This window comes from Zonotrichia leucophrys, chromosome 2, assembly GCF_028769735.1.
Source record: "Zonotrichia leucophrys gambelii isolate GWCS_2022_RI chromosome 2, RI_Zleu_2.0, whole genome shotgun sequence".
NCBI classification, from domain to species: domain Eukaryota; kingdom Metazoa; phylum Chordata; class Aves; order Passeriformes; family Passerellidae; genus Zonotrichia; species Zonotrichia leucophrys.
The window spans coordinates 40,577,423-40,721,601 of NC_088171.1; the positions used below are offsets into that span (position 1 = coordinate 40,577,423).

Consider the following 144,179-nt stretch of genomic DNA (forward strand, 5'->3'; position numbering starts at 1 on the left):
CCCCCCACCCCGCTCCGCGGCCCGGCTACGACGACGCTCTCTCCGCCGGGACGGGACCCCTCAGCCAATCGCCTCCCCTCTTCTTGGCCCGCCGGCCAATCGCGAGCCGCCGTGCTGCGCGGCCCGGCGCCGTTGCCATGGGCACGGGGAAGCCCCGGCCGGGCCCGACCCCAGTGCCCCCCGGGCAATGACAACAGAAGCGGCCCCAGTGGAGTCCAGGAGATTGTTTATTGCTTTTACCAACTTTCTGAAACGTTACAAAAGATAATTTTATTCTAGCAGTAATTAAAACAACACAAAGGCTGAATCACATTAAAAACAAGTCTGAGAGTTGTGTTTTCTGTATAAACTGAATATTGATTCTACAGTTGGAATAATGTTTTCATTTGCTTTGGATTTGTTTATAAAGTAAGAAAACGTCACTGTAATTAGAAAAGCAGTCATAAAAAATTCGAACCATACAGTATGAAATCACATTTCAAATAAAGAATATTAAAATCAAAACAGCAGTTCAGCTGCAAAAGCTGAACCTGGAAGACACCTTTGCACAGGAGCATCAGCAACAACAGAAAAGAAAATACAAGAAGTAATGTGTCTTTCCAATAAAATCATTTAGAAAAGTATCGATTTTTCAAACTCATTCATTATTCCAAATAAATGTCAACAGATACTAAATTCAATATGAAAGTGTCTTTAGGCAAAGTTCAATGCCAACTACAAAGTCCTAGAAGTTTTCACTAAAAACATTATAAAATAAAATTGACAAACTTACTGAGCAATTTGCTTTATTTATAGCACTACACTTATGCTGACTCAAAGCTGTGTGCATCTACAGTCTTGAAATTTGCCATAAAATAAATTACTGTTGGTATAAACAAAGTATTTCCCATGTTTTACTGTACTTGATAATTTTGTCCTAGATGAGTAATTAAAACATTACTAATCATAAGAAAGCAAAAAGACAACTAAGCTCGCTGTGGCGCTCGCCTGGCAGATTTCATTTGTGAACTGAGAGTCCTGAACCATTCACTTTCTGATTTCCAGAACCTTTGTACAAGACAAACCCTTTAGAGCAGCGCAGGCTCTGCCACGTGACACCCATTTGGTACAGAAATATTTCACAGCCTGTCGAACCTGCCTTTGCAAAGGGCACGAATTAGGAAGTGACCGCATAAAGACAAGAGATGCAGGTGAAGCAAATGATAACTTACAGGAGAACTTGCATTAAATGAAGAAAAAATGGCCAAGATACTTGGTTGAAAAAGATCCCAAAGCCATTAGGGCACCAAGTTCTACCCTGACGGGTTTTATGATGACAAACTTGGCAATTTGGAACATTTCACGGAACAATTATATAAAATATTATGTTATAGCTGCAAAGTTCATCTAGGAGGAAATTGTTGTTAACTTGGGCATATGTAAACAGAATGAAAAACGTGTCATTGTAATACATACGAAAATGAGTTTTCTAGAATATAATTTAAACACACAAAACTGCATTTTAAGTAATACATTTTAAATGATAATTTAAATGGAGTGGTCAAAATTAAGACCTAGATTTCATGTAAACATTAATATTTATAAATAAATTAGGAAAAAAAAAAAAGAAAAAAGGAAAAAGAAGGAGAAAAAAAAAAAAAAAAGAGGGACTTCCTGAGGTGGCTCTGCAGCCAGGTACACAGTAGCACTAAGCTCCATTCCAGGAAACCAAGGCATCTATAAAAAGTGCAGGGTTGGTTATTTTCCTCTAGCTATTGGAATGGAAATCCATTGGCGTAGTTTTTACAGGGCTTAAGCCCTATGAAAGAAAAAAAAAATAAAAATCAGTGCACAGCAATTGTCACTGCTCTTTTGCATCCATTAAGGCAAAACATCTACATAAAATAAACTACATCCTTAGTTGTCTTATTTTAATACTATGTGTGACTTTAAAGCAGAGAAGGTGTAAAATGGCCACTGAATCACTTAACCATACATTAGCAACAAGGATTTATGTACTTAACACCAGAACTTCTCCTGTTCATATGGGAAGAAAGTGCAAATATAACTATTGCCCAAGAACACTGGAACTAAAGGTCACTGTAAACTGGCTTGCCAAGTCATGGTATTTCTGGTACTGATTAAAATATCTACACAATTCAATAAATACTGTGATTAGACTTGTGGGGCTTTGGTTTTGTTTCCTTTCAATGTTACTCAAAATATATCCACCTCCTGTAATAATGACCAAAACTTCTGAAGTAGAAGCCAAATACAAGGTGTGCAGCACCATGGAACCCTGATTTCCAGCATTAAAGAGTTAGAAATCCAAGAGGCTTCTAGTAATTTTTTGGGTCTTTGGAAACTGTTGTAGGACTATGAACAGGAAGTGAAAAATACTACTGAGGACAGAAGTACTGTACTGTGGATGATGCTACATAAAATCCTCAAAATATCTCTTCCCTCCTTGATTCAGTGCAAGAGGTACTTAGTTGTCAACTACTGACATGCAGATGGATGTTGTTAGGGTTTTTTTAAAATAATGTATGAAGTTTTGAGAAACCATCTGCTGTAGTTTCATTGTTATCTCAGTTTGATCAGAGGGAAACCATGGGTTACTTTCTGAAAGAGCATGAGGTCAAACTAAGGCACGAGCTACACTACCATCTAAGAATGCAGGTCATTACACAGTATTGCTCAAACTGGTAATGCAGACCTCTCTTGCTTTGCCACTGACCTGAGCCTGTTATGACAGTTTGGATACCATTATTCATATTGCTGTACACTACGATTTTCTTTCTTTAAACTGCCTTCTCAGAATTCAGTTAAATGAAAAAAGGAAAGAAAAAAAATGTTAAATAATTGCATTAAATTTAAAGGGAACAGTAACAGTCCATGTAATGTAAATACTATTTTAAAATGTTTCTATTTATTCCCACTGATTGCCTTATTTTTGTAATATACAGTTACCTTCTCTACAGGTGACACTTGGCTGAAGAGCACCAAAATTCCACCTCAAGTGGGATTTTCAGATAAAGTCTGCCCTCCTCCAGAATCAGCTCCTTTTGCAATCGTTGAGAATTTTATCACTTGGTCCATGGTAAAACTCCCAACTCTACCAAAAGCAGCATTAAGCAAACAGCATCTTCTAGTATTAAATGAGCACAGATTCTAATTAAAGCCATTGTAATGATCCAGAAAGGGCTAGTGGCAATTCAGAATGTAAAGAGATACTGTTGGAAATTAAAGCCAAAAAAACTAAGGCATAAGGCAAAAGAAATATTAAGAATGGAAACTGAGCAGGTAAGTCATCAAGATTTTCATTTATATATAAAATTCTCATTATTTCAAATATTATAATGCTAAACACTAGAACTTGAAAATGTAACTACAATAAATGCACTGACTGCATCTTTATCAGTGGAGTCCCCAAAAAATCCCATTTACTTTAATAAATGAATATTTATTTTTTCAATTCATCTTACATGATAGAAATTTATACTAATTAAAATAAATAATGTGTTTAAAAATAAGTTGGTGTGCTACCATATATGCCCTTTACAATGGAGAGGATCAGAACTGTACATACAAATACCACAAGCAATTAGTAATCCATAAAATAATACTGATCATAAACCTATTCCAGAATTGAGCTCCAACTAATTTAATCAAATACACAGTAAATTAAAAAATTTATTAACCAAGAAATATATTTGATGAAGATATAAAATACTCCAAAATCTTAAAGCTGAGCAAATCAGACACCGAAAATCTATGGGAAAAATGTAAGCAAAAACAGGAAGAAAAGAATTCAAGAGTACTGATGTGGTAAGTACTTATAATTTCCTAGAGACCAATTGCTGCCTGTAAATCCAATTTATATTGTGTAAACATGGAGTGTCCAGAATGGCAAATACTGATCTGGGACTGTAACTGCCATTACTGCACTCATACTGTTACTGGACAATAATGAAAACTCAAGAGAATTCAGAAAACCAAAGAAAGCAGCACACCAGGGTATTTAGATACATTTTAAGGCTTAACTAACCACCTGACTTAGGGCTCTAGGCCACTCCTGTAGAGTAGGAGAGACAGAATCCAGAAAACACTAGCATGGAGTGGAGACATAAAACACAGTAGTTCTTGTCAACTGCACATTAACATTTGTTCTATGAAACCACAAAAAAAGTATACCCTGCAAAAACAAGCACTAATTGCCTGCATGGAAAACAAAACTTCTGTGGCGCACATTATAAACAGAGGTATTGCAAAATTTTAAGCAATGTGGACCAGTAATCATCAGCAAAAGCTGATGTAACTTTTATGCAAATATTGATTATGGAAAATAATAAGCATTCATTACAGTCTTCCTATTTAAAAATGAAAATAAAATTTCCAATAAAATAAATAGCTGAAGTGTGATTACCACTCATCTTATTTGCTGGGAAAATCTTTGCATTATGCAAGCATATCTACAGTGCCCAAAAAATGGCAGGAATTAAATATCTGTTGCTCCTTAAACTGGAAATCACACTTCCATGGTAAAATATCCTACAGTGATATATATGTACACACAAATATAAGCAATTCCCATTGTTTCCATTCTATAAAGATGTTTCAGCATCCACGTATCTCACAACAGGTGACTTTTCCACTTCTATTTCCACGCTTTCTGGTTTTTCAGGGCTGTTTGAAAACAAAGAAGAAAATGTAAAGTCTGGGCCACTTTAGGAAAGGTTAAATTACAAATGTTTTATACTTCAAAATGAAACCTGAAAGTATTTACATGAGGATGCTTTTATGATAAGGCACTTCTATTACATTTTAGTAATTGTTAAATAATATTCACAGGAGCAGTGACTTAACTTAAAAGAGAGAAAACACCAATATCTCCTTCATAAATACCATATCCAATTCCACTGCTTTTATTGATTTGAAACTGTTCTTGCAAAACTTCTTTAAAAACAAACAAACAAATCCCCAACACAGCCTGCAAAATGGTAAAAATACTCAAAAATACATAACAAGCAATATTACTAATACATCTTTATTCCTGGGCAGGGAAACCATCTGTTCACAAGCATGAGAGGACATTTCAGTCTGTTCAAAAGGGGAAACCACACTTCCAACAACAGCAGAGGACAGTAAGAAACCTGTGTAACCTGAACCTTCCATTCAAGTGAAGCAGAAGACTCAAAAGACAAGTGGCACCTGAACAACTGACACTCTTAGGGACACAGACACTGAACAGTGCCTGACTGAAGGACAATAAGGAATGTCATAAGGTAGTTGGAAGTCAGTAGAAGATGAAATGGAACAGCCTAAGAGGGAGGATGAATTTCAAAAGAGATGACACATCTGTAGATTGCTCTTTAAGGAAAAAAATATATTAGAAATTCATGCAAAGAGAAAAATTCTGGGTCTCCTTAGAAGATACAAGTGTGCTGGGACCCCACAGTCTGTAAACTACAATAGATGGCTGAGGAAAAAAGAAAAAGCAATCTGAATCAATTCAGAAAAAGAAAATAAAAAAATAAAAAATTGATCATCTTAAAAATACATGGTTTTTAATAAATCATGTCAAGCCACACAACATGTCATCTGGAATTATAAGAGACATGCCTCCTTTGAACTGCATTAGTATTTGAATATAAATCTGAAAATAGCAGTGCTTACAGAACCATTTTTACCACAGCACTAAATGTCTGTCTGTACCACCAGATGAAGACAGTTAAGCAGAAAAACCTTAACAGAACTGAAATCAGTAATTTACTGGAAATTACTTTTGAATGACCAGTAGTGACATCTCTGAATCTCAACAGGATGCAAAGAAAGTATAGCAAACACCTCAAAACAGCAACCAATTGAGTTAAGGCTCAAGAAGTCTGCCTTTCAACATTTTCAAGATTAATGCACTATCAGATTGCCTGTTAAAAACCCAGTTTCTGGCACCAGTGGTTCTTATTTTCCATTTGCAGTTTTAGCAAGTTCCCTACCAAGATGGATTTTTTACTGTACTAATCTCAAGGAGGGTATGTTATAGAATCAAAGGGAACTGTCTTATAGCAAAACATAATCAATAGATGGAATAATGAATGCAAGGCTAAGCACAACAAAAAACACTGCAAACTGATTAGAAGCCTGATTCACTAGTATTGCATATAATTCCATACTAACTTAACCTACTCAGGAAACAGGAAAGTGAGAGATGAAATTGTACTAAATTAGAACTGCCTGAAAACCAAATCTAAACATTTTCATTCTTCTGGAAAAAGAAATGCAGGCCTGTATCTCTTCAAGCCTTATATGCCCAATGACTATCAGATAATTCACTAGAATCATTCATAAATTGTGTAATGGGCTGCTTCTAAGAATTTAGCAGGGAAGAAAACACCTATTAAATAAGGAGGGCGTACTGACACACATACTCTCTTATCTCTTCAATTTGTCTTCTTGATGGTCTCACTCATGCGGTACTGAAGATTTTGAAATATTTTAGTTCATTTATTTAATTAATATTAAATTAAATATTAATTGAAATATTTTATTTAATTAAATATTCATTTAACATTTTAAAAATGTTTAAACAACTCAGCCTAGACATTCATGAAAACGGTGCCTGCACTAATGAGTCTCTTAAGCTTTTCCTCTTACAAAACACCTCAAAGTTCTTTCTCTGTCTCCTTTACCCTTGGCTGACCTGCTGTCTGGCCAAAACTGTACTTCCATGCCTTGTTTGGAGCAATGTGTGTGGTGAATAGACAGATAGTATACAAGTGCTAGGTCACTAGTGGTGCTTCCAGCAGGACCTGAGATGGCTTGGACAGAGCCATGAACAGAGTATGCTCTCTATGGAATGATCCAGCCTTGCACAGAGCATGAACACACCCTCCTCACCATGAATACTTTCACTGAGATGTAATTTTATACAAAACCTGACAATTTTGTATCTCTCAGATATGTCTTCCTCAGACAGAATTGGCTGAAAAGGATCAACCAATAGAAGATGCAGACAATAGACAAGAGGACTGCTTAGGTTTAGTTTTCTGAGGCAAAAATGCCCATTCTCCCCATTCCTACATAAAAACTGCTAAGCAGTAGCGGCATGGATGATGAGCAGTCCCCAGATAAAAGTTCCTATAAATCACAAGCCTTTCAGGAATTTGGGAATATTCTGCACAAATACTCACATCTTGGCTTGTTTCCCTAGACAGATTCAGATAGACAGGGAATAAATCAGGATAAAACAGCAGAATGATACATCACACTCAGACTTTGTTCTTTGATGGGGAGCTCACAGAGAAGAAAGGCTACTGGCCAGCATAGAAGGTAAGTGTCAGCTTACAGGGAAAGTTCAGAGCACTGAGGGCTCATGATCTGTCCATGTACTTCACTGAAGTATATTTCAGTGAAGATAGCATCTGAGACAGGTTCAATTTTTAGATATTTAAAATGAGTTGAGGGAAAGCAATCCAAGCAACACACTCCCCCACAAAAACAGAACCTAGGGCAGTACAAAGCAACAATGCAAGTGCTGGACTTACCTTGCATTCTCAGTGGAATTTGTATTATTGAGCATCAAACCACTCTCATGCTTATATACATACTAGTACTTAGAAACCCTAAGCTCATCAGAGCAATAAACACTTGTCTTAAGTAAATAAATAGTAATTTTAAAATTACTATTTAAAATAATACATTAATAAAATAGCAAGAAAATAATTCCTTATAGAAACTGATAAAATCAGAGCAAAGAGGAAAAATTAAGCTCAAATTCAAATTCTTCTAAAGTAAGAAGTCAGTAACTCAGATTCATAGACCACATTTTTTTTAAGATATAGTTCAATAAATACAAGTATGGCTGATAAACACAAGACAATTAGTTAGAAAAGGTGTGAGTAATTATAGCTACCTCAGGTTAGCTCTGGTTACTTTGGCATTCTCAGTACTCATGGCAAGAGCCTTCCACTGTGCAGTTTTGGCCATTTCGTCTGATATGTTTACAACTGAGGGATCAGTGCTAAAGAACAAACATACTTTCAGGTTAGTATTCAATTCCTTGCAACACTATTATACTTACTGTCACTCATCATTTACATCAGTTGTGCCTTCTTTCAATATTTACACAGCCACAAGTTGAGTTCACCTCTTAAAAGTATACTTCAACAAAAAACTGAAAATTTAACTAACCAGCACTACCATAACGACATAGCATCTCAAAACAGTTTTTCACCAGTAAGATATTGAGAAAACTTGAGAGGTAACCCATACCTAGGTTCAGAAAATTATTTTGCATGCCAAGAAATAATGAATTGAATCACACTGTTGTGCTAAAACCTTAATGGATCAGTTACTTTAAGTGGCTTCTAGGAAATAATCAAGGGCAAAAGAGCAAAGGTTAATAAAATTTCAAAAATTTAAGTGAGATTTGAAACTATTAAAAATCTAGAAATTCCAATTATTTTGACAGATAAGTTTTGCTTTTTTTTCTAAAAAGCCTAATTAGATATTTTGCAAGGTTATTTTGTCAGACCACCCCCCTCCCAAGTGTTGCAGAAGATAAGTTTACCTTCACAGATGTAACGATTTTAAAGCCTATTTCCACTTTTGTTCTCCACACAGTTCTATGTGAAGCAGACTCAGGTGCTGCCTGTAGGTCTGCTTTCTGTTCTGTTCCACACTTAAGCCTCAGAATCTATCCCAGATCATCTCTAAGTTTTTCAAATGGCAGAAAAAAACTTTCAAAGCCATTCTTCCTCAGGGATCCCACAAGACATACAAGGCAGCAGAATACATACAAAACATACATACACACACAGGTGATGAAGTCTCACCTCTACTGTGAGAGCAATTAGCAACTCAAATGTTTTTTTAAAAAGCTTTAGCATTTTCATTTGAGTTGCTTAAGTCTGATTAAGCCTGCTCTGAGAACAGACAGCAGCACTCAGCAGAAATATCTGTCTAATCCAAATTTCTGTCTGTTCCCAACTCTCATCAGGGGATACCTGGTACTACCCTAGATCCACAGGAAGGCAAATTTTTAACCTAGGAACCCTTGGTATTAGAGACGAAAAGAAAACCTGTAAGCTATTCATCCGTCACATCTTACACTTCTGTTGGAACAGCTGAGAACACCTGACCACTCAGCTAAATACAACCCCAGTAATGGAGACACCAACTGAGGCAAAATGCCTATCAAAGGTGAAAGAATTTCCATGACTGAAATTTGAGTACCTCCTTTTCTGGAAGAGAATCTGTTTGTATATTTATGCTCAGAAAATAATATTTTAAAGTAAAAATGGTTGCCTGTACAACGGGTTTTTTGTACTACAGAGATTATGACTTTAACTTTTGCTTAGGTAAACCAAATAATTACACACTTGGATTTCTTCTGCAAAACCCAAGTGGCTGGCAAACACATGGCTCAACTGATGCTATTAGTTGCTTAATGCTCAGTATTTCATGCACAGTAGCACACAAATATTCCATCAAAACTGACCAAGGATGCTTCTTCACCTTTAGTACAGCTGGTCGAAATTGAGTCATCTGATCTGTTCAAGATGGTCATGTAAATTTATAATTAAGATGCAGTTTTAAAGAACAATGCAGTACAAAAATACTAATGTAGCACCATGAGATATATATTCCTATTTCCTAATTATGGCTAAGTTACCAGCTTGGGGAAAAATTATTTCAACTCATAAACAACCAACTTAATATAAAGAAAATTTTGGGCTCTGATAAAAGAATTTTTAAACAGACACATTTTATACCTGTATTTCAGGGTTTTTACAGGAAAATCTATATTTGCTTCTCCATATGCAAGGTGTACACTGTCATGGTCTGAAAACATTCTCTCTGCTTCCTGTAAATTCCAAGTAAGAAGATTGTAAAATTACTCACACAGCAGAAACTACAGTAGTATCTCAATTTATTCAGTTATCATCTCAACTTATTCAAGTTATAAGACAGGTATTCCATAGGGGTAAAAGGCACTTCTGTATAGATACCACAGTTGAATGCAGGAGACAGAGATTGACCTTTCCTCCTTGAAGTGTCTTATTAAGGGAGGGGACATGGGAGACTGGGGAAGGAGGGTGTTACAGGCTGTGCAAGGAATTCATCTAGATGGTGCACAGAAAGGCAGGACTTTCATGGATAAGTTCCAGAAGCTATATTACTGTATTTTTGGTAACTAGTAGTTGCACTGAATGACAGCTCCACAAACACACATGAGCAAAATGTCCCTGATATTATGAACACTTTTGTGACTAATTTAAGCAGAATAAAGAAATCCTACTCCACCACTTCCCTCTCCCTCTCCTTTCTCTCCATTTTCTTTCCTTCTAATCTGATGAAAGACCAAAAAACCCAACATTTTTGTGCTAACAACTGCTTCTTTACACTTTGCTTGAAAATTTTGATCACAAATAAAAATCATAGTTTGTAATAGCATAATTGAAACAAAGACTTAATTCCTTAACCAGCAGCAACTGTTCCTCTAGTAAAGAATTTAATTTCTTAAGTAAGTGAAGAATTTCAAAATATGTATCTGGTATATAAGGTCATATGCTCAGGTCACATAGTATTATTTTAAATTGCATTAGGTATTTCCTAGAAATTTACAACATGCTCAGTTTGATTGTTTTCACACTTACTTCTTTCTCTTTTATCTTTTCATCATCTTCTGTCTTCTTTTTACTTTCTGGCATAAGATCATCAAGCCAGCTAAGATCTTTTTTGGTGAAACACAAATCCATGAGCTTGCGAACGAACACTAATGCTAGAACCTAAAGGGAACCACAGAAAAAATACTTTATATATTATACTATTCAAATGAACAAAAATGCACACACACTTTCAGAACACTCAGAATCTGTAACTGAAGCCCTTTTTTCTAGTACTAGATTTCACCTTACCCCAAAGGTAAATAATTTCCACTTTCAGTAGCTATTCACAACTGAATTGCTTTTTAGGAAATGAGAAGTCTCTGTGTTTCAAAAGTGAACAGCTTGTACTACAGGGGCTTTTTGTTTCTTTCCCACTTCCTTCTTTCTTAAAGGCAGCAAGCATCTTCTGAAGAGACTCTGAATAATACATGTAGTCTTGTATAAAAATTATTAACTGGCAAACCAGAAAACTTACCATCATAGGGAAAACAACAGCAGCTGCAGAGGCTTTGATCACCCACAAGAGAACTAGACAAGTGAGCTGAACAACTGTAAAGATATGGACCTTCCACAGTGGCACATAACGTAGATAAATCAGGTCAGGTTGATGTTTGGCAGGCATTCCAAACAGTTTTATACGGTCAAAAAACTGCATGGGAAAATAAAAGCATTCTTCAGTTAATTATTTTTTGCCTCACCAGAAGAAAATGAATGTTCACAGGAGACTACAGAAATGTAAAATAATCCCAAATTAAATACTAATGAAAGGCAGTGAACATTCAAGGGGGTGGAACTGTGGGCTGTTTTGCAGGGGTCAGCAATGGCCCCCCCCAGCAATCAAAAATTCCAGAATATTTCAGAAAATTTGTTTCTTAGCTATGCTATTGAAAGAATAAATAAAAAAGAACTGACAAGTGAAGACATAATATTGTAAGAACAAATACTTGAACATGACACCAAGGAAATTATCCTATATGCTATTCAGAAAATATGGAACAACTTTATTGTGGCTCACATAATGCAGGGTGTTACAGCTTCCTTTTCATTCAGTGTTAAACAAAAGTGAACTGCTTGTTAAAAATCAGACTTTACCTGAATCCCTTTTAATGAAGATACTCCCATGTAAAGAAAGACACCATACAAAACTGGCATTGGAATAAACTAGGGGGGAAAAAACACCCACAGTTAAAAGTGGAATCAACATGACATAAGAGAGCAGTCCATATGAGTGAAAGGCACAGACCAAGTTATTTTTTACTTTATATTTTACTTAAGTGAAATCTGAAGACCTTTATTTAAAAGAATACATATGTATTATTGAGCAGCAAAAAAAATCTAGAACTAACAAGGTTATCATCAGGATAAAAAAGCAGTTCTGCCTTGACTGCTCACTCACTCAATTTTCTAGGTTGCAAGAAAAATTTCTATTCATGCTAAATATACTGCTTTATGCTGCTGTTTGACAGGAACTGTATCAAGACTACGGTAATCTGTACAACTTCAGTAAATTGCCACATTAAGTTTTACTTCTGAACACCTGGAACAGACAATACAAAAACCTCACCATACCTACTGAGCTATGAAAATCTGCTAATTATTCAGAACTAAGTTTTGCTTCAGTAAGAAGACCAATTTAAAGCTTATTAAAATAATATTTCTAATAATTTAAATTGTAATATATAATAGCTTATATAATTTTATACAGTGTGATTTTCTATTTTGATATAACTTAAAGCTTACTAAGATAACAAAGTTGTCCACTGATTTCAGTGGCACTTGCATCAACCCTCTGCAGCGAAGCCTTCTTTGCTCCTGAATTCATTAAGCTTCCAAGTAAAGGACAGCCAAGATACAACATGAAATTTTAATAAAAACTGCTGCTATCAAGACTGAACAAAACTCTTTATTTAAACAGTGTGAAATAAAACTAGGCCTTAGGGATTCATGATGTATGTGTGTGTGTGGCTAGTGTCTTCACTGTAAGTTGTGTAATTTGATATAGTGTCTTCTATTGCATTAAATCAGTATAAATCCACACATGGAACAAAAGCACAACAACTGTCAGATGCAAGGCTTTGTTCTCCTTACTTCTTTTGAACAATAACAGTCATTCACACTGAAAAAGAAAAACATTTCTTAAAAGCAAAGAGTTATAATTTCATTCCTATTACCCTGGGCCCATAAACCAAAAAGTATTCCTTTCTATGAATAAAAAGTTAAAATATGGGATTGAAAACACTTTGCTTCAGCAACCACCACTTTTAGTTTTCGCTTTTGAGCAACAATAAAACTATTTCAGTGTTTCTGCTTTTGATTCTGATTGTTCACATTATACAGCTGAGCTCTTGGTAACTTTAATGAGAGACTGTCAAATCTGAATTTTTTTTTAGTAACTGCAATGGTCTTATTTTTTACGGACCTTTACATTCTTTAATAGATATACAAATGGTCAACTATTTAAAATTTATAATACATAACTACTTATTAAACTATAGCTGCATGTTTACAGGATTATTCTTTCCCATTATCTAAATTTGAGAAGCTGCATTTCTTATGAAATTACTTGAGATCTTTCTTTGTTTATACAGACTTTTACAAAGCTCTTTAGAAATACCAGCAGTTACGCAGTTATCTGCATTTCTGACAACAAAAAAGATAATTCTTTAATTTCTCCTTTTAACTACTGGATTTGAAACAGCAAAGTAGAAGTTGAACAGATTTTAGTAAATCTGAGCAAAATCCAACTGAATTTTCTTCCAATAGTCATTAAAAGGTCACTAGGGATATAAATTAGGAGATAAAGTGTAATCTGATGCTACAACACAACTGCAAAATCACCATTATAGTGTGATCATGTATAAAATAATCTTGACACTCTAAGAATCAAATTAAGTTTAGTAAGCTGAAGAACAAGAAGTGAAAAATGGAATTTCTCCCTTTTAAAGTAATGTTTCTGCTCCTTCTGCTACACTACATTACTTCTGCTCAAGTAGCTTTACTTCTTTATCACACTCCTTTTCTCTCTCCATTTAAGCACTTACATAAAAACTGCAGTTTTTAGGTAACATGAACTGGAAAAACTAAAAAAATGTTGGCAAGAAAAATCAAGTAACACAGGAAAAGGTTGCTTTCTTCACTACTCACTACATTCCTAGCTTTCTCAGATTTCATTTTCTTGCATCCTTCCATAGTGTTTCTATTCAACTAACATCTGTTGCTAAAAAAGCAATTTGAGAATGAGTCCAGGCATATCTTACTTAAAATAAAAGAACTTTCTCACATTATGAAATGCTAAATCACAACATCAATAGCACAAAGAAAATATTTTGGAAAAACTCTCTTTTACCTTTAACACAGAGGTCATGGACACTGACGTCCCCATCAGCACAAAAATCATCAATCCTGTCACTCGCTGCTCCCGGATTCCCAAAAACTTTGGTCGTTCTCCTGGTGCTGAGCATTGAGATTCAACTTTCAGGCTGTTAACATGACTTATAGACAGGACAGTTGCAGCAACAAACCACGGTAAGCCCATGATAGAACATACTCCCAACATAATACCAACCATGAGCAGATCAAGATGATAACCACAGCCTTTCTGTAAAATTAAGCAAACAAATAACTTGAAAAACTTTCTATTTATATGATCATACTTCTAACTCAGCAGGTGAATACAACTGCAAAAGTCAGATACTTTGAGAGTATCCACAAAATTATATTTGTTCTTGATTAGTCAATTTATATTTAGCAGCTGATGGTAATTTCACAAATTTGCAGAATGAATCTGATTTTACGTAACTTACACAACATTAGACTTACATAAAAAGGACTTTTACCTTCAGTTTATGCTCTTTCCTGTTTATAATAACAGCTGTTATTTGTTGATCCATGAAAATGAGAATGGTACAGAGTAAAGCAGGAAGAGCAGCAACCAAGAGTGTCCACCAAGGATTGTGTCCAAGAGGATCTATGAACCATCCTCGATCTTTTCGGGTGGGCTGAAAAAAGGACACCAACTCGTCAACAAGGAGAATTAAATGACTAAAATAGAATGCAGATTTTATCATTACAAACAGTTTCAACGACCAACAGAGCAGTCCCTTAAGTATATGTTTAGGTTGTCTTCCAATGGCTTTGACCAAAAGACTGATTTAGTTGTTACAGGTGACCATGGCATTTATATGGGAAAAATCAAAACAAACCCATTTGATTCCTTCATTTTGTACATTTACACAAAAGAATCCTTTCTTTTCAGTAATAATATAAAACATAAATTTTTTTGTCAGATGAGACATACGTCCAAAACAGAAAAGAGAAACTACTTGATCAACCACATTGTAATCAAAAAAGAGAAACTTCTGTTTCTGTACGATTTGATTGTTCTACTGTTCATAAAACTTCAATCATTTTAAAAGTTATGTTTTTCAAAAGGTTTTGTTTCTTACCTCAAACTTCTCTGGAACAAGAAGCTTAGGAGAAGGTACTCCTACAAGATAGTCAATCAGAACCATGGTTACTATGGTCAGAAATACTGCAAAGTCGCTGATGGTGGAACGTACCTATAAAGAAAAGACTTGTGTTAAGTCTTGCTTTTTCAACGTTATAATTTCCACATGTAGGAAGATGATTTTCTCCTCTACAAAAAGTGAGGTTTATTTATATTATACTACCACTGAACATTATCTACTTTTTCTTGTTACTTTCAAATTCAAGCTGCCTGCCAGCACAGTATGAAGTTGCAGAAGACAAGTATTCCATACAGCTGTTCAGTCATTTAAAAGTGGACTACTGCAAGAGGCAAATTACTTTAAACAACTCCACAATCTTCCTTCTCCTCTCAATCCCATTAGGAGGCTCAGCCATCACAGCTAGTTCCTGGTACCTTAGGTCAATAATATTCATACTTTCATGTTTTAATCAATAGGAGGCGGATAATTTGCAATACATTCATATTATCAAAGATAACTTTATTAAACATTAGGAAGACATTACAGGGATGAGGGAGTTGAGGTTTATAGCAGATCTAACCACTTCATTTTGCCTAGCAGAAGTTACATAAATCAATCTCAAAAGAAGCATCACATTAACATCTATTAGAAATAGCAATCCCCTGAGGAACCACTCTAAACCCAATAGACATCAGTGGTTTGGGGAAAGTAATTAATTGCTTTGTATGGCTACGTGAGGAAAAGAGTCACAATATTGTCTCTACTAATGATGCCTGGCAATACTGATTAATGTGAGGAGATGGACTGCTTAGATCTTTCAAAGTTTAGAATATCTTGTTGTAATTCTACAAAAATACAGAATAAACACCGAATTTTTGCAGATTATTTCTTTCCTCAAATGTCCTAAACTTTGTAATTATTAGCTGAATTTTGGGTTTTCATTTCCTTTCCTATCTTAAAAGAAATTGCTCAAAACAGAATTCAACTCCATTAAATTATATCAAGGTGTATATATTACAAGGTAACAATAGTCTAGTCTCTAATCAGAATTACCTTAGTTGGGAAATAGCGTTTGGTCTTGAATTTCTTAAGGAAAGAGGAGAGGAAAAATGTTGCAAAAAATAGTATGACAGACCAGAAAAGAACATCTGGAATATATGGTCCATGATGGCCACAAGCTGATCCACGAAACACACCATGATATTCTAAACATTCCTGCAAAGAGAAAAACTCTTCATAAGTCTGTTTTATTAATTCAGTACATTCAACTAAGCTTCCAACTTTTCTATATAAAACACATTTGAGAAAGTCCATAATTCCATCAAGGGTTTCTTTCCTTCATGACTACCTCACCCTGGAAAAGCCAGACAGTGTGCTGTCTGTTCCAGAAAAGCCACAGTAGCCACCACTGATTATTTCAGGATGCCAAAAATGCTGGGAGATGTCCAAGAAGAAACAATTTCTTAACAGTCACATTACTTCTATTCTGTTTTTCAATGCAGGAAAAGCAGAATATCCAACATCAACTTTAGCTAACAAACATAAAAAAGGATCTCCTCAGTTTCTCCTATCTCTTTGACTTTGTTTTGCTCAGTTAAGGGAAAAAACAGTCTTATAAAATAAGATTACCCAAACCATAAGAAAACATTACTAGCAAAGTAGGAAAGCATCGTAAATAACGATTTTAATTAAAAAAAACTATTTAAATTAATTTTAACGGTTAATTAATTAACGATTTAATTTAACGATTTAAATTAAAAAAAAAAAATCAGATGACAGCTATCCAAAAGACTTACTAAAATGCAAAGCAAAAAGTTCAAGTAGACACATGGAATACAAGGAAAACATAAGCCAATAATTCAAGTAGCTGGAAGCAGCACTGCACTAGCCTAATTTATCAGTTAATTAATTGAAAATTTATCTTATGGCACAAGTTTTCCCTTTTCACAATCTACCTTGCTTATACGATAACACCAATTCCCAGGTCAGTTCTGTGTCTCGGGTAAGACTAAAGATGCTTTAGAGGTAAAGGCATATAGATGAAAAGGCATATAAAATAAGTAATAAATATAAAGGAAATATAAAAACTAAGCTCAAAAGAAACTGTCATCCTAAGTGATTATACTAAACTAGAAGCCATAGGTAGCACACAGAAAAAAGTCCTGCTACAAGTCAAGAAAAGCACTGTGGTTTTACGTGGTATTTCTGCAGTGCAAAAGAGGTGCTTCAGTGTGAATGTTTATGCTCAGACACAAGGGGAGCCCATACACAGACATCCACTGCTGTTCTAGACAGCCTCAGATGGCCAACCTAACAAATGTAACAAAACCAGTAACAAATCCAAATCATTCAAGAGCGGGTGGGAATCAGATGCCAGTGCAAGCAAAGTGGCTGCACACAGCTGCATTTATTCCACTGCACACTGCCCAAGAAACTACTTATCAGCAAAAGTGTTTCTTTCTAAAAGCTTTCCAGAGCACTTGCACATGGTAACTTTCCTCCTCTTCACCTACACACAAAATTAGATATTGGTATAAAATATCCAATTCATAAGTTAATACCTTGGAGCCCATTGTAAATAATTGTTTTTCATTTCAAATAATTATTTCTTCCAATCAATATTTAGGTATTTCCTTAGATTCCTTAGATTGTTGGGAGTTTTGTACCAATGTCTAATAACTAATGACATGTGATTACTGCCACACTTCAAATACAAATTCCATCACCATGTCATATTAAAAATTTTTCTTTCAGGAACTGGAAGAAAGCAAACTCCTGCTTATTCACCTCATCATGTTCCCCTACAGGAAGATTACTGTAGTGCCTAAAAGCATTAAGGTGGCTACCTCAAGTAGACTTATATTAGCCTTTACTGCTCTGGACTCACTCATCTAGTCCTCTACACTGACTCTGGAAAGCCTTATGGAAGAAATTAAGAGAGTTGAAAAATACAGTTTTAAGGAAAACAGTGCGGGTTCAGTTAAAAAAAGAAATCAGATGAAAAAAATGTAATAAACACTAGTACTGTGCAGGTGTTTATATTTTATTCATATGCACATATACACACACAGATACATACATATAGCTTCCAGATACTCACAGAAACAGTAAGATTATTCCATGCTATGTCTTCACGAGACTTATTGATAGTCCTCCACATACGCAATGTGTCATTGCTTGGTTTCTCAGGCTCAGAACACACACATCTGAAGGGAAGAAAAAAAGTTTACATGCCTTTAAGCTGTATGTGCCAAAATGCAGCAATCTGAAGTAAATTCAAAAATCCTGAAGAGTTTAAACCAGAGTTTATCCCAAACTTCTATGGAAGAAACAGAGTACAAGGCTTTTCCTTACCTGATCCAGGACTATTGAGAGGGTGGGGGAAATGAAGAATCAGGTCACCCTCAAGAAAGACACCATATTTGAGTATGTTGTCAGCTAACTGAAGATATAAATGCTTACAGTGCTCAGCTTTAAAGCAAGTGTATACAAAATTTTTAGCAATATTTTTTTAGAAGTAAAAATCCCCCTCCCTATTGCAGCATTTTGCAAACTCACACTGCAGAATCCTTTCTGTCAGACAGGTTGACAGAAGTACACATCATATTAAAAAAAAAAAACCAAAACACAATGGACTGAATATGGATTTAATGGGATGTTTTCAAATAAAGCTACAAGTACACCAACTGGTAAGCTTAACACATAAAAATTTGTGTAGAAGAGGGGAAAGAGTTAGTAAGCAAGAAGTAAGTCTCCTTTTTCTATGAGATTCACTAAACACACCAAAAAAAAAAACCCCAATGAACCATGGAAGGGAAAATCTGCATCCTGGTGGTGTGAGGGTAAAGAAAGAAGAGACATTACACGTGCATGGGCAAAAAGAACATAGATTTGTATAGCACAATGTTTGGGGAATTTTGAAAATACTGAGTAAACAAATTATCTTTTGCTAACTGAATTCTAAACTAACAGAAACAGGAAATAGGAAAGGAGTGGAAAGCAGTAGCTCCTACAAAGCAGTTGCCAATACAGAATCATCAATAGAGAAAGGAATTGCAACAATAAGCATGATGAGACAAATCATAATTAGTTGTTGGTCAAAGCAGCAACATAAAAAAGCATGCTGAAGGAAGACTTGACAAATTTCTCAACAAAGACAATGAAGATAAAGTATGCCACCAAGTAGATAAGTAGAAATGCAGGAAAAGAAAGGAAAAACCCACACCCAGAAAAATGTAAGAGTATTTGAGATTGTTTTGTGGCTCAATTAACTGAACATGCTTGTTCTGCAACCCTTTAACCCACTGGGGGTTACAGAGTGGGGAGAAAAGGAAAGGGAAAGGAGGAAGAAAACAATTGTGGACAGCTGGATCTCCTACAGCTTTGTAAGAGAAAAAATGCAGGGCAAACCCATGCTGAACACTGTGGCATGTCCCAAAAACCACAGAGCTAAAGCAAATTACAATCCCACCTTCCCATCTCCACCCTCATGGCCTGCCTGTGGCAAAACACAGTCAGGTGGCAAGCGCCCAAAGCCCTACAGAACAGTTTCTGCCAGATCAGCGGATTGAACATGCCCATGCAGAAGTCCAGTGAGGACCCAGAGCCACTGAAACAGAAGGATGAGCAGCCAGTAGGAAGGGAAAAATAAGTGAGTGTCCTCCCACAGCCCACTCCTGGCATTGTGGCCTGGTCTTAACAGCGGCTAAGACAAGAAAGTGAGTGTAAATGTCAAGTGTGAACGGAACACAAGAAGCAGCCTGGCAGGGTGTTTGCCCTTTCCCCCTGGAAGAAAGTCCTGAAGAAGCACTGAATGATTGTAAAAGTGAGCAGAGATCTTGGAGGGGAAACACAGTAGTCCAAACCAGTTTTGACACTGCTAGAAGTCACTCTGTGTGCAAGGGGATCACTGCCCTGGCCAAGCAGAGCAGCAGCCCAGCAGGACAGAGAGTATTCTGCCCTCCAACTAGAGAATGACTGCCCCAGTGCAACAAGCAGGGACTCTCACCCCACGTGCATGGATGTGACCTTGTTAGGGGTCCCTCACCCACACTGTGACCACACAGGTACACCTGAAGTTGGAAGATGCACATCTCCAACAGGAGGGGAGCACTAACATTTAAATTATTTCATTTAAACTATGAAAAATGAGCAGTTTTCTCTGAGCAACAGTAAGCAGTATCTTCATCTGGCATGTGTGAGCTGCTAACCCAAGTCATCCTATTTCATGAAACTATAATTCCTAGAAGTAGCAAGCAGAAATCCTGTTCTGACCTTTAGGAAAGCTGTATTAAAGCAGGCTTTGTCACAACCCCTTATCCCTTTCAACCACCCATAGCTAACACAGAAAATTCAATTTCACAGCATCCTGAATAGAATTGTTTTGATGTTTTTCATGCCCACACCAACCCTAGCATTCCTCCTACCCTTCCTGGAAGCAGTACCCACTGCCATTTAGTAAACAATATGTCCCTCTATATGTCCCTATTTATTTCACTAACAGATAGTAACTTGGTACTTACGAATATGAAGTCAGTTTATTCAAATCATTGTGCATATTGAAGGGATACACTTCTCCCAAATGGACAAGCTTTTCCAATGCCTCATAAATAAATATGATACATATGAGTGCTGCAAAAGCTTCCTCAGTAAATCGAGTGATGTAGCACACGAGGCTGCTGGCATCTGTGGCAACAAGCACGATGCACAGAAATGAAGTCCACAGACCAATGCTAGCTCGCAGGGAGAGGTAGGAAAGACCATAATCCCTGTGTGAAGAAAGAAATAAAAAGCATTAACTGAGTCAAAACCCACCTGTATTACATTCTACTTGAAAAGACACTGAGACCAAGCTTTATAGGCTTTCAGCACTTTTCTCATGCTTGATATTAGCTCTGAAGGAAGCAAAAATTTTTTTGTCTCATCTCCCACCAAAGCAAAGCAACACTGCAAGATGTTTCTAGGACTGACAGTGCAACTACCTAGCTTGGGAAGCATCATGGGGATGGGTCTCTCCAGAGCTACCCAGATGGTTTCTCCTAGAGCGTAGATCCATCTCTGCTTACCCCTGCAGAAGCAAAGCCAACAACTTCACACAGTCAGAATATAACTTTCATTTGAGTCCTTGCCACTTCTTATCACTGATTTTCTCATTCAGGTTTGCCAGTGCCTCACAGCTTCACCAGATAATATCTATTTCTCAGTCTCTTGCCACTGTATTCACCTTCATGGACATACACATTTACTGCACATCTGCTTTCAATCACTGCTATTGTAACAGGCTAGAATGTTAAAAAAGTGCATCAAGTCAATAGAAACATCACTTACCTGCAAAATTGAAATAATATTTTTTCAAATACTAGAACTGGTCCTGTGCTTCCCAAGATAGTAAGAGGTTGCCCAGCAAAGAGAGAATAGGCAATCCCAGTTAATGAGGCTCCAAAGAGAGACTCTATTGCACTCTGTTTGGGGGAAAAAAAAATGCTGTAACTTTGCCGTCTTTCAGGTTAGCATTTAGCATCATATCTTCATAAATACAGCTTTAAGATGCACTAACTTAGAAACAAGACAAGATGCAAACACATTGCAATCAATATCCATGTTTGAGACAAGAATAACTTAACACTGTTTTGCAGTAACAATACCATGGACAAGATTTTGAAAACTTCACCCTTGAGAAACATAAAGCCATCCAAAACCATGAGAACAAGTTACTAGTCCTGCCAGCTCTGAAGGAAAAGCATACCAACAATTATAAAAATTTACAAAAAAAAAAAAAAAGAAAAACTAATCTGAAACAAAAAAAAAAAAAAACCAAACAAACAAAAAAGAAAATAGTTACTCAACATGTTGATTACAGAAAAATTAATGGTCTCTGTAAAGAAAACATATCTGTATTGCACCATACCTACAGTGTGCTGTATCAAACCTGCATCAGTCAACCAAGCATTACAAAAGAAAAAAAAAAAAAAGAAAAACAAGCTGACAGGCAAAGGTGCGGGGGAAATTACTGAAGAATATTGCTTTATGTATACATGACACCAAAAATAGATGAGCAGTAAACCAATGTCCCACCTGGTAATGCATTTCTTTTCAAGGAATTAAGGTATCTACTTCAGTTCTTGAATTAAGTGTTTCCCTGTAATATTTTCTGCCAAAAATACCCAGTTACAATGTACCTCTAAAGAGAGAGGTCAGAATTTTAAATACTAGTATTATATTAAATTTACTTGAAAACTGTTAATTACACCACCTACCACTATGAGAGGTCATGGATTACAGATTCCTGTAATGGAATTACAGTGTTCCTAGTGGAACTTTAAAGCATTTGCTATTTTGAAATTATGCAAACCTAAGAAAACAGAATTCTTCAAACTTGAGCTCCAATTCAGGAAATCATCTGAAAATGGTCAAAATGATTTGCCAAACTGGGCTATTAAAAATGAAAATGAGTCCTTTGTTCATAACAATAAGAAAAAAATATAATTCCAGTCTCTCGTTCTATTACCTTCAAATTAGTGTTTTTGGTTAGTCAATGCATTAACCTTGGGGCTCTCAGTCAGGGTGGCAGGGACAGGAGCACTGTGGAGGTGATGGCCTCTGAGAATGCGAGGGAAGGTTTCAAAGACAAACTGTGTACCTTACAATGTCAGCTACTGTGCTTGAACATGTGTGTGCAGTAACTAAATGTTTTATTCAATGATGCACACCAAGTATCTGAAGGCAGGAACAAACCCGCAAACAATTCCAGATAGCTAAAAGAAAGAAGGTGTTTGAGAATCAAGCTTTGAAAGGAGGGTAGTTTCATTATTATACATGTTGCACATTCAAAAGTTACACTGTCATTTTAGTAATCATTCCTACATTTACAGTGGGAAAACCAGCACACAGAAAAGACATAATTGATTTCTGTATTTTCTACCAGCTTGAAGTGCTACATCAATAAACAAATATCTGAGTCAACAGCAATAATTGAAAGAAATAAAACAGTTAATTAAATTTTAATACAGTACAAGCTTAAAAATTTCATTAAGTATCAAGAAGAATTTTGTAACATAAGTTTCATCAGCATCTTAGCACTTGTAAAAGACATGTCTGAATATATCCTTCCCTCCCACAAAAGGACAGAGCCTTGTCTCTTTGTGATAGATTTAAAAACAGAAAATACACTTCAAACTAGTTTCCTCATAAGCCAATTGACACTAAGCTACTAACACTGCTGATATTCAGTAATTCTTCCCTGCTTCAAAAACTGCTAGTGAAAAGGTGCTGGTATTATCCACTGCCCAACATACCACTACCAAAATTTTGTATGCATATGGTTTACATTTGAGTAATTTACAATGAAGAGTATTTTCTGCTGATAAACCTCAAACACTTTATTCTATTGTGAGCAACATATGTATTAGTGCAAGCATAAACACAACCTGTCAGTTTCATAAATGGACTGCTGGCCACACACTGAAGGCATTATCATCCTCATAGGTCTACTCAAGGCCAGTACATATTCTTGGCTATCCACCTTGAGCCTCTGACTTTGCCTAAAGCAGGCCCAGTGGGATGGTACACCTTTACTGCTATTTATTGCTCTTAAGCAGCCAAAAAGAAGGCAATACAAGCCTTTTCTCAATTCATGAAGCCATTCATCCAATAAGGTAGGATAAACATTTTTTACCTCCCCTGTGCATCTTCTCCTGTTCACATAGGTTCCCCACATTTTCCATAGCAATTACCTTTTGGGGAAGATCTGCTTTGGGGCAGGCTAATCAAGTGCTGTGGGTAAATTCTTCAAATACAAGTATAAATAAATGAGACAAATGCACACAGTGACTTGCCTCTGAAGGTCTAAAAGCCTGGCCGCTACCATTCTTTGTACTCACTATTCTGCCTTCTGTAGCTTCTCCCAGGAGCCCTCCAAAAGTGATTACAGGAGACATACAGGCACAGTATAGGAAAAGAATCGAGGCCAGGCACTGCAGGCTTAATGCATCCTTGAAGTCACTCAAGAAAAAAGGTGCTTTCCTTTTGATGTCAAGTATCAAACCACCAAAAAGCCTAAATAGGTGAGATGAAACTCGTCAAACTGTACACTAAAGGATTCTAGCTAGTTTAAAACTATGGGCTACACATGACTGCCAGTGCCTATTGCTGGCACAAATTAGCTATTTCATAATCTAGATTAAAGCATAACAATTAAAAATGTCAATGAGAATCTTATCTACTCCAATTCGGCAGTATTCCAAACATAATCAAGCAGGTTTCCCACATTTTTAAAAGCTGACTACATTTTTTTAATATATGGGCAAGATACTGAAAAAATAACTTTGCAAACAATTTCACCTAAATGATGCTTAAAGTCAAATCTGTCTTATGATATTCAAAACAATGGAACAGAGAAATATGCTAAACCTCAACCAAGATCACTGCATTATCGCATGTCAATATTTCCACTCCAACATATAGTTGTAGCTTTTTATTTAAATTCACTACATACATATGATGACGTCAATAAATTTATGGCTATCATTTTTAACAGTGTTCCTATCAGGAGAACACAGATATTCCATTTAGTTCAGCTGAGTAAGTTATTACCAAGAATTTAAAAATCAATTTTCAAAAATCTTAAAGACTCCAAAATAATAGACATTAATTTGTATTTAGAAAAATTTATTTTATTTTTAATTATTAAAAAAACCCAAACACTCCTAAGAAAAAGAAAAGTCTTATCTACAGATAATTTTGTGAGCAGAAATGAACTTTTTAGCTCCACATACTGTCTACAAAAACAGTAAAAGGTAATTATAACAAAGACACAATGGTAAAAATCAACACAAATGCCGTAAAGTCTTTCTTGCAAATGTATGAAAAAGATGTATTTGATTTAGAAGTTTATTATTCTGGGGATAACAACACTGTACATATACTCCAATTTTTTTCAGTTGATTTAATCTCTACTCTCATTTCAGATATTAAAGTTTAATCATAACCAGGTATTTCCAATGTTGGAGACTTCTTTAGCAAATATTTTAGAATTAACAGAAAACAACAGTAACTGAAAGAAATTCCTTCAGTTTTATTTTATCTCTATAAGAAACCTGACCAAAACTCAAAGCTAACCAATACCAAACTACCTTGTGCCACTTTTCATTTCTTATTGTTCCATTTCATACACGCTTAATAAAACAGATTTGCATTAATGGGATTTTTTAGTACCTAGCCAAACACTGAAAATTGCATATTCCTGCTGTAATTATGATAATTGCAAGCTCCTGAAGATTAAAACTTAAACGCCAACTTTTAAAAGTCAGTTAGTTAAATTAGGCAGCATCTTATGTGAAATCCTTTGCAAATGTGTTGAGAAACATTGCCAGAGGCTTGAAAATACTTTAAACAGATTGGCACTTACAGGCAAGAATCCAACACTTGAAAAGGACAAAGGATGCACTCTGACACTTGTACCGTAATTTTTTAATGTTTAAATGTCAATCATTAAGATGAAGATTTATCACTTTTATTTCTTTATGGAAGCTAGCATTTAGGGAAGTGAACACACCTTCCAGTTCTCTGAAGTTCAGGTCCGGCATGATGGCCTTCTTCTTTATGACCGTTTCCTGTAGGAGTAGATCCATTTGGAAATTTAGGTGCCTTCCTTTTCTCCTACAGAAGAGACGCGGGGGAAAAAAAGGAAAAAGGAAAAAAAATACTTTGAGACTGTTTTTACACTAAAAAAGTATAATTAAAAGAGATTGTGCACAAATCCTATGCCTTCCACACCCTTTTTCATATTCCCAGCTCATCAGCAGTCCTCCATTTTCCAAACCAATCTTTTGTTGAGTACAGATGACTAGAACTGTACAACACCACCCAGAAGATCTTATTAGTACCTTGCACAACAGTATTCATCTTCCCTGTACCTACAAGAAATAGATTCCTGAAACACAATGAAACAAAACCTAGATTTTCAACACACAGTAGAGGCTCAACCATGAGACAGGAATCTTTAGATACTTTTTTTCTTCAACCATTTACAGAGCAGAAACATTTAACATGTATCAGAAACTGACCTCTTTTTATGATACACACAGTATTTAGTTGAAATATAAATGAGAAGTAATTCCCCCGCTGAGCAAGCTGCTTACCAGCTCCTCATAAATTTTTCAGCTGAGCCTGCCTTCCAAAAAACCCTGAGCCCAGCTTATTTTGGAAACAAGTTACATGGTAACCTCAGGCTACTCATGAATAGACTTCGCTGCTGTTACCCCATTCTATTCCACCCACTCTGCCAAACCACCACAGGACTCGACACCAATGTCAACCTTCTGAACAAAAAGCTCTGGTCTCTGCTTTTGATCCTGCAGGCCCAAATTCCTTTAAGTTGTAAAGAGGGAGGAGAGGAAGAAAATCTCTCCAAGGACCCACTTTCCTCAGCTCTCATTGTAAGCCTGCATCATCACAACTGAGCAGTATGACCAATTTGTATCTATTTCATAAACATTCTGTTATAAGTATATGCTACACAAAACACATTGAACGCTCTAATGAATGCTGCATGCAAACAGAAGTTCTTACAATAATTTAAATATTCTTGCTGATCACTGCTAGACTACTCACAGAATTTGTAACATGAACTCAAGCACAATTTCTCACCAATTCTTCCAGTTCCCACATGAACTCATTTCAGTATTTCAAAAAGAAATATTGTAAATAAAATTAACTTAACAGCATAGCAGAAAACTGATTAATGCCTTTTCCCCCTTCCTAATTTTTTTTTTTTGTAACTTAAATGAACAATCAACTTTTTCTTGCAAAATGCATGTGGGGACTTTCCTGATGCTTTACAGCCATCTGGATAGCAGCCAGCAGGGTGGCCAGGTGGCCAGAAAGGCTAATGAGATCTTGGCACGTGTCAAGTAGAGTGTGGCCAGCAGGACAAGGGCAGTGATTGCCCCTCTGTACTCAGCAGCTCAAATCCTATGTTCAGTTTAGGCCCCCTCACTCCAAGACAGACTGGACCTTTTTTTTTCCTTTTACCTGGGAAGGAATATTTTGTGGTGGCTCAATTCGTATAGTTGGATCCCACTCTCCCGGAGGCAGGACTGTCACTTGGTCTAAAAACTCATCAATTCCTGACAACAAATCATTTCGGTCTTTTGCTTTATAGGCAACATCATGGAAAACCTACAAGAAGAAAGTACTCAACACTTATTTTTATTTTATTTTTTCTGAAAGAGGAACTGATTATCATTATATAATGATTAAACTTGATTAAAAGGTATGGAACATATTTTGTAGGTTCTCAAAAGTTTGGCTCTTACTTTACTTACATACTTTTAAATTAAAAGCTACAGGTATGCACATTCCTATGGACCACAAGACATAGAAGTTTTATCTTCAAACTCAAAACTAATATTGAGGTAATTTCTAAAGTTAAATGAAAGTTAATCTTCAATTTTCAGGACATCAAGTTCGTGTACTATTGTCTGACTAACTCTGCCTTATAGCCATTGTACCACTATGACAAAAAATACTTCAAATAAGCTTCAAACCAAACCACAAGCTTTCATTAAGAACAAGAATGCATTTTTATACATCTACCCTAAGTAAGTTTAGAAGACTGCCTAAAAAGCACATGAAAGCAATCCTACTAAAAAATCCTATACCATTTTATAGACTACTACAACATCAACTCCAAGATATATTTTAGACACACAGAGGGAAAAAATGCTATTTTACTGTAAAACTGCATGTAGAAGATGATTCTGAATTGTTCTGTACATTTTAAACCTGAACTGGTTTTCTCCAAATACCATTAAATCTGATCATTAAATCTTCTAATCTTAAAATAGATCTCTGAAGTCTACTCAGGTCTTTTTAGACCATGAAATAATTGATTTTCTTTTCTATTTCAGTGATCTAGAGTATTCCTAAATATCAGACCAGCCTATCTAAAAAAGTTTAGAAGCTGCAACTAAAGCTTTTAAAATTCAATTCTCACATTGAACAAAAACTGTATTCACAGACTTGTTAACAATTGCAAAATGACAAATTTCTAGCTTACATTACCAAACTTCAAATTGTTCTAGAGTAAAAAGTACTTGCATTTCTGCTAGATAACCTTAAAAATTATCAGCAATTCAGTAGGTGGCGCTCAATGTGAAGTCAAATTAAAAGACCTTAATTTTGCTCAGTAAGATGGCATCACTCTCAAATTAAAAGTACTGGTTCCCTCCTGTGGTCTTTAAAACCACAGGGCTCTAAGCACATGACTTCAAAAGGCTATTAAAATTCTTATTTTATTTCTTTGATCTGGCTTAGATTTAAAAAAAAAGAAACTATGATGACTCAATTGCACGCGTTTTTAAAACTTTGTTTCCTGAGCACTTGCGCAGTTGCTTCTGTCCTTTCTGACACACAGTGACTCATGCCAAATGCAGTTCTATTTAATAGTTCTGATAATGAATTTAACATAAAAATGAAATCTATACATTAAAGTCAATTTTTTTTTTCAGAAATACATTAAGGATTTCAAGACAGACAAGGAGGGAAGTTAATTTACCATTATCGACTTCACTAACACAAAAAATAATTAAGTTTACAGTTCTTCATTTAACTAGTCTGAGTTTTTTTTCTTTAACCTACTACTCCAAATCATTTACTGAAATCAATTGGTAAATACCTCATTCTAGACTTCACCTACAAGCATTTAAAACAGATCACTCACGTCATCTGTCATAAGTGTTGCTATTGATCGTCCAATTTCATGGTACTGTGGACTTTTTCCTACTGGTCCCAACAACAAAAACAAAAACCTGTGGAGAAAGTAATACAGGTGAGTATGGCTGACTCATCTGCATATATTCAAAAGGAGTTTTTTCAAATTAATATTTAAAAGAAAATTTAGTGGTAAAGTAAAAATCCCATTTTTACTGCTTACGATCTTAAAAGACTGCTGCAACACTGTGAAAATATTCAGTTTAAAGTCATTATTGTAAGGAACTCAAATTCTGACCCAAAATTACTCAGATATCTTCTTAATTAAGCCTAATTTTTCAACTTCTTGTAATGCCTTCAAGACTGTAGAAATCCACAGACTAGAGCTCAATGAATATTTCCCCTGGATTCTAAGCCTTTCTGACATTCCCAGTAGCACAGATCCGTTAAAGTGGCAGCCTAGGAGCTCTATGACCTGTCCCACGTTCCCTTTTCATGGGAGTTCAGTCCCCTCACCTGCTGAGAGTGGCCATGGCACACAGAGGATGCACCTACTGGTACCTCTTGCAGTACAATTGGGCATACTCACATAGTCTATCCTAGTCTTGTGTCAGTGGAAAGGAAGGGAACTTGGGTATTTGAACACCTATTGAAGTAAGTGACATTCTGGGAAGCTGATCCAATCTGGGGGTTGAGTCACAGCATACAGCAGCAGATCCTTGTGCAGTAACAGTGCCTAACATAAAACTTACCAAAACCTTGAACAGGAATAACATTTTATAAATTCAAAAGGATACAAATCAAAGAGTGAACCTCAGTAATTTGTTTCACAACCTTCTTCTATATTTCATGAAAATGACATTCCTAAGCACAACACATCTGAAAAAAGTAGCACTTTCTTTCAACTCATTGTACAAAAAGGTCACTTCCGTCTCCTTTGCAAGTTTGCTACCCTAACTGAAAACAAGAGTGCATCTTAAGAATCCCAGTATGCTATTTCAGATCTGCAAGTCTACACCATTCTGAAAAACTTAGGACAGAATAGATTCAGCTACAGTAATTAGTATGCAGAAATTTTGGAATTTCCCAAAAAAAATTGAGTACTCCTGTCAACTACTCTCCAAAAATTCTCACATATATGTATTTTTGCCCTTCAATAGAGTGTATAAGCTGAAAATCGTGAAGATAAACAAACACTTTGATAATTTTAAAACATTAAAAATCCAACAAAAAACATAAATACAAATGTATGGGCAAACACCACAGAACAGTCAAATACATCAATGTGCACAGAAAATGAAGTGTCATCCATGATGACTGATGAAATTATCTGCTAACCTTCATCATGAGACCCGTATTTTGATATTTTGAACATCTGTGGTAAACATACCCACAAGTATAGTAATGAGATCATTTGGACTGGGGGAGCAGGGGTGACTGCACCAGGCTGGATAGCATACTGCAGACTGAAAACTACTTCTCTATGTATTAGATGAAGATTGTCAACTCCAATGTCAATCATGTGGAATTGGGCACATAATAAAAAATTGGTTTTTAACCACCTAAGTGATTCATATGCAGAGCACTTGTATAAGAACAGATGTTCAGATTAGACAGACCTTCAGACTTAGTGTGCTCTTCCCCACTGACAAGCTGTGTCACACCAAAGGGAACTATATCTTCATGCCCATCTTCAAAATGTCAACACAAGTTTGGAAGACTCATTGCTTTTACTGCAAATTAACTTTCAGTTTCAAATCCTGCACTTGCTTAAGACAGCATCTTTACATGTATATAGATGTATATATGTATGTGTGTGTGTATACAGAGATATATATAAAGATATATAATGCATTCAGAGAATTTTGTGGCAGATCTCATTACTTCAAATTTTGCAGCAAATGACTGACATAATGTTAAACCAAACTCTACATTTTTTTGAGCTTAATACAGTGTATATAAAAATTTACAGCTATTTGAGATTTTAAATATTATTATCTTATTGCATAAGTAAAGCCAGAATTTCCAGGCATTTATTTACCGTGTAGGAACCGGAACCTCTGTGAGACCCGAGAGAAGCACAGCAGGGGAGAGCCTCACAAAAGCAATAATAGGTCTTTCTAAAAAATCTACTTCTCCCACTAACACATTTGATGCTTCTGCTCCTGAAGGAATTTTCTTCATGAAGTTCATATCAACCTATTCATACAAAGGTGAAACAAGTGTTTAATCCCTTACATTTCTTACCAGAAATTCCACAACACAATTATGTTTATCAGAATTTACAAGACATTTATGCTACAAAGAAAAATTAAAAAGCAAATTAAATATCCCACAATACAGAAAAGACAAACAAATTTAGAAAATGTCAGCCAGCCAAATAATAATACACTATTTTCTATAAGTTAGAATTACTAACACCTAGTATACTCTAGAAGACTCCAAACTGCATAATCACCTTTCTAATATTATCATGACAAACATTCCGTGATAGGACATAAATTAACAAAATCTATGCACAATTAAGTAAGGAGAGTTCATGTAATTACACATGGTTTCTAGAATGCAGTAAGTTATTTCACAGCCATGTATTTCAAGTATGTCATAATTTTGAGAAATAATTTGTATGTTCATACAAATCATAAAGAATATGATGGCTGAAAATCTTCACCTTCATTTCTGTACATAATTACAGAAGTGCATTAGAAAATGGTACAGCACATGAACTCTGTGTTCACATACACACACACACAAGCACCAGTGACACTGCTAGCTAGAGAACTTACAGATGGCCTCTTGAGTCCCACACCAAGTGTGCCACAACTACAGTGCCAGGAGGCTGACTCCTGTCCAACAGGAGACAAGGCAGGTGTACACAAGGACAGGCCAAGCAAAAATATATAAACTGTGACAGAGGAGCAGGAATATATGGCACCTGCCATGATCAGATCAGAACTACAGTGTAAGCTAGCTTTCCTCAAGCAAAATTATTTAACTTGGCAAAACAATTTTCTTACAGTATTTCACAATATAGATGACACTTCTGACTGAACTTTATAGTAACAGCCACAATGGAACTTGCCCAGCAAATTTAGATTATGAAAGAAATATATGAAATTTACAGCAGATTTTTTAAAAGGTTTCTTTTAGAAAGTGGTATTATGTGTTACTAATGACTAAGATGTACAACAACTTTTGTAGAGGAAACTCATTATACATATAAAGCAAATTCTTCTTTAAAGCCCTCTTCACAAAAAAAAAAAGGAACCAACAAAAAGCTCTAGAAAAATACGTTACAACACAATGTACAAAACTGCTTTCAGAAGAGCCTTAATAGCAGATGTGTAAATGTCTCCATCTGCATGAGAAAGTACAGCAGCTGCACTCTTATGTTACCAAAATACTGAGAAGAATTCTGCTGGGAAGAATTTTAAAACATGTGACACATGTAGGCTAGATCATATTGTGACACAAGTTATCTCTCAGTACCTATTTCATGTGCACACTGGTACAACACATGTCTTGGTTACAACTAAGGGGGAAGTTACAACCTGCACAGTTTTTGCTACAAAGTTAATTGATGCTAAACACTGAGGTGTTTAATGTTACTTACCTTACTAAAATCAACAGTGCTGTTTTCTCTGCTTCCTCCTGACCCAGTAGCTTTAACCTCTCCACTTTTCCCAGTGTCCAAACTTCCAGGTGCTGACTGTGGAGATGCCAACAGCCCTAAATTAAAAAAAAAAGGAGATAAGTTCAACATGGTGCAGGAAACAAACTGAGTGCGAAACACTACCAAAACTCAATGTGGCAGCTTGCTTAACGCAAAAGTGCACGTTATTCAGTGAGTGCCCTACATTAGTATCATAAATGCAACGTTAACAAGTCACTGTGTTGTCAAAAAAATGACATAATTAAAAAAATTAGGTATTGCCCCAAATGATGGCCATTTGCAAAACAGTCACCAGGAAACATCAGCTACTTTAATTGCAGTAAAGATAACTTCTGGCATTTTAATCATAACTGATTCAGTAGTTAGGATATAGCATCTTCACTGTACTAAGAAGTCCTTGGACACCAAATGCAAGCACCTCTAGTCTGCTGTGTAGCAGTTACTGTAATTGTAAAAAGTGTCAGCAAGCCTCAGGCTACAACTACAAGGAATGTAGTCAACTAAGTTAACTAAGCTGTAAAAGTAAGTAGAGTACTACATGAAGGACAGCTTGCAAACCGTGCTTTCAATCAGCAGACCTAAGCTCCCACTATTCATCCAACCACGTGTTGCTATGTGGAATACACGCTTGAGCTGAAGAATACACACAAAGTGTTTCAAGTTCAGTACACAGCTTCCCTCTAACACTTGCACCAAAACAAAACTGTGTTATGAATCCTGCTACATCGCCAGTAGCACTGAACTGCAGGTACAGTAAAGGGTGCAAAAGGCAAGTAACCCAAGCATTCAAACACACTGAATTCCATGTTGCATCATGGTACTCTCTACCCAATTAACATTTAAAAGCTGGTCTAGGCATGCATAACCAAGCCCAAATCCCACCTTTTGAATTACAGAGCTTTTGCTTGTTCAGTTTAACATGCACTACAAATGCATTTGGCCTTCTTGCTTGTCTACACTAGACCTTCCAGCTGTGGTGACAGAACATGCTTTCACATGCCTTCAAAACCACATCTAGATAAAGCCTAAACATTGTATTACATGGAGAAAGTTTGTATTTAGGTCAAGCATCTCTCCAGCCAAGATATAAATGAAACCCTCTCTGGCTATCTTCAGGCTGCTGCTCTATCGTAACTACTGCCACATAACTACTTGCATACCCCCATGTCTATTATTTCTCCATTTTGAATTTTTTTTTAGCATTTCAAATGATGCCTGAATTCTCTTTACTTCATCCCCGTCTTTGTTATAAAAAAGCTCTTCCAAAAAGTCATCATATCAACAAAAACATGCAGGTCCAAGCCTTTACCACTAATTTTCATTCTTACAGTACATAAGGGATGTAAGTGGTGCGGGTGTTTTGACCTGAAGCAAAAACCAAATCCAAGTTAATAGGCTGTCATTTCCTTCATAAATCCTAACATGCACAATGAGCCAACACAACAACAACAAAACCCCCAACAATAAAAAAACACATTCTACTTTTCTGCTCCAAGATTTATATGTTATTCACAAGAATCATATCATCAACCACCTATGAAATCAGCTGATTTAAGTATTTAACTGCCTAGGAGTTGATTTTTGTAGAACTAGAAGGAAATATTAAACAGTTGTTGCAGAAGAGCAGCCTAATACAAAAGTTTAGACATATAAACTCCTTCATTTTTCCCCTTCTCTGTAGCAATACAGGAAACTTATAATGTTTTTAACTGATGAAAGATGAGCCATAATGCATCACTTTGCATTTTCTGGAAAAGCACTGTGAGCAAAAGCAAGCAGAGACTAGAACAAAAACAGAGAGACAATCAAGGAGAAGGACAGAGAATAAGGATTCCACATATTAGCAAAAATATTTATTATTTCAGTGCTAAAGTGACACTGATTCTTCTAAAAGGTTTGCCTTCAAAATTTCACCGATCAGTCACAGTCAAGGCTCACAAGTTTTGGCACTGACACAGGAATATTTGTCTGATCCTAAACCATGTGTGAATAGTTTTCCTTTCCGTCGGCCTTGCAGTTGGACAGACTGCTGCTCTCACAAGACAATACTGCTCACAGGTTTTCAGACCTGAGCAAGCATTTCCATATGAGACTGCCTTCATTATACATATCCATCAATCTGCTATTTATACAGAAACTCTGAACCAAAGAATTAATCTCCTTTAATAGTGAAACACTTCTATTCCAATCTCACATCCATAAAAGAACTTATTTCCCTCTCTTCTCCAGTTCAGTAGATGCAAACTCAAGGACAACTACCTAGAAGTACTTTTCAGATTGTAAGACAGAGAAATTCATTGTTACGAAGCTTCTGAGGGGATCTTTAAAAACACAGCGCTCTTCTTGATGTTAGTTAGGCAGATGGACCATTTGTCTCCTCTGAAAGACTACAGTGAAGTGAGTCTGGAGTCATTTGGAATAAAACCTCATAAACTCAAGTTAAGGTATTTATAACTACACCATCACTAAAAACCATGTGCCTTTTCTAGCCAACAAGACTTAATACTGTGATCACAAAAATCTAATCAACATTATCTACAGAAGAAAGAAAGCGAGAAGATTACATACAGTTGTCTCACATCTGTTTCATATGAAAAAGATGAGTAATATATGAGTTCAACATCTAAGCATGACTATTTCAAAATAACTGTATTTAGAAAAGCTAAAATTATATAATACAAATCTTCTAAATATGAAGTCAACCATATTTGTACTAGAGGAAATTAAAATCAATTTTTAAAACTAAAGTCCAATGCAGCTCTAATGCAAAAAAAAGAAGTTCAAATTACTACTAGAGGGCAAATAAGCAAACTTCTCTGAATCAATATTTTCAGGAAGCAATTACTGTAAGAGGCAAGCCGTTGTAAATGTTATTTTGCTCGGTTTCAAAGTACATTCCTCGGTGGACCAAGAGACCGTTTAAAACAGACTTCTTTGCTGTTGTTCACAGACATTATGAAACCTCAGTGATGCTGGTGAATTAACTGTTAATTTTTAGCTGTGACACAGCTCACTTCCCAGCCCTTCCTATGGAATTCATTATTCAACAGTTCAAAGATGGGAAAACAAACACTGATCTTCAACTGATGACAAAATTAAAAAAACATTATTAAGAGAAGCCTTTGTCTAGTTGACTTACTAGGAACTGATGACTGGCTGATTAAAATTAAGTGGTAGACCAAAGGTGTGTCTCTTTTCCCTCCTTTTACAGTAATTCATATTAAGTTCAGTAACCTTCCAGCTATTTATGAAAACTAAAAAATAAAAGTCTGAATAACACAAGGCAAATGACAGAGGAATGTATACAGAAAAAAAACACCTATTAGAAAATTAACACAGCTCCTCACACTCACAGGAGGCAAACCAAACTCAATCATACAGATGTGTAAAATGTATTCAGACTGCAATATTCTGAATTACTAGAGAGGTGATACAGACCATAACCTATAGTGGAATGGACCAGGAAGATTTGTTTGGTTTTTTTTTTCTTAATTAATACCAGGAAGTTGACTTCCTTGTCAGGGTTTTCTTTGACTCTTGCCTACCAAGACAGAAATTGGTCCAGTTGCATCCCTGAAGTCATAGTCTAAGAATGTCCTCAAAGGCAAGTCTAAGGAAAAAACGTGTCTTTCTGTGGTCAGATGATTTCTTGAACTAAAAAAGCAGGGGAAATCCCAGAAAACAAAAATATCTTCATTGTTGGTGTTTATCATTCTCTTGAAAGACTTATGGATTAACTGGGAAATCTTGCCTTTCAGATGTTTTTCTTTATGAGAAATATCTGCATGAGGAACAAAACTGATCTGAACATGACTTGGAGATTCTAGTAGAAAGCCTTACTAGTGATGATAGTAATAGCATCATGTACTTGAGCTTCATTTATTTGCCTTCTCCTGGATTATAAAGATCTTGTGTCTGGCATGCTGTCATTCCTGCCAGAGAAATGAGAACTGGAAAAACAATTACAGCTATTATTTTACTTCTGATTTCAAAGCACATTTGGAAGATGACCTGTGACAGAATTATCGTCACATGAATTCTCTTAATTTCCCATAAGGAAGTCAGAAAAAGAGATTTGTGTTTGCTTTTCTCAATTTAAGTAATGATGAGGCCTCTATACTTAAACTGAAGATAAAAAACTATGACATAGTTTCTTTCCTGTTCAGTGAACTACTTGGCTGCTAATGTGAAAAGGCAGATAACCACAGCCTCTTTCTTCTCTGTCAGCATATTTCCACTGTTAAATGTAACAGTGTGCTCTTATTTATTAAACAAGTGAGGAAGAAAACAAGCAAAGCCTTGGAAGAACCAAGGGAGATCAGTCCCCCTGCTCCCAACACACACAGGCCTAAAGCAGTCAAACCTACAAGCTGGATTTTGGCAAGACAAATTTCTAGGAAGGGGAGGAAGAGCTGATGAGCAAAAAAAAAAGATGATTCCACCTTAAAAACACAACCTGCCAGGTAGAATTGTGAAGTTTCTAAATAGCTGGTAATTTTGCAAAAGTAAAGCTAGTATGACCGCACGTATGCAGAATGCAAATGTTATGAAACTTCTACTAAAAATATTTCAAGAAAGGATGGAAAGTTCTAACAGTTTCTTTCAACTTATCTATACACCTACATACCCTTTTTGCATATAAAGAAGAAAGGCTTTGCAGATAACAAAATAATAAATTGCTGAGCTCTGGCCTACGATTACAAGTTTCTAACTACTGTCTCCAATTTTGCCTATCAAACACAGCAAAACGCTCATGGAGTGTCTGATGCTGAAGCAGTGCAGTAATGGAGAACTATCCAGAAACAGCTACAGGTGAACTGAACCTAATCATTTAATCAGTTAACTACTGCTGGCTTTAACAGTCATGATTTTACAAAGCACAAAAGCAAAAATAAAACTGCTTGAAAGCTTCATGATACAACTAAACTATGAATGCCACTGATAATTGTATCCTTCCTAATTCTTTTCATATTCACTTCTAACACTCTACCATGGTTTCAGCTGTACCTATCTCAGGATATCCAATACTGGTTTAAGACATTACCTCAACCACTGACAAAACCAAAGCAAAACCTGCTATGGACTGTAGGTGAGTGAAAGGAAAAGGCCACCATTTTTGACATTTTGCTTATATATTAGATTTTAAAACCATATTCCTTTTTAATTACACAAATGAATGTTAATTAAAGAATTTTTTTGCTTGCTTTAGTTAAAAGCTAAAAAGTTAAAAATGCCAAACAAGAAGACAGTCACAACTGAGAATAGATAAACATGCAGGCAGAGGTAACAGTTATATTTCTTTGTGCCAAAAACATCGCAGTGCAAGTGATCCAGATGCAGAGAGCATCACACATGGACAGCTTAAATTTCAATAGTTGCCTGGTGTTTTGCCAATATTTTCCTCTGTCTTCTTTTCCTGGCTTTCCTGCACTTCTAAGTCCTCCTCAGGTGGGTGGATTACTACTGAAGGAATATCATCACTGGCAGGTGACACCAGCAATTCCTTGCCCTGAAGCGGGCTTGGCTGGGCACTTGTGCTTGGCCTGCAGGTAGGGCTGGAGGGTGGAGTGTTTTGAGGGGTGGTTACAGGGGTTGTACACCTTGAGGCTGCCGGGCTCCCAGCTCTTGAAGAAGGAAGAAGGTAACTGAGAAGAACCGACAGACGGCTGTCTGCTCTCAGGGAAAGATTGGAGGCAGAGAGACCTGTTCGCAAAGAGTGCCGGGAGGCTGAAAGGCCTTCCCCTGAGATAAAACAAATGGAACACCATGAGGCTTACAAAAGGGATAGATTATATTAAATTCAAACAAACCAAACCAAACCCACACAGATACAAATATGCATTAACAATTTACATAGTAAATTGCAAGCTTTATGGGCCAAAGTGTCATACTCATGCAAGTAAGATAAGAGGTAAGAGCAGATCTGATACCAGACATTAGGAAAGTCAGAAATCACTGAGGAGTACTAATTAGAATGCCAAAGATCTGAGGGAGAAGATATTATCTTAAGTCAGAGTAAGATTTGTTAACAAAAAAAAAATTATCTCTTGACACTGACTCTTCAATTTTCCTATAATTCCTTATTCCTAATTGCACAGCAGCTAATCCATCCAAAAAATAAACTAAAAAGCCAAAATATTACAAGACTTGTGTTAACTCTATCCGTTATGTACAATGAATTTTTAATTTTTAAAAAGTGATAATGATCAAACTTATCTAAATGTGTTAAATGCAGCTGTCTTCCAATAAGAGTCTTGTTTTATTGATAATTTTCCCAGGCAGCCGTAGTCTAATATATATTTTTGAAGAGGGCACAAAAATGAGATACACAGCCACTTCTCCATATCCTCTTGCTGTGACTTACCAATAGCCCCACATGGCTAAAACCAAACATTTCTCCAAAATCCCTTGTTACTTTTGTTGCTCTAGTTTCCATGTCCTACTAATTTCTTATGAAGAGAACACAGTCTTGTGATGGTTCCTTCAGACTGGAGTTTGTAATGGATTTTTCAGTTCTTCCTTAAGCAGGAAGAGAGACTGTTTATGCTCATATTAGTACTTCCATTAAAAGGTTTAGTGATACCATTTCTCCCATTTGCCACACTTTTCCTGGGATGACCAGTCTCCTTGAAAACATTACTGATGACTTCTCCTACAATTCCTGAAATCCAAAACATGCTGGTTTCATGTACCATGCCATCAAACAAACAAACAAACAGCAAACTATACACACTTACTTTCACATTTATACCAAGCACTACAGAGACCAGTAAGTTGAACAACCCCAGAAAAATTAACAAGAAGGAGGTGCAGATAGCATGCCTAGGTAAAGGTCACATATGTTCCCCTCCCCCAGACAATCAAAGAGTGGATCCTAGAGATACAAACCTGCTTTAAGAACAAAAGCCTCAAAACTCAACTATTAAAATATCAAAACTGCAGAGCAGTAAAGAAAATAGGACCAATAGAGCAGATTTGGTTGCCTATAATAATCACTACAGTAATAACTAAATTCCATAAGTATACCTGATAAATTACAAACATGCCCTAACACACACAACCCCCTAAGGAGCCTAAGAACTAATATGCAAATGTGCATGTTTGGTTTACCAGCTTATTAGAGGGTTACCAAAGCATAATAAAAAGAAAAGTAAATTAGCACATGCTCATCATATTATGCTGGTTTCTGGTTTCAGCATATATCCCATAATCTCTTGTAAAAAGAGTATTAAGAATAAAATGCCCTAAAAAGTGGAAGTGATACATGTAAGATAAGTGTCAAGAAAGATTATACCTGGGGATACAGGTGTTCAAGGATGGGCAAAACCAAGGCTGTGTGTGTGAAATTTTCATGTTTGCTGAACAAAACATCTAAGTCGGGAGTTACAGGAGACATTATGCTCTTAGATCAATAAAGCTGCATTTTCATTCTTGAAAAAATAAATCTGAAACTATTAGAGAAATATTTAAGCATATATCATATATGCACTGGCTAACAAAAAAACCTATCAGCAAGCTCAGGCATTCACTGGGGAATACTCCAGCATATGTAGCCCCTAACAAGCACTTAACTAAGTGAAACATACTCTAAGCAATGAGGCATCCTTCAAGACAGAAAAGGAAGTTCACTTCAATGATTGATTCATGAAATCAGGGTAAAAAATTTCAATTTTTCAGAATAAAAAAAATCCATGTGTCTTACTTAATGCAAGGCAAAATGAAACAAAGAACAGAGATGAAAATAGAGGTCCCATAAAAACACAAGAATACAAGTAAGCTGCTCTGTAGTCCATATTGCTATTTGGAATTTGGGACTGGATGTCTAGAATAAATTTTCAGGAACTGGTTCAAAAAAGGTATCTAAGAACATTGCTAATACCTTTCTTGGGTTTGAGATTTTTGTTCCCATTAGAACCTTCTCTATAAAACAAGATAAAAATAAACAGCTAACAGCACTACCTTCACCATTGACATAGCAAACTTGTCAAATGAACTTAACACTGGGTTAAGACACAGTAACTGTCAGCATCACTGAACTCATGATCACTAAATCTCTTATGCAAAGACTATAAAAGCAAGTAGGATCCATCTGACACATGTATAAGTTATGCCACAATGCTGAAATTCCTCAAACATTGCACATTTTATTTAAGCATATACCAAAAAAAACCCATTAGGATCAATTTATGTCTACTACTATGCTTCAAAATAATAATGCATGCTATGGTATACAGGCAGGAGTAGAATATTTGAGTAAATTCAAAAATATCATCCATAGCTACACATCACACACACTCTTCTTGTTAGTTCTTTGCTCATCAAGAAGGAAACACTTATCTGTTATTACCAGCTGACCTTTCCTTCATCTCCCAGTGAGAGCATCATTTACCAGGTTAGTATGAGCTGGAGGCTACAACTTATCTCACCATTTCGTTCAAGCAAGTGAGGGTCAGAATGTTTCTTGCCTATATCTGCGAAAGACCGAACTAGAGGAATCCGACTGCTCAGTTTCTTCTCGTTCTGATGATGGTGCCTCTTTAGAAGAGCCTCTCTCACTTTCTCTCTTATGGATTCATCCAGCTGGCCAGAGGCAATCATGTTGTCCAAAACCATATCTACATAATAATAACAAAAGAAGAAAATTATATAGGTAGCTATCACATCTCTCTTTCGCCTCACTCAAGCACTGTAGTTGTATCAAATAATAAAAGAAAATCAAAATCTATTTAAAAGAAGAGTCTTCTCTTTAGCAAAACCATCTTCAAGAATCCACAGGAAATTTTCAGATGTCACTAAACAAGTAAATGTGAGAATAAGAAAAGCATAACATGCAGATCCAACTGAGGGTATTTATTAGTAGCATCATTTCAAGAAATGTAAGGTACTAAGCACCTTGTAATTTGAGCCATTTAATTCAAATTTCAATGGAAACTCACTTTCAAAAAATGTATTTATTGTATTCAACAAACCTACACTAGGAGTGAATTCACGAAGACAAACACAATGGAAAACAGACTTATGACAGTCTTAACCTGGTGTTCCCTTCTTTCAGAAGTATATACAACTACATAAAAGTGAAAGCTGCTATGGAATGAGAGGAATTACACAATTCCTGTGATCTTCAGATGCTCTACTGAGACTCTTTATGGAACTTCATGTGATTCACATGGTTTAGAAGAGGAATTATGAAACAAAGCCTAGGTATATAATCTAAAACTAACTACTCATCTGTCAAACAATATCAAGTTTCAAAAGGGCATCTCACCAGTATTCTCACATCAGGAAAGAAAGCCTACATATCAGGGAAAATACCTGCTGCGTTCCTTAGAGGTCCATTTTTTAAAAATAATAAAAAATATAAAATTCATAAAAGACCTCAACCTGCACAAAGAAACACAAACCTATGTGACAAATTTTTAAATATATTTTCCCAGGCTTAACTAATGTATCAAGACTTAACTGCATTGTTAAACTGAAATTGCATAGAACTTCTCACAATGAAAAATGTTAGGGGTCAGGGTAGGGCTCTGTCCTGACTAACAGAACAACATGCAGTAAAGTGTCTGTCAGTACATTGCAGCTTCTTTCTGAGATCACTGGTAACACACAGCCACTTGTTACAGGTTCTCAGAAGGAAACCAGCCACCCTCCCTCTCCTGTTACGAGTAACAAACAGTATCACCTACTGGGTATTGCTGGCTCCTGGAAACAAGACAGCACACTTGTATACCAAGCACTGCTAAGCCACATGCTTCAAAATGGCACGTAAAATTAACTTGAAACAAGTTCACACAATCTCTTAAGGCACCCTAGTTGCAACTCAAGTGCCTGCTACCCAGAGTGCTGGTTACATGGAATTAAGCAATTACTTTGGTTATGTATTAAGATTATCACTAAATTCGATTACCAAAAATAAAATTATAAATCAAAACATTACATTTACAAAGATGTACTGAATGCTCTTGCTCAGTAAGTCAGAAAAATAGGAAGGGAATACCAATTTCCTGAGCAAATTTCAAGGATTTCAAAACAAGGAAACATTTCAAGCGCTGCCGAAGTTTTTAAGACCAAAAAATGCATGTCCTTCATGCATATATTGGTCAACCCTAAGTCTAATATGATTCCTGAGAAGGCATTCCACTGTGTGGTACCTGTAGCAAGAGACACCAGGAAAATTATGTAGAACTAATTCCAAATTCATTTAGGAGCAAGCAGACATATATAATGTATATATGTGTGCATATATCCTTATATTTATATATATCTATATGTATGAAAGTCTTCAAAGCTGCCTGTATTGTATCCAAAATGACCATGTGATTAGTGAGGACACTCAGCACAGTAGGTCAAACAACATGTACAGCATTTATTTCTGCTCACCTCTTATAAAGGTGAAAAAATTACCAGATGTGCAACAACCAACTACACTACTGGCATCAAATTAACGTCAGCCAAAACGTGATTAATAATTATGGTACTAAAGTGCACAAATAACTCCTAAAATGTTCTGGCAGATATTTACAATTCATCTGTAGAAACAAAGACAGAGAACACATTCAGGGATGAGAACATAAAGCCAAGTTCTGGGCCTCAGCCTAAACTACAAACTAAGGAGCTCCAACTCATTCACTTTTGTAAGTGACATTTGTAGGACCAGCTCCTCTCAGCCAGACCAAGAGAAGTGCAGCAAGCATGCACATACCTGTTTCTTCAACACAGTATTTTCAAGAACACAGACATCACCAAAACCACCTCAAGTTACAGATCAGAACTTAGGAATAAAGTATTTTTTAAAATTTTTGCTGCAACCTGCTATCTCATCAAGTGTGTCTGCTCTCATGTCCAACATGACCGTCCCATTAAGAATACAGCTCCGCAGTTCAAAGAGACTGTGCAGAGACAGAGTCGCTACGTAAGGCTTGCTCCATCGATCACCGCCATCTTCAACATCCTCTTCAAACTTCAGCCACCTGAAATGAATTCACATGTACACATTTATATTTCTCCAGGGAAGAAAATCTGACAAGTAATCCCACTCTTCCATGTGGCTTAGGCATGACATAGAACAGAAAATCCCATGAAATCATACCCGCTTTCATTTTCTCAAGCAGCCCAACTGATTAATGTTTTTATCAGGCCTTACTAACCACACTCAACTGTTTCAGTTTTTACCCATATTGTTTCTTTGGGCTTGACCAATACCTGTCTATTCACATGTTCTCGTGAAGAATATGGCTGTCTGCCTTATTACCTGATTTGTATCTTGATTTAATTAGTATTTTGAGATTAGAAAGCTGTCTGAAACATACCATACAGCATGTTCAAGTCTCCTAAGGCTGCTAAGTCAGACATTTAAGAACCCGGCAATATTAACATGTGAAAATATAAACTGATCTGTATTCCTACTCACAGACATTATGCAAATGAGTTTCTACAAAAGTTAACATGCAACAAGGGAGCTGGAAATACTGAATGCAGAAGAATTCATCACAATGCATAGGTAGAAGGAAGCAACTAAACTAGTAAGGGTCAAAACCTGTAACGTTCTGGCATCCGGCATCCTGTAACGTTCAGGCATAGAATTTGCCAAAAATTAATCAAATACTACCCAAGTAAAAAATAATTCCCTTTTTTTATGTTTGAGAAAAAAATGATACTAATTTTTTGGCTATATATACTAAAAGAGATTTCTGAGATCGCAAATACCACATTAGGTGGACGAAACCCCATATTTATAACTTGGCATACTCCTACCTTTCAAAATGTTTGGCATGATCAGTTTTAGGGAAGAGAACACAGCACCAGAAAGACTGAGGGTCTCTTGAAAACAATATTGATTCTTTCAGAGTTTGAAAAGACGAACTAAAGTTTTGGGTTGCAGTGCATGAATTGAGCAAACAACTCTTAAAGATAGTGATGATTCTAAACCAAATCTGGTTTGAATTGAGTAGACAGCTCCTACAGATAGTGATGATTCTAAGCCAAAACTGGTTTGCAATTCTTTGAAATAAAGTTACTATAAGATATACCTTGAAACAATCTACTCTTAACATACCTAGCAGTTTCTCTCCATTCATATTCCTCTCCATCCCTGAAGCAAAGTTCATCCATTTCAGTGAAGAGATCATGAGGAATGTGTTCATCATCATCTTCAGTACCCAAGATAAACTGCACGCGTTGGGATGGTGTGTCTTGAAGAAAAGGAGAAACTAAATAATTAGAAGAATTCATACTTCTATGAAATAAGAAACATTGCATAACAGTAAAATCTCCTGCCCTCAGCTAGAAATATGCAGGACAACATCCTCTTTAAGAGGGAAGAGTAACAAAAGAAACATATAAATGTCTTTAAAAGAAGGCTCTCTGAAAACTTTGCACTGTTTCTGAAAACAAAACATCTGGAAATCCACGTTTATGAAAATTAATCAATTGGTTTTGGCTCTTCTACAGATTGCCAATATGAAAATTGACATCACCAGCAAATTTGGTTTAAAAAACCTAGAAATTAATATACCAAAACACTAGAAACTTTGTTTTCATTTTGAGAAGAAAATAATTAATACCATAATGACACATGACACTGAAGAAGTTAAAACAAAACAGACTGATGGAAGCAAACAGCCTTACTTACAGATTAACTGCCCAAGCAATAGTTCAAGATGGTCATCAGTGAGTAGCCAGGCACTGACTGTTAGAGCAGCAGATTTTTCTGTGGTCTGTTGCTATTTATGTAGGATAAAATTTTTCATTGCATGGTTGGAGCAGTATGTATAAATTAGCATAGGAAAGTAGAAAACTATGTAGCTGAAGTATCCAGAAAATATTTTAACTTCTCATAGTATAATGCCTAGTGGAACAGGCTCAATAACTAGCTAGAAAACTCAACTATCCTTATAGATCACGTAAGTACTAGATTTCCATTAATATGAAAAAAACTTTTAAAAAACACCAATTAAACCACATGATTCTAGAGATACTTTTATACATATACTTACACAAGGATTTTGTTTCAATTCAAGTGAATTTTCATATTACAAGGGTTCAAAAAATGTACTAATTGCAATGCTATGACAAGGAAGGCCAGAAATAGAAAATTCAGTTAAATCTCAATTTTAATTTTTTTTTCTTAATTTTCTCAAATTTAAAAAAATCTTAACTTTGTTCACTGAAACATCACTCTTACAGCCGTTATACATGAATGCACAACTGTAAGCTTCTACTGTAGAAGGAAGATGGCCTTTTAGATTTAAAGGTTAAGATCTGAATTACTAACAAAGTTAATTCCACACGGAGATTTACTTTAGCATTTTTGTTCTGGTATATACCACCATCTAGTAGCATCATTCTGAAATGTGCTCTTGAATGCAAACAGCATTCATTATTAGTAAAGGTCTATAGCTGATTGTTTCCATCCCAAAACGAACACACCCCAGAATCTGGCCAAACCCTGTGCTTTTGTGCATACAGAAGCAACCAGAACAGAGAAAGTGAATTTCTGTCAACTTATTTCTTCAAAACCTGTATAGCAAGACTCTACAAACATGATATCCATTATAATAATTTGTATTTGGGAGAGGAGGCCTTGAAGATGGTTGAAACCAAGAACCATAGGAGAATGGTAAAAGATTTGTCAGAGCTTTTCCATTTGAAAAATCCTTTGTTTCAGGTACTGGCCCATGCAGAACATGCTGCCAGTCATTGAAAGGTAATAGTGAACAGCATGGTGTCCACACTTAAATTCAAACATTGCACCATAATCTTCTCGTTCATGGCACTTCAGGAATTAAAGTGGACTTAGGATGTTGAAGAAAAACTGTTAAGCATACTGCCAAATATTTTCATTTCAGAGAATGATATGACAAAATTGTCCTCTCTTGAGGATAACAGGTGGGGATGGGGGGGTGGGGCAGTTCGTGATCCAAACCAAAAATTTATGAGGCAGTGCAATTCCTTTACTAGCAGACAGCAAGAAGGCTGAAGTAAATATTTAAATAAAATAAGATCATTGATCAAATTACCATGGCAAATGCTGCTTTTCACAGCTAGATGCTTAGTTTCAAAAATCAGAGGAAGAAGCATACACGACTACACAATCTGAAAAAGGTGTCTAATTTAAATAACACAGATTTTCATGCTACAGGAGAGCATTACAAAGCTCTAGTCTAACCTATTCAGTGCAGGCTGCTGAACATTCATGCAGGCAGCTGGACCAAGTCCAACAGCTTCTGACTTTGATAAAACACAACCACAAAATCCTTGTCTGATTGTACACAAAAAGACATTAATTACAGCGAGAATAAAAGAAATAGCACAAAACAAACAACATTTAAGCACAGAGTAGCTACTACAAGTTTATTTTCAGGAGACACAAAGAACATGCACAACAAACTTCTTACCATATGATGGAGATTCTCGGCCATCCTCTCTGTCATCTTTGTCTCTTTTTCTTCTGTGCCTGTGCCCACGATGCCTATGCCTTCGACGGCCTGGCTTGCCAAGTGGGACGTGAACTCCGATATACACAGCTCTGTGGCCTTTTCAAGGAAGTTTAAAATGACACAAATAAACAAAAAATTACCTACTACCCAAATTTAGTATCTAAAGACAAGGGGTTTAAGAAATAGCAATCCAAAAGCACTTGACAAAAATTACCTTTAGTGAACTAACATGATCATTTCTGTCCTCTCAGAGTGTCAAGGAACTAGTGCTAGACTCATTTCTCTGATAAATTAGGTCATATTCTTATTCAGTTTAAGAATTCAGTTGTGAAACAAATAATTCAGAAGTACAAGCTTGACCTGTAACACTGAAAGAAGCTACTTTATAAACACGAGGCCAAAGCAGAGAAATTACATTTTAGTCCTCTTTTTTTGCAGGGATTCATATCAGGACAGTTGTAAGAATGGCAAAATAATCTCTTGGTTCAGCTTATTAACTTTATCAAGAAATTACCCTTCATTCAGAGTCTGCAAGTAGTTTTCTGTCCTTGAAAGAGCTGTCAGTATTTTCTCAAATAGCACATAACACCTCAAGGTGAAACTGATGTTGAATTACACCATTAACTTAGTATCAAGAGGATAAAAGGAACTTCTATTCTGAAATGTATGTCAACACTTCAAATAACTTCCAGAGATGTTGGGGTGGGTTTTTCCTATTCTAAAATGTTTTAATAAATTTAGGAGCACATCCTCAAATTAATGAACACTGCTCTTGAAGACGTACTTTCAAAATCTTGCTTTTCCTTTGACCTTTGACATCAAAACAATACTAGCACAAACATCTTAGCAAAAGATATCAATCAAGTGACTGTTATGAACATATTACTACCATGTCTCCTGTAATGCAGATAGCATATACAATAGGCTTTTCATTGCTATTTAAACAAACAATTGCAGGAAGAGACAAATTAACTACAACACTAAATACTCAGCTTCTTGGTGTTGAAGAGCTATTACAGAAGACTGACATTAACCAAAGGAAAAGGAAGTGGTCTTCCAGCTCTTAGACAGATGCAAATTCAGCAAATTTACATTATGAAGGCAAGCCCTAGAAATTGTGACTGCATGTACACACATATATATGTATGTGCCTAGCACACATAAAGATGTTTAAGATTCCTGCTGATTATAGAGCTTTAAAGAAACAAAAAGTGGTAAGCTGTCAAGCTGATTTCCCAAAAAAAGAATTCCTAAGCCCAAAAAGATGCTGCTTTATAGAAGTTTTCTGTATTTTTACAGTGCTACCTGACTAAAAACACAAGCAAAAACCATTACACACAAGTAAGTTCAACATTTAATTGGTCAAAGATTCCTTTTCACATAACAGGATCCAATTCTTGACACACTTCCAACACAAGTTTAATTAGAGCTGACTGACTGGCACTATGACCAAATCTGAAATTAAGCATATTAAAAGCTATTTGTTCCCATGTAAGAGTGGAAAAGAGATTAATTTCTCAAAGCACTCATCATTCCTATTTATAGAGAGAGACTTGGATTTTTGTGAGTTTCTTCCAACAATACCCAGCCCCTGCCCAGCAGCCTGACCTCTGTCCTCCATGACTGCTATGCACAATGCAATTCCCAGAGAAATTAAAGCCAATGTGACACCTATAAATCACTGCACTTGGTGTATATATATGTAATATGATCAGGGGGCATCATTAACAATGGTCATGTTGCTGACACCATCATGATACAATAATCTGATGCATAGGGAAAGCAAAAGTACGAGGTTTAAAAATAACTGCATTACTCACCACATTCCACTCAAAGCTGCAACTGAGTGAGCCACACTCACTGCAAGTGCTGTTATTGTGCCTGTTAGGATTTCTGTTTTATTTTATATATTCAATTAGCAGGTATCAAGCTACAGTTTATATATACACTCCAACTGTTCTATTTGTTGCCAAAGTGCTGGATTTTTTTTCAGGAACTGTTTCTTCCTAAGAGAAACTCTAGCACACTTCTAGTAATTGAGCATTTTATATCAATGCTTGCTTTAATATTGTTAAAAAGACTCTTTTAAGCATGTGTTTTGATCACTGCACTAAAGAAAAAAAAAACACAAAACCAAAAAAACAACCTTGAAGGAGTCTGACACTGTTCAGGATTTTACTCCCTGAGAAATAAGGACTTCCACATTTTGGTCTTTCACCATTCCTACAAATAAGAAGCAAAAATCCCCCACAGATTTTCCAAGGATCTCCATCTTAAACAATATACCTTGCTATTGCAAAAGCTGACATTTGTAATAGTGTGACAATTTCCATGGTCAAAGACCATGTTGCTGCATGAAGGAGAGGTGGAAATAAGTCTATCTCCTTTTACCTAATTACACTGAGACAGAACTTGTTTTTTCCAGTAGAAAAGTTTGGAGGAGACCAGATATGCTGCAAAGACACAGCTAAAAGCTATGGAAACTGAGCTGAAATAAGCAACAAACAGAAGGTGTTTTAAAACAACCTGGGTCCACAGCAAATGGCTTTTGCTATCACAGAAACCACAGACAGAATCGTGTCCAGGTGCCTCACAGCTGCCTCAAGCAGGCACTGCCAAGTTAGTAACCTGGATGGTCAGTGCACAACCTACAACATTTGATATTGCTGTTCCACTTCAAAAGGAAGAATTAAAGGAAGCACTTTCTTGCCTCCTGAACAAACGAGGGTTTCATAGAGAAAGGGAACAGTCTAGCCATGGGTTATGATCCTGCCCTTCAGCCCACACTGCCCAGAAGTGACTACTGTGAGGCTATTTCCTCACGTAGACATGGTCTTGCAGGCAAATGTACACCAAGCCCACCTTCCCCAAAGCACTTCTGTATATGCAAAGTGTTTGGACATCTGCAATGGTATTCTGGGACTAATATGAAATGCCAATGAGCAAATGATTGTCAGCATTTATAAAGTAAAATGGATCACAATGCAATGTAATTCCATCACAGTAACTTTAAGAAAAAAACTGATGTTGACAAAAAGCCTCTGAAATATTTTTCAGAGCAAGCAGTGAGAGTGGCAGTACAACAGACCAACCGAGAAAAATTTACCTGCAGGAAACGGAAGCTTATGAGTGCACCTGACTGTTCCTTAGGAAGAAGGACCTTCATTCTGCTATCACAGTCATAAATAAAGATATTTCAACTACTGTCTAGCAAATCTGAAACTACTGCTGTTGAGTATACTGTCAGGATTACCCAAAAACTGCTTACAGATATAGTCAACTCCAAAAGTGGGACAAAACTACATAAGAAAAATCAGACAAGCTTAACTTTGATTCTAACTCAACAAAGCAAAGCATGGAAAAGCCTTGTAAAAATAAGATAGCTGCACTGAGTAGGTCTGTGTTTCATTATTCAGATAGAAGTAATAATATTTGCAGACAGACAGATATTTACTTATAAATATAATTTACAAGGAAAAGCAAAGTAAAACAAAGCCATAGCCATTTTCTTCCTTCATTCCCAGTGAATTGGACTAAACAAGTTATTTTTCAGATTTCATATTTTTCAGCAAATTTTGGTTTTGCCAAAAAACCAAACCTTAACAAAATAAACAACCAGACCTCCAAGAAAAGCAATTAATATATAAGTTAATATATTATCTGTGAAAGCACTGGAAATAAATTTAACTCTAAAAAGGTTGGGGTTCAAGTTTCTAGCATGGGGGTGTTATTTTTACAAGGGAAACAACCTTTACTTGAATATTGTGTTTAGAAGTTCAAAAGGTACATCATGTGACCTTCAAAGCTTCATTCACGTAAATGTCTGTAGTATCGTACCACTTTCAAACAAAGCTTCTTACAGAATTACTATAAACCAATAATCAATAGAATTAGTAGACTGCCCAATACTAAATTTAGTAATGCAAAGCTCAAGAGATGATTGCTCATTTTAATCCAACATGACTTTATCCAAGCTTAGCTGTTGAAATCCACTGAGAGTATTTACTACTTAAGGCCCTTATCAATATGAAACAAACTTAAGTGTTAGGATCTTGAAACGTGTCTCCTTCACATGGTTGATCTCGAATCACATGGTTGGTCTCACTCCAAAAGTCACTTTGGGTGAAGTCCTATAACATTTACAGAAAAGAAAATGCTCTGATTTCTCTCCAGAGCTCCTACAAAAGTGGAAGATTTTCATAATAGAAGATTTCTGAAGCCTGAGAGAGCTGAACAAAAATGCCCTGGTATCACTAGGTCTTCTCTTTTCACACAGAACCTTCTCTTTTCTTTGGCTAGATGCCTTTAAAGCTTCATAGAAAGAAGGACATTGTTCTCCATCTTAACAAGGAAAAGCAAAGGAAATCAAGTTTGTGTCTATGAGGATTCTGAAACCCTGTTGCTTAGAAATTTGAACTAAGAGCGATCACATATTAAGGATGGATGTAAGGACCATCGGCAGGTCCCTGGTCAAACCTTGCTCAAAGTACAGCCAACTTTAAAGCTGGAGCCATGGTTTTGATCAGTTTAGTTAGGATGACAGCCATCCTTTTAGTAATTTTAGGAATATCTGTTCTACAGCCTATCTAGGCAACCTATACCAACCTACAGCAACACACTACCTGAAAAAAAAATTCTAATATCCAACTATCGCTTCCAATATAGCATCTTATGTGTGATCCCCCTCACCCTTCCACAATGTACCATTGTGACCCCATCTTCCCAACTGAAGACTAAGGCTTTGTGACAAGAATTACTGTTTTTACAGAAAATTTTCAAATAATAATCTGAAGATGGAAAATTTACTTTATACAGAAGCCTTTTTTAATCAAATAATGTCATGATCTATCTCATTCTAGCATGGCGCATTCCAGCATGGAAAAACTGGAGTATCTGCAAGAGAGACCCTAATCCATTCCTTAGGATCATAAAACAGGGAAGAAATCCAGCTGTTTGATGTCTTAAATCCATTACCCTAGTAGGAAAGATCTGGAACACAGCATCTCATTCCTTGGTATTAATTTCCCTTACATCACAGAGAGTACTTGTATGCACAAAAATAAGCTCAATGCAATCTATGAGCACAACTTCTTGTGACTTTTTCTGTCACAAGGCTGCTCTGAAGGTAGAAGCACAAAAATGGGAAAAAGGAGAAGGATGGAAGAAGTAAGAATAAGAACAAAAGTGTATTTTCTTGGCCTTAAAAATTTCAGGGCCCATAGGACTTCTCCAAATATTCTTGGTTCTGGTAAAACTTAAGGAACAAGAACAATGCCTCCACACACACACACACACACACATACACACACACACAAACCTTTGTTTATTTATAATGAAAAATAAGTCACTAATTCACAAAAAATACTTCCACTATGCTAATTTTCTAATTAAAAATAATGTTCTATTTCTGAAGGATGCAATTAAATGCAGAAATTAGTATTGATAGTGAAGTTCCTGTCATAAGAACGAAACTAAATATTTCAGAACAAACAGCATTTTTCACTTATTTTATAAACTTCTCATGCACATTCCCAAGAAAGAGTCAAATTATTTTCTACAGAATTAAATGTATCAAAATTGAATATAAAATAATTTAACATAATCTTGGTCTTCCACACATCAACTGACTACTAAGAAATCCTTTAATTACTTAGGATTTTTCTTGTTAAAGGAACTATTTAATTAAAGCTATCTCTTGCTCTCAGAATTAAACATTTGAGATAAAATTTTCTAACCAAACCTGTAGAAAGAAGTAAAGAAAATTCTTTCACGGGATAACTGCATGCGGTGACTGTATCCCAAAGGTTCTCCACAGTACAGCATACTTTAGAATCCAGTACACAACCTGGGCTGGGCTCTGAAATCTCCTGCTGCTCCTAGGAATTCAGTCTCTCTGAGAATACACTCCTTATACTTGAACTGATAAAACTGAGAATCACAATCCCAAACCATAGTTAGCACAGCACAGGGTAAAGCATTCAGGAAGACTGTTCTCTCACTATGTGACAAAGATTGGCATATTATGCTGACAAAACCAGTAAATGCCAGATTTCTCATTACATGCAAAAGTGATTTTTTCTCTGACTTTAAATCAAATGAGTTTATAGGGGTAGTCATAGAGAAAAATTCACTGCATACTTCTATTAGACACAATCAACAATATTTAGGAAGGGTTTATATTAGATAGGCAGGCAGAAACAGTAATAGGAAAAGCTTAGTGCTGGGTGGCAGTGCCACACAGGGATTCTGGCACAGAGCTGTGGCTCCCTGCCAGCAGCCATGTCCCTTGCCAGGGCAAGGAGCCAGCCCTTGGTGCTGATGGGAGGGAGGACAAGCCGTGCCTGCTCTGCACAGCCAAGCCAGAGCAGAGCTGGGCCCCACGCTTTGTCCCAGCTGAGGATCCTGGGTGCAGCCTGTCTCTGCAGCAGAGCTCAGGAAAAAGGATACACATATAGGGTAATTTCAAACAGTTGTTTCTGTTGGAGGAGAGAAAACCTAGAAATAAGCAATTCAAGTGCAAGTTCCATTAACATTCAAGACTAGCCCTTTGTCCACTAAACTAAACATAAAACCACAGAATGGTTTGGGTGGCAATGGATCTTGAAGATCCATCAGTTCCCATCCCCCTGGTAAAGACATAAGGCTTCCACATTCTAACACTGTTCTTGGGAAGTATTTCATAAGAAACTTCTGAAATGAAAATTTTCTGACTTCATCAATGGGTCACAAATACATTGTCATAACAAATTTGATCACACCCCTCTTTTTACAAGTGTGTAAATAGATTGGTTTGCCAAATGCATCTACTGGTATTTACAGAAGGAATCTTGCTTCACAGAAGAGTTACTCATTCCTGAGAAAACCTCAAACTCTCTCCTTTTTTTATTTATTTTGTAAATTAAAAGAGGTAAATTTAAAAGCTTAAAGTGCTATGAAACACTAACTTTCAGTGAACTGCAAATAAAGAAATCATCCATTCAGAAATAGTTCTAATATCCAACGAGGCACAAGTTTAGTCAATTTTTGGAACAACTGGTTTTTAAGGGATTGAAAAAAAGTAAAGGTTATGAAAAGTCATCAAGAAGTAGTAGGTTGTAGAATCAAGAAGTCTCTTCTGCCTCCTCTCAAAAATTTTATATTTGAGTGATCTGGAGCTATCAAGTTTACTGCACGTTTTAAGTTTTGGTTCATACTGTTTCGTAGAACTTCAGTTTTATGACCATATTACTTAAATAATAATTTTATGTGTGTTTCAGATTATAAAACTATTATAGTTTGCAGTCAGCTGTCTTTTTATAAAACTTCTAATGCAATCAGAACAAAAACATTACATATTGTTCTCTTAAATAAAAGAAGTTAGAGAAGAAGTCATTAGGACACAGCTGATGTCAAACACTTTTAAAAAGCTTCAAATTGTGAAACACTTGTACAGCAAGTCTTCTACTTAGATACACAATATTCACCTAGGGGGAGAAAAAATACAGGATTATTCGATTGCTTGTCCTTGTCAACTAAGATTAAGTGAAAACCACGGTTCTTTTCTTAAATAAAAATTAAGGCTCATCAAGGTATAAGAGATAACAGGGTCACTTAAAATGTAAACATTACTTACACCTGTCACAGGATAATGTGAGAGTAGATAGTTATTAAACCATCTTAACTCTTGAAAGCTGGTGCTTGGATTTATGCCACAGAAAACTAGTCTACCAAGACACACATTCCTGACCTCAAGATTGTTTCTGGAATGAAACCTCCGCAATGTGTAAACTACTTATCTCTGCTATGCCCGCTAAGAGTAACAGAATGTATCCCTTCTTCCCTTACACTGTATCTAGTAAATGTATCCTCAAATCAAGGTTGAAAAGTAGCTACACAGTTTAAAAGATGCATTCTTGTAGTACCAAGCCAGCCCAAGTGAACAAAGTTTTCCTTAAACATCATTTAACAGAAAATACATTTTACAAGACCACATTAAATACCTCTGCCATTAATATTCATGCCTTACTTCCAACTCCTGGGTGACTTTGTTATTACTCTCATTCACTGCAGCTCAAAGAGCCTGGCATCAAGTTAAGAACATTAGGTGCTCTTAAAAAAGGTTATTTTAAGATGTTATTCCCTTTTCTAGCTCTTCTGTAAACTGACATTTGTTAATTCAAAATAAGGCCTTACAGCTTCAGTAAAGTGCAGTACCTTTATTTAGTACACACACAGTCTGCCCACAATTGCAGTTTACCATCTCTAACCATTCCTCTTTTATGGGAAGAGCGTTACGAAACCAGCAGCCTGTGCCTAACCTTCCTAACCTAAACACTGTCACTCCAGACAGGTACCACACTCTGCCAGCCACCATAAATAGAATGCAGGGCTTGAGAAGCTCCAAGTTCAAGATCTATTTTCTCCTTTAGCATTTGTTTCTCTTTCCATTAACATTTCATCACAAAATTTCCACAACATGCAAGAGAAACTGACAACACTAAGACACCTTTCCTTTAGTATTAAGAGCAAAATTATGCCCTTAGCTGTATCAAACCTATCAAAATTAGTTTGTACATGCTTTAAGGAGGTTAAGTATCATCTGTCCAAATGGGCTCTAAAAAATATTGTGCTTCACACCAGAGCTGAACTCAATAAACTGCTTGCTGACTCTCCTTGAAAATACATCAATGCATACTTGTGTGTAAAGGTTCAAAATTCCTAGTACTCCTTTTCAAGAAACACATATGGAAAGACTAGACTGAAATAGGTTAAAGTCTTAAAACACTTCCAATGCCCCATGCTTTAGTAGAGGGCTTCCTAAGCTTACAAGAAAATATTTGTGTCAGAAATGAAAAATAATGCTAGTTGGAATTGTTTTACTGCTTGCAGCCAACAATCCCATTTCTCTCCTTGAAGGATTTTGATACCAGAATTAAAAACAAAACCTAAAAATTCCACATACCTACTTTTATCATAAGAGCTTATAAATAATGAACTCTTAAACAGAGCTATAAGTTCACATAAATTTATCCTCTAGAACACCTTGAGTTTGAAGAATCTCTGAGAAGGTGACTATATCAGTTGAACAATCACACTTACATACCTTTTTCTCTTTCATAAAGGAAAGAAAAAACATTTTGTTCTTACTTTGGAACAGTTTTCACTTTGATAAAAGTCAAACTATATGGTGCCCCTCCCTTGTTCCATTCTATCAATAAAAATTTAATTCTTACAAACATACAAGATACTAAAAATATATGTGAACGCCAAGAATAATTCCTATTTATGTGAGAAAATGTGTACCTATATACAGCTTCACAGATGTGATAATACTACTGGAAAAGTTTTTTTTTCTTTGGTCAAATACTTGTCACTAGTTATTTGTTAAACCTCTGTATAGTCAGCCCCCTCTTGCATTGAGATACCAACACTGGCCACTCCAAAATGAGTGAGGGAGTGAAAGAAAAGATGAGGTGCATGGATAAGAGCAAGGTGAGGAGAGTGAGATCTCAACTCCTCCTTTCAAAAGCACTTACGTTGACTCAATTGTTCATTGGAAAGCAGTCTACATTTCACCTTAATTTACTCTTTGGCTATGGGTAAGACAGGGGTATTTTCCATAGCAGTCATCCAAGTGCTTAAATTGCCTCAGGCAGCCTGAGCCTCTGCCTTCCCACCCAGTATCTTGGTTAACTGCAGTGCTGTACGAGCTGAAGCACTCCTACAAGAATGTGCTCTGAAAGAGACTGGGGAAGAGATCTGGCTGCACATTCCCATGTCATTCCTTGGGGTCGAGGTATTACAGCTGCTAAAGCTACTGCCTCCAACACTACTCCAGCTGGATGCCTGCTTTCCCTTAACCCCTGCCTTGCTGCAAAACATACACACACACTTTTTCTGGGTCATCTCCTGAGAAAAGCAAGAGAAAGAAATTTAGAAGGAATCAGCTTAAATCTCTTTAAATCTCTTAAATCTGAAGATTCAACTGCAGAAACAGCCAAGGTAGTGGTTTCCCTACAGCAGAACCCCATCTAAACCAGCATTGTCACAGCCTCCACTGTTGCATCTCTCGGCCCCATATCCACACTTCCTTCCTCTGCTCAGCTCCTGCACACATCCATCAGTGTGGCATTTTGAGCCCAACAGCTGAGATCTTGACCATCTTCCTTTGTCAGACTGGTAAATTTTCCAATTGCTTAACAGACCTAGCTGGGATTGTGGTTTGGTCAGGCCAACAGAAATGTTAGCACAAGACAGAAAACAGTAACAGAAGGGGACAGATCAAGAGTATGCTGCAGCAGCAAACGACTTCAATCACTTTAAACTGTCTCCTCTTATACCACAGTGTGAGAAAAATGTCACAGCAACCTAAAATCAACCTTTCTTAGCCAGAAACTGCTGCCATTATGGTTTTCCAGTGTGCTGAAACAGTGTAAGAGTCAGTACAACTCAGTGAATCTACTGCCTTCTAGCATTCTGCAAATGTTAATTAAGCTTCAGAGTATTCCATGTGAAAGGCTGAAGCCTTTAACACTGGATCTCCCTAGTCTTTTCCTTGTTCATTAAGAACCATCCATGAATCCTCATCCCAAACTAATTTGTTTTCAAGTAAGAAGAAAAGTCATGTCTTAGATGAAATACCTAATTTTACATTCTGCTACATGAAACTAAATCATTGCTATTTTATTGCTAAATGTGGGATCCCGAGTAAAATAATGAAGACTACCATAATGCTTTACTGAGAGCAGACTGTGGAGCATACAGTTTACTATGGAACCAGAAGGACAGTTACATGTCTGCTGAGACTCTCAGTATTTGAAGTGCATGACCACAATCACAAGGACACTTAACTTTCAGAAAAGAAAACAAACATCTCCCTCATGACCCCTGTTTCCTGACTTTTAATTCTGAAGAACGTGACATCATTCATGCTGGAAAATTACTTACCAACAGGAATTATTTTTTCAAACCTAAGTCTAAGAAGCAAGTTTTACCCCACAATTTCATGACAGCCATAAAATTTTGATTCCTTTTAGCAAGGAAAATTAATCTTTTATCCCTAGGCAAAAAATACATTTTAATCAAACACAAAACCACCACAAACTTACTCTCTAGTTCTTCCTTCTCAAAATTTGTATTGATAGTAGAGCTGATTTTGCCCATATCCACAACAGCTTCTTCATCGTGACCCTGAAGAAACAAGACACAAGTTTAAGTTACAACTAAATAGAACTACTTTTTTCCTAAATTCCTAAATATGTTCTGAGACAGCATGTCATCACTGAAAATCTATCTATCCAATTTTTCAAGAAAACATTACACTGCATTGAAGGAAAAGACAGTAAATCAACAGACATGCTAAATACCATAAAATTTCTTTCTGCAATGCTCTGGGATTTCATTACAATCAGGACACGTTTCAAAAGTGCAGTATTCTTTTAGCTTTTTATTCAACAGCAATCAATCTACTTCCGTGAAATAACTGATAAATGTATAAAAAGATACAGAAGTAAATACTGAGAGACCTCAAGCTCTTCTCTTTAGGGGGCAATTCCTGTGTGAGATTTTCCAGCACAAATAAGAAGCTTTTTTGAACAAAGGGGTAGCAAAAAAACCTAAGGTATTTCCTAGACCCACAGCTCTGGAAATATCAAAATAACTGCTTCATTCAGGTTTCAACAGCCAGCTTGTTAACCTATCACCTTTTTTTTTTAACACACGAAGTTAAAAAGCAGCAGTTTCCAGCAGACCTTTTGGGGTTCTATTAGTACTGAAACCACACCACTCATAACATGAAATATTTGAAATAGATGTAGGCTTATCTCTGAACACATCCTCTAATCACAGTTAGCACATCACTAAAGCAGACCTTAAAACTGCCTTTTGCTCAGTCTTGACAAAAATAAAGAAACTGAATAGTAGAAATCTCAAGTCCATCTCAGACTTGACATCAAAACAACATTAGAGTTGCCTTTCTCCACGTGTTTGCATTCCTTAGAATAAAGTCCACTTTTCACAGCTCACACATTACAGCCTCCTGACAGAGCTGGTTCTCCAAAAGAACAACTGCCTAAGGGCAGTTTTACATCCAAATATAAGAGCAAGGCTAGTTGCTAAAGATTACTGTGTCCCTGATCTTTCTGCTCCCTTGGGCACACACTTCTTCCTTAAGTCAGACCTAACCATCATGAAATCAGATTGAAAGCGCTTAAGAAACAGTGTGGTTTCTTTGGGTTTTTTTTTTCAGCTTTTTTATAATAACTTGATTCGTTTTCCATTGGATCAGCTCACCAAAGTGACTTCTCTTGTGGCCATATGACAGCCAGATCCACCACAAGTTTATCTGTTTGATCACTGCTTCTAGCAGCAGCTACACTGATCTGTTGCTTTACATTTCAGTCCACGGATGATCTGTGATAATGGGTTCATGAGGGAAAAACAGAAGCCTAAACCAGGAGTCTAATAGGAACCGGGAACTCTAACAGTGCTGACATTCAACTAAACTTTGGTCTTAGAATTATGCAATTGCTTTATATATAGAACAAGTTTGTCACCTCACAGGAAAAGTGGCAAGGATGAAAAACAACATACCTGTGTGTAACAGGTACAAGCTAATAAACACTGTATCAACTCCCACTCACAAAAAAAAAATTTTTTTGAACACAGAACTCCTTGATCTTAACAAAAAATATATTTATTATAATATATTGTGTGCATATACACAAAACAAATTTAAGTAGTTAACTATCGAGGGAAGAAGATGAAACAATATGAAGAGGACAAGCACCACATGCTGGGAAAAAAATTCTGATGAAGTTCAAAAAAAGGTTAGATGCAGCTAGACTACAAAAAACTAAAAGCAGCTGGCACTATGTAAATAAGTAAAAACATAAGAGGAAAGAGTAGCACATGGCAGAATAAACCTCTGAAAACTAAATACAAGTCAATTCTGAGCCGTGTCCCTGAAAATAGGGTTTTCAAGAAAGGCATTACACAGTAGCCTAACTTGGTCACTACTGCTGCATTGTAGTGACAGTAGAGTTTTGCAAGCAGGGTAGAAAAAAACCTTGTACACTCCACAGAGCTACAAATTAAAAAGAATTGAGGCAATGTCTGTTGGAGAAAGACCATGAAAATGTTCCAGGGACCTGTTAATAAAAAAGTGGTAAAAATTTTTCAAGTGTCATGGTAATAAGGTGGGAGGGGAGTATGGGGGGAAATAGTATATTCCTGTCTCCTACACACCAAAATCCAGCGTACTGTAGTACACTCCTGTTCACAGAAACAGATACACACAGTATACACATTACCACAAAACTCCAAGTAGAGATGGAAGCAGATGGAAGAATTACAAATTCTCTGAACTATCTTAGGTGGTTTTTTATATCTGAGTAGAAAAAAAAACCCCTAGCAATAGGAAAACTGCTACCAAATCTGTTCCACAATTAGCTTCATGGTTACAGCCACAGACTCCTGAAAAATCCTGTACCTAAACACACCCATCCCCAGCAGCCCTTTTAGGACACTTGAAATCTTGCCAAACACACAGTTTTTTAAGCAACAAAGGAAGAAAGAGCTTTTCTCCAGATGATACAAACAACTGCATACCACTAGAAAACTGTATACACACTGTGAAAAATATACACTTAAGAAGAAATTTTCATCTCCCAATAACATTTTGAAAGGGGATTTGCTGTGTCCTATCTCACATTATTAATTTTTATCACCCTTTCCTTCAGTAGAAAAGATTCTCTGCCAAACTCATACGTACAGAAGCAGTCTTCAAAAACCACATCACGTGAAAGTAACATGTCTTTTAAGATTAGATTACAGGAAGGCATGTGTGCCCTTGCAAACCGTTCTATCGCTATCTCAAAGTACTCAACATATGCAAAGACTCTTCCAAGAATAAACCATTAACAACCACAAATATCATACGTGGAGGAAGCATATCATTTACAGCCTTTGTTCAGAAAAACACAAAGCATCATTTTAACATATCTGTTTTGTGATGCCAAGAGCAAATCCCAGTATGAGATATTTTTGCCTTAGGTCAGGTAAAAAATCAAAAATATTCAAATACATTATAGAGTAATTCCAAACTACAACCTTTTCCTGGTTAAAAATAAAGTCTGTAGGGCATAGCTTTCCAGTAATTATAGATGATCTATCATGTCAGTTAAAGGCACTGAAGGGAGGGAAAATTTTACAGCTGCCGTTTCAGTTTTCTTGTCTACTTTCTGAACTTTTTACATAAACAAAGAACAGCAGGATTGTGGAAAATTTGTCAGCTTCCCTGTTTTAGGCAGAGAATGACTTGGAGCTTAAAGCAAATATTCCTGAGCAGTTTACCATTCACTGCATGTGAAACTTTACATTGACAATCCCACAGATGCCCAAATACAGCTGATGTAGACAAGCCAAAGTAAAATTCAAGGCTAATTTAGAATGTATGTAACTTTCATTTTCAGTCAAAAGACAGAACAATTGAGAAGGGGGAAAAAAACCAACATAAGCAGCAACCAAGGTGCCCTAGGGAGAGATTAAGCTTTCACCTTTGGTTTGCACTTTTTTTTTTTTTTTAAAGGAGAAGGTAATTATAAAAACAGAATAAATCCTGAGTACTTCAAGGGAAAAAAAATAAAAAAGTCTAGCACATTGTATTAAGATACACTGCACTGTATTATGATGTACTAAGTGTACTTTTTCATAACAGATTTCTGGATACTCATAAACATACTGCAGAAATAACCTCCAGTAACACCTTCATATTCAGCTAGAGGTGCCTGCCTACATTAGAATCTGTCTTCTCAGCCTTCTAACTCTCCTCAGCATGAAAATGAAATCCCTTTTCAACTGCTATACATCAGACAAGACTTTCAAATACTCAGTGCTCCAGCAGACTCCCAGTAGGATTCCTCTTGCCACCTCTGGTTTTCAAATGTCTTTTCTCAGTCTGTGAGAAAAGAGTGATTCCCCCTTGCAGAAAACCAAGCACCAGAAATTGTTAACACTACTAATTTACCTTCTCAAACATTTATTGTCATTTACTACAGTACACTTTTGGTATCTAGCATATTAATGCCACATGTTTTTAAAACTAGTACTGAAAAAAGAGTCAATCCTGAATTGCATGAATTTTTATGGAAAGCCCCGAGTTGGGAAGAGCTGACAACCTCCAGCAGTATGTGGCAGCCACAGTCCCAAGGACTAGCACGAATATGACGCAGGGAGTATTAAATCCAAAGGCAAGTTTCCACTGTCATCTCTGCAAGCACTTCTCACCATGCAACTCACTTAACCTTGTGCAGTCACACACACGACAGATTTCAGACGGGCATGCTGCCAAAGCGCATTACTGAATAACCACTTCCAAGACAGACAACTTGCTAGAAGCACATTTTTAAGGTACTTGAAATACAGTCTAATCAAATCATTCTGGTGATAGACAGTGATCATAAATAGCTGATACAGCTAACTGTAAACCTTTAAAATCTATGAGCAATACAGTAACCACGTTAAGAATAATTTGAGATCAACATTTAAGACCATTACTTAGCTAAGTCAATGTTTATGTGCTCCATTTACATTTCCTCAGACCAAAGTTCTTTCCCAGCAGAGTCAGAGAGTGACTTGCAGCACCAGAAGGGACTGTATTAGTGCTCATGCAAGTAAGTAAGCAGGGCTTAAGAGAGGGCATAAGCAAACAAAAAAACCTCCACAAACACCATCATCCTTTCCCCCCCCCCCAAAAAGAAATTACATTACAACTTTCATGCTACAAAGAAGCTTCACTGCAGCATTTATTGAAGTAGATGCAAATAAAAAAGAAAAAACAAAACCAAAAACACAGTACAAAATGCAACCAACAAAAACTAACCCCAACTCATGATGGGGAGGAAGGAGCAAACTCATATCAACGTTTTTCCTTTACATATCTGTCCCTGGCCAACAGTTTAACACTTCTTATTTTAACAGTATTCTAATAAAACTGTCTATACCATCCCAGTGCTCCTACATAGTGTTTTGTGACTGTAACTGTATCCCAATCTCTCTGGCTTGAAGATAAAGCAGTTTCCTCCTCCTTCCCACAAGAACTCATGGATACATCTCTACTTCTGTAAGCACAAGAGATCTGGCAGACAGGATTTTCCTCTTAGGCTGGAATGTGGCACCAACAAATCATTCCTCTCAACACAGGAGCAAACCCTGCTTACAGATCCCACTGGCAAACCTTTGTAGCACACTGCTGTAGATTTACCAAGATCAGCAGCATATGAGCAATTGAGCACAGTGCATTTTGCCTGTCAGGCTCAGCTCTTCCTCCTTTCACCACCAGCAAGCAGAGAGGAGCAGTTCAGCTGGACCAAACCATCCATCAATGGGCTGTCTGCAAGAGGACACAACAGGAGAGGCCCTGTGCAAACTGAATCAGAGTCAACAGTGGCTTGGCCTTAGGAAGCATAGCCAAAGCCGGACTCTTGTTCTATTATCAGCCCTCCTTTGTGGGATCTGCACTCAGGAGATGGATATGACAGCCATCAAAAAAAGCTCCAGTGACAAAAATAAATAAAAAATTAATTAAGATTGTTGATATTGCCCTGCTTCAAAAATTAAGGTGTGGCTATGAAAAGGAATTAAAACCTTCACTTTGACCATATATCTCAAAGACAACCAAAGAGGAACTACAAAACCTCACTTTGCAAATGTATCCAGGTATGTGTGTGTACATCTATAAAATATTTTAAAACTGATCTTTATAAAAAATAGATAAACTCAGTTGTTCTGTTACATAGGTACTGAAATATATCGTTCTGGGTAATTTAGAACCCACAGGGTAATTCATCATTGTCACAGCCACATTTTCCAAGTGGTCTGCTTCAGAAGTCTGCATTTCTGCTCTAGGCACATATAATACTCCATGTAGTCAGGAAATAAAATACATCTCCAATTTACAGAATGCATGTACAACCTCCTCTCTATCCATTCAACCTCCCACAGTTGCACGTTAATAAGAACTAATACTTCACGGAGTAAAAAACAGACAAGACCAGTGTTGTAGACCCACAAAATTAGGAGATGAAGTCTACCAGGGACAGCAGCTCTGGAAAGGAAAAGAAAAGAAACCAGAAAAACAGTGTATTTGTTACTGTCATCTCAGGATGCTGTATGCAGAGCTGAAAGCCAATCACTCTACTTCAGGCAAGCATCAGGTCTATCCCTTAGGTCTCCTGCCACTGCTACCCACACACAGCACCAAGAAGCCTCAGTTAAAAGTGAGTAAATAGGAAGGGCTTGTAGACTTGGTTTACCTGCAGAATCAACTAACAGCAGCACTTACTGTTAGTCCTAAATATATTGTTTTACTTCTCTTCCAGACTGATTCTGCTTTTAAACCAGAGGTAAGATGAGCCCACAGTAGGCAGGAGGGCAGGCATCTTGAAGGACAAGTGGAATACAAAAAAAATTAAAGTTCTTTCTAAATAATAGTAAGTGAAGGTATTAGGCAGTCTATCAAACTGTTCAACTTCAGTTGAACTGCACAAATGATCCTATAGATGCATTTGAAGTAAGTTCTTTGGGCACAATCTCCACACAGCAATACTGTATCATCAGAAGTTGCCAGAGTGATGAAACACTACCAGTTCTAAATCAAGCACATCAACCTAACAGCCAAGGAAAAACGCATCACATATAAATGAGCCCTGTCTCATTTTGTCATCGTACAATTTTTAGCTGGCCTTCCCCTCTAAATATATACAGATGAGAGCACAATTAATAATAATTCACAAACAGAACACTTGCCAGGTTTAAAATAGGAAGCAGACTGTTGATGGGTTCCCCCTTAGTTGTAATTTCTATGGTCTCCAACAGCTGCTTTCCAGAGATTTTTTTCCCCTACTATGTTAGCAGAGGGTATTGCTCAAGCACTACAGGAATTACTCTAATTCAGCTCAATGGCTTTGGTGTCACCACACATCCCCTCTTTTCCTGTGAATTTTACCTGTGCATGTACAACTCCTATTTTACGCAACAATCCTCACATGTAAATGACAGCCTCTCCCCATCAAAGCTACACTCAGAGCCTTGCAGGGAGGTGTGACACTTAGATTTATTTCAGTAAGACCATAACCATCACAGAAGAGGTTAGGGATACTTAGACATTTTTTTAGCCTACTAATCCTCTAATTAACTGTTCAGCTTACCTTACTAAATACATCTGACCAATCTGCTTCTAGAAGACTTACAATAAACACAGCAGCTCTACAAACCTTGTTTGGACAAGTATGTCCAAAAGATATCAACAGACTTCAGTCGGACTCCCCGGAAGTTTCACTGTACTTTGAATTTTCTGAAACTGTATGTGGAGGGCACTAAAGACGTGCATTTGTGCTCCTTAAACACCACAAAACCCAATCGCTTTCAGGAAAAAAGCAGTTCTAAACACACTAATGTTTTGCTTCTTGAAATCTAATGTTTATAAGTAGTTTTATCTCAGTTCTAGCAGGTCTTAATCCAGCCAGGGTCACACTGAGCAACACAATGTCCAAGAGAAGCCATGTCCCATTCCAGAAAAACTAAACATGTCTTTGGACAATAAACCGAGTTTGCATTAATCACAAGAGAAAATTAAATTGAAGAGAAAAAGTCAAAAAGAAAAGGAAACATAATACCAACAAGAAAGAGACTGGTCACGACTGTGAATGGCTTTCAACCATGGCACACCACAGCAATTCATCAAAAAAACTGAATTAGAACAAGCACAAGAAAAAGAGATGGCTTGATTCCTAGCAAGGTGCAAGTGAATATTTGATTTACAAGTCTATTTGAATTCAGCCTGAGTATTCTGCAAGCCAGAAAATTCACTACCATGTATAAACTTAGCAAATACTGTCAGCAATCCAACACAAGATATCAAATTGCATATCTAATATTATAGTAGCTATTTCACGAAGTTGCATTTAATCACTGCCTCACAGTACTAAATTTCATTCAAAAAAACCCAACATATCTCCATTCACCTAAACGTAATTAAGTGAATTCCTGAAATTACAGGTAAAAAAAAGAAGTACTATAATGTTTACAACTAGTGACCTCAAATCTGTGCCTAGTCTTCTATGCATGCTTGATACAGTTCTGTGCCCAGAGCTGAAAGCAGCACCACAATGAAAACAAAAAATTGAGCACTGCACTACAGAGACCTTGACAAACAAAGGCCACCACAATCTGATGCACTCTAATATATCTAAATCAAATTCTTTCTTATGCTCACACAATGGAATAGAAAATTTAGCTGTCATACATAAAATAATTCAGGGATCTTCAGAGTTTTACACCTTAGAAAAATTCCATCCCATAGATTTTGGTTTCCAGGAAACTTTTAAATTAGTAATCCCTGTTACACACTGCATTGCAGTTACATGGCAATGGTAATGACAAGTCATACAATGGCTAAGAAATAGCTTGTAAAACTAATATTAGAATTCACTGTATAAATCCCCACAAATGGAGTCTTTTGTCTGTGCCACTGAGGTCTGAAGAAAATGTTATCTCTGCAAACACTTCACCTCAGTTACACAGCTCATTAAGTTCACTTGCCTTTTTTTTTGTCAAAAAGGAAGAGTTAGCCAGCTATTTTAAGACTCTCTACCAGAAACATCCTGGCTATACTTGCACAGAATCAAGCAAAGTCACAGTCGATAACCTTCAAATTAAGAAAGGCTACTCAAAATAGTGCAAAAGAAAAAATAACCAAATCCAAAACACTCAACCAATCTCAAACTCTGACAGTATACTGGCACAACTATAAGAGCACATTTTCTTTCTGAATTAAGCTGGTTACTATGATTAAGCAATTCTAACAACACAGCAAATATCTTCCCTAATACAGAAATCTCTACTCAAACTACTACTTCTATCACCAGATCTTTCAAAAATTTCTTCCACAACTACTGAGTCTAAGGTAGCACACAATTCTGAGCCACAGCTGCTAAATATCACTTGCATCAAATCCCATTCAAGCCATTATTACGTTACACAGCTGCTATTTACATACAGGTTGCATTTTCTTCCCTTGACGAGCTTCCTCCATGCTGATGTGCAGAAGCAGAGAATGCCCTTGTAGGAGACCCTGTAATGAACCTCCCCAGAGATCAGAGCCTGCGCATACATGACTGCTTTAGCTGCCTGTGCCTGACACAGACGTACTCCGGGAAATTGCTCCCCAGCCAATCGCTCCCGCTCCGCGCGCTCATCTCCCAGGCCACTGATTGCGGCTACCGCAGGGTCACACAGCAGCAGAATGGGCAAGACGGCATGCCTTCAATTCCAGCCCAGGGAATACCAAAAAAGGAGCTGAAACTGAGTTCCACACTTCACATTTTCTGCATCAACAGCTGCTGAGAACAGCTCCAAAGTAATATTTTTGCTCTGATCCAAGACTTCATTAGCACTACAAAACGCATTTGTACCACGAGTCCCAGAACAGAACAACCCAGAAGTTAAACATCTGCTAAGTGTGTTTATAGCTGTATTCTCAACCTTTCACTGAATACTCATTCCAATGCAGGTGTTGGGTTGTTTTTTTGTTGGTTTTTTTTTTTTTAACATAAGCTATATATTCTTGTTCTGCAAAATAAACCAAAGCTTCCTAAAAAGATTTTTTTTCCCTCTCCTGTTGAAAAGGTAAAAAAACACTGATGTTAGCTGCAATTAATCTCATGTGTCCTCCCAGAGTAAACTGTCTCTGTTTCAGGTAATACTGGTAAGTATTACTATTCAGGTGAGTATCTGTATTTTTTCCTTCTGAAAGTCACCATTTGAAACATGCAACCTCTGCTTGAGCAGATCAAATTCAGTGCTTCATCTTACTCTTTCCCTCTTCATCACTAACATACCCTAATCTCCTTGCCCCATTACCAAATGCATGGGTAAACTGGCTCTTTAAGGAGTTATCTATAACTTAACCTTTAAGACATGCCACTGCCTTGCTTGTTCCTTTTTCTTCTTTTACTCCCACGTCTTGTTTGATGAGAACTCTAGCAGTGAAGCTGGACTGATGCCACCCCAACCAACAAACAAGAACAAGTAACATACTGTCCATGAACTTGGTGCAAATACATTGTGTAACTATGAAGATGGTATTTATCACCTAGCTGTAGAGAAATCAGAAGGCCACATTCAGTTCCTCTTGCTGCCTCAGTCCAGAAAATTCTCTAACCATGGGCTAATGAAAGTATTCTCAGACAGTGCTGACAAGAGAGTTTAAAAGTAGTTTGTTTCCACTCTGTAAATAGAAGTTCACTCTAAGACACGTATGCATCTTTTAACTTCCAAGCTATTGAAGGCCTCTCTGCTGCCATGTGTAAATGGTTATAAACTAAATGATTCATAATGGAAGCACAGAGTTAAACATAAATATCAGATACCCTAGTTCTTCGTGATCTCTTCTAAACTGGGCATCCTAAATCACACCTATTCTTTCCCTAAAACAGAGCACAGATTCACACAGTTCTTCAGCTGCTCAGGTGAATACTGAAACAGCTATGCTGAACTGTGTCCTGGTGGCTCTCCCATATTTCAATGAACTGTTCCTTAGCATAAATCCATACTAGAAGTAATTCAATTGCTACAAGTAAAAAATATGGTTTTTTAGGTTGGGAGTGGGTGTGTAAAGGGAAAAGAGGCTGTCTATTTCTTAGGGATAGAATCAGAGGGGTGGGAATCACTATTTTTTTTTTAATAAGTTTGGGAAAAAGTACTTGCTTGGTTTGAATACTTAAAGAAAAAAAACCCTTATGAAGCAGCTTATTGAAATTTCTTTATAGTCTGTAGTCAGCCAATTCCTTGTTAACAGTCACTCAGTCTTGGAACAAAACAAACAAAAAAACCCACTAAGAAGCAAGAGAAGCACGGTTGTTTTTTTTCAAACAGATGGAAGTTTTTGTCTTTCAAGTCCCATACCAAAACACTTTGTGGATAAACGTCTGCTCTTCCCTTAGAGTAAATACCAGGAAAAAGCTTCCCATCAAATGGAGAACAGCAGATCAACTTCAAACTGCAATTGTCTCAACATGTTTTACTACAGAAGTATTCTAAAACAAACTGTAGGCAAATATATTCAAAATTATCACATCCTTGAACATGTTCAGTGACAACATTGTGAGAACTCAGAGCAGAACTATGTGTGCTGGAGCGATATTTTAACCATATATTTGATGCTGCAAAAATATCTCTATGAAGTGTATGAGGACATTTATTTTAATAAAAGAAACATAAGTATCTACCATGAAACATACACTTTTTCCTTCAATCTTTCCTTCTTCATTTTCACTTTTATACCCCTTCAAATTCCACTTATTTGACCTTATCTCAGTCTATAAAAACACATTTTAGAAAGACGGGTCCAAAACAGTACGTACCACTTATCTAGATTAAAAAAAAAATTAATCTGAGCTCTTACTTCTTTAAAAAACTTTTCACTTTTTCCCAAGTGACACACAATTCTGATCGCAGTCCATTACAAAGTGGCAGTGAACTGCCTTACTGCAGGGTCTGCAGAGTGTCTAGCAGGCAGAGCTGTGCTTAATCTGCCATTCTGAAATGGCAGGACATTTAAAGTAGCTGCAGTAAGCAGGACTGAGCTCTCAGCAGGATTTACCACATGAGCTCCAGCCCAGCTGCTATCTGACACAGTCAGATATGGGCACAAGAAAACTGAGTGCTTGCTTGCAGAGCAAGCAAACTGACCCACCCACACATGCAGCCCTGAAACTCTGTACCTACTGATACTTTAAAATCCTGGTTTGGGGGGGTAGGGAGGAAGGGTGCTAAGAGTTGCATCCACAGTCCAAAATCAACCCTTCCTTTTATGAGCAAATTAAGTCAGGGAGTTGGAGTTGATAATCCCTATGTTTCCATTCCAATTCAAATCAGTCTATGATACTATGACTAACTTGTCTAACACTATAGCCCCAAAAAACCAACCCAGTGCCACCCTTCTTCATGCAGCTGAAAGGACAGCATCTACTGAGCTCAAAGTGTCTCTCTTTAGGAAATAAAAAAAAGGCAAGAAATAATTATGAGACAGCATGAAAATACTTCTAAATGAGGCTTTATTTTGGAGAGGGTGAGGGTGGCCCAGGCCATGGGGGGGGATTCAGGAGAGGCAAGGTGCTAGGGGATTAAGATGATGAAGGGGGCAAGTCGTACAACACAGTCTAAAGTTCATATGTCAAACACCTCTACAGATGGTTTTGTTCAGCTTCTTATCAAAGGGGAACCTACTAAATGATATTTTAAAAACTTCATAGGAGTTTCTTTTTACAAAGAAATTAAATATAGGGTATTCCTCCAAAGAAACATTACTGCCTTAGCACGGGAACACAGAAACCTTTGCCAGCAGTGGCTCATCATTTAATTAATTAAAACTAACCATGAAATCCCAAAGACTTACTGCCTACAAGTATTTTTCAGAATACAATTTCTATGTAACACCTAGTTCCCAAGATGTACATCTGCACATCACGCTTCAGCTTGCATCGGCACATACACATGGAACTGAGTTTTTCCAAAAAAAGAAAGGAAGAAAAAAGATAGATGTATTCTGTACAGATATTCTCTGGTATATTGCCCCAGTAGTGGAGTCTCGGGTATCTCAGCACATTGCAGGACAGCTGTCAGAAGCCACCAGGATGCAGAGAGCAAACATGAGGCAGATCAGTAGTTTAAGCCCTCCTGACATTACACAACTGCACATCACTTGGACAGCTGAATACTTAGTCTCTAGAGATCCCACTGAAATTTATAACCTGAACCCTCATTAACAGCAAGATTACTATGTTCTCTAGTGTACTATGTACTACTTGATTAATCACACCACATTCTGATCTAAATACACTGATGATGTAGAAAAACAAAAGATGTGTGTAAAGTTTTCCAGGACATGTTCCAGGACTCAAAACTGTCCCTCAGTATAGATGGATGAAATTCAGCATGTTCCAACAGAACCCCACCAAAATCTTAGAGCAGCTTGTATGAGCATGTGGTCAGCATGCAAATGTCACTGAGCTAGGCTAGGGAGGGTTGGGTGATTTGATTTGTTGGGGTTTTCAGGAGGTTGGGTTTTTAAACTCTGGGGGTGTTTTTGGTCTTTGGTTGTTTTGTTTGTTTTTTTTTCCTGGGGGGAGGGGAAGAAAGGATGGTAGGGAGACACAGAGGAATTCAAAGTTGCTTACTTCACAACTGTAACATACTGCCTTTAGCTAAATTCATCTCCAGGCATTTTGGCAGCATTTTTGAGAGATATTCTAGTTTTTCTTTATCTCAAAATAGTCTTAGATTGCTGTGACAGTTCACAAGAACTATAAACCAGGGCTGTTTCAACACGATTAAGGTTGCCTAAGCAAAGCCATATGTTTAATTGTTCTACAACCATTCATACAAGTATTCTAAATTATGGAGTGGTTTGGGGTGCCACTTGGAGGACCCTGAAGATCATCAAGTTCCAACCTCCCTGCCATGGGCAGGAACACCCTCCTCAGAGTTCCTATCTGGCCTTGAACACTTCCAGGAATGGTCCATCCACAACTTCTCTGTTGCAGTGCCTCAGCACTCTCAGAGTAAACAGTTCTCTCTCACACCTAATTTAAACCTACTACTCTCTTTCCATTTGATCCTACTCCTCCTTGCCCTGTCACTACATCCTCTCCTAAATAGTCTTGTCCCGTCTTTCCTGTAAGCTCCTTTTCACAGTTAGATTAGTCCAAAGCCTTCCTTTTTCCAGGCTGAACGATCCAAAGTCTCTCAGCCTTTCCTCATACATGTGCTCCATCCCTTTGATCAACTTGGTGGCCCTCCTCTGGGTTCACTCCAACAGGTCAATGCCCAAATATTAAACACTTATCCTCCAGATTAATTCCCTAGAATAGATGGCATTATTGTGAACAGCTGATGAGACCAGATATGAAGCAGCATAGTAAGAGACAGATAAAATTATCTTGTTTTTATTGACATTATTTAAAGTGCTTGCACAAGATGATCTGCTTTCCTGACAGCAGATCTTCAAAAGGTAAACAGCAAAAGAAAAAGCAAAAAATAAATTTTAAAAAAGTCACCCCATCCAATTACTGAGTTAAGACAAATTGCTCAAATACAACCTAACCAAATTACACCCAAACAGAATATCTCCTTGAAAAGACCATCAATCACCAGCAGCTAATAAATAAAAGATGTCTTTCCATGATGATGTCATTTTTGAATGATTATTCACTTATATAGTCATTCCACAAAAAAGCAAAAGACTGAATCTCACCAATTCACATGAATTCAAGGCTTAATTCTTCACCTTCAGCTTTCCCAGTGTCTCAAATTCTCTATTTATGTAACTGCAACTGCATCCCACTCAAATCAAGTGTCTGTATAATAACTAACAAACAACACATGTTTACTCTTACAGAGAACAAAAATTACTACCTACAAATCAAAACTCATTAAGTTATAGTGGGAGGGTAATGCAATGTTTCCAATATCCACAGGCAACTAATACAGGAGAAGGAACCAGCACTCTGCTGGCCCACAACATTTCTTTTTAATAAGAAGGCAGGTAGGATGGAAATACAGTCTGCTCATGCAATCTGAATTACAGCAGCATTTCATCATAAATTTTTAGTAAAGTGCTGTAACATACAGGATTCAGGTGCTGTCATGTGCAGATTATTTTAATTAAATTTTAATTTTTAAAAACCAAATGAAAACCACCAAAATCCCCAAACATAAAACAAAAACCAACAAAATAAAAAGTCCACAAGTCACATCTCCAAAGTTATGCTGAGGAACTTTAAGGTATTTGAAATCCTTGTAGCATGAATGCCAGTCAGACTATTACCACTGTTACACATGCTGAATATCAACCAGCCACAAGTGTACTAGCAAGCCTCTACCCCAACAAATTCACAGCTACCAAAAAACAAGTTTTAGCAATCCCCACATATTTTATTAGTAAGGCGGACATTACCAGAATGCTGCAATTCCTGTTTTGCGCTAGTGCTGGCCATAATGAGAACCTGCCACATACCAGATCAGGGAACTGAGCCAGCAGTAAAGTTGCACTGACAGTATTTTGCCACTTCAATTTGGATGTCACTCAGTAGCAGTAAGGTGCAGAGGGGGCACTGCTGAGCCCAAGGGAGGTAGAGCAGGACCATGTTCCAGCAGAGTCTGACTCAACCTGTAATGGAGCCACACACTTCCACTGCTGTAGTTTCACATCTCAGCTTGGAGAAATGGCAAGGCAGCAGTCACATCATCTTCCACTCTTCTCACAATATTCTGACAATGCAACATCTTTGCCTTACATCGGATCTGATGCTTTCCCACTTCTGCCCCCTTTGCCCTTCCTCACTCTCACAGGCACCAAGCTCTCTCCCTGCCCTTGCACACACTGACAAGATGCCTTCCAGACTAAGGGACACCCTGAAGCTGAGAGGGCACATCAGCCACAGCCACATGCACACACAGGAAACATCCCAGAGGACATGGTAATGCTAGTGGTACTCAACATCAGGATGAACTTTGGCAAGCATCACCCTGGTTACTTCAGAAAAGTAGGCATGACACACTGTCATTTCACAAGAAACCAAATATTCTGTGCTACTGTCAGCTTGGAAACTGTGAACACCTGTAAGTGAATAGAAAATGTTCAATTACATGAAAAATGAGGCCAGACTGGCTGCAGTCACTGATATTATGCACTCAGGCTACTACAAAGTGCTGGGCAAGGGGAAGCTGCACAAGCAACTCCCAATTGCAAAAGCAAATTTTTCAGAGGAAGCGTAGAGGAGAAAAATCAAAGAAGTTGGTGGCCCCTGTGTGCCTGTGGAACAGAAGTTTTTATTTAATTTTTTTTTAAATAAAGACAATGTGTAAAATGAGTCACGGAAAAAAAAAATAATCACCAGCATTGGTGGTTCAGTGGTAGAATTCTTGCCTGCCGCACAGGAGGCCAGGGTTCGATTCCCGACCAAAGCACCCGGTACTTTTAGGGAGGTGATTCCATGACTCCACTCCACAGAGAACCCACCTCCTTCCCAGCACAGGAAGGACATGCACTTGCTGGACAGAGTCCAGAGGAGACCTACCAAGATAATTAGAAGGATGGAGTACTTTTCCCTGGAGGAAAGGCTGAGAGAAAGTCAGAAGTCTCTTGCACTTCAAATGGGAAGAGTAGACTCACATTAGATATCAGGAAGAAATTCTTCCTGTCAGGCAGTGAGGCACTGGAGCAAGTTGCCCAGAGAAGTTGTGGCTGCCCACCCCAGGAAGTGTTTAAGGCCAGGTGGGATGGAGCCCTGAGAACATGATCTAGTTGAAGGTGTGTCTTTCCACACGAGGGATGCTGGAAGTAGAAGACTGTGCCTTCCAACCCAGACCATTTTTTGATTCAGTGATTCTGATTACAGAATGAACATATAACTCATTTAACATTCACCTCAGGAAACTAACACTGACAAGTCTTTTTTGAACTTGTAGAGTGGTTTATAAGGTTTTGTTTGAGTTTTTCAATGGCTTCAGAAGTTGAATCAGCTTATGGGAAAGGAGAAAGGATGTAGTGGAAATGACATTTTTCCCTTTCAGAAATCAGGAACTAGTTAGTTCCAGCTCACCCTTACCATGAAGCTGTATTTTAATACATATACTTTCTTGCCAAAATTTCTTCCATTTTCCTCTTGCATTTCTAAAGCACAACAATCTTAAAAGTCTGAAAAGCCTGAAAAAAAGAAATAATAAAGCCTGAGATAAAAACTCTCAGAACTTGAAATTTCTAGGAGTCAGTCCAAGGTCCTTCAGAAGGGCCACTGACAGGACATTTGAAAGGAGATCCACTTCTGTTTCTTATTTGTCTTGCCTAATATCTTGTAAAACTATACAAACAAGCTCTTTCTGTTTTAAAAAAGCAAGCAGTTGATTTTCTGATGTATTAAGGGTAATGCTTTCACTATATTCTACTAGCAGGTTTTGTGAGAAGTCAGTTTAAAAGTAAGGTGTTGATTCTGGCACAACTGACTCATACATGCCACTGTACATGGTGCTTTTTTTACAGGAAAGTTCGGCTGACAAAATGCAAAGGGAAACTGAGCTAGAGATCTAAACTAAGCCAAAAAAAAAAAAAAAAAAAAAAGCCTACCTCTTTTGTAGCCATTTCATTTATTGTCTCAAGAACTACAACTACTGACACAGGTTTTATTATTTTATTAGTTTTTGTTTTGTGAATAAACATGTAAAAGACAACACAGTACTTTTAAGAAAGACACACAATTCTCTTGCAAAGAGAAAAAAAATGCTGTCAGACTCTTACTGTAAATTTATGACTTGAGGGGCTACTTAGTAAGAAAAGTTGACAGCATCCAACACCTGGCAGGCAGATCAGATGCTCTTCATCTGCTTAGCACTTAGAATTCTCTACTTCAGAGCACATTACCATGGTTGCATGGGAGGTCTAACCAGCCAAGAACTATTAAAAAGGGTGCTCTCTGAAAAGGCATTTTTCATTATTTTAAAATGAACAACAGAAGTTATCCATCTTTCTAATAAAGCTATAGACCACACTTACATGCACCTTAATCTGTACACTACCATCCAGTAGCACAAACACATGTTCAAGGAAAGACAATTTATTTGAGACAATTTTAAGCAAAATTGGAGCACGTACAACAAAGAACTTAGGCTTTTGGCTTTCACACTGACTTCTGGAAGACAGGCAATTATCTAGCCTTGCATAAAGTGTACCCATAAAAATTCTGCTGCCATGATTTTACTGTAAGGCAAATTTGAACATGCAGAGTAAACCTACACCAGCCATGCTTCCTGTGATGCAACCACAGCAGTTCTGACCAGCCCTAGAACTCTAAAGGTGGCATCAATAAATCAAAGTCATTGCCCTAGACACAAAGTCTCCTCCTGAACTCTCTGCCTGAACTTGAAACAGCTTTAAGATGTCCTTACAAACATAATTGATACCATTAACAGATAAAAATAAAATGTCAAGCCAAATGCACAGTGAACCGAACACTAAGACAAATACATAAAATATACCATCCAGACTGGTGATCTAAGCAAAAGACTTTCCAGCAATATGAATCAAATATGCTACACCCAGTGGCTACAAGAACTTTATCTTAACATTTTTAATTCAGGATTTCACAGCTAGCAGGGAATTTTTAAATGCTGAAAAGAATGCAAGAGTTATTCTAGTCAATGGCAAGTGTATCTGGCAACCAAATTAATTTTCTACACATATGAGATAAGGAGAAAAAAGAGAAAGTAAAGAAAATTGCATTATGTTTCTCATTATTTAGAAACCAAGCCTCCAGAACAAGTATTTCTTTCCAATACTATCAAATTTGTAGAGAAACCACCTACACAGAATCCAATACTTCCTTTTACTGCAGCATATAAAATATGAACAACACAGCTAACGGCCCTGGGGATGTGTTATGATATCAAATAAACTTCTGTGATCAGATACCTTAATTATATATGCATTTATACAACTTTAAATGTTCAGCTGGGTTTTTCCTGGGAAGGAAGAACATCTTTACATGGTGGCTTTTGGCAATCAAACAGCTTTCATCCAAACACAGCTTTCATCATTCCATAATTCCAAAGGACTGTTCCACCTCAAACTGATAAAGAGACTTTTTAAAAATAAATATGAGATACAAGAGAAACAAGAGCAGCTTTATTAGAATTATCTCACCTACTTCCAAATGCAACATGTAAAGAAATAATGAAATAGGAAAATTTGAACATACGTGTCCTCTAGGAACTGCCCATGTTTCCAATTATAAAGTTCCTTTTTCCAGTGTTACTTTACTTAAGTCTGGGCACACACAAAGAAATCAACCTATCCACCAAATTATTTGTATTTATTCTCACATTTTTTCACAGAACTGACTCTACAGAAGAAAATCAACTGCCTTTAAACCAGGTTGGAAAAGTATCATCAACAGCAAGTTGTAAAAATTTTCCCTGTAGAAAACAAAGAGAATCAAACTGGCTTCTACTGCACTTTAACCTTAATCAAATGAGATTGTATCTGAATGACAATAAGACACCCAACTTTGGCAGAAAATGGTACCTCTTAATTGACATTTGAATACACTTTGATATTTGGGGCAGCACAACACCATAGCTTTTGGTTATCTTAACATCAATTTCAGAGCTTTTGTCTGAGATGTAATTTATTTCAATAGAAGTAATAATTTCATATCTGATTTAAGCAACATTATACACACTTAAAAACTGAGGTTTCCAAAAGGTCGTGACTCTTCAATTTGCAACACTTTGATCATTGGTTATCGAAATCAACACTATAGCAGAAGCATTGTTTTGTGGAGTTTGGTGGTTTTTTAAGGCATATAAAGCAGAATTATTCAAGCACAATGAGACAAAAAAATGCTATTTTAAAATACTTATAGTCAGGCCAACTGCCCATTAAAGGCTTTTTACGCTGTCTGAGGGCCCTGTGCATTGACAGGAACTCAAAGAAAGCATAAGATGCCCTTTTCTCACAGGAACAGAACAACTGTGCCAAGAGGAAGCTCTTCCACTAAAGAAAAACGGAATTGCAGTTCACTTCAGAATTACAACATCCATACCAGGACACTAGGGGGAACCTGAAAGCAGTCCGCTTCAAAAATCTCCTGCACACTCTGATCCTGCCATTGACTCCAAATTTTCATCCATGAACAAGTGATTTAGATATACAAGGGAAGAGAAGCTTCTGCAGACAACTGAGGTCATAATGCTTAAACATTTGAAATGTAGTCATACATTGGGAAAAAAACATGGCATTCTGACAGCCTCAGACAGGAAGCTATTGTACAGTAGTACAGAGACCATCCTTCATTCTCTCCATTCCTGCAGTTCTTCCAGTCTTTTTTACTGAAGAAAATTGTGAAGCTGCATACTCAAATACCAAGAAAATTATGTTAAACAAAAGGCAGTTGAAAAGGCTGCAATGCTTCTTTACCCTTACTGTTTAGGAAGTGAAACAAAGTAGCCTGAAGAAAAGTTTGCTCTACATATCAGAAGCTCGTTTCTACTTTTGACTCATTCCGTAATGGATGCAACTTTTGGATTTTCAGTAACACATGATAAAATGTTATTAGCAACTTACATTCACAAACAAGCCTGCTCTCCTAAACAGAAGCACCCTGGGCACATTGCACAGCAGGGAACTACACCACAATTCAGACTTTTGGAAGCACTGTGTCAGCAGGTTTCACTTCTGCTCTGGGCATTAAATTGAATATGCAAGATAACCCCACATTTCTACAAATCCTTTTGGAAGCACTAGGAGACAAAGACAGGCATGCAGTTTTGAGAGATGTCATTAGCCACATTCACAGGCTAACACTTCATAGGGAAGATGGAGGAAGAGGGTGATAGAAGAGCTTTCACTAAGGATTTCCTAAAATTATCCATTTTCTTTTTTTTTTTAATATTTTTTTTTACCTCTATGTACTTATTGATACTTTAAAGCAATATTACATTCCATCACTAAGGTTTTCCAAAAACCCCCATATTTTTTCAGTTAACCATTCATGTATTTTCTAGGTCTTACAAACATTTTCTACTAATGTTACCAATAGAACTGGAAACATAATGCATATTAATAAGGCACAAACATTTACAGTTGCACTCAAATACCTTAAAGGTCTTTTCCAACCTAAATGAGTCTACAATTTCTATTATTCCAAAGGAGAGAGATCAGTGCTTACACTACTGAAGTGGAACGTCCCGAATATTTTGTATTAATTCTGAAGTATCAACTGAAACACAGTCTTTCTAACACTAACATCTTCAACAAGATTTATGAACAAACAACAATAAAGTCACAACACAAAAAATCCTCTGTCAAAGCTGCTTCTACAGGAAATTTATGACACTGCAAAGGAAAATTGGAACTTTTGTAAATTAGGAAGCCACTGAAGGGGCCACTTACAAAAGGGTATTAGTAATACATGATCTAAGAAGGCATGAAGGTAACTCACCCACACTACACTGTCTTGACAATCAGGCACTACTTTGCAAAGTGAGCAGGCCTTGAATTACAGACATTCTCTATTACAATAACAGAGATGCACACAAAAAAGTTCAGTAAGTATTTAAAACCAGAAACCTCACTTAGTCCTCAGCTGCCAAGGAATACAAATTTTTCAATCTTCAGCTTCTCTGTTGTGCTGAATGTGTATGCCATAGCACTTTCTAGGATGAATGTGTATGCCATAGCACTTTCTAGATTCGATTGCTCTCACATGAGGGTCTCAGAATACTATAACAGGATCACATACAATTATCTAGTTTAAACCAGGTAATTCCAGCTGTTTCATTACATCTAGTCTCTGAACAACTTTGATACAAACCACTGTTCTCATTAATAAGACTTCTGTCAAACTACCTGCTACAAGTAAGTTTAACACATGAACTTACATAATTAGTAGAGTTCACTTAACAAAGATCAACTTCCTCATCAATCATCAACTGCAACAAGAGCTCTGCTTCTTTTACATGGGCTCACTTAGAGTCTTGTTGCTTCACTCCTAACCAACAGTTTTCAGGTTTGGATTTTCTATGATTTGGATTGATATAGGATTATTGACCTTTTTGTCATATAGAATATAAAACATGTAACTTGTTCTGAAACTTGGTCCCCACCAGTGGTATAAAATTAGGAGATCACTGCTCATGCCTGTCCCAGAGCACGATCGCTGTGGAAAAAAAGGGTTATATTTATAGGTTCTTCAATTTCTGCCTTCTCAGAGCCTAGGGGGTTTAGAAGCACTTTCTTCAGTAATATGAACAGCACATGGCAGAGAGAACCAACAAAAGAATGTAGTCACATACAGGGCACATTTACATTTCAGCTTTTATTACATTACTATCTGCCTAGAATTAATACACTGGAAAGCTGCTGGGAGTCTCTGCCTAGCACACACTTCACTTGGAGCTTAGCAACTCATGCCAAAGTTGAGATAGTAGCACAGTAACAGGAGGAAGGGCAATGTTACTACTTAAAAGGAAGTCAGTTGCCAGTTATACATGAAGCAGTATATGAAACAGAAAGGCTGCTGAGCAGCAAATGCCTCCTTCCCACTTTAACCGAGAAGCACAGGGCTACAGCCACCAAAAAAACTTCTCCCTATGCTGCAGTATAAGTCACTCTCAATCCTCAAGTATGTGGAGTAAGCACATCAATTTTTCAGACACAAAGCACATTTTTTTTACAGAAAACATCCTGTGGGAATCCTTCAACATCAGAGACTCACTGCTCATACAGAACAAGAGGCTCAGTCACAATCCAGCTCCTTTGAGGCTGTCTGTCAATACAGAATCAATTAAGTTGGAAAAAGCCTCCAAGATGATAGAGACCAACCTTTGACCAATCATAAACAGGTGAGGTTAAGGATAGAAGCTAGGCAACCATCATTCTAACAATGAAAAGCACTGGATACCAAATAATAAACCACAATAAAGGGAGAAAGGCAGAACTGCAGCCTTATCAAAAACACCTCAAATGTGTCTCTCCTGCTTGCTGTTACACATTAATTTTCTATGGAACTCTCAAGAATTACCATGACCACAGAACCTACAGAAGGACACCACCAAGCTCTGCTCTGCCCCATTTCACCTCTCACAATAAGCCACTTTCTTGACCATTACCTTATTTTAATGATTCCTATGCAAGCAAGACATTTAAAGCAGTTTCCAGATTATTTTCCTCTTTTCTATCCGATACTTGATTTTAGGATCACCACTGGACTTAAAAAGGTTTATTAAGGATTTGTTAGTGACATGCTAGATTTGTACTAAAATATTTTGATATAGAGCTCTACAGGAGGCAAATTCTCCAAATTAAGGTCATGTCCATTCTTTTCTCTAACAATACATAACTTCTTCCATTTAAATTCAGTATACCTTAAAGATAAATATATACACATACAATCTGTTCACCACCAAAGAGTCATTGTTCAGCTTTCATTAAATTGTACAGCATATTGTATACATTCATGGTACTTGGATTTTTTTTTAGCAACCCTCAAGACAGGAAGGAAATTTTTTTCTATCTTCACCCGAGAGCCTGTTTTATACCATAGCCCAAGTGAAGGTGGAAACAGGTTCTCCATATCATAAAGTGGCCATAATGCATAAATCTATTTACAGTCTTGCTTGCAATTGATCCTCTGAGCTTGACTGCAGCAGTAACACAAGCCACAAGACAGAAGCGAACATGCCATCTTGGAGGGATGTATTTCTTTACTCTTCACTAGAAATTCAAGCACGTTGCACACTTGTACTTTATTCCAGAAACAAGCCTGCATACAAATACAATTCCCCTTCTGTCACTTGCAGAAGTACTCAGCTCCCCAGCCACAGCCCCCTTGGGCTCTCAACAGCTTCCACAGCACCTGCCACCTGTACTGCCACTGTCCATGCCTATCCCCAGCTCCTGCCACCTCTGCAGCCTCTAAAACAAACCTTTGTTTGAAAATACTGCCACCATTCTCTAGAAGCCATTTCTGAAAACAGATACACATCTCCTGGGCCCCTGGTGCTCTCAGCGCCACCAAACTTGTCATCTGTCTACTACCTCCCCCAGCACCTGGAAGGGGACACTTGTGACATTACTAAGAACATGCACCAGTGGCAATTTCAAGTCAAGAGTATTCTGCTGCAACCTCTCAGGGTGACAAGACTACAACTTGAGCTGTTTGAAAAGTTATTACCTAAGCAATGGTCATCAAGCATTACACATTTCTTCCAAGAACAGCGAAAGACAAAATATGCCTTTATTCAGAAAGCTGAAGGTAATTATTAGTTAATACATCAACCCCCAACATGGTTTTCAAAGTGAGACCTACTCTTCCACCCTCCCCCAGAGAAACTCAGCTATAGAGTTGACATATGTGGACTAGGAAGTAGACCTGGTTTGAGAACTACTGTTTTCACATGCAAATGCTCACTTTTACATTGCCTCCAGGATCCAGAAGTTTATAATAATCAGCCTGGGCTACCATAAATGCAAATACAGTAAATACCCAGTCATACACCAAATCTCTGAATGTGACAGGGAGAAATTCATAATCTTATTTAACAAAGCAGTGTATTTCAAGTTATTTCTGTGTTAGGACTAGCTAAAAATCACATATAACAAATGGATTACAGTAAGTTGTCTCCATCACCAATTAGAAAAGCACACTGAACTTTCTTGCCTGCCTGGCTTTTCAAAACCTTCTGTCAATGCAAAGCACAGAATACAAGTAGTAGGTATATTCTTTGACCTTGAGCATATCAAATTTCTTCAGATCCCTATTTATATTTTGCCCTTCATTTATATCTTTAGAGCAAAGGCAACTTATTTATGCTCAAGAATTAAAGCCTCACACAAACATTATTTGGCTTCACTCAACAGAATAAGGCCATCTTCTCCCTCAACTATAAGCCAACAGGCTACCTACCAAGCCCATCTGCACTATGCAAAAGTTTTAAAGAATTGGAATTTGTGTCCATAAGTGGACTGACTTCACTATATTTAATCACATCAAACAAAACGTCGTTTGAGAAATAAGGTTCCCTATCATGCCAAAATAATTTGGTGGACAGCTGTTTCATTAAAAAAGTTAGCATCCTACCCCTATTTATTTTTTTCTCTATCCTGGTGATAAGATTTTTTTAACCTTTTTTTCTGTGTCCTGCTCTAAAGTCTCAAATATATAATTTTACTTAGCCTAAACATGAATCTTCATTCAATTAACTTTCAGGAAAATACTCTCAACTTCTCAATAAACTGATCTTCTCCAGCTGAAGCTCTACCTAAAGCATCTGTGTATAAAAACAAGGCCCAAAAATGTTTCTTCTTACAACACACAGAACCATGTACATTTACGTATTTCAGTAAAAACAATCAAAGTTGATCTAGCAAAATATACTGCACAATATGCTGAAAAAAGCCTTCTGGTTATGTTTCTGAAAACATGTAAAGCAATTGCAAGCATTTCATACAGCAACAGCAGTTAAGGCAGGCAATGGATGGCAACACTGATGCCAACAAGCAAACGAAAAGGCTGGTTTCTTTCTGACATATATCATCAGTTTGAAAAACTCAAGAATTTCCACAAAAGCTTTAATTACAACAGCTTGTACAGCTTGTACAATACAGTTACAATAGTTTTAATCAAATTGCTTGTAATTGCAATCTAAAATTAAAGCTGGTTTTGTAAACTTAATTCATAAGTATGAATCACTATGTATCTGCAATTCAAATTCAAATATTAATTGTAAGTATCTGCTTTATTGATTTCTTTTTTGATATCTCTCAATTGCACACAAGCACAGCAAAGTTAATAAAAAAAAACCAAGCTGAGAAAGGAAAGGATCCCTGCTACTCTTGGGTTTTATCACTTCCTTAAATGAGTCATAACAATCATCAGATGCTATCTGTTTGTTTTTATATAAACAGTTTTAAAATTCATGGCTGGTAGGGTGTAGCCATTTGACAAAAAAAAGAGAAGAATTTACCACTAACAGGAACACCAACTGTGGCTATTCAGTAAGAAGTTCTCATTTCCTTTTTTGTACACAAAGTCTGTTTGGAAATATGTTTGACATGTTAAAGAAATGCATGTGCCTACATAATAGTATAACTTCACAATAGTGCTTTACAAGCCAAAGGAAAAAAAATTCCAAAAATCAGTAGCCTAAAAGAAGCAGTAAGGTTAAATACAATCTTTCAAATAGTTTTTTTTTTTCTTTAATAGAAACAAAGAAGCAATAAATCTGGCAGTAGTCTGAAGAATTCTACCTTGTTGCTTAGAATGTTAAAGAGTTTGCAATCAGTCCTTTGACTTCACAATTTAGTCAGAGAACCTACTGCATACTTTATTTTAAACATTCTGGTGAGCAACTAGGAAAGGAGATCCTCTAGTTTTGTACTCACCCTTGTAAGCACCAGTAGCATTACTCAGTTAAAATCCCTCTATAAAAGAGACAGAGATTAAGAAATTCCTAGAACATAGACTGAAGGCACAGTGTTTCCACCTATAACAAACTAAGTTTACAGATATGACAAACAAAAAGGAAAAAAAATGCAAGTCTTTCAAAAAACTGAAGCATCTCCAGTATGGTAGAACTGTCTCTGCTCTACATAATGAGGTATTTATTAAATGCTGTTAAATATTTCCAGGTAAGGGAAAGAGATACCTATTATTACAGACACATGATCTGGCAAAACATGAATATGAAAATCTGTTGTGTTTGGTCCCTCCAAGCTGAGAAGCCAAGAAGTTATGCAACATCAGCCAATGCAACAGCACCAGCCAACTAAAAACTCTAATGATTACTGTTAGTGAATATTTGCCTTGGAGAAATAGCAGTCATTACAAGTTTACAGCACGGAAGTTGTTAAAGTAATATTGACATGACATGCCCATCAAAAACAAGCTGCAGGTAGACCAAGGCATTCACATGAACATATGTATTTTAAATCTATATTGTGAACAGAACTGGATGGTAGTGCAGTAGTTTCACAATATAAACGTAAACCTGGGTGCAGCAAATCAATCTACCAGGGCTCAGGCAATAGATGCATGGCAGCTCACAGCCAAACTTACAAAAGGCCCAAAATACCTTTCAGGTTTGTGCAATGTTACAAGGTGAAGTCTCACACCAGCCAAAGGAACAGGTACATCAGAGATCCCAGTTCCAAGAACTGCACAGGGAGGATGTCACCATCCAGATGCTGGCCTGCAGGAAGCCTGTGCTGCTCCTCCCTGGCTCACTGCTGGCCTCCCTCACCCTATGGGAGCTGTGCTACCTTTGAGCTGCTGAGCAGGCCAGGTGAAAGAGCTGCAGGAGATCAACATATGGCACAACAGGGAAGATAAGATAAGCAGGAGGTCCTGGGAGGTCTGCTGCTTGCCAAACAATGAATAAATCAGGCCCATCCAATCCTCAAACTACTCGACTTTCCTGCTTATCCATATGGACACCAGTGACACCTCCAAAATGCAACTACAGAGCGAATCAAGAGTGACTACTAAGCGCTGTGGACAAGGAAGCCCATGCAGTGTTTCTCAGTCTCTCTCCACTGAGAAGCAAAAGGCTTAGAGCAGTTTAGATGCCTCCAGAGGGTCAGTGCATGGCTGCAGCAGAGCTTTTATTCTATGACCACAGAAACATCTTCCAGGAAGAAGGATCCATCCGACAAAGGGTGGCAGGAGTGTATTTGTCACCCGGCACAATAAGTCTGTGAGTATAGCCTTAAACTAGGCATGGTGGAGAAAGGCCGTCACTTTGAGGAGAAGTGAAGACGAGGGAACACAAGTCTGGAGGCTCACACACTTCTCTCATGGAAGTGGCCTGTCTGTGAGCCCATCTCAAGTGCTTCTACTCACCATGGGAAGTGACAGCATTCAGTTCATGCACCATTGCAGAGCATTAACCTCATGGGAATTAGAGAGTGATGGTGAGACAGCTCATATGGTTGAGGTACTAGAACGGAAGGTCAGAGATGCTTTAGGAAAAACAGCCTGGAAGGTAAGGAACATGGGTTTCAATCCATGCAAAGGGATTCCTGCTTTGCTTGGAATGAGTGACAAGGCATCAAAGACCCCATAGGTAAGGATCAGAGAACAGTCCAACATGGGCAACTTTGTATTAGGTGCCTACTACAGACCTCCTGATTAAGAAGGGGCTGTAGCAAAAGCCTTCATTTGAGAGCTTAAGGAAACTCCATGACTGCAGACACTCCAGTGCCTAACACAACTAGTGTCTGCTGGTAGAGTATAGGCAAACACAAGCACTCCAGGAATTTTCTTGAATTTGTTGAAAACTACTTCTTAGCGCAAGTCATCAATGACCCAACTAGTGAATATGCTCTGCTGGACCTTTGCTCACAAACAAGGAAGAAGCAGACGGAGATGTGAAAGCCAAGAGCAGCCTTGGCTGCAGCAATCATAAAATCATGGAGTTTGAAGCCCTGAGAGAGGGAGAAAAGACAAATACTACAGCACACAGGGCACAACCCAGGACATAGTTACAGCATGGCAGTTCAGAGTTACTTCATGGCTCTTCACTTTCACCTGGTCCAGGGCTCTGCATGCAGAATCTCCCAGGAGACACATCGGAGGAGGGTGAAGGCAAAGCCTGTGAGTACTGGCTGACCTTTAAGGACAACATCCTCAAAGAACAACATGCAGGAGTTCAAGCAGGCCTGACAATGGACCACTGTGAAAGAAAAGGGAACCTGTGGCTGAGCTCAAATGCAAAACAGAATACGTGAAAGGCGGAAGCAGGAGTGGGAGGAATATACAGACATTATCTAATTGTGCAGGGGTGGAGTTAGATAAACTAGAGCTCTGCAGTGGTTGAAAATAATAATGGAGACAAAAGGCACTATGAAAGGGAGAAAACACACTTCTAATTTTTTCCATCCAAAAGTGAAGTTATACAGCAGAAACAGAAAATAAATCTTTGTACAACAAGGTGTTATTCACACCAGCATCTGCTAGCTGTCCTTTACTTAAAAGGAGAAAATCTGAAGAATTAGGGCTTCTAAATGCAAACTGGAAATCTCATCAGTTAGCAATAAATGTGATTTACAGTAAGCTATATTAGCTTACTCATAACCCTATCTAAAAGAAAAGAAAGAAATCACACATGTTTCCACTTAGCATGATTTTTGAGATTCAGGAAACAGCAGCCTGAATCTCTTGACACAGCAACACAATTTTTGCACTGAGAAGCAGTCACAGTTGAGAAATGGACACCAAATAAGGTTCTATTACAACAGCTCTGTGAAGAGATTTGCTTTAACCTCTTTCTGTTCTTTGGTAACAAAGACATACATGCAAAGCAGGCTGATTAGAGATTCTCTAGTCTTCTGATTATAATATGCCAGTGAAACCATCAGTGTGTTCAGGATGTTCAGCATTTTTTGTAGAAGCAAACTCTTAACTTTTTCTAGTAAGGAATTACTGGCATCACTACCCCTGTCATAACCTAGGTATTCACAATAACTTGGCTGCCTTTTTCTTCATCCCAAAATAGATCCCAGTCAAGACACAGCCAGCATATATTTAGTAGACATTAGTCATGGAAAATGAAAAAGAAACAGCCTAGTCCAAAAATGAGTAAGGGAAAAAAGAAATCTTCACTTTACATTTTATGGAAGCACAGATTTTTAAGGCAGCATTTCCACATACACGCTCTAAATACATGCCCCCATAGTAACAACACAGTAACTGAAAAGAACAGCCAGGTTTTCATACAAGTCCTCAGTTCACCCCACCTGCAAGCAGATCTCAGCTACCAGATCCTCAGAACTATAGCTGCACTGTAAAAGCAACAGTAGCAGAGGGCAGAGTAGGTCAAACAGCACAATTCCAACACACAGGGGATGCTTCTCTGTAATTCCCACTTCCTCTCCACAGTTTCCACCCACATGCCTCATTCACAGGAAGCTCCAGTTTGTTTGGAGGCAGACTCCAGACGTTCTGTTCAACTGGGGCAACAGTGTGACAACAGGTGCCCAATCTGGAAGCATCTATTTAAGTTTAGAAAAAACCTTCAAGTCTGTTTTCAAGTTTAAAAATATTCTGATATTTCAGGATACTATCTTAGCACTACTGCCAAGAACATAAGTCTAGATGCCTTACAGCATATGAAAAACATAAGTACTCATTCTGTAAAAATTGTCGAAAATTTACACTTCCAATGAGTTTGAATAAGAAAAAATCCAAACAACAACTACAAAAACCCTGAGCCACAAGAAATCTCAAAATATCTCACAGCAGGATTCTGGGAAAGAAGATGACTCACCTATAGTTCACAAAGTATCATACAGTGAGAGTTCAAATGAAGACTTGAATAGGGTTCTACTCTCCAAGTTGGCAGTGTTAATCTAAACTCATCTTCAAAGCAGAAGAAGAAGAGAGGGGGAAAGGGAAGGTATAGGTGGGACATTACTAAGGATCTAATGCAGAGGCAGAATCAAACTCAGAAAAAACTTTTAGAAAAGAGAATCTTATACCTTCTGAAGGATGATAAAATACAATGAGTACAGCACTGGGAATGCTTCTGCTAAAATGGGACTTGCTAGAATTAATAAGCCTGGGGTATTTCAAGGTTATGAAGCACTCCAGCATTGCTGAAACAAGACAACTGACGCCAGTATATCCAAACAGGACAAACATTTCATTACATGGGTTTGAGTCATTTTAGTTTAAGATACTGCAGAAGGAAAAACAAAAGCTCAAAAAGCTAAAAAAACTTTGAGGTAGCAGCCGTTCCTGGGCAGAAGACACAAGAGCATCCAGACTGTCAGGTATCTAACACCACTATGGATCAATATTCCAAAAAGCCACTTCAGGCAACACAAGGTGTACAAAGCTACAAAGCTCTACTCATGTGACACTGGACAACTGTAATTCCCACAAAGAACAAGCATTCACTTTTTTCTCCACATTTATGAAAACATAATACTCTTCCTGCTGTACAGTCCTGGCACTGTTAGTTGAAGAATAATACACTTAGTCTTCTCTGTAGGTAAAGAAATGAATAAAAAATTGCAAGCCATTCTCTAAAGACAAAATGACTGAAAGCACTTTATGAAACAAAGTTTTCCAAACTTAGGTAAATAGGCTGATACATAACTAAAATGGCTCCATCTACTGGTTAAAATGTACATTTTATAAGTTATCACACTCGAGTTAGAGAATGTAATTCCCAGTGAAACCAGGAACTCTGAGGGTGCCATACACAAACATGAGACTCTTAGACAGATAATCCCTTCTAACAACCTTTGAGATACGCCAGAAAGGTAGATTTGAGATTTGAGCCATTTCAAATACATGTTGGTCTTTTTTAAAAATAATGTAATATTTTCATCTACGGATAATTTTGCAAATGTAAATTTAGAAATGCAAATATTTAGGAATATTGCAAGATCATCTGTAAAATAATCAAAATTCTCATTTAACCATTCAGACATTTTCTGATCTACACAGCTAAGTAATAGTTGGTGCTCATCTCTATGTCCTTACTTACAAAACAGTCAGTTGAATTTCACTATTCACTGTACTATTTCAAAACATTAGCTAGACATCTATCTTCATTTTAGCAAAAAAAAATCTGATGTATCCCTAAACTTTATCATTCCAGGACGTGCTATACCAAAAACATTCATGACAGACCTCCTGTAGCTAAGTTTGAGTATACTCAAAGTATACTTATACTCTATTTTTTTATCTAACACTAGTTATAGAACAGTTCTCTTTACTAAGTATTACTACTGCTTCAGGGCCACGAAAGGACCTGTGCAACAGATACCCTTGTGTAATGGGAATCAATATTCAAAGGCCCACAACAAATTTGGTGACATGTCAAAAGTCACCTGCAGATAAATGACATGGATATAAACTAACAACTACTCAACTTGGTACACCCCCAGCTTATTCTGGACAGAAAATAGAACTACTACAATGAAGCATAATCAAAGTTCTCAACTAACACAACAAGTTTTTGACAGCCATGGTAACTTTTCAAGAGCTCAGAAAGCCTGCCAGACATACACTTAAAAGCTTACAGAGGCCCACAACACAGTCCAAGCTGTACGAGGTACGCACCGTACCCAAACAGCACACCAGAGAAAAGCAGCTTGTCTCTCAAAGTAATGGTTTCAAGTCTGCAAGGCTGGCAAGCCACTACAATTCTCTCTGATCAGGGCTATTTAGCTAGGGCACTGCCACACAGCTCTAACTGTAGTGCTTGAACTTGTGCAGAGCATTTGTTCAGCCAGATGCCACAAACTTGTGGGGGAGGAGAGTTTCCTGCACAGTCCTCAATTATGCAGTACAAACATACCCTCGGTTACCCTTGCCCAGCCATAAAGGCAAAGCACCAGCCTGAGCTCACTGTGTTAGTAGCAAAAATAAATTGTATGCAGAGACCTGTTGACTTCACATCACAGAAGCCCCATGTTGAATAAGATGACAGCAGAGGACAGTGACTGCAAGCCACCTGATAACGTGCAAGCACATCTGTTAAAAGAATTTTAAAAAGCTGTAGCCAACCACACAGCCACTTCAGAAAAAGCACTGTGACACTAATGCCCTCTTCAGTGAGATAAGGCAGACCACAGTACTTTTCTGGTTTGATTAGGAAAGCCAGAAGGAGATCCCTGGAAACATGCCCTTCTCCAACAGAGCCACTTTCAGTTCTATCATCATCTACTGTAGAATTAATGATAAAACCAGATGTGTTTCATTGAAAGAAGACACAAACAAACCCATTATTTAACTATACTGCATGGTCTACAATCTTATACATGAAGTAGTTTCAAATACTAACAGAAAAAAGTTTCCATCTACTTTAAGAAAACAAAGTATTTTGAAAATATTACCTGCAAAACATCTAGAGACAGAACTGCACTACACATTCCTTTAAATGCTACTTACAGCTGTTGCAAAGAAGCCCACCAAACATTACAGTAACGAACACCATAATGACAAAAGCTAGAAGAAAGAACTAAGATCACTCATATGCAGTATCAAGTATTTTTAATACCATAACTGTAACTGTCAAACTCATCACTGTATAGAAAACAAACTACCACGTCCCACCCCTATTTTGAAAAACCCAACAAGAATTACCATAAGTAGCTGCTGAGGGAAGAGGAAAAACAAGACAAGCACACAACTCCTCCTCCTTACACTCACAACCTCCAGCTGTTTTCAAGTCAGATTTCCTGGGGCTCTTCCTCATTCATTTACTAACCTCAATGTATCTGTCTTCCAATGTTTGTCCAAACTCCCCCAAAGTTCACACTGTATACATTGTATAGCAAATATACCTATGAATCCCTACACCAAGTTTCTTTAGCTTGTTTGGAACTGAGCACCTAAATCTGATTTGACTGTGTGCCTCCTCTTTCATGCTCACCTACTTTCTCCATAGGAGTTATAGAGCATCACCATATCACTGTTCCATCATCTCTACTAGGCTGACAAGTCCTAGACTGTTGAATCCTTTATCATCTTTGAACTAAATTCATATCCTCTTGTTATTCCATGAACATTTTCCAATAATAATACATCTTTCCTAAGATGGGGGGCAGAACATCTAAGAGCATGTAAGGTATGAAAGAACTGTGGATTTATACAGTTAAATATCTTTTTCCTATTGTATTTTCTAGTCATCCCAGATGCTCTGTTCATCAGTTGCTCTCTGGTTGTAATAACTACCTTCCAACTTTTAATTGCCACCAATCAGGTTCTTCAAAAGACCAAAGTTCCAAACACTAATTCATTCTCTTCTGTACAACTGGACCTAAAGTATAAAACAAGCAAGATTAAAGGATTTTTTTGTATTTTTGATTAACTAAATGGGGGGGGGGGCAGCATGTGACTGACAGAAGTGCTCCTCCATAAGAGAGCCACCAATCTTGACTCATTATGTATCAATATTCTATGAACACAGAAACAACACAGGAGGAAGGAAGAAAAGGAATTTTTAGGAACTCCTCTGTTTGATTACACTTCTGTATTTTTAAGCCACTGCAATGAAGCTATCAGATTTGAGCTACACTTTTATACTAAGTCTTTCCATCTTATTGAGAGGCATATTTCTCAAAAAGTTATGCACATGTAAGCAGTTTCAGCAAGCTTTGCTACCAGGAAGGTAGCCTGTTCTGTCAAGAAACACAGGATTAGAAAAATTACGTCAAACTCTATTGTCAAAAACACTCATCTTTTGGATTAAGTAGCTCTCTTGTATATAAAATTACACCTCTTGCATATGAAACCCACAACAAATCCAATACTGCTATCCTATGCAATTGCCCAAAGATCAGCATGTCCTCTCCTCCTGTAAGCCATTTAATTCATGTGTTTTCTCCAGAAATTCTTTTTTTCCAGTTCCTACCAAGTCTTCTGCCCTCTCACTTTTCTAACTGTTCCATCTCAGCTGGAATTACCTCCCAGATACACTCTGGCACCAAGGTCAGGTATTGCTGTTCCAAGGAAACCAATGTGGACCACTCCACTGAGTATCTCTGTTCATTACAGCTGCATCAAAAATGACCATGCAACAATATAGGAGTTCATCCTAAAAAATTTCATTTCTGCTACAACAGAACCTAAATGACTGCTGCCAGATCTGACAAAAATGACCAGAGCACACTGACTTTAATGATATCTGCAATAGTCTTTTCATTTGGAGTCACCTGAGGAATCACCTGAGATGGTAACCATTACCATCTTCCACTGCAACCCCACACTTGAACCTCAAAGTTTTTCAACTCCCTGCACACAGTTTAGCATCTTTTTGTTATATATAGGAAGTATTCTCCTATACAGAGGGAATATTCTCCTGCCAGCTAAGAACAGATACCTCATACAGAGGAACAAGGTAGTTTTAACAAGAATTAAACCTATTAAGCAGCCTGCTCTTACACAGAATCTACCCTGAAGAAGTTAACATGAATTGGGAATATACCTTTTTCGCAGCAGTGACAAGACAGAGAAATGGTCTAGAATCTGCAAAACCTTTCAATGTGAGCACAAGCATTAACATACAAAGGCAACATAGAAAGATTGTAACATTTGCAAAATTCATGGCCCTTTGAACCACTAAGTTATCAACGCTCCTGTTATAACAAAGGAAAAACACACTGAACATACTGATGTCACAGGAAGCGAGCACTTCATTAGACTGCCAATTTTATCAAATGTGACTCAAGTCTCTCCTCGAAGAGTAACGGAAAGATGATGAAAACTCATGTGTTTTCAGTGTTATTTCTCTGTCCATCACAGCATTCTTTGTGTTTCAAACTACACATCCCACCTCTTCAGGCACTGAAGACAAATCCCTGTGCGACACCTTTTTGGAAAAGGCCCTGAAGGAGAACATCAGAGTAAGAGCTCACAGGCTCATTAACAAAATCCAGACCTTGAGTCATCTGAAGGGAGGGGAAATTACAAGCGTGGAACCACATGTATTTTTCAGCAGCACAGGAAGGCAACACATGCCTGCTTCACTGAGCCACCCGGCCCGAGAAGGAAATGAGCCCAAGCTCCGTAGTTCTGCCCATGTCCCCCTCACCAACACTTGCACTCCCCAGGAGCAGAAACCCGCGGGGGAAGCGCGCTCGGCACCCGAGCCGACCCCGCCGCCGTGCGACACGAGGACAAGGGGAAGCTCGCCGCTTGCCATGTGTGCGCACTTCTCCCTCGCCCAGGAACTCGTCAGCCGGCGGGGCAGGCAGAAAGGCGAGGCCAGGGGCGGCCGCGCCGCCCACCGCCGCCGGCACAAGCCCTGCGGGGCTCTCACAAAGGAACGGGGGGGTGGACGGGGCAGCCGCAGCCGCCGAGCACACGGAGCCCGCGGCCGAACAAAAGGCTCCGGCCCCGCCGCCGCCCCCCGGGGATGGCGAGGGGCGGGGGGGACACGGCCGCGCGCACGCGGCCGGCACGCGGGGACACCGGGCGAGAGGGGTCGGGAGCCGCGGCCGAGGGTCCCGCCGCCGAGGGCTGGGCGGCCACGGCCGGGGGGCAGCCCCGCCGCGTCCCCCGTGCCCCGGCAGGAGGGCAGCGGCACGACCCCCGGGCGGGACGCGGGGCAGCGCTGCCCCGTGGCGGCCCCTTTGTGCGCCCCCCGCCGCACCGCACCCCCCGTTACCGTGGTGAGCAACGGTCTCATCTGCTCGCCCGCCCGCTCCTCTTCCATCGCGGCCCCGCCGAGATCGCCCGGGAGACAGAGCGAGAGAAAAGGGCGCGGAGCGGCAGGCGAACGGCGAGCTGGAACCGGACGCGGGGGCTGCGCTGCCTGGCGGAGGCGGGCGGCGCCGGTGCCCTCAGGACGGGGCGGCCGCGACTACTCCGCCGCACCGGGGGCTGAGCCCGGACCGCCTCGGCGGCGCGCCCGCTGCCCCCGCCCCGCGCCGCCCGCCGGGCCAATGGCAGCAGCGCAGCGCGGCCGCGGCCCCGCCCCCGCCGCCCGCCGGGGCTGGAGCAGCGCGGGGCGCGGGGGCGGCGCGTTCGGTCCCACGCGGAGCCGCGTGGCGGGCCCGGCTCCCGCGCCGCCGCCCGGGCCGGGAGCAGCGCCGGACACCAGGGATCGCACCCCGGCGGGACCGGGAGCCAGGGGGGCAGCGAGCAGCGCTGCCGGTGACTACGCCTCCTTAATGCTTGCCTTTCTTTCCTTTTTTTTTTTTTTGACACTCTTCGCACTTCCCGGTAACTTCTGCCAGCCAGCCTTTTACCACGCAAGCTGAAATTTTCCATGCCAGGTGTCTGCCTCGGGCTGATTTTTTTTTTCTTTTGGAAAAAAAAGTAATGAAAATAATTCAGTCATTTCCAAAAATAATGTTATTTGCCCTTGCATAAGTAGTCCAACAATCCTTTATTCAAAAGGCTGGGGGCCTGGGAGGGAGCAGTATCAAGGTTGTACTTCTGGCTGCCTCTGTAAAGCTTTGCTCCAGTGAAAGTTTTTAGAAACAGCTGTTAACACTTGTCTAGTAAAGATAACTTTGCCATGTCTGCCTCTGTGAAAATTACACCCTCCTTAGGCTCATTCAGTTGTGAAACACCTTGTGCTGATGGGGCTGAAGATCCACATACAGCAGGTGAACCATCCCTCCGTGCTTCCTGTTCTTCCACGTTGCCCTGGAGCTCCTCCTTACACCTACTCCCACTACACTTTAGGGGGATTGCATACTGTGGCTCCTTTTCCCACCCTGACACTCTGCAGAGTCTGTATTTGCCCACAGCTTCTGGGCTGAGCTGTCACTGAAGCTCTGACATTAACACAGGGAGGCAGAGAGGCCACAAAGCTCCACATCATGTGCAATGCAGCCAGTTCCCTGGATCACTTTTGGGATGCTCTGGGCTTAGCATTTGTTACATGCAGTGTCGGAACTCTGAATGGCTGGGAAGTGTCAGGAAGAAAACAGCAGTGACTCCTCTGCAACAGGGCCAGTCCCAGCTTGACTTCTGAAAGAAGCAAAAATTCTAGAGTTACTCGATGAGAGGCACAGAGGTTTCGGGATCAGGCAGGGTTCACAGGAGGTGCAGTGTGAAAGTGAAGGCAGGCAGGCTGAGGCAGATACAGCACGGTCGAGACAATGCAAGGCGAGGGGATCTCAGCTGGACTGGGTCTCAAACAAACCCTTTCAAATGGAGACAGAAGAGCTTCTGGTCTTATCAGCCGTTTTGGAAGCAGCAAATGAAAGGAATGCGTGCATCAACAAATACCGTGCTGAACTAAGAACACTATAAAAGGAGGCTCTGCAGGGCCTGTGGACAAAAATATAAACCTGGCTGTGGAGGCAAAGCAGGCCTCTGGCACTGCCTACCAGCAGGAGGCTTAGCACAGCCTCAGTCACCAGCTTGCTCTGGAGGCTGGCCACAGGAGAAGGAAAGGCTCCTGACATTTGCCTGATCCTGGGGAAGAAGAGCTGATTGGTGACCAGTAACCCTCTGTATGCTTTTCAGGAAAGGTGCTGGCAGAGCCAGATCAGTCTGCAAACAAAATTAGTTCACCAGTTCTCTGAACAGAAGCAAATGCCCTGGAGGGAAGAGCAGGTGCACACACCGTTGGATGGCACTGGGCACAGATGCAATCCTTGCAACCCTACCCAGAGCTCCTGACCCATACAACCTGGAGGGAGGTTTTAAATTAAAGATTTGGCATGCACCTACACGAGGTCACTAAAACCTGCACTTTGAGAAATGCATCATTAGTGTAAACTACACCTGCCTAGTTGTACTGAGGAGATGAAGTAAGTAAGACAAGCTGTGCAGAACTGATTGAATAGGGAGCAGTCTTAACACATTCTTCAATCAAAGGTTATGACCCAGAGTTTTAATGGATAATAAAGCACTGAGCACAACCACCACAAAAAGAATAACCTTGATATTAAGGGCCTTGATACACCTGTAGTATAACTGTGACCTATTCCATCCTTTCTTTTCCAGGAACAGTACTGGCAGAGTTTCAGCCCAGTTAAAACATTGAAAATGGTCTTGTACAAAACAGCATGGCTATAAAAAGGGATGGATTGCACCTTCATGTCCCACGTAATTGATGCTAAATATGTCTTGGGAGGCAGATTGCAGTGGTCCTCCATTGATATTGGGATGAACACAACATATTTTCACAAGCACTGAACTTATCCATTCTCTGGGGATTCAGCCCAGAGAACAGTAATAGCTAAAACAGAACTTCCCATAATGTGCAGTGAACTAAAGTATTTAGAGAGGTTTCTCAGGGGACAGCAGATGAAGGGTTAGAATGAGAAAAATATTTGGTCCTTCAAAAAGGAGTGTACTGACATGAATGCCAGTTAGGTTTGGCATAAAAGGATGTTCCTTTCCCCTTGATCTCTGAGAAGGGATCTCTGACAAGACGCTCTAGCACTTTTTTCACTGCCATCAGAGAATGCCCAATGGACAAATCAAGGTTCAGTAGGGCAGTAGGGCCCAGCATTCATCCACCTTACTTCCTTTGGCACTCTGTGGAGAACAACATCTCCAGGTGAACACACAGTCATTTGCTGAGCTGAAAAACTTGTTTGCTCATTGCATTCCATCTAGTCACCATATGTATAACTATAGCAGAAAAGGCCAACCTAGCTTCCACATGCCATGCTGCCTGAGTGAAAAGAAACTGATGCCACTGTTTACAGCAAGCTGACCAGACCTTCAAAACACTCAAAACTTACCAAACCTCCCAGAAGTCATTATCAAAATAGAAGCAGACCGCTTTTTGTATATGAATATGAGTGCAACTGTCCCTGACACACCAGGTGACGTATGGAAGGAGGGGGGTAGCGTATGTGTAGCACTGAAGAGTTGGTCCCTCAGTATCTTTAATTAGATACTGTACCTGGTCCACTAAGAGTGGCCTGATGGTAGTTTTCCTCCACTCCTCTTCCTCCCTTCCTTTCCCCACCCCCTCCCCAAACACATTCTTGGACATAGATGGAAGCAGCAGAATTTGTTGGATAAGCCAGACCTCTGATTAGGAAATTGCCTATCTCCTTAGGGCAGTGCCATAAAAGTCAGCTTTGCATTTTATTCTCCTGCTGTTTAATTTCTTGCCAACTGCCAAAGGACTCAAAGAAAGGAAGTTAGAGGCTGATAAAAGCATCTTCCACCCAGCCTGACACCAGCATCAGATCCACTCCAGTCATCAGCTGCTCTGACAAGTAGGACCTCTGACAGGAAGATACCACAGACTTCACAAACAGGATGGAAAGATGATGTTTGAGGGGATAACTGGAACAGTTACTTTTACCAAAGTAGATTCTTTCTCAGGGATTTGTCTATTAATACTGGCTGTTCTTACAGGCTGACAATATTACTAACAAAAACATTGCTAACTTTAATGGAGCTGAGTACCTGGTACAGGTAATCACAACAGGTCATTTTAGCGGTGGTAGCACCCCTAAGAATGGGAAAGGAGGAAAATGCCAGGAGTCAGTATTCCATGGTCCTTGTAATCTTTTCTTTCAAGACAAAGCAGACATAATTTCCATGGCTAGGACAGAGTTTCATACTGAGGAGCCAGCAATACAAAAATAAAAGAAGGAGCTGAGGGGAGAAGAAAATAAGGGACCTGCCCCCTCTTTCTCATTAGAGCATCTGGTGCTGGCAGAAGCAAACAATATTAAAGAAACAGTGTGAGGGAGAGAGGGAAGCAGTATGAAAACAACCAGTTCCTGTAGCTACACCAGGACAAAGAACATTCAAATAGGAGGAACAAAAGTCAAACAAAAGGAGTAAGGGCAAAAAGACACAAATACTAGTGCAAATAATCACATGTACAGAAGGAGACAGGCAAGAGAAACACCTGGATAGGTTGAGAAGGCTGGATCCACGCAAAGAAGTGTAAAGTAAAAGAAGGAGTAAAGTAAACCAGGGGAGAAAGTAAAACTGATTTCTCAGGGATCAAAAGGTAAGCATCAGATGTTAAGTGGGGTGTGAGAGAAAGAAGGGGTGAGGAAACAAACACAAACTAGAGCTGCAAAAGGAGAAAGAGGCACTCTGACCTAATGCTCTTAAAGAAAAGGGTCTAGGAAAGGAAGATTCTCTGCTAGGAGGAGTACAGGAGAAAACTGAAGGGTCTCAGGACGGCTGCCAATGTAATTTCTATATCACATTTTAAAAATTAAACCTTTTCCTATGTGCTCAACTAAATGGTGCATTCTTTATACTCTGAGTAGCTGTTTGCCAGGTTTAGACTGAAAAAAACCAAGCACATTTGCAAAGAAATCAAGATATTGCATTTTGAGGACATGTGTCATACAATACTTGCCACATAAAAAATTACCAGTTCAGGTATCTAAAATTGAATACTGAGGATCAGTAAAACTTGACATTGTTTGGCTAGCTATCTGCGAAAACAGATAAATCCCCCTTCCCATGCTTGTGAAAGCTACCATGAAAGTCAGTGCTTATGAAAGAAACAGATATATAAATGTGAATGTTAGTAAAAAGCAAAAAAGAGAAACAATTGCATCACTCCAGTGGAGTAAATAATGAATAAATGCATTCTTAGTCTGCACAATTAAAATAAAACACCTAGAAGCTGTTCATTAAATGCTGTCATTTTTCTGTGATGAAGGCAGTATGAGTGATCTTGTAAAAAAATTAATAAAACTCAAAAAACCTGAAGCAATTGGGTAAATGAAAACCATCTTATAAGGCACATGAACAACAGGGTCAAATCAAAACTAAGAACAACCTGCACATTCTAGCAGATCCTTAAGTAAGATTTACAAATGTTGAGTGTTCATCTCTGCACAGTTTGTGGGTGTAATATAAAATGCAAAATTGTGACTAAATATTTATTGTAAATTCATATGGTCAAGGATCAAAGTTATTTGTGTTTCTTTCCAGGAGATTTAGTGTACTATGTGGTTTATAAATGCTTATGAAGAAATAATCAAAGGCCTGATGAGTTCATAATCTAAAGCTAAGAAAAGCAGACTTGAGGACAAGTGCAGCATGTTTGAGGTATACCAAAATTACCAAATTCCAATGTTGAGGAGTAATCAATCTCCTAAAACTATCTCTTTTGTGATTGTGCTCAAAAGAGGTTTCAGTATAAACAAAACGATGACATCACCATCATTACAGTCACTAGCTTCAACAAGTACAGGTTCAGATGAGTAAAGTAGATTTGAAAGGCATATAGCAAGTCAAGGCAGGCTACTTAATGAATAAAATCACTTCCACTTCATTTTCTCTCCTCAATTCTCCTTTTAAAAGATCAATTGTCCTGCTGTTTCTTTTTTCCTTGCATGCAAAGAGAAAGAATACACTTTTTAAATCAGATGTGTGTTTGAGATGTTACACAGTTCAAAAAGAAGTTTTAATCTAGGGAAATTTATCTCACCTTGTCTTTAAAAAAAAAAGAAAAGAAAAATCCGCTGCTTCATAATTTTCTGGTACAGACCTCTGACAGAAGGAAAATATTTATTAACTTCAGTGTATAGAACTTGGCCATTTTAGAAGGCATGGTGAGATAGTATGAAAGGACTCTACACTAAGGACTCTACACTAACAAGTGTCTTGACTGTGTGTTCATCTATTGCTGTTTATTCCTCCCGTAATCATACATGATCCCTACCTTGTCCAACTACACTAACAGAAATAACAACTTTGACCATCAACAATAGCAGTAGCAGACATCAAAGAAATTTTCAGTTAAATTTCCATACAAGTCCAATTATATGCAGCTGATTTTTAACACAAATTTATATTTCTTACCCCATCCAGCTTGTGTGCAATGTCTAAAATGTACCCTTGTGTAGAAAAGCAGTGAAATCCATCCTCAGACTTGACTATATGTTTAATGCTCACTGCATTTCAGTGCTAACTTAGCATCACCATGGCCAGCTTCGTAGAAGGAGACACCTTCCTGAAATTTTACCTTCACATTGGTAGCCATGATATTTACTTTTTCCCCAGGACAAAGAAAGGAATAGTTGTTTAACATAAAAGAAAACACTGGCACAATTTAGGTTGAAAAAGGTTTTTAGATATCAGAAGAATGAAATCTTGGGAACCCTTTCAAGGAGGTTTAGGGCAACCTTGAGAAAGCTATAAATGACTTAGTTTAAGATAGACCTTGAAGTAGTAATTAAGGACTTCAGCATGTAAATGCCTGCAGTAGGAGAAGACTCTTCCAAGAAAAGATTCCAAGAAGTTCTTTCCAATCATGTGGTCTCACACATTTCACGGCTGCACTTGTTCCTTGTTTTCCATACAGGCTCTCTGTGTAATATTTTAACCTCACCCAAGCAGGTCCTCACATCACCAAAACAATCAGCACCCTTTATTATAGCCCTGCTTAGCCTGAAGTCATGAGTTTAACCTTCAACCTGCTCCTCAGCCAAAGGAGAATATTAAAGATTAGTCAACTTGTGCAAAATTTTTTCACATGCACAGAAGGAATACAGTAAATAAACACCAAAGATATTAATATATTCAGGGTTCCAGGTAGATGAGGTAAATTGTGCAATATGGGACACAAAATCTCTTTTCCCATAAGGCTCTCCAGATGATCATATTCTTCCCACACAATTTCTCTTCCATCACTCCAGGGAGTTTAATCATACTTGTTGTGATGAAAAGCCAAGTTCTAAATGTTTGGAGATTCTCTGGACTCAGTTCCAAAATGCCCAATACACTACATGCTAATTATCTACACATAAAATGCCTTCAGAGTAGGCATTTCTGTTTCAAAATTACATACCACAAGGTCTTCACCCAGGATCTGGTGACTGTACCTTTATAAACAGTTGTCACATTATCTGCATTAACATGATTTTTCTTTTTTTTTTTTCAATAATCAGTTGGGATTTAAAAAAAAAAGCAAAAACAAAAATAGACAGTAAATTTCTGCAATTGTCGCCTTTCCAAATAAAGTATCTTTATAACAAAAAATTTTCAACTTGCTGTTGTGGTCTTTGTTTTCTGGCCAAGAACATAGCCAAAAAGCATGCCTAACTTCAGATGCTTTTCTTCCATATTTAAGAAGTTTCAGCTCTTGAGAAGTAAGATACTTAGAGACAGAAAACAGAGGCATTGCAAAGTCATAGTCTTATAATATTTAAATAAACTGTTCCAATAAATCAAAATACAACATTATTTAATTACAGATTGTAATGTGCTTTACTGAATATTATCAAATTTATTAAACATTGCCTTTTTTCTCTTACATTTAAGAGTAACCCTATATATTTCTGTTTTCTCCACAAGAGACAGCAAACCTTTACTTTAAAAACGGAATTAAGCAACAAGGTACCAGTGAAACAGGAAGGTAATTTCACTCCTGCCCTTCTGGGAGAGAACAGATTTGAATATTGTTCCTAACAGAGCATGGTCAGTATAGTGAGAATTGTGTTTGTGGATGAAGGACACAACTGATGCAAATGAGGTTACACGTCCCACTAGGCACAGCTTTGTGATGTTTTGGGGGAGGAAGTGGTGGCCTACTTTGTTTATCCCCTCACTTAAAGTGAAATACTGCACAGTTCATCATCCTCACTATCTCTGGTTTTCTGGCACTCTTAGAGGAGCATGGATATAGGGAACATTTATTTACAAGTCAAATGCATGCCCCACATTTAGTTATGTGCTAATTAAGATGACAGTGCTGCTAATGAGCTGTATGTATTCCCTAATGCAAATCAGATTAGGAACTACAGAGATTATAACCTCCCATGAGGGAACTGTTGTCCAAATCCCTTGTGTAAATGTGACTCCTAGAAAGTTCAGATCTCCTATCTGAGACTTCTAGAGAACAATTACCATTACAACATATTACATTAAAGAGTTTCAACTGAAGGAAAGAATTATCAATGGCAAATGTAGGTGCATTATTCATGAAATTCATACATCATAAATTCAGAGATTACTGTCCCTCAGAATATTCTTCTTAGCAGAAACAATTCATCACCAATAGATAACATGAAACAAAATAATACTTTCCAGGTCCTTGTAATCTAATCTATCCTTGTATCTTTTTCTTAACAAAGAGGTTTTCGCCATATTGTATTAAGAGGCAGGATGTCCACAAAAAAGTCTAGAAATAAAACAGATCAGACTTAAAAATTTTCCTGAGCCATTATCAAAGTGCACTCTGATTCTTGCCATTCAGGACTGTTCTACACATGTGCTTTCAATTCTAATGACTTACTCTACTTCCAGTCTGGAAATTGCCACAGCGCAAATCCCACCCATTAGCCAATTTTGGGCAGAGAAGCTGTGAGGCTTAGAGCAGAAGAAAGCAATCAAAAAAAGAGAATGGCCAGCTAAGGAAAACAAGGTACAGCATGACCTGTCTCAATTCCTAAACAGCCTGTACTCCAGTCTGGAGGATTTGCTGAGTGAGCTGGCAGTGAGCTTAGAAGGGATGGCCCGAGGCCATCACAGGGCAAATGGAAACTGCTACCTGCACTCTCTGCGCTGTACCAGTTCTTAGAATATTTATGAAAGTACCAAATTGTAAGTAAATGTTACCCAGGACAATTGTTCTGTCAACAAATGGAACACATGTTTCTGCAGCACTCTGGTAACTGAGTAGGAGTCAGATTACATCCCATCAGCCAGATGGGAAGCTTAGTTTTCCCTTGTGATTGCGAACCACCAAGTTGTTTTTGGCAAGATACAAGTAGCTGTGGCCGTGACAGACATCTAGTCACTGAATTTCCAATTATGGAGAAGTTGCACTTAAGAGTTTCAGAGCTGAAATATGGACTTCACCTTAATTCCACAGCTAAAACAATTTGCCTATGAAGCTGCAGGCCAATCTGGGCAAAAAAAAGCCATGGAAGTTCAGGAAAAGTTTGCTAATCCACCTTGACTTGTCTAGAAAAGTGCCTAAAGTGTCTAAATTGCCAACAACCAGGGCATACGGATTTCCAGTTTTAGTAAAATGCAAATATTTTATCTCAAATTTGGCTTTTTTCAACTGATTGGTATTATTGGATGATGAGTAAGAAAGCAAGTTAAAGTCTGTTGATACCAACATTTAGACAGAAAAGAGCTTCTTGGATATTCTTCCTTTGAATTTGCAACATTAAAATTTTATCCTGTTTTCCTGTCTTCAAAAATCATCCGGCTATACTGACACAGTCAACTTCCACTCAGGTGCCTTCAAAATTCTTTTGTACTAGGAGTATATTTTTTGTCTATTTCTCATTGCAAAAAAAGGTTTTCTGTACAGGCGTCCAAGTAGATGGGATAAGCACTACATTCTTTGTGCTGCTGAAGTGCTCCTTATATTCTTCACAATGCCAGTTCTTTAGTATGGTCTATTTTAAAAGTGCAACATAGTTGGACAATCTCAAATTCTTATCTGATAATAGAAAAGTCCAATTTCTTGGTAGGAAAAACTTTTTCATTTTGTGATCATGCAGGTCACCTAGCATAGCAGAAAGTTTCATACACAGTATTTGCTCAGAAATTCATACAAAGGACTTCAGAAAAATCAAGTATTAGATCATATATTAAATATATTAAAGAGGAAGCCATATCTAAATAAATGAATTTTAAATAAATAACAAGGAAAGGGAAAACTTGTGGAAACAGAATATGGAAGTCAATTTTGGGGAAAAATTTTTACAAGACACAATTATTTGCATCTTTCAAACTGGGCTACTTAACATGTAATGCTTTATGTCTGTAACCAGATGTCTTTATTACTGACTAGATTGCCACCATGTGCCAAACGGGTGACAGCAGATACTCCAACATTTGAGAAAATCTAGGTTCCTTACTTAGTGTGTTTGTAGCAACTTAAATTTCAAATAGCCAAACCTGGAAAAAAAACCCAAGAAAATAGACATGAATTTTGAACCTAACTCATAACTCTCATTTCACGTCATCTCCCAGTTACAAAACTCTTACTTACTTTGGTGACTTGCTAAAGTATTCTCAGTCTAAAGTAAAAGCAAAACAATTATCCCTGTGTTACTTCTTCAGGTGTGGTATCACAGAATCATAGAACAGTTTGGGTTGGAGGGAACCTTTAAAAGTCATCTTCTCCAGGCCCCTGCAATGGGAGCAACATCAGCCCATGGGGTAGCTCAGAGTCCTGTCCAATTCTGTGATCTGAGATTCTTGAAAGTGACATGAGAATTAATTCCGTGGCAGGAATATCAACTGAAAGCAGTGGCTCTGAGTCACATCAGCAGATTCACTAGTGCTTTGTACAGAGTTGCACAGAATTTCTATTCATCTCTGATTTTGATACAAACTTTCAGATTATTTCTTCTTAAAAAACAAAAAAGAAAAAATATAATATTCACTATCTTGATTTAAGAATTTTATCAATGTATGTAAGAGGATTTTTGGAAACAAATCACCATCTCCAGGACAGTGGAACTTCCTATGGCACCAAAGGAAGAATGCTGCCACAAGTACAAAATATCATAGGACAACAGCAGTATTACATAAAACAAGCTAGGCTAAGCTGATTTTTAAGATGCTGTCTTTGATGATGCCTGTGAGTGATCTAAAGGCATGTTTGCACTTAAAATTAATATAATAATATATTAATATATACCCACTTTCAACATCTCATTTACAGCACATAGCTCTCCTAAAGCATATCTGTTTTATTTCAGCTTAGGATTTTTTTCTTCCATATTTGTAGTCCTAATACTCCAAAAATATTTGGTTATAAAGACCAGTACTAACTGTATCTAGCAGAAAATCATCTTGACCTGGATGTAGAAGGGGTAGAAAAAGCCAAATACAGTCTCTGTTGTTTCATTCTTTCCTGAAAATACATACTCTGAGCAAGACTCTTCCTTACTAAAGATTTGCAGCTTGTGTAACTCATCTTGGCTACCCTGGCTTGACTGTATCTGTGTCAAGCAGTCCATGCACAGCCTAAGCAGCAGCAGTACATCATCTCAGGAGAGTGCAGGGAGAGATGGAAGGAGAGGAGCTGACCAGGCATGAGACTGTTCTGAACTGAGAACCAAGCTGGCACATTAGCATGGGACTCTGCTGGGGCTGACCCCTCTGGTGAGAAAGCGTCCATAGGGATCCATCCCCAGATAGCTGCTGACATTTTATGACTCTCCTTTGCCTTTTATGGGAGCTGCCATTTATAGCCAAGAGATGGTTCTTGTTTTATTCCTTCCCAGTTCCTGGATCTAAACCAGTACTAGAAGTCTGCTCAACAAACCCACAGGAGATTTCCGGGTTTAAAGCTGCCACCACCAGGCTCCTGAAGTTTGGACATAACATGCACTGTGGTTTGGCTTTCCACCTTATCTTCCTCTCAGCATTTGTCTTAAACTTTTATTTATGTTGTTCTGTCACAAGGAAAAACATACAGAGACAACTCTTTTATCTTCAGGTCTGTGGTGTGGTTTGGAGCAATTTTGGCAGTGTCATTTACAATCAGACCTGCTTAAGCTGTGAGTAAAACATTCATTTACACCAGCAGATACAGAAATCATGTTTACACATTCAGTTCTGACTTAGTACAACCAATAATTGTAACATGCTTTTTGATCCCTAATTGCAAGGTACAATAAGAGCACACAGTCTTGCAATCATACACACTTTTTTTTTTCTATTTAATAAAAAAAGTTACTAAGACAGCTACAGAGAAATATATCCCAGAAATTTAGCACACCAAAATTGTCTATTGAAATAAAGTTCCTAGGATTTTGTTTCTAAAAGAAAATGCACATTATAATGACAATGTGAGGATCACAAATTTGGTCTCTATTCTCAGATCACCAAAGATATTTAAGTGTTACTGTTGTATTGCATTTCAGTAAGAAATTTGCTCTCCACCCTCTTCTCTATTACAGTTCCATTTGAAAGAAAAACAAAACTCTACTGAAAATAGTTGTTAATTCAACATTAACATAAGTTCAGCAAAGCTCTGCACAAATCTTCCAGTACAGAATATGGCTTTCTTTGTTTAAGCTTCTAAATTACATTATATAAAAGCCTATTAGAATTTATATCACCCACCCAGAACCCTGTATAAACCCTAAGCTCTGCAAAGTGTAATACAAGCCAAAGATAGAAGATTGTAAAGGGAAATAAAATGCCAAACATAAGCTTCACAATTTGCCAAGAATACTGTAGATAAAAATAAAGCTTGGAGTTTAACTCCAATACTTGGCTGCAGGAAAGCTTACTTTGCTGAGGACTAGAGTTTAGAATAATTCCCCAAAGAAGTCTGGCACTAGGAGACTGCAAGGACTTGTCTTATTTAGAAAACACTTTCTTCTACAGTCAGAATGATTAGCTTTCAAGAGCATATCTGGCTTTCCTTCTTCTTAGATTTAGTTAATATAAAATCCTTTTGACACTAGTCTTTTTGGAGAAGACTCAGAGTGGGGAAAAATGGTTCCATTAAAATAGGACAGCTTTGCAACAGAGATGATAAACTCCATTATGTCTCAGAGCAGAAGCAACAGTAATCAGATATTTTTGGCTACTTTATTTTCTCTCTGGCTACAGAGGAAAGGATTTTCCCCTGTGAGTGGCTACACCCCAAGTAACTCAAGTATATCTCTGTTCTCTCAAGATGTCTAGGCCGGAGACAAGTTACAATGCTAGAACTTATTGCTACTACCAAGTTTTGAGTTTTGCACATTGTTCCATGTGAGGGAGTATATACCACCATCTATTTCTACCTCTGCTCAAATCTAGTCCCTGAGAGCAAGACTATATTAGCTCTTTGCAGCGCTCAAGGCAGTGAACAAAAATCAGCTCCTAACTTGTGAGACTGCTTCCCTTGCAGCTATTATATCTGACTCAGAGTCAGAAGGTGGTGTGTGATCCCAAAGCTATGTGGTCTGATCTGCACCTGGGCTGCTGCAGTCTTGCTCTCCTCTGCACGCTGCATTTATCTCTCCTGTGCTAACACTGCTGCTTCTGCAATTGTCTGGTGAGGTGAGCCAGCTGAAAGCAAGCCCTAAAAAAAGGGCTAATTTTTGTCTGGCTCAGCCCTCAAAGGAGAGAGGACCATGGCAGCCCCCAGTAGTTCAGCTACAATGGCTGCAACACTGCACCTTTATTCACATCTCCAGCTTGCCCATCACATCAGACTCTTCTAGCTCCTCCAATAGATTTTTCTAACTGGAGCCCTCTGCTTTTCTCTTGCAGATTCTCGGTTAGCTGAAGCTCCTCATAAGTATCCCCTGAGCTATCTCATTCTTCCACTTCCAATCCCCTGCACTGAACATCAGTGAAAATGCTGGCATGCAGTGACAACTTGTTATAAACAGAGATCAAAAATATCCCCCTTGTTTACTTAGCCTGCCTATTTGCAAGACTTGTTTATGTGACAGTCTTTGAAGTACTGACTATGTCTGTGCTATATGCTGCTCAAACACAGAACAAAAATTTCAGCTGAAGACACAAGGCAATAGAAGTTCCATGTCCTAGATCCAATAGAGCAGCTGCTCAAGGAATAGGTGATGTGTGTATCAGTACCAGAACTTGTAGTGCTGGTACCTGTTGCCATTGCTGTTACTATCACTGATACATAGGAAAAAAAGTAAATTAATAGATTTTTACAAAAGAGTTGTGAGGTAAGGAGCATTTGTGTCACTTGGGCTGCACACTACTAAATTAGCTGCCCATTATACATGCTCACTGTGCCTGCACTTGTGAGGCTCAGCAGAGAGAAACAGGGTTCTGTGAAAAGCCCCTCCCTGGCTGCAACTGCTTTTGGGAGCAGCAGAGCAGCCCAAGCCAACAGGACTCACTATAGAAGAGAGGAAGGATTGTGTTTAACCCATCATACTGACTAAACCCCACAGACAGCAGCTCTTCCACTCTGTCCTCACACCTGGGTGAACCCTGAGCACATTTTCAGCCCAGTTATGACGAAGTTATTTGGCTTTGGTGAAAGAGCCCTGAATGTCACCTGCACACTGCTGACACAGGTTGCCTCACTGCTTTGCTTGCTTTCTGGAATGCAGAGATTGCTCACAAACACCAAGCTTGTGGGATGAAAACGTCACTCAGCACTACCAGCATGTTTTTTTCCAGCAAGAAGGTAGGGACAAACCAAAGGCCACTCCTTCTATCCTTGCTACAATCTTCAAGCAAGCTGCACACTATAAATCTGGGCACCTCAAAGTACCTTTATTAACAGAGCCAAATGTGATTCCTGGCAGCAAAGTCCAGATTGTGTTACTAAAATAAGATGACAGAAGTTAAGTATTCTTTGGGCATATTTTGCCAGTATATTGCCAGAATAGGTTCTATATGACTTTCATGATAAAACCAATCCTCCAGCAACTACTCCACTGAGTCTTTATTCTTCAGGTAGTATAAATTGTAGTTGCTTTTTAGCACTCCTCCACCCAGGAACCCAGACACCATCACTCTTTTCTGAAAAGCTCACTTCCTAGCCCACCTTGCCAGACAAAATCTCCATCTCAAAACTGTACTGCTGCCTGGAAAAGGGTTCTTGGGTCTCTTAGGCCTGCAGGTTTGCAGTGCCTCTCGGGTCTCATTGCAGGACATATTTACATGGTTGCTGAAGCCTGGGAAGTATAAGTGGGCTCTGCTAGAAACATATCAGGTAAAGGCATAGCAAGAGCCTTACTGAGAAGTGAAGAAAACATAAAATCCAGGCTGCTCTCCTCCAGAATAGGCAGGTTCTTGATAAGCCTGGCAATGATGCCACTCCACTGTTGTCTCTCATGTTGTCACTTGGCACTTGTATCTCTTAAGGCCCAGAAGAAGAACAGCTGCCAGTGCCCACAGAGAATGATCTGAGGTATTAGCTCTGATAGCAGATAGGAGGAGTATATGGACTTCATTTACAGCAGGAATAGCTCTGTCCTAAGTCAGGTTAAACCTACACTTTGAAAGACACAGTAAGAGCAAGGGGAGGCAGTTCTAATTACACTGGCACACATTTTTCTCACTCAGGAAATCTGTAATCCACATTCCCCCTTCCTTGCAAGGTATGAGATGTATGCAGGTGGTTAGAGAATAAAAAATTTGACTTTTTAAGACTGACATATTCCAGGGGTGTGTCCTAAGGAAGCAGACTGAAGGACTGAGAATTTCCCCTGAGGAGCACACCAGGAGAGCACTGAAAGTGGTCCTGATGGTGCTGACTCTGGAAAGTATCACATGAGAGCCCAGTGGCCCTCAGTGTAATGCAGCTGTGTGCATCCCCACTGCACTAGAGTGAGCAGGTTAAAGTGACACTCTTTGCCTCACAGCTGTGGCAAGCAGAGGCCATGCACGTGGCCAGGTCCCACGGTGCAGCTGACAGGCACACACTAACACAGCTCTGCAAGTGCCCACACCCAAATACATCTGTCAGTCAAGGAATTTTGACAAGATACCCAAGGCATGGCATTCACACATCTTGCAAACTAAAAGATTAGATTTTTCATGGACATAGAGCACAGCAAAGATCCTACAGAACAGGACTTTGGATGCTGGTAGGATGCTGTTCACAGTGTCTGTGCATTTATTGTCACTCATAATGATGGCATATCACAAAGGTCCTGAGCACAAACATAACAGCCAAGCAGCCAAAGGCCATTATCCACTCTAGCTTTTAGTGTCAGATCTGGCTTTAGTCACATTGGCCAAAGCTAGTGACAGGCAGAAGGAAATTGAACAGTTGGCCCCAGTTCATCTATATGGAATTAGCCCAAGCACTATAGCCTCTCTCTTTACTTCTGCTAGCAGAGATTGATCTGCATCCAGTGTTCTATATCATACCAAAGGACATGGCTTCATGCTGGCAGCCTGAGCCTGTGTCACACAAACCACTGCTGCTAGGCTGAAACCAACCTTCTGCATATTGACGACTGTGCCAATAATGTTTGCTTCTTACATTATCTTATTGGAACAGCTTCGCAGAAACAGAAGTCATTTAATAACTCCTTATCCAAGCTTCAAGCTGGGGCTTATCTTTCCACTGTTCTTTCAAAGGATATTGTTTGGGAAAAATAATCTGACCGTGGACTTCATTCTGTTTGTTTCTATGCCCATGAAAGCACTTATACTTAATTTCTTTTCCTATATGTAGTCAGACAGGTTTAACCTTTTTCTAACTTGGCCAGTGATATGTTTGCACATGGATATGCATCCTATCTCATGGTTAAATGTCAGTTTCATTGTTTTTAATGCAATGTATGACTTTTGTGGCATCTTCACACACTAAGTGCTATACATGTTGGATATGCTAGGTATATATTTTGGATCTCATAAGTGCAAGTGACTACAACAATCTTTATAAGCTCAACACTCTTGAAGAACCAGTATTAGATACACATTACACTATTGTAATGAAGGAGAAGGAGAGCAGACTTGGACTTTAAGAAATATCTTTTTTCCTAGAAATGTGTATTTGACAGTTTGGTGATGCTCTTTCATCTGAAGGTGACTAAATATTCACAATAAAAAAATTAATAAAATGTATTAAACAGAGAAAGGGGGAGGGGCTGCAAGGCAGAAAAGAGACTGATAGCTTTCCATAAAATGTTTCGATTCTTGCTTTGATTTCCTTTAGCTTTGTGTTTTGCTGTTGCCTAAGGAAAACTCTAATCGAACAGATCACATCTAATGTCAGACAGAGTTAATCTAATTCTATTCTTTGGAATACTGTTAGTTTACCAAAACGATGCATCAAATCCCTAACCAGTTCAAAGGCTGTATGCGCAAGTTATTATTTCCCTAGAGATAGGACAATCCAAATAAAACATTGTTTCTGCTCCTTGGACCAGAAACAGAAAAGGCTAGTTTTGCAGTAACAGGCACTCCTAACATTAGGCCTATTTTGTCTGACAGAAATGACTTGAAAGATTATCAGATTTATGCCTCTATTGAGGACTGTAAAAAGATCACAGAATATCACCCAGACACCAATGAAGGAAATGAATTTTTTAATATACAAGTGTATTTCCTGTATCTCTAAGTTTTCTGAGTTCCACTAAGAGGAAATGTGATTTCTTTTCAGTGTTGCTGTAGAAAATTCCATTCATGAAAATTGGATTGACAGTCTCTGTATCTCACACTATCCAAAAAGAATCTCCCATACACATATTAGCTCATTTACTGTTATGAATGGTAACTGCTTACAGCAGCACAAACAGCTCTGGGGACCATTTGATGTAAATTCTGCAATCGCCTAATTCCCTGCAGCTCCAATGACTTGAGAGCAAATATGTTAGATTTAAATAAGCACAAATAAGCAAAATTAGAACTTGGAACCACACTTAGCAAAGTTTTCTCACAGTCAGTCCTACTAGCAGAAAGAATTATTTGGTGTTTCCATTTAAACATATTTGATAAGCCTTAAAAAACCCCTTCTTTCCTACAACACACACACAGATACTGTCACAATGTTGCATCCCACTTAAAGTGTCTTCTTTGAGAAGGAAAAAAAGATGCAATTCCATATTAAAATTGTAGCACAGACTGTAATTTTTGGCATAAACAGAACTGCCTCAGATGGGCTTAACTTAAGCTGTATCTCTCTGCAGACAGCTGCATTCAGAGCAGACATGGCAGATTTATCATACTTTCACCATGTCATGTATTTATAATCCCAGTGGAAAGTAAAACCAAAGAAAAAGAAAAAAAAAGTGCTGAGTCCAGTTACACCTTTGAAATGAGAGCAGGTACAAACACGCTCTGCTTAGAGCTGCGCCAAGAACAGCTCATTCAAATACATGCACAAAACACATTCACTCCTATTCCAGCCTCCCAGTGAACTTTCACCAGCATCCCTATCAGCCACCAGAACAGCCCAGAAAATCACTTAACAGTACTTATCAATAGGATTTTACCCCTCTCTATTTTCAGGTGCAAAATTCCTAATCTGAGGAATTTAGGCATTGTGTATCTTTGAGAGTCCAAACCTAAACTTCAAGTAATTCAACCATTAAACACATATTTGAAAAAGCCTACCCTGCTGGGAACCCATCCTTACCCAAATCCCTATGCCTTATTTGGATTATTCACTTTGCTCTCTGCAATCCACATCCCACAATTCCCTGCAGCAAATACCTAAAATGCTTACACTTCCAAAAAGCTGGCACTTCTCACTGCCCGTGGAAATTCATACCTGAAGTACTCCTTACTGGACAGGAGGAAACTGGTGAGAAATGTCTGTTACTTCCCTAAGTGTGAAGTCTTTCCTCTGAGGAGGAAATGTTTTGCCCATTCCTATTTTTTTACCCTCTCAAGTGTTCCCAAGCACTGCCCAGGGTGGTGGTGGAGTCACCACCCCTGCAGGAACGTAGAACATGTCTAGATTTGGTGGTAACAGTGGACTTAGCTGTTAGGTTTATGGTTGGACTTGGTGATCATAAGGGTCTTTTCCAAACTAAATGACTCTTAAGATTGTTTGATAGAATCTTAGATGCATGGCTGCATCTAAAGAACTTATAAAGTAGGAGAGATGAGAAGAATTATTAGACTTACTATAGCTCATCAAGGCAGCATCTTGCACACTGAGCACTATCTATCAGCTACTATTGATGGAATTTAAATCTTTTATTCCTTCTACGTTAAATAAAATCAATTTGAAAGCTTCACAGATTAGTCTAACGTACAAGATCTACCACAGGGAGAAGACAGAGAGTATTTCTCTACAAAGTCAGGAATGCTGATTTCAGAGAATACTCTAAATGAGGCAGACCATCACTGGTCACCAGAAAATGTCTGTAACAGTTTTATGGTGTAAATGTCACTATTCTTCGATACATTTGGATCTAAAATCTTAAAAGGTAGTAAACACATCATACATAGGTTACACATTTTGCATCAGTCCATTATTTAGCATGTATGTTTCTTTTCCTGTGATTGTTTTCAGGTTCCACACCTTTGTCTGCCGAAGCCAAACAAAAGGAGATGAGATATGTCATCTAACAGATTTCACAAACAAAAGCACTCAAGTTGTGAGCTCAGGCCTCAGGAAACAAGTTCAGACACCATGAAATTCAACTGGCAATTTTCTTGCCTGAAAGAGACTTGTTAGTGGAGGAGGAAGACTCAAACCAGTTAGTGATGAAGAATGTGGGCATCACCTTTCACAACACTCACATGCATAAGATTAGCTGACTCCAGCCCATTCTCTTACTCCTTCCTTGAAGTAGGATCAAAGTGCCCCAACACGTTTCAGCAGGAGTCCTAAAAATATACTGATCTGACAAATAGCAATTCAGATGCTTTGTTTGTTTGCTGGTTGCTGTCTGGGGGTTCTCCCCCCAGGTTTCAAGGAGATTCTTGTAAGATGGCTATTTCCTCATGTACAAGTACATGATCCAGCCTCACTACATGTATTCCTGAGACTCAAGATGACCAGACAAGTCTTTACCACCTAACTAGGAGATTCCCTAGATAAGTAGGCTTTGCTCAGAGACACAGCAGGCTGCTGCCTTTCAGCAAGCCCTTGTTGTTTTCAGAGCCTGAAGGGGCTCTGCTTTGGGCCCCATTTAAGGGAAATCACAGAACCAGAAGAAACCTCATAGAGAAGTCTCTCTCCCAGCTCTAAGACTGAATCAGCAGCATCTCCATGATTCTCCACGCAGTGATGGTGCAGTTTTTCCCCCTAAAGGCTGCAGAAAGGATGACTACCTCAAATATTAAACGAGGCTTGCCTGCATCTGGCCCAAACATCGCTTGCTGCAACTCAAGTTCCATGCACAGATAACACAGGGCATCATTCATTCCTTTCTGTTTTGTGGTTATCTTGTCTATATTTGATGTCTTTTTTATCTTTCTTCTGACTGCTCTTTCCTAGACTAGGGACTGACATTTTTTGTGTCTTGTAGATCTTAACTGTTAGCTGGAGATACCAGCAGGAGGATAGCACTGCATTTCACTGATTGCCATAGTGACAACTTATTTGTATGCCTGAAGATCTTTATCGCTTAAAAATCTAGGATTTCAAAAGTCATTATGACATATAGCAATAGACATTTTGTCTCTTCACTGGTAAATGAAATAATTTCATTAACCACTGAATTGTATTATTTTGCTCATGAAAATAAATGATTTGTAAGTGCACAGAACTTTTATTGAATTCTGCAGCTCATCTGACTACAGCAAACCACTGGTACCATAAGTTTTTTCTATAATACATGAGAAGAATATGCTATTCCTCTAGTTAGCTACCCTTGCACCTGCTGACAACAGCCATAGTCAAGATAATTTGACTAGCAGCAAAATTAAGAAATAGAAGATTATTTCCCCTCCCTTTTCACAAACACATTATTCAATTTTTCCAGTATCTGGCGCTTATCAGTTTTTTTATTAGATAGTTTACCTATATGTTTTCTCCATACCAACAACTGATAAACAACCACAATCAAAATGGAAAACCACATCTGTTCAGGAAATGTGCACAGAAAATTACTTCAATCATTATCTCTGTGTCTCCACAAGCCAGAAAGTAATTTCTGGCTTTTCAATAGGAAAAATGAGGATATATCTGTTTTGCAAAGTACTTACCACCTGTAATGTTTAGACTTTGGTATCCTTTAGTAAAAAGTTACATGTGGAATACTTCAGGTGTCCATAGTTAAAAATCACCACTACAATGTAGCCTGCATGGACAATTAATAACGAAAGAAATCAGGATGAATTACACACTGACAGTATAAAACAATTCTGGAACAAAGCAAATGGAAAAAAAAAAAAACCACAAAGCTCTTTGTTTAGCAGAGGAATCAGTTTCATCATCCTTGGTAACAAGATCAAGCACTGTAATTAACTGTTAGAAAGCTAGTAGCGTAATTCATCCAAGTTAACTGAAAACAGGGTGTGATGTCTGAGTATGTTTTTGTGGAAGGCTGTTGGCTTTCCAAGCCCTCTTCACAAGAACAGAAAACAGGATAAATATTCTTTTTAGTGAGTTGATTTTATCACGCTGTAACTAAAAGTCTTCAGAAACAAAGAGCAAAAGGAAGAGAAAACCACCATGCTCAAGTATTATCTTAACAAAGAGGAAAAAAAAGGAATGAGGCTTCATATAACTCAGTGGTTTCTGTAATTAACTAAAGTGTTCAAGAGCAAGTGGTCTCGAGCTGGAGACCTGATCTGTCAAAACTCTGTCTCTAAATGATTCCCACTAAGGTAAGAACATTCATAAGAAGAGATATAGCACTTACCTTTATGCTTCTCTCCACAGAAAGTAGAGGACAGAGGACAAAACAGTTCCAAATATAATTTTATATACTGTCATCTAGTATTCCCTTTTATATTTGTCACTTTCTATTTCCACTCTGAGTAAGAGTCAGTACATTTCAACAAAAATATATTAAAATTTCAGCATAGCCAGAGTTTAACTACTTTCAAAATACCTGAACTGGTCAGAGCTAACTCCTTCATCATATGAAGCAGAGATGTGGCTGCTCTGTCGCTTGTGAACAGGCTCCAGCATCTCAAACCCACTACAGGCATAAGTGACCCAGCCTTCTCTACAGAGCTTTGGATCCAAGTTACACTGAAGTCTTCAGTTTTGTCCAAAAAAACAAAGAACTCTCTAAGACACCACTGCATTCAGAGACATTGATGTTTAACCATGCAGTACTAAAGACTCTGTAATCTTCCATTTTGTAGTCTTCAGGGCTGTAGATAAATTCCACTGTCAGAATAACCTTGGCAAAACCCTTCCTTCACAACATCCCCAACCTTTGAATTCTTCCAGTGTCACTTTTCTACCCAGCACTCTGCTCTGGCTTCTAAGATCTCCAAAATTTCTTGGCTTTCTATCTAATTTCTATCAGTTCACTAAGTTGACTTACTACCTATACTCAGCAACAACATAAACCCTTTACAGCGACACTACAGGCCACTAATCTGTTTAGCAGACACTTTTAATCATTTGGGATTAGACAGAATATAACTAACAAAGCAGGCATTATTCGAGAAAGGAAGGAAAGAGAACAGACTCGGGGTTTGACTTGAGCCTGGTGAAGTTTGACCCAAAATATTTTTAGGAACTGCCTGAAGCTATTTCAGAACCATCAGTGATTATCATTGAGAACTAGTGGGAGAAGGATGAGGCTTTTGATAAAGGGTGAATACAGTTCTTATCTGTAAAAATAGAGAGATAGGAGGACCCTAGAAATGACAGAGCACTTAGCCTAACACTTAATTTCTTGGAAAGACATCAGAACAAACCATTCAGCTCCTATGTAAGCACCTCATAGATAAGGACACATCAACAGGGATTTGTCAGCAGCAAATCTCTTCAGTCCAAGTTAATTTTCTTTAAGGCAGACAGCAAGGCCAAAATGCAGTGGAGATATGAGCCACTGTTGGATTGTTGCCTTCTTAAGGCTTTGATGCTCCATCACATAACTGTCTCACAGGCAAGCTATGTCAACATCTTAAGACAGGTACAGAATATGGAAAAAATATTCAGAATTATGAGTTATCAATGAGAAATTGTCCAAATGGAAAATATACCAACCTGTGTTATGCAGAACACTGTTCTTGAGCCTCAGCTAGTCAATATATGTATCTGTGATCTGAAAACAGGTAGGGACTTACTACAGCTGCGAACATTGTCAAACTGGAGGGAGCTGTGAGCACTCTGGAAAATGACAACTGAAAGCAATTGGGACAGCAATGAGTAACTGGGTCTCTGGCCCTGTCTTCTATGATTGTATTTTCCTTCATATCTAACCTTATGCAAAGCACAAGCTTTAATCCCCTAATTTGACATGTGCTAAGGCTTCCCCTTACCCATTTTGTGCTTTCATTCAATACTTTTTGGCCAAATCCAGACAATTTTGTGTCTCCTCTCAGGCTGTCACAACTCAATGCTTGACTGCAAGTTCCTGTTGAGCAGAGCTGCTTTTCACTGTATTTGCACATCCCAAGACTTTGCTATGGTTTCTAGCAATTTACACATTACAAACCAGTTGAAAGAAAAGAAAAATCCAACATAAACCAGACAGACCTCTTTTTTGTCAAAAGTGATAATTGTTGTTTCGCATTGAAGTATTCTAAATGTTTTGCACAGGACATCACACTGGACAGGAAGCGAATTCGAATTTCCATGCACTTTTAATTTGCTTTTTTATCATATAATATCTAAGGAAGAGGTATTTGCCTCTGATATGTACTAATAGTGCAGAGGGCTGATGTAGAAAACAAAGTGAAGTCTATATAAAATGAAATCATTCCAAACAAGGACACAATGCCTGAGGGATGGAATTGCCAGCCCTAAATGGCACAACAGCCAGCTTCTGCAGTGTCTGGTCTTGCAAACATTGAACACACATGCTCAGCTTGACTATGAATAACCCTATGGAGTTAAATGGAATTACTTACAGTAGTGAAGTCCATGCATAAGCACTCACAGATTTGGGATTTAGCACAGGCCATTAGAAAACCAAAAGGAAGAAACCGGCCCTGTGCTGCAGCAAGGTTTCAGACCAGCAGATCTGCTCAGACCCTGGTCCAGAAAGGCTGGAACTTTCTGTAAATACCTACTGTGGAGTGTTCCAAGCAAGCAGATGGGGTGGAGCTCCCATGTACCAGAGGCACTGTGGCACCTACCCAAACACCTTCACAGTGCCCGTGGTGCTTCTGGCCCTAAGGCGGCAATAAAAGGCACTCTCCAACTGGGCACCTGTGGCCTTTTCACTCAGTTCAGGAAACCAAATCACATACTGTATGTTCATTCACAGTGAAATACAAGCCAAGAATAAAACCACACAGGCTTTTACACACTGCCCTCAGCCCACCACACTGCTATTTTCCAAACTCCCAGGCAAATGAATACACATGTCCACAGCCTTTGAAGGGCCAGCCTCCATACTGGAGTGCATCTCCTCTTTACTATCTCTGTCTCATCATTTAGATCTTTGGCCTGCTTAATAGTTTTAAATGCTTTTTTTTTTTTTAATCTAGGGAGTAAATCAATTCACTAGGTCCTAGAAGGTATTTAAGTCACAACACAAAAATAAATTACCTGTGGAGCATTTAAAATAGGCCTGTACTCTCTATTCTGTAATGCTTTATGATTTAGTCACTGGAATGGAGAAGGGATGATGCCATAGCCAAAGCATAGGATTGACACTTAACAGACAGGGGCTTTACCAACAACTGTTAGAAATATCCTCTGTGATTATAAGTACATTATCCAAATTCTTGGATGGATGAGTTTCCATCAGTGATCCATCATATACAACCAGAATCTCCGGCTGGATACTTAGATACCTTACACTCTTCATTCTGGAAATCTAGAAGTTTTCCTTTTCAATACCTCATATCCTGCTTACCACATAACTGATGTTTTCAAAGGAAGTGAGAGTGAGGTGGGGGACATTAGTTCAGAAATCAGATCATTCAAGTTGTAAACTGGGGTTAGATTTCAAATCCTAAGGCTTAATTCATTAATGAAAACATCTGAACAGGAAAGTGTTCTGGACACAATGTGTTATTTCTTACATTTTTCTCTCTCAAGTTTGCTTGCTCCAAAAACCACGCTCACATACCAGTTCCTGTAAGGTCAGCCTGAAGGTGTTGTAGTTATGGCAGCATTAGAACTGAAATAGCCCACCAGGAAAGCGCTTTACAGCAGACTACCTTTGACTTCAGCATGGGAAAATAATACCAACAACCCTTTTAGGCTGACACTTCTGCCTGGTGTAACAGGAAGTGGTGCGCACAGCGCTCACAGAACTCATCTGTCTGAAGCAGAGCACAAAGCAGGAGCCAAAGAGCTTTTACCCAGGTTCACTGCCCACCCTGCTCTGCGAGGCAGCAGGACACAAGAGCAGGGCTGAGATGGTGGCAGCAGGGCCCCATCTCCTCCTTTGAAATGCACCGATGCAGAAGTGACTGCAAGGCAGTGGTGTAGCAGAGGAGGAACCAAGACCTTGTGCTTGCAGCGACAGTGAGTCCCTCCCGGCACAGCCAGACGCTGCTCACACTCCAGCGGCAGAAGTTCAGTGTTGCACCTAGAGCTCCTTTTGCTGAGGTGGGCTAGAATAAGCTGTACAAGCTGAAACACAGCTTTGCTGTCCCAAACTACGGCCACAACAGGGAACTGGTCTGAACTTTAATGGCACAGACAACTGAGTAGCACCTCCTCCAGAGAGACAGAAACTGTGTGCAGAGGTTGTTGTCAGGCTATCTGGTTATCATTTCCTTCTGCTTTCTCCACTTGAACAAAATCAGAGGTGTTAGTCAGCAGACATGGTGAATTAGTCTCACCAGTGATTTTGTCAGTAATAACTCTTGATGCCCTCAAATTTAATTTTCCTTTTATTTTACTCAGATAAAAATATTAGAAAGTCCTCACTGTTTGTATTTTACTTCAAAGTTGTCTGAAAATGTATTTTTGAGAAGGGATTATCAGTAAATACTCATTCATCAGCATTATTCTGAACTAAAAAATGGGTTTAAATTTGATCACTCTCCTTTCATAATAAAAAAAATGATAAAAAACTCTTTGTGTGAACAGACATGTACACATCCTTAGAGTATTCTGTCGGTTCTCTGTTTCATAAGATTATACTGTCATATGACAACAGGCCCACTTGTATCACAGGCTTCCTTTGAACAGAGAATGTGTTTCTGTGTTTCAGCAGTTTGGATTTCTGTCTCATGGGTGGGCGTTTGCCAGAGAAAAGATATGGATGGGCCTGTTTGAGCAAGTGGACAGACAGAAGTCATGGAATACTGTCATGTTCAGAAGTCATGTTCTGACAGGTGTGAAACACCCCTGAGCTAACTCTGAATGGGACACCAAGTACAAAATAGCAGGGACTGCAAGGCCAAGAAAGCTCAGGGTAACACACAGGAACCCCAGAAAGCTCGCTTTAGGCTGTCCAAATTCTGGAGCCGTTGAGAAGTCTGTGCTCTCAGGGCAGAGCAGAGCTGCCACATGAGCAAGAATCAGAGTTAACCTTGCAACAAAGAGATGTCATCCTGGCATTTAATATTTGTGTAGAATATCTATGTTTTGTTCACTGCCATGTCACCTGCTAGTTCTATGGTTTCAGCCACAATAGTTTCATACAGCTGAAATGTTTTTCCTGGCCACAAAAGTTTTGCCTTGCCCAGATATAAATCCTCTCAAATGTTTATCTTGGTCTCTTAGAATCCTGGCCCAAGAAGCAGAAATAAAAAGTGCAGCTAATGGAGCAAATGAGTGGAGAGGACTGAAAAGGGAAACTGGAAAACAAAGATCTAAAGAGCAGAACAGTGAGCTACCTTCAAAGAGATCAGAACAATAGTTCCAGCTGCAAAACCTAAAAGGTGTAGTATGTAACTGTTTCCTTTTGTATATATTAACAGAGGAGCGCCAGAGCAATTCAACAAAAGGCATTATTGCTTTTTGTGTGTAATGACAGCACATCTGAAACTACCAGTGAGGAGTTTTAACAGTGCTAGGCCCAGTTCTTACCTGAAGAATTGTCCTTCTCCATCCCCTTCGGTTCCCTTTGCTAGCACTCAGCAGACTGGCATTTTAGCACCTCTCACATTCCTTTGACAGCATATTCATGACTCCACAATGTGTGTGGAGAGAAAAGTCAAGCTCATTGTTTTTAAATGCACTAAAACAAAAGCCAGAAAAGTCAACCGTAGGGTATTTACATGCTTATTACAAAAAGCAAGGATTGGGAATCGGACAGCTAAGATCTATTTAGTCACTGTCTTAGCCAACATGATTTCTTTGAAATTTGGACAGATGCATGACAGAGTTATTGCAGCTCAACAAACAGCTGGCAATTACTTTAAATGCAGCAAAGCATCCACTCTGTCAAGAGATCCCAGATGACAGAGGAATCCAGACCGATGGGGCCCACAGGCTTCCAGCTGTGGCACAAGGTCAGGAAAACTGAGCATTGTGCCTGACTGTAAGGACTAAAGACTTTTAACAGTCTGCTCAGACTTCATGTAGATACTTCAGTCTGTAATTCTATTGTCATAGAGGAACTGAGCACCAGCCTTGCTAGATCTAGGCTTGCACATCTTCCTTGTTTCCCAGACTTTGGTTAGACAGGATCTTGGCTCCCTTGTTAGAGTAGATTTTAAAGAAAGGTGAATTGGGTAAGGTGATATGAGTAGGTAAAATGTTGGCTGATTTTAAAAAAATAAAAAAAAAAAGATAAAGTAGACATTTCTGTTACCTCACCGCAAAAGAGCCAAGAAAATACTGGAGCAAACAGCGAGATGATAAATTCAGAGCCAATAAGAAAGTTGTTATACATATATATGTAATATAGGAATTTCAGCCAAACCCTACAGTCAGACAGTGTCACTGAAGCTACAAGTTAGGCAAGACTCTCCCATGGTTTACACATTTATAAAACAGAGTTATGGTAACCATTTTTTTCAAAGGCTAATTAATTACTCTAATTACAACAATTACATGCTCCCAGGCTCAGTATTTAGAGATTGCATTGCAGCAAGGAAGAGGCTCCTTTGAGGACCAGAACCTCACACATGCTAACTAAAAGCATGCTGTGCCTTGCCCTAGAGCATCCTATACTGACCACTGCTGGAGACAAACTCTGCAGCAGCATCACTGGGGCAGGGCTGGGCTGAAATGGGAGCCATGGACAGGGTGAGGGAAATCCCTTAGGGAAGCTGGGCAAGGCCATTAGTGCCCTCAATGCCATAGCAACTTATGAAAAGAAAAATTTTAATTACTCCCAGTTGCTAAATAGTTTTTCTATGATCAACTCAAATGCGGCTTCCCAAGTTACACTGAAAAAATAAATATTCATCAACTTTTATGAATAATATCTCTGTCTTTCAAAGGGTGGAGGCACTGGAGTGGGAAAAGCAGTCCCAAATTCTACTCTTGGCCCTGCTAATAAACTGCAGAGGGGAGGTCACTCGCCCTCAGTTTTACCATTTTAGAATAGGGGACAATGAAACAGTCCACAGCTACAAGCAATAAGCTTCACACATGGCCACAAGAAATGGGATCATTTGCATCAAGCCATTTTGGAAACTTTGGAAACTTTCAGAACTGAGGTTGAGATACTTGTTTTGTTTGCTAATATATGCTATATCTTGGGGTTATTTTCTAGCTAATTCATACCCACACTCTGTTAGTTGCCAAGACTCCAAACAATACAGTTCTGGGAAAGAGAGAACTATCTCCTCAATGCATTTAATGCAATATTTTAAGACTTTGTAGAACAGTTTATCTGTATCTAGATGACATTGTTAAGGCCAATATGACAAGCCTATCTAGAACTGGATCTGTGCAAGAAGTACCCCTAACAAAGAAAGATCAAAGGTGAAAATATGGTCAAAGTACTCAAAGTGCAGGGTAGATTGTTTTGGTTTGGTTTTAATCAGGTAACTCCACAATTCAGCACAATTAAGTCCTTCCACATACCGAGTGCTGTTATCTCAGGAGTCAAGCAGTAATGCAAGAAAATCTCTGCTCTGCTGATTTCAGAGTTGTTGCTTTTTCAGATACGTTATTTAAAGACTATCATAAGTTTTACATTGGCCATAAGAACAGAAGTTGTCATTGTTCCAAGAATCTAATAAACACACCTAGCCATCAAAAACAACCAAAGCAGAAAAAAGAATCTTGAAGCACTGCTTACATCTGTAGCTCATGAGATAATTATAGCTTTTCTGAATAAACAACCTAAAACTCCAAAATAATTTTGCAAGTGAAATCAGATAAAAAGACAGAAGTGCCATCAGGTAAAAAGACATCAGTGTTCCTCACAGAAATATGGCATATAAGGAAAAATATTTAATTTTAAAAATGGAAAGGGTCTAGTCCAGTTTCACTGGTGTTAGAAGTGTCATTCCATTGACTCCACAGGGATATGGCCAAAGACAGCAGTTAGCAAGAAGGCCTGAAAAATGTAAGCACTGGATAAAGGATATGAAGGATAAAAGCAGATTGGGCTTAAATTATAATGAAGTTAGGATAAGGTTGGATTTTCACAAGTAAAGAACTGAACTGATTTCAGAGATGGTCTCTTATATTTCACAGCCATTTTGGGGGATATGCAACACTATTGACTATTACCCTCTTAGAAAAGTGTAAACTCGAATTGTCCCAAATACTTTCACTACTTATTGGCCTGGAATTTTATCATAAATACTAGAAGCAATAATCCCTATTGAAACTGTGTTATCAGGATATCAAGAGGTTGGCTTGCATGGATATTTGGTCACTGTCTGCCAGGGAGGTAGTCAGAAACCAATTAAAGCTGTCTGGCTATGCTGACATTTTACTCAGTGTTCACCAATCCTTAATTTCTGCAAGTCTACATTAAAATTTGAGCTGCTGAGAGTGAAGGGAGGATATAAAGTTCAGTCCCTGTGGTCTCTTCTGCATCAGGTTGAAATTTTTATTTAAAATCAAGTCTGATCAGTTCCCTAACATTGGTAAAAGTCCTGTATAAGAGGCCATGTCAGTCTCCATTCCAATGGCCAGAAGCCATCGTTTCCACAAGAAACAAAAGCAACTAAAAGCTTTAAATCCTATCCTATTGTAGGAACACAATTGAATTCTCCTGCCAACATGAGGACAGAGTATACATAGTCACTGCATAGGACTGACAGTCTGTGTGGGAATTACTGAAGTCTAGCTGCAAGATTCCCATATACAGACATTTCCTGCCACTAGAACATTACAGTACTAAGTCAGCATCCAAAGGAATCTAAAGAACAAAAGAAAAGCCTCTAAAAGAGGGAGAAGGAAAAAAAAAGTTAAACACAAAGATCACTTCACATATTCAATACAGGCATTTAAAGTGGAGGATATCAAGGTCATACTGTGCAGCCTTTTTTCAGGCACATCAACAGGAGTGTGTTTTTAAAGTAAAGCCTGAGGCAGTATCTGACCTTTTTCAATTTTATTTTCTTTTTCCTTTGGATAAGATGGTTGTGAGATGCTGCCCAAGAACAGAACTAGAGGGCATACCAAACTCAAACACAGATTTGAAACTGAGCATCATCTGTTTCAAAGTATGGTCTCAAAGGAACTCTATGAGTATGAGTAAAAGAGATGAAAGATTCTTGAGTCCATAAAGATTCTTGAGTCCATACTCTGACAATATAAAAATAATCTATTCTTGCTATAAACAAAGCATAGAGAATTTAATTAATCAGCCATTACATCACTCATGTTTTAAGTGAATACAGCAATCCTCCTATAGGTTTGATAGCCTTCCAAACTGTTAAATTAATTTTGTGGTGACAAGTGAACTAATGCAGATAATGCTCTGAAGCAACTCTGTCCACCTACCTCCTAAGAAATCTTGTTTAGTATAGAGAAGAGATGTGTAGGCTGTGACTGTATCAGCTCCAAAATCCAGCTCATCCTTGTGACCTTGAATCCTGTTGCTCAACACATGGAGGAAAACAAGATTTCCCCAGAATTGTCATGATGCATCTCCTTCTAAACAAACAGTTTAGGCTAAATACTTTTGTGTCTCTATATACACAGACATCTGAGAAGTAAGCAGCCATCATCCATGTCAACTCCCCTTCTATGTTGCCTCAGATCAATCCCACCATAAAGACATGAACTATTGAGTCTGCAGTGATTTCCACTGTTCTTTCGCTTTCCTCTTCCCATGTCTCATGACCTACAATTATATTGCATATAACAATAATTAAAAAAAAAAACCAAAACCAACCAACCAACCAAAACCATAATAAACTACACTAAAGCATTTGTTTTTCTATGTACACAGGTGGTACACCTGTGCAGAGAAGCAGACTGTCCCAAACCTAGCTCTGACACTATTACACAGCATTAATATAACACTTCCATATACATCCTGTATCTCACTGCTACTATTATTCATCCTTACTTTGTAGTATTAATTACAGTGTTATCAGAACAGCTCTTAAAAGTGATGTAACAAGCACCTGAAAATATTTGTGTGCCATTGCAAATGGTGTGCATTAATACCTATTTTTCCTGAGCACTTATGTGCTTGAATAAATGAATAAACTCTTGCTTTCTTACAATGTGCTCTTAGAACAACTTGATTTTTACTGAATTTTCTGTTTTCAGCTTCTCCTAGAAGAAAACAGCTTTGAAAAAAGCTCCCCAAAAAACACAATCACGTCATGCAATGAAGTACGAACCCCTCTATCTGTGAGTGCTGGGCTGGGCTTGGTGCCCTCCTCTGAGGGGCACGGCTGCCTGATGCAGAGGGTGTGATTCACACGCGTGTAGCATCTCCCTCTACTGGCTAAAACCCGAGCAATACTTCAATTTCCAAGCAGAAAGGTTTTATCTGCAATGAGAATCCCCACATCAGGTCACCTCCCGTCCTCTAGTTTTTAACACTCTCTCTGTAACCCTAAAGCAGACAAGGTTTGCGTGATGGTTCAGGTGATGATGAACAGGGCACAGTTCAGTGAAACCCTGAATCCTTGATGCTAAATGCCTTAGTGAGATGCCAAAGACCTCAGTGAAATGCTCTGAAGACAAGCAGGCTTGCTCAAGTTCAGTAGGGCCTTTCTTGGGAGCTCCGGACTAAAGAGGACTTTTCAACTACAGTTGCTCTGCAGAAGCTTTCATCTTGGACTCTGAACAATGTCTGATTTAGCAATACTGATTATTAAATAGTTTTGAAAACTCTGATCTTAATGGTGAACTTAAGTCTCTTAAGTAAAAACCAGAGCCCATTAAATATGGATGCTTTACCAAACCTCAGCTCCTCACTCTTTGACGACCTCTGAAGCCATAACTCAGTGTTACTGTGTGCCCCACACTAACAGCATTTTTGTGTCTGTGTTGTCTTTAAATGCTCAACAGCTGACAGAGATGATGAAAAATTATCTTGATAGATTCTGAGAACAAGAAAGGCTCACCCATGAACACACTCCAGATGGAAAGTCATGGCAAGGGATTCCCTGTGAAGAGAATTTCACCACACAGCACCTACACACACACGTTCCATTTCCATTCATGCTTCCTCCCATTCTGGAGAACTAATAGTTAACAGAACCTTTGGGCTACAACTAGTAGTCTACAGCCAGGATTTGTAAAGCACAATTAATTCCCACATATTCCAACACCAAATGGCATTAAGCTGAGATAAACACATCCTAAAGTTACCCTTCATTTTTTTAAGTTGCTATCAGAGTTGCCCACGTACATCTCCTGTAGTCAAGAAAAACTGAAAATATGATCCATCCATTAAAAATGGAGAATTCACTTAATACCAACCCTTCTAAAATGTGGCCTACACTATAGATTCTTGATATATAGGCTACAGACACTAATATTTTTCCTGCTACAAGATTGTAAAGTTCAACTAGTAATTAAAAAACTATTTCTATTATAATTCACACAATTATAAATAAGGTAAATAAAAGAAAAACTATGTTATTCTTAGCAAGGAAGGATTATATTCCTTTCTTTCTTCTCCATCTTTTAAAAGGCTTCTTAATTCACGATTTCTTCCCTTTTATTTCCCTTCTTCTTTTGTTTGATAACCTTTTTTTAAATTTCCCTTCCCTGCATCCTGCATGCGGGGCAAAACCATTCATGCAGAATTCATCACAGGAAAACAAACATAATATCTCGCTCCCATATTCCCAAGAGGGAATTAACTGAAATTACCAGTTCTTGGGAAATCGGCGTAGAAAAAAAGCAGGAGAAATTACTATAGCCAAGTTGTCAGGGAAACTGTTAGCACACTGGCAGCTCAGGAAAATGGGCTATTTGAAACACTTTCTACTAAGTACCCAAGTAAACTATAGGGTCGTTTGTGGGATTGGAGGCACACAAAGCCTGAAAGCGTTATTGCCTTTGAAAGGCTCAGTAACTCCTGGCTATTGTGGGGGAGCCCCTGCAGAATGGATGCTTGCTACCTTTTCAGCACAGACACAGAGTTCTATGAATAGCACTTGGCTAATTCCCCCTTTGTGGAAGTCTTTAGGAAGCTTTTCATTGTATAGCCCATTCTATAGAACTCCTAAAGCCAAAAGATAAGGGTTTTCTAAGGAAATTGTCCAATTCTAAGTGGGCTTTTTAAAAATCATTTGTGCCCAGCCCTGTTACATTTCCTTTGCTACCCAAGGGGCAGCAATTATCACAGCGAGCAGCAGCCAGACTTTTGTGACAGAGCTTCATTGCTTTTGGTCCTGCATGAGTACATGAAAGGACAGCACTCTGCCAATTCCAGATTCGGTAAGCTGCACCTAAGTCCCAGAGCAAACACAGGGCAACACAAGGCTGTGATGATCAGTGCAACACTGCCCTGAGCTCGGTGCTAGGGAAGGCTGCAGACTGTGACACACCTGAGCTTAGGGCACCTGCTGCTGGGGTGAGGGACTGGCTCCAAGAGCCCTTCCTCCACACACACACTCAAACCCAGATGGTGTCTTGTTCTGCTGTGCTGCTACAAACATATGCAACTACAGCTATGGCTGGGAGAGCAGAAGATGAGAGTTGGAGCAGGGGGTTTTGTGGTGTAACTGCACCTGAAGTATATTTTTGTGAGGAGAGTAATGCAGGTAAAAAGAGAGAAAGCACCACGCCTATGCCAACCAAACTTTCAAGGTGACTGTGTTACGAACAACTGACCAGTCAGAGCAAGTACATCAACTCTGGGCCAGGGTAGATGGTGGAAAGAGGAACAAGAAATCCCAGGCTTTAACCTGACCCAGGACTGCAGTGAAAATGTAACAAATAAAGAAATAAATGTGTTTTTTATCATATGAAGAGATGCCTTAATCAATTGATGGTTAAAGGTGTGGAGCTCTCGCATACCCAACATCATATTCCAGGAGCTTGAACAGCCAGCAGCAGATTTCACATTATCATTGCATTCACATGGATCAGACAGAGAAACCTGTGATCAAAATTATACAAGGCAGTCTGGGTTATTCTAAACATAATCCATGCAAGGGTGGGGGTGGGGGGGAACACCAAGAGAGAAAAAACTTTCTGATGAAAATAACAGGTTAACATCAGAGTAAAAACTGAGATTTTTGTGGGCCATCCCAAGGTTTTTCTCCCAATTTCCCCTCTTTCAGGACTACTGCCTATGCTATACCATGCTTAACTATATCAAAAGTTACTTGATTACAAATTTTGAGACCTGCTAAAGACAAAATTTTGTGACCTGATTTTACCTTCTGTTTCACAGGCTGTGGAAAGTTTCCTGCACAGCTTACTCATAGAGCCTTAAAGTATTCCTCTTTCTCACATTACTTGATTTGTCTGCATGAACTGCAGACCTACCAGCCCTGGAAATCCATCTAACTTGTACCTACTTATCCTCCCTAAAAGTGTTTGGCATCTCTGGCTCCCTTTCACCTTAGAGCGTGAGGATGTGCACGCACATATCCAAGGTGTGTTAAGAGGTTAAAAGGGTGCTGGGAGCATCACGTAGATGATTGGAGGCTCAGCTTGGCACAAGAAAAAAGGCCAAGGCATGCCAGAATTTGCAGAGGCATATTCCTCAAGTTGCTTGAACTTTACTTGGCTTTCAGACTCCTAGCAAAGACCACAAGACTGAAGGTCACCATGTTCATACTGAGAATTGTGAAGCGTGTGAGTGCACACGCCACTGGTTCTGTGCACATCTGAGGCCCTGCCATCAAGGGCATTTTGCCATATGCATTCCTCCCTAGACAGGGCTTCCCCTTCCCCTGGCAAGGAGCAGCCATTACATTCAGATCATTCATTTCACTGCTATAAACCTCCAGAGCAGCCTAGCCTGCATTTTGCCTTTCTCTGCTATGAGGAAAAACATTCATTGTAGTTCTCCAGGTTGCCAAGCACATATGGGAAAACTACTGGGGCTGAAGAGGCATGGGAAAAAGAGTGAAATCCAAGTCTGTAGCCCCAAGGGCAAGAAGGGATTGCACAGCACTGTCTGGACGGCCTGCCCGCAACATTTGGCTCTTCCCAGCAGTGCTCACACTCACCTTCCTTATAAATTAACCTGCTTAAGCCACCTATGCCAAACCTTGAAAGAAGAGCCAGAAGACACCTGCAGCAAAGCCCCACTTCTATGAAAATTGCCCTGCTGCAAACAATTGGGAAGGATACTTTTGCAGAGACTGGGACTCTGGTTCAACTCAGTTCACAACTCAGCAATCAATTTCCATTTCAAGACAGAGAAAGGACTTGGAAATATCTGAACTAGCTCTTGAGATTAACTTTAAGAGTGGAATACAGTCACAGTAATAGTACCTTTGGTGAGTTAGCCCCCACAAAAAGGAGGATCTGTCCTATAGGATGCCACCTTTTTTCTCTCTACCACTAATCTCAAGATCCTTGAGAGGAGAAAGAAGTTGGCAAATGTTCCTGGCACAGGGTGACAAGGCACAATGCTGATGCTCCACAAACCTCTTGGTGAATAATCCCTCTCGCAAATATAACTCCCTTTCTCTCACAGAAAACACAGCAACTCTGTTCTGAGACTTCTCTAGAGAAAGATAAAAGCATTGCCATGTGGAGTTGATGAGAGGGTGAATAAAAAGAGGACTGTGGGATCCTTGGAGAACAGAGGTTGTGCAAATAACACAAGTCATGGTTGAGAAGAGAAACATGGCAGGTGAGGTAGGAAAGGAGGAGTACAGCATTTCAAAAGGATCAGGACAACAGAGAAACATGTTAACATTGGTATATAATAACAGCTAACATGAAATGTATTTGGCATTGCAAAACCCCTGCACCATCACAAACAGCATCACAGGATAGCATCAGGCCATGAGCACACACTAACTTTAGGCATGTCATTCCCATCAGCTTTAGTAGGAATCATGCATCTGACTAGGGTTTGGTAACATTTTACCTCCATGCATGCCCCATGAGCCTGCACTGAATTAATTTACAGATTAATTGAGACAGTGTCTGTCCAGAGGATGCTAGGTGTTGGGAAAAAAGAGCATCACTACATCTGGGAGCTGTTAGCTCCAAACTCGTGCTGTGTCTTAAACACACAATAGCTTTCAAAGTTGGTTTTTTCTTCTCTGCAGGCCTAGTCCCTAATGGTATCACCAACTGCATGTTCTAGCTTGCATTTAGCAGCACCCTATTCACAAGAAGTAATTTTGCAAGAAATTGAGGTGGTTTCAGCATATTTCTAGGTATTAAAAACGGTTTAGCAAGTATCAAACTCTGAAGTAAAGTAGATAATAGGCATTAATCACCGAAGTAAATCCATTAGTCAGTTGCACAGCATTCATGGCTGTTCCTGTACCTACAGTATCGATGAAGTCAGGATGAAACATCAGCCTTCTCCAACTTGCTATAGCAAATCCATGTTACTTGAGCAAAATAAAAAATTCCAGCCCCGTGATCTCCTCCTTCACTTTTGCTAATTACTTTGGTACAGAGATTTCAAAACCATTTTTATGCCACAATAAAAACTTAATGGCTCATCTAGCCTGCAGAGGCATAATTACTACAAATATATTTGCAATGCAGATAATGATACTGAATAGCATGTTTCCACAGGCAAAAGCTAAAAGGAGAAAGCAGACTGATGACTGTCACCTGACTGCCAGTCTTCTAAAACAATGCTCCCTCCCAGAAGATCAGCACTGTTGCCTAAAAGCTTATGTGCCTAAAATATGTGTCTCAGGCATCACTTAATATTTGACCTTTTGTCATATTATTGGTCAAAGTTGTGTATTTTCAGAGGGTTGTTTTTTTTTTTTCTTATCTTGTAAATTTTGCAGTAAGCAAAGAGCATTAGATAAAGGATCACTAAATAAATATATTTCACTCTGGAAAGTCAAATTTCAGTCAGCTGTTCACCACTATGGGAACAGCTGTTCAACGCTTATGCATATTTAATGCACAGCATATCAAGATTGATAGCTATACACCTCCAGAAAATGAGATGTGGATTTATATGTTTGCAATTAATTTACATCTGTATATTGATAAATCCAATATACAATTGGATTTATCAATACCATTCCATGCTACTGAAGGCAATCTCCTTAGCTTCCTAAAAGGACAAAGAATGGTCATACATGGAAAGTAGATTCATGTTCTTAAAATTCCCTATTTAAACTGTCCCCATTCATAAAATGTATGACGTAAAGTTGAGGAAGAAGGGAAGACCAAACTAAAACAAAAAATATTGGTTTTCTTTTTTTAAGTTATGGGAGGAAAAAAAATCTGCAAAATATGGAAAATAGAACTAATCTTAGAGAAGAAAGTGTTCTGGAACTCTAAAGTTCTACTCATAATTAAAATGTAAAGGATGGAGGGATTCTGAGGAGCCCAGACAGGTATTTCTGTCAAGCCAGTTATGACTGCTTGCATTTCTCCTAGTCACAGTGTCCAGGAAGATTTTACCCTGAAAAGAGGCAGCAACCATCTGGAGAACAACAGCCTGTCTCTGCCGCACAGTTACCAGCAGGACTGCGTGTGTTCACCCCAGTGCACGCCAATTCCAAAAGCAAACGTTGCCTTGCCTGCTCCAAATGGTCAAAGGTAAGAACATCAGAAAAGCAAACTCTCCTGTGATACCTTTGCCCTTGCTGAGCAGCTGGCAGTCTGAGGCACTTCCAGAGCTCCCTCCTCCTGTGAGGTGAAGTCAGAGCTGAGGAGAGAGGACACCCATCGTGTCCGAGCCCATCTCCTGACACTGCACACACACAGGCCACCTGCTGCAACAGCCCTGTGCCGGCCTCCTAGCTTGGAGCCATGGCCTCTCAGGATCTTTTTCGTGTCACTGTGACCCTGAGAAATGTTAAAAGTCTCTTTTCCCAGCCCGAGCACTTGAAGAATGACTTGGAGCTCTTCAGTTCTCGGTCTCAAGGTTGTTTATTGCGTTTTATCTATAAAAAATTTTCTCCTGCCCTGCCCAGGTCCATCCAGCAGGACAGTTCCCGGCACACTGCCTGCCCCCAGGGTGCTGTTATGTCTTTATACTAAAAACTACGTGTACAATGTTTACAATTACTTTCCAATACCTATCACCTATGTTAGACAGTGAGCTTCTACTCTAAACCAATCTGTAAGTGCCAACATCACAGCAGAAGATGGAGGCCAAGAAGAAGAAGGAGAAAGGCTGGACACGCCCAGATCCCTCCATCTTGCCTCTTGAACTCCCATTCTAGAAACCCCAAATCTACTTTTCCACTCTGTGATAACGTCACTATTATTCTGCTTAAACTGTTGTAGGTTGCTGATCTTCATATAAGGTTGGTAATTTGCTCCATGGGTCATAATCAAAACCACAGGCATTGTGGACTCCGTGCCAGGGCTTCTGAGCCCCTTGGCAGAGGTCTTGGCCATCCTGGACAGCCAGAGGGATGTTCTGGGTTCCCACAACGGCCTTGGGGGCACAGGAGCTGGGAAGCAGCCTTTGCATTGCTTCCACGTGGCCCCTGTCTGCTCCCAGCTGATCTTGCACCACCCCTCAGCAGCGCTGGCCAACTGCACCTAGGCTGCACCGGGAACCACACCAGGGCCTGACCCAAGTTACCCATAACCATCTGCTGCCAGCTTATCCTCCAGACAGATCAGTCTTCTGATCCTACCCACAACTCCATCCCACACGCTGCTGTAGCAGCACCACTTCTAGGGGCACGTGGGGAGGGTGGAAAAAAGGACAAACACATGAAAATGCCTGAAAACATGAGGTACATATGGCACCCCCATAGCCAAAATAAGTAACTTAGTAAGTAATTAGTTTAAAGCCCATTCTCGAAGACTTAACATGTCTGAATTTCTGAATTCTGAGCCTTACTCCTTTCTCCTCCATCAATCCCTCTTTCCAAGAAATCCATGAGTCTAAGCTTACTAAGCATATTTTGAAAACTGTTCTCTCACTTACAGTGAGGGTTAAGTAACCACCCTCACATCATCTCTCTCTCAAGCACACAAAGCCATCCCCAGTACCATGCTAGGTGGGTTAAGTTGTTGTGGGGAATAATTAATGTTTGAAATAATTGATCTTGCCAGATTCCTTTGGTCTGTGTCAAGCAAGAACTCAGAAACTGTTGAAAACACGCAGAGAGATGGACAGCAAGCAAAGAAGAGAACAGAAAGGAAAAGGAGAATGGACAAACAATAAACATATTTGAGTCTGAAATTAAAATGGGTTGGTTTCCAGGTCTTGTCTAGCTTTAATCCTGGATGATGTGTTTGCCTGAACCAATCTGTCAGCAAGCAAATGGCAGTCAGCAAACACTTCAATAGTCTTCTCTTGAGTTATTTTTTATGTTCCAGCTTCTTCACTGCCAAGTGTTCAAACCTATTTGCAATGATTTGATTTTCTTTCTAGCTTGAAGAATGTGATGACAGTCTGTGCAAGAAAGCTGTACAATAGTTAATATTGTGCAAGCACTAGAATGAGAACACTGTTGTCAGTAAACATGGTCATTTTTCCCTAAAATGCATTTATCCAGTTATTAGGCTGGCTTAGTCCATACTCGTGTGGACTACTGGAATTACAGAATACTAAATATTCAAAATGTTCATTTAATTCCATTGGCAAAAGAGAAAAAATGAAGCTGAACACCTCAGGATCAGATGGGCAGTCTTGTAGGAAGAGCACATTCATTGGAGAGCAAATGGAAGGTCTTAGCTACCATAGACAGCTTCCTAAGCTATTAAGGACACAGAGAGTTGTCTGTTCACAATTAAGTCAACAGCAAAACCTCACTGGCATAAGAATCAGCACCAACAGGAGAGCTGATCTGAAACACATGTCCAGGCCCTAGCAAGCTACCTTGACACAATGGCTCACCCTTTACTTCACTAGCAGCACTTTCCCCCTGAAAAACAAAGGCAAATTTTAGTAATATATTTGCAAGGAAGGAAGTTCAGAAATTCTACCTCATAAAAGCTCTCCTTCCTTCCCACCCACTTGGAGTGGATTTTTTCCGCTTCTTGTCTCTCTCATTTCTAAGTCAAACTCCTAGCAGCTGCTTATTGAAGACCTAAGTGGTGATTCTGGCTGGCTGGTGGCAGCTTTTTCTTTCAAAATAACAGACAAAGAAGGGTACACAATAAGAAAGATTTCTTCACATTTTCCAGCACAGTGGATGAGTAATTCCAAAGGTATCAAGAATTTCTTCCATTTGCAGTATTGCTCTCTTCTGCTTTATTTAGAGGATATGACAAAGGACTAACTTAAGAGATATCAACAGTGCTGTGCCACACAGAACGATCTCCTTTGCAAGGGGGAAGGATGTCATTAACAGCTGCCACATATAAAAGTTCATTGCACATTATTCTTTTGCAATGGAGATTTCTGAATCCATTTCAATAGTTTATCAAGATAAAACAATGTCAACAAAACAAGATACAACCCAAACAACTCCCCTTGTAATTTATTCAAATGCTTAAACACTCTTCAAAAGATAACTTAGTTTGCTGCTGAGTGACAAGCAGGTGGTATATAATAACCATACACACATGCTTTTCGCACTCTTATGCTTCAATTTAAAACTCAGAGAAGATTCCAGAACAAACAGCAAACTGCAACTTGCCACAAGTAAGTTGCACTCTTGCAAGCACACTGCACTCGCCACAGCAACGGTGAGATCAGTGTTCATGGTGAATCTCTGTGCTACATGCAAATGCAGTCTATGTAAAGCTTATGTCCCAGAGACCTGAACTCAGTTTTGATGTGCTGTTGATTTTGCTCACTTTTGCAACATTTGATAGAGCTGCTGTTATTTATTTAATCACTACTGCAGACCCAATACCAGCTGCAGATAAATCAACAAGAACATTCTTGTTATGCTGGCATGCCTTCTGTAAGCTCTTATAAAAGAGATTTCCATTCTTGCATGCCTAGGAATAAAAGTTCCATCAATCAGAATCATTCATCAGTTTTGTAATGCCCCTCTGCCTGACCTTCACTGCCTCATGCAACAAGCAACCTGCTGAGTCTTCTTCTGTAAAGAAGAAGCCTATTCATCTAATCCATCAAACAGAAAAGGAATAGTCATTTTGGTCAAATTCATGGAAAAGACATGCTGTGGTGGCTAACTGAACCCTAGGATCCACATAAACCTAAAACTCTTACCTTCCAGTACACAACAGGGGCAATATTGCACTAATCAGACAAGCAGGCAGCTGACACCTGCATTTAAACAGATCATCTTAAGGCCAATGTTGTAATGAGTGGACTACAAGCAAGAATTATTTTAAAATTACATCCCTTACATGCTGCTTGAGATACAGCTTTTCAAGAACATTTACAGTAATATTCTCCTTCAGGATAGGCAGCAAAAGTTGTATTTTCCATTAGCCTACAGCATCAGAAAATTTCAGTTGGGTGCAACATAAAAGAAGAATTAAAATTAATTGGGTGATTTTGAATATGCCTTTGGTGATTTAATCATATTCAAAACTACAGCTGATTCTTTGTGGCCCCAGTACAGAGACCATTCTGACCTGAGCTTTAATCATACATAAACAGCATCTGAAAGAGATTCTCTGTTGGAACTAATCCTTGCACACCTTGACTCACATTTTTCCTCGACCAACAGGAGATATCTAATAGATTAAACTATTAAATATTATTCTGGTCCAGTCCTGGATCATAAATCCTCAAGAGAACATTTTCAATTAAAACAGCCTGAAATGACCTGGTTTTCAGTGCTCATCATCGGACACATCTATTTGGTTTAACTTATTATTCTAGTCATGGAACTTGTTAAAGTTAGATGCCATAGCAGCATCTTAATGATAGATTAGGACAAACTCTGGAATTATACAGCTTTGTGTTTCTTCCAAACCTCCTGACCTTATTTTCCTAAATCCAGCCTGACCAAGGATCTCTCTAAATTGTTAACATTTTGCAGATTTTTGTGGCATGAAACTGCTGAAAAATATATCATGAGAAAAGCAGAGGCATCACAGATGGGGAAATAGTGCAAGAGCTGGAAATACGAACTGGAAAGGAACTGGAGTTTTTATACTGATAAAATAGGTTCACCCTTTCAGTATTCATTCTGAAGTAGTTCTGATTGCTTTGTATTTGAGGAGGAATATTAATTTCCTCATTTCCCATCCCAAATTAATTTACACCACACATCTTTCCCCAAAAACTTGCAATTACAGCAAGGAGGAATAGCAGGAGAGCAGACTTTATTTTACTGCATATGACTCTATAGTAATATATACACACCAGTTTGTCTTAATTACTTCAAATATTCACTGACATCTATTCAGAGCTGACCATCTAGCACCCAATATCACAGAAAACTACCTCATGTTTCATTCTTTTAGAAACTTTCATGAATGTTGCTTTTCTTTGTTAATTTTGCATCATTTTTCCACTCTTCCAGATCCTTCAGAGACACTAATATGCTAAAACATGGCTTAGCCTCAGATAGACTCCCAGGCACTGCACCAAGAACCGTTAGCTTTAACAAAATATAATCTCATTCTGCTTTTTCTCTTACTGCTTAGCCAGTTCCTCATCTCATGCTCTGCCTCTCTCTCCCAGTTAAATGAAAAGTAACACCCGGTCTGGAGCTTTGTCAAAGGCTGTTTGAAACACGATCTCTCCATAAAAGTTGCTGCAAAGATGTGGACTACACTAAACAGAGAAGGGATCAGAAGGCCAACTGCCTGGGCATGACTCATTTTCTGCCACACATGTAAGCTGTGCCTCAAGAAAGGCTCAGAGACAGAAATCAAGATGCCTGTGATAAAATGGGGTCTGCAGTTTAATGATTGGCTCCTGGTAAGCTCCAAGCTTCACCACTCTGAAAAGGAATTGTTTGTGCAAATGGTTATGCTGGCTCCCAGCAGACCCTCCTTGTCTCTAAGTCATTAAGACTCTCCCTCTTACCACTATTAGTCATGCTGAGTATTAATATTATTCATTATTACTCACAGTTTACTCTTTGAATAACCTCATTAATTTCAGTGAGAAATTTGCAGTAGAATGTATTAGATAATCTATGCATTTATATATGCATGTACGTCTAATTAAAGGGTATCAAATGAGATGACAGAGTTTCTATTGCTGACTAAGCTGATCCTTGAAACTCTGGGCCCAGAAGTGAAAGTGTTTGTGGCTGATGCCAAAGACATGCTAAGTCAAGCTTTCTACAGTACCTGTGGCAAAATCAGTTTTTAACTGCAATTTTCATGAGGCTACTGCAAAGTTACAGCAGCCTTTCACCTCTGGGCTCTACTGTACAGAAGAGCCTCGGAAAGGGGCAGTGGCCTGTCCCTCAGTACTCCAAAGTAACATATGAGTAACAAAATTGGGAAGCAGGCTTAGAAGAAAACACACACAGGTTTGTACCTCACAGACCACTCTTCCTGTTCTTTTTGTGGACGCCACTGACATTGAAAAAATTTCTGCAGATCTTCCTCCTTCCTAAGCTAGGGAGCAGAGCAAGTCAGTTCACCATTCATTATGAGACCAAACTGTACTTTATGTCCCTCTGAAGGCATCCTGTGTTAGGATCATCTGGGAGCAAAGGGCAGGCTCTACTTAAAGAAGTGAAGAACCCATGAGAGCATCTCGAATCATCCAGGCTGTAGACTGCATGAGTGTTGCTGCTTTTTATTTTTTAAAAAGGAAAGTTAATTTTCTCAGTGATTTCAGCACATTGCAAAACTTCATGTATTACAACATTAATTCTTTAATTATATTTTTGAAGAGGGAAATTCTTGTGATAACTTTTTACAGAAATAAATCGGGACAGCAGCGCTACAGGCAGGAGGAGACTGGAGGGGGGATGCTGTCTGAAAACAGGACAATGAGTCAGAAAAGCATGACTGGCGTGTCTGCTCCCTGATAATTTCCTTCAAATGTTAAAGGAGCTCCTTCTATGGGAGATTTCTAACTTTTTCCTCTGTCCCCCTGTCTTCCCCTCAGTCCCCTCCCCCACGGAAAGTTTACCAGCACAGCTACACAGTCATCACCCATCCTGTTTTGTCACCACTGCCCACCTCATCCCTAGGAAAGCCAGCTGGATCAGGCAATGCCTGTGAAGCCAGGCTCCTAATCCCATCAGGGGAGGGTGATAGCAATCTGAAAGTGGCAAGGCGGGACACTTTCTAAACACTACCACCCACAGGAAAAATTGTACTCGGCTGCCTACAGACTATGCAAATCTGCCTGTTCTCCTGGCCTGGAAAAGGAGCAGGAAAACAAGGGCAGGACCAGTGTGTGCTGTTCACTGACAAGGCCTTGGAGAAACACCAGTGCATGCCCAGCTCTGTGGAGCACCCCTTGAATGTCAGCCCTGTAGGCTGACTTTGTCTCGTGTGCTAGACATGGCTCATGAGTGGTTCTCACTTCATCTTTGTCTGGAGCCAGGGCTAAACTTCATGTGCAAGGCAGAGCCACAGGCTGCTGGGACAGCTGAGGTGAGCTCAGTGGATCACAAAGAGGTGACAGCTGTTATGAACAAAAAATTCGGTTAATATTTTTTTTGTGAGAAAGAGTTACAGAGACGCAGCCAGATCTGTCTCTGCCAGGGTTCTTAGTGCTTTGTTATTGTAATCACAGGTCGTTGAAGCTTATCTCCTCTTTTCTATTAGTAAAAGGCCTGGTTGGGTGGGATGATGGCCCTTCCCCGAGGCAGTGCGCTCTTCCAACATAGGGAAGACACCTGAGAGGGTGGGGGGGTTATGCAAAGTGACTCCAAGACCAGCAGGCTTTGGGACCTCGACTCCAAAATGCAACGAGAAAACCCCAAAAACAACGAGCCAAATAAGAATTGAGAGACTAAAGTGGTGTCTGGACATGAGGAGCCGATTGCTGAGCCTGCAGAGATGCGGAGTCCCTCTCGCCCTGAGCAGAGAGTCGTCCCGACGCCAGGACCAAGGTGGACAAAATCACCAAAGGATAAGATCTGACGGGGACATCAAGCCCTAAAGGCTCCCACGAGGGCTGGATCCCCCGGCTCTGCCCCTAGTGGACAGAGCTGCACATATCCTCCTCCTCTGAGTCGCCCTGGGAGACGCGACGGGGACTGCAGCCCTGCCGAGCCGCCCAATCCTGAGCTGATCACTTTTAGTAAAGGCATTAAAAAGGAGAAGAAGTCTCCTGGCCCTGTTTATTCCAACAGCTCTTTTGCCACTAGATCCCCCTTGCTGAACTGTGTTTCCATGTTCAACAAAGTCCTTCTGTAAGGATGCACCTGATCTACAAGGGCCCCTGTGCCCCCCTCACCATGCTGTGCACCAAAGCCCTTCCTCTGTCACCAGCCTGGCTGCAGCACATCTGAGAGGCAATCAGGACACGGCACCCTGGAGGCACCCTGGATGGTACAATGCTGCCGGCTTCCCCACATTGTAAACATGAACCCTCCCTTGCAGCTGGGGACAATTTTAGTCACCACAAGCTCTTGAAAACAACTGGTGTTGTGTTTTTCTCTGATACACGTTCTGAGGCTGGGGAAGGAAACATTTATCACCTCGTCCATGGTGGGGCCAGACTACAGGCAGGCACCAGTTATCCAAAGCAATTAATTAAATGATCCTGCCACTGACTGAGCTCTCAAACAGCTCCTTTCTGTCAGATAGGCTTCTTCACACATGAGGAGTGGAGTTCTTCTCAGACTTGTTACCAGAGGCACATGAAACTTATTGATTGCTAAGGTGTGTTTCTAGACCAAGAGCAATGCCAACATGGGCAACAGCTGCATTCAAACTGTCCACCACTTCCCTTAAGAGCTCAGTCATAATTCATGATCTCAGAGGGATGGACCAAGGCTGACATACTTTAGGTTTAAAAAGAAAAAAATCAGCTTCAAGGCTGCCAATTCCACTAGCATAAAAACAGGAATCTTTCAGGCAAAACTAGCACCTTCCACACCTGCAAAATTCAGGCGATATTATTATGAATTCTGTAATTTCAGTTCTATCATTCCAGCCATATCATGCAGAAAAGTCTGAATTAATATATTTCTTTGTTGGAGAAATAGAGAAAACAGTCATTTACCTATCACATAAGAATACAATGAAGAAATATTGGGTAACATCTCTCTCCCAGGTCATAAATCATCACACAGGTACCTAGGAGTGTTAGGACTTGAACTTTTTTTAAAACAAAAAAACCTCATCATATAATCTGTCTTCTACATATACAGTAATGGCAATTCCCATGAATATGATAAAATTATGTGTTCCAATCTTTTAAGAAACACGTTTCATCTGGGGTCCAATGAACAAATACTTTTTAAGGAAAAAAGAAAGCAAAATGCCAAACCCACTTTAAAGCCATTTCAGTTTTGATCATGAGGAATGCTGGGTCAGTCCAGTGCCCAGATACTGGTAAGCAAATGGCAAATTGACTTCATTGACTTCAATGGGAGAACAATAGCCCCTCGAGGCAATGTATTTTAAGTTCCTGATATTCACAGGAATTTCCCTGCAAGCACAAATGTCATACAGTAACCACTGGGCAAGAATAGAATAGTGACATTATTACTAGTGCAGAATAATGGTTCGTGACCCTTGCACTGTGCCCTATAGTGCAAATATCACTACATTTATTAAGCTATTTCTTTTCCTTTGTGTCTGAGGGTATGGATCACAGCAGGCAATATTTTTATTTCTACAATGACCTTTGCAAAGCTCACACAGCTAGATTATGCTATGGTAATGGTACTACCCAAAGGTCATGGAACATTATTCTGCCCTAGTAACTGTTAGGGATGTGATGGGAGTTAGAGGAGGTGTCTGTCCCTTGGGCCAGTTTTCCACCTCTGGAGACCTGGGTTCAATGTTGGCCACAGCAGTGACACACTGGAGGCTGAGAGTCCTCACTAACATTTCACCAGTGAGCTGAGGGCTGTGCTTTCTGACTTGGTGAGGTTCACTCTCTCTTTAGCTCCTGCTGAATTATACAGACAATAATGTTAATATCAGAGGGAGTGAGAGCCAATTTCCAAACGCAGAGGAAAATGCTGCCACCCTCTAATGAGCAGACAACATGAAGCTACAAAAGCAGCTTGAAGGTGAGCAGAAGGCATTGTCCTGGAGAACACTGACAAAACAAGCTTCTAACTCAGCAGTGCACAGCTTGCTGGCAGCAGGCTACACTTGTTCTGTGATTGTCAAAACATTAGATTATGATGACAACATATTGCGCCAGTCCATACTTTTCAAAATGACACAAATCTAGGACAGTGGATGAAGAGTACAGTAAAAAGAAAAAAAAAAGTTTTAAGAGCATTTCATGTGAATTTGTATAGCAGATAGGAAAGTGAACAGCAACCCTGGCTAATGGGTACAAATGCCTGCAAAGTATGTGCATTTTCATCAAAATGTCATTTAGGGACACAGCATGCAAAGTCACAATGGGAAAAAAGGTAAAATCCAAGGCTCAAAATCACATTGAAGGCAAAAAAAGCAGCAATAAGACAGTAAGGAAGCAGAAGCTGTTGCATCCACTGGAGAGTTCAAACTATCCTGTTGATTCACACATGAGCAGCACAAGGTGAAGCAGTTGCAGCAGAAAGAACAAGATTCCTAGGGATGACACACGAATTAGAAAACCATTCACCTCCGTTGTTTCAGAACACCCTGTTCTGGCACTGCCACAACATGTCACTTTGAAACCAAAATGGCATGGAGAAGAATTACACAAACATGGGCATGTGGTTCACCCTGCTGAGGCTTGTTGCTTGTGATGTAACCACCTGATTTTTTCCCTCAGTGTTTTGCATGCCAGGATTATACAATTTATTTTTTTTTTACAATTTTTAGCCTCCAGACCTTAATTATATTTGTGTTTTGCTGGTACAACAGCACTTTATGCTGTGCAACTGTAACAGAACACCACCGTGTCATGTCTGTGCAACAGTAAGTGCATTGCATGGTTCCCCTCACACGAAGCTGAAAACATCTTAAATATTCCTACTGTGATAGAAACAGGGAAGAATTGCACGGAGAGAAATGAAACACTGGCAATTTCACAACAGTTTTAGAAAACAAGAGGAATGTGTTTGGGGACGAGATTTTCAGCACACTTACTAGTAGAATTCTATCTATTTTTTTCATTTTGTTCTTACAAAAACCTCCAAAAAACAAACCAAACAGAAAAAAACTGACATAATTTTCAGGGGAAATTACCGCAGAATAAGATTTTGGGTTTTTTTCCCTGACAAGGATTGGACACGGCTGGTGAACGTCACGTTGGATTCTCTCGAGTGAGCAAACAGGTTTTGTGGCACAAACCTGCCCTCTGCTGGAAGTACAAGAAAATGGGAAATACAAAAGAGAGTCCCAATATATTTCCAAATGGATGCTTTTCGTATTTTTTGTACACAAACAGCATTTCTTCACATTACATGTTATCTTTCTTGGAGTGAAAATGAACTGATTTTTCGAACCCTGAATAATCCCCTTTATTCAATGCTACAGAATAACACCTCATCTACCAAGAGAACATTACTAATCCTGCATAAACGTAGGTTTATGAAGGAAGGCAAATGCTGGTACAGTGAAGAGGAAGCACTGACATGATAACAATATGCATGCCTTCTTTTTCTCATGAAACTCACCACTAAAAGGCACATCTGCATTTCACCTCTGGAATATTAAATCTTCTTCTAATAGTGTCACTCTCTATAAACTCTGAAAATCACATCTGTCATTGCTGTCTTGTCCCAGTCCTGTATATAACCAATTATTTTTTGCCATAAAAAAACCCCAAAAACCTGCTTCAACAACTCCAGCATATATTCTCTATTCCCATAAACAAAGATCAGTGCATATCAAATAGACTCTTAAGTCCCTCCAGCCTGATACAAGCACATCACTTTTGATATAAACAGAATAACCTTGTTAAAACTCAGTCTCCTTGCAAATGAAGGGCCAGCCAGGACAAATGAATGAGAGTGATCAGTCTTTCCTTCCTGCAAAGCTGCAGGAGTAGAATATTTATAAATACATGGTTTGTAGGTACCATTCACTTATTGCAAAAGCAAAGCCCTGTCTCTTTCACTCTTGATTTGAAGTTAACTTGTGCCTCACTCTTAAATCCCCCTGGGTATTGCAGCTTATCCAGCCTGGGCACACTGCCAAAAGGAAGCTATTAATGGCCAGACCTCAAAAAGCCACTTGTGCCAAGAGATGAACTTCAGGACCACTTACATTTTTCATGGACTTCATGCCAGTAAATAACTGTGCACAGGGGCTCCTGCACAAACACAGGGTTACTTGAAAGCCACTGTCACTGCACTTGTCCCAAGACCTGCAAAACTGTTCATCCATGCTTGAAGATGACTTTCCTGTAGATGTGATCCCTCATCTTGGTACTCCAATGGGGCAGGTGGGGCTTGAAACATCATGGATCTAAGGTGACCAAACACACTTTTAAGCACTTAGCCAGTTTCACAGTGTGCCTGTATTCAGATTCTGCAACTTTCTGGGGGTTGATAACTCACCTCTCTGAGCAGTACCTACTGCTGCGCCATTATCCAGCCATGCTTTTAGAAACATCACCTGGCAGAAGTCCAGGTGTCCAAAGGTGTCTACTGCTAGGACAGGGCTGCTCCAGAGCTGGCTATGAGCTGTGCTCACACAGACCTGCAAAGTGCTCAGGGACACAGCTTATCCAGGCATCCCTGGCAGAGAAGGAAAAGTAAAGAGTCATTGTCTGTCTGAGAACAACAGATTCTGTGTGGTTTTTTATTCCTGTGTAGGACAGGAGCTCTGGGATTCTGCTGTGCTCCTTCCTGTTCCAGCTGTAGCCAGCATCCATCCTGAAGCACAAAGTGGACAGCCTGGCTGATCACTTGGTTTCTGTGAAAGGCAAAGGCTGCTGCACTGAACTGTGCTCTGATTTCAACCAGAAATCCTTATGTGCACGCAGGCACTGATGATCCTGCGTTTGAACATTTGAAACCTGAAAATTTCTCAGCAATATTAAAGCTGACCTGCCAAGTGGCTCAGACATGCTGAAACTTCTAGAAAACCCTTATAAGTAAGCTTATAGCCACATTCTTGGAAGAAAAGACTGCAGCTGGAAATATGTGAAAATACCTTATTCACCTGCCAAAAAAAAAATGTATTGCAGAATTAAATCTCCTGGTTATGCACTCTGTAGTTTCAGTCTAAGCAGTATCCCAGGAGAATCAGAGCTCAAGTCACCCCTTGCACCTTTGCACTGTACAAATAAGTCTGGTGTTCAGGATAACCCCCAGCAGGCAGAGGCTTTGCCAGGATCTTGTGTCTATATAGTCAGGGTACTTAAGGTGGAAAAATATAATCCAGTAAGTATAGAACATAACAAATACATTCTTACATTTTCATGTTGCTGAGCAGCACTGGTATCTAATTAATAGGATCCCAGGCTGAGGGTAATTTTGTG

General features: G+C 38.8%; 1 protein-coding gene across 8 annotated transcripts; it reads right to left on the reverse strand.

Moving 5' to 3' along the window:
• Window positions 1–231: 231 nt before the first annotated feature.
• On the reverse strand, window positions 232–93,852 carry SLC4A7 (solute carrier family 4 member 7). 8 transcript variants are annotated; one of them, XM_064704676.1, is made up of 27 exons: window positions 66,954–67,093; window positions 58,006–58,087; window positions 46,877–47,014; window positions 44,536–44,671; window positions 43,290–43,450; window positions 40,907–41,095; window positions 37,860–38,222; window positions 32,421–32,536; window positions 31,594–31,653; window positions 30,849–31,006; window positions 28,818–28,905; window positions 27,128–27,274; window positions 25,650–25,753; window positions 23,977–24,151; window positions 21,425–21,558; window positions 20,620–20,865; window positions 18,198–18,303; window positions 16,151–16,312; window positions 15,095–15,208; window positions 14,486–14,647; window positions 13,996–14,247; window positions 11,742–11,810; window positions 11,125–11,298; window positions 10,638–10,769; window positions 9,753–9,844; window positions 7,892–7,999; window positions 232–4,665 (listed from the first exon to the last, which is right to left on the reverse strand). In XM_064704676.1, the coding sequence occupies exons 1-27, from the start codon at window positions 66,987–66,989 to the stop codon at window positions 4,584–4,586; spliced, it is 3,786 nt and encodes a 1,261-aa protein (XP_064560746.1). In that variant the 5' UTR covers window positions 66,990–67,093; the 3' UTR covers window positions 232–4,583. The 8 variants fall into 8 exon arrangements, with proteins under 8 accessions (XP_064560746.1, XP_064560743.1, XP_064560741.1 ...); XM_064704673.1 differs by lacking the exons at window positions 37,860–38,222; window positions 66,954–67,093 and adding an exon at window positions 93,632–93,852 and having other exon boundaries at window positions 40,946–41,095; XM_064704671.1 differs by lacking the exons at window positions 37,860–38,222; window positions 66,954–67,093 and adding an exon at window positions 93,632–93,852.
• Window positions 93,853–144,179: the final 50,327 nt, after the last annotated feature.

What these genes read in the sequence shown, in the direction of transcription:
- SLC4A7 (XM_064704676.1), bottom strand. Translation starts at nt 66,989, where the DNA reads ATGGAGGAAGCTCGTCAAGGGAAGAAAATGCAACCT. An exon ending in AAGGGAAGAAAATGCAACCT is followed by an intron (nt 58,088 to 66,953) that starts GTATGTAAATAG and finishes TTGTTTCTTCAG; the next exon opens with GGTCACGATGAAGAAGCTGT. An exon ending in GCACTGTTGATTTTAGTAAG is followed by an intron (nt 31,654 to 32,420) that starts GTAAGTAACATT and finishes CCTGTTGGACAG; the next exon opens with GAGTCAGCCTCCTGGCACTG.